The sequence below is a fragment of the Narcine bancroftii genome, chromosome 2 (assembly GCF_036971445.1).
Source record: "Narcine bancroftii isolate sNarBan1 chromosome 2, sNarBan1.hap1, whole genome shotgun sequence".
Classification (NCBI taxonomy): Eukaryota; Metazoa; Chordata; class Chondrichthyes; order Torpediniformes; family Narcinidae; genus Narcine; species Narcine bancroftii.
Window position 1 is genome coordinate 14,466,972 of NC_091470.1, and position 144,179 is coordinate 14,611,150.

General features: G+C 41.6%; 2 protein-coding genes across 3 annotated transcripts; both read left to right on the forward strand.

Moving 5' to 3' along the window:
- The first annotated feature begins 14,566 nt into the window (after nucleotides 1-14,566).
- On the forward strand, nucleotides 14,567-93,447 carry nrde2 (NRDE-2, necessary for RNA interference, domain containing). 2 transcript variants are annotated; one of them, XM_069915903.1, is made up of 14 exons: nucleotides 14,567-14,767; nucleotides 18,581-18,689; nucleotides 25,375-25,581; nucleotides 25,668-25,814; nucleotides 41,600-42,074; nucleotides 44,520-44,925; nucleotides 50,789-50,922; nucleotides 74,413-74,536; nucleotides 75,613-75,785; nucleotides 85,151-85,537; nucleotides 87,461-88,380; nucleotides 89,153-89,291; nucleotides 89,797-89,868; nucleotides 92,986-93,447. In XM_069915903.1, exons 1-14 carry the CDS (start codon nucleotides 14,695-14,697, stop codon nucleotides 93,109-93,111), a joined length of 3,492 nt encoding a protein of 1,163 aa, XP_069772004.1. In that variant the 5' UTR covers nucleotides 14,567-14,694; the 3' UTR covers nucleotides 93,112-93,447. The 2 variants fall into 2 exon arrangements, with proteins under 2 accessions (XP_069772004.1, XP_069772005.1); XM_069915904.1 differs by lacking the exon at nucleotides 14,567-14,767 and adding an exon at nucleotides 14,802-15,136.
- Nucleotides 93,448-102,519: 9,072 nt separating this feature from the next.
- Nucleotides 102,520-134,469, forward strand: LOC138752843 (epithelial cell adhesion molecule-like). Its single transcript, XM_069915466.1, is given in 10 exon segments — nucleotides 102,520-102,592; nucleotides 105,356-105,450; nucleotides 105,453-105,513; nucleotides 107,886-108,123; nucleotides 110,368-110,439; nucleotides 113,772-113,835; nucleotides 117,226-117,324; nucleotides 126,996-127,178; nucleotides 129,416-129,475; nucleotides 134,416-134,469. Coding segments are annotated over 10 exon segments (999 nt in total).
- Nucleotides 134,470-144,179: the final 9,710 nt, after the last annotated feature.

Below are 144,179 nucleotides of genomic sequence, written 5' to 3' on the forward strand. Positions count from 1 at the left end.
AAGTAATGATATTGGTCTATATGACGCTGGTGAGAGTGGATCTTTCCCTTGTTTTAGTATCACTGTAATTATTGCTGTTTTACATGAATCTGGTAAGTTTTGTGTCTCATCAATCTGGTTGATTACATCCAGGAGGGGCGGTATTATTAGGTCTTTAAATGTTTTGTAGAATTCTATTGGGAGTCCATCCTCTCCTGGTGTCTTATTATTTGGTAAATTTTTTATTATCTCTTGTATTTCTACTGTTCCAAATGGTTCTGTTAATTTATTTTGTTCCTCTATTTGTAGTTTTGGTAGTTCAATTTTAGTCAAAAATTCATCTATTTTCCCTTCTTTCCCTTCGTTTTCGGTTCGGTATAATTGTTCATAGAATTCTCTGAAGTTTTCCTTAATTTCTTTTGGATTATATGTAATTTGTTTGTCTTTTTTCCTTGTTGCCAATACCGTTTTCTTAGTTTGCTCTGTCTTAAGCTGCCATGCTAGGATTTTGTGTGTTTTTTCCCCTAGTTCATAATATTTCTGTTTTGTCTTCATTATATTCTTCTCCACCTTATATGTTTGTAATGTTTCATATTTTATTTTTTTATCCGCCAATTCTCTTCTTTTGGTTGTATCTTCCTTTATTGCTAATTTTTTTTCTATGTTTATTATTTCCCTTTCCAACTGCTCTGTTTCCTGATTATAGTCCTTCTTCATCTTGGTTGCATAACTTATTATTTGCCCTCTAATGAATGCTTTCATTGCGTCCCATAGTATAAACTTATCTTCCACTGATTCCGTATTTACTTCAAAGTACATTTTTAATTGTTTTTCAATAAATTCTCTAAAATCCTGTCTTTTAAGTAGCATGGGGTTTAATCTCCATCTATACATTCTTGGAGGGATGTCTTCTAGCTCTATTGCCAATAACAGGGGTGAGTGGTCCGATAATAGTCTAGCTTTATATTCCGTTTTCCTAACTCTCCCTTGTATGTGGGCTGATAACAGGAATAGGTCTATCCTTGAGTATGTTTTATGTCTAGTCGAGTAGTATGAGTATTCCTTTTCTTTTGGGTTTTGTTTCCTCCATATGTCCACAAGTTTCATTTCTTGCATTGATTTAATTATAAATTTGGTTACTTTGTTCTTCCTGTTAATTTTTTTCCCCGTTTTATCCATATTTGGATCCAAATTCAGATTGAAATCCCCTCCTATTAGTATGTTCCCTTGCGTATTAGCTACCTTCAAAAAGATATCTTGCATAAACTTTTGATCTTCTTCGTTAGGTGAATATATATTAAGTAGATTCCAAAGCTCTGAATATATCTGACATTTTATCATAACATATCTCCCTGCTGGATCTATTATTTCCTCTTCTATTTTAAATGGCACATTTTTGCTAATTAATATAGCCACTCCTCTTGCTTTTGAATTATACGATGCTGCTGTTACATGTCCTACCCAATCTCTCTTTAATTTCTTGTGCTCCAATTCAGTTAAATGTGTTTCTTGGACAAATGCTATATCTATTTTTTCCTTTTTCAGTAAATTTAGTAGTTTCTTCCTTTTAATTTGGTTATGTATTCCATTAATATTTAGAGTCATATAGTTCAGCGTAGCCATTTTATATTTTGTTTATCTTCTCTTTCCGTTTTTCCATCATTACCTTTCCTCCTTTTCCATTTCTGTTTTCTTATTTTCAACTCTTTACCAGACAACATTCCTACAACATCCAACATTTTCCTTATTCTCCTATTTCTATCTTCTTTATCCCCAATCTCCCCTTCCCCTCCTGAGTTGCCCTTTATCCCTTGTCGGACAACCACATCTCCCCTCTCCATTTGGATTTGCGAATCCACTCGCAAGCGTCAACTGATTTTGCAGTGACCGCTCTTTTCCCCCCACCCAGCCCCCCCCAGAAAAGATTTCGTTTTTTATATGTCACAAAGGTCACTCTTTTAGTTCCCTCCTTATTCTCTTTACCTTCCATTACCTTCCCTTATTAATTCTTGTCTATACTTTCTATGTTTTCCTCTAATTACAGATACTTTCACATATGCCCGTTGTCTCTATTCACTCTTATACCTCTTTACCCGCATACATATCAATCGTGGTCATTTTTACCCTCCTTACCCGTCTTCATCCCTCAGTCTATTTTTGTCTTTACCCACATACATATCAATCGTGATAATTTTTGCTCTCATTACCCGTCTTCATCCCTCAGTCTATTTTTGTAATTGTTCTGCAAATTTTCGTGCTTCTTCTGGATCCGAGAATAGTCTGTTTTGTTGTCCTGGAATAAATATTTTCAATACCGCAGGATGCTTCAGTGTAAATTTATATCCTTTCTTCCATAAAATCGCTTTTGCTGCATTGAACTCTTTTCTCTTCTTTAGGAGTTCAAAGCTTATATCTGGATAAATGAAGATTTTTTGCCCTTTATACTCCAGTGGTTTGTTGCCCTCTCTTACTTTTTCCATTGTCTTCTCCAGCACCTTTTCTCTTGTAGTATATCTTAGGAATTTTACTACAATAGATCTTGGTTTTTGTTGTGGTTGTGGTTTAGGGGCCAATGCTCTATGTGCCCTTTCTATTTCCATTTCTTGCTGTAGTTCTGGACATCCTAGGGCCTTAGGGATCCATTCTTTTATAAACTCCCTCATATTCTTGCCTTCTACATCTTCCTTAAGGCCCACTATCTTTATGTTATTTCTTCTGTTATAATTTTCCATTATATCTATTTTTTGGGCTAGTAATTCTTGTGTCTCTTTAGTTTTTTTATTAGATTCCTCCAATTTCTTTTTTAAGTCTTCTACCTCCATTTCTGCTGCTATTGCCCGTTCTTCCATCTTGTCCATTTTTTTCCCCATTTCTGTTAAGGTCATATCCATTTTATTTATTTTCTTTTCTGTGTTGTTTATTCTTCTTCTTAAATCATTGAATTCCTGTGTTTGCCATTCTTTAAATGACTCCATGTATCCTCTAACAAGAGCAAGTACCTCCTTTACCTTGCCTATCTTTTCTTCTTCTATTTCCCTGTACTCTTCCTCTTCCTCTTCTTCTTCCTCTAGGTTGACCATCTGTTGTTTCTTTGCTGCCCTTTCCTCCTCTTCTTTCTTGTTTCCATTGTCTTCTGTGGTGTCTTCTTGCTGCAGGTGTTCTGCAGCTGTCGTTGCCGGCTGTGGAGATCGACTCCCCAGCTGGTCCCCCCTCCCGTCGGTGTGTTTTTTTGTATGCGCATCGCGCATGCGCGAGGAGTCGCGCATGCGCGGTTGCGCACTTTTACTCGGCTCTGTGAGCCATTGTTGTAGTTCTCTTTCTACCGACCTGAGGTAGTGGGGTCTTCTCTCCGCAGCGGGCCTCTTCGGACAGGTAAGGCCTTCACCTTTTTCCTCCGTTGTCTTCTCTTCCTCTCTTCTTTCCGTTGATTTTGATTTTTCTCCTTTTGTCTCCATCTTCTTTCCACCTTTATATTCACTTTTCTTTAACTTGTATTTCTGTGCCTTTGTATTTTCTCTCGTTTTTCCCGACTTTTCTGGAGAGGGCTGGAGTTCACCGTCCGGCCACTACTCCATCACGTGACTCCCCCGATAGCCGGCTATTTGACTGCAGAATGCATTAAAGGCTGTGTTCTCGCACCAACCCTCTTTTCAATCTTCTTCAGCATGATGCTGAACCAAGCCATGAAAGACCCCAACAATGAAGACGCTGTTTACATCCGGTACCGCACGGATGGCAGTCTCTTCAATCTGAGGCGCCTGCAAGCTCACACCAAGACACAAGAGAAACTTGTCCGTGAACTACTCTTTGCAGATGATGCCGCTTTAGTTGCCCATTCAGAGCCAGCTCTTCAGCGCTTGACGTCCTGCTTTGCGGAAACTGCCAAAATGTTTGGCCTGGAAGTCAGCCTGAAGAAAACTGAGGTCCTCCATCAGCCAGCTCCCCACCATGACTACCAGCCCCCCCACATCTCCATCGGGCACACAAAACTCAAAACGGTCAACCAGTTTACCTATCTCGGCTGCACCATTTCATCAGATGCAAGGATCGACAATGAGATAGACAACAGACTCGCCAAGGCAAATAGCGCCTTTGGAAGACTACACAAAAGAGTCTGGAAAAACAACCAACTGAAAAACCTCACAAAGATAAGCGTATACAGAGCCGTTGTCATACCCACACTCCTGTTCGGCTCCGAATCATGGGTCCTCTACCGGCACCACCTACGGCTCCTAGAACGCTTCCACCAGCGTTGTCTCCGCTCCATCCTCAACATCCATTGGAGCGCTCACACCCCTAACGTCGAGGTACTCGAGATGGCAGAGGTCGACAGCATCGAGTCCACGCTGCTGAAGTTCCAGCTGCGCTGGATGGGTCACGTCTCCAGAATGGAGGACCATCGCCTTCCCAAGATCGTATTATATGGCGAGCTCTCCACTGGCCACCGTGACAGAGGTGCACCAAAGAAAAGGTACAAGGACTGCCTAAAGAAATCTCTTGGTGCCTGCCACATTGACCACCGCCAGTGGGCTGATAACGCCTCAAACCGTGCATCTTGGCGCCTCACAGTTTGGCGGGCAGCAGCCTCCTTTGAAGAAGACCGCAGAGCCCACCTCACTGACAAAAGGCAAAGGAGGAAAAACCCAACACCCAACCCCAACCAACCAATTTTCCCTTGCAACCGCTGCAATCGTGTCTGCCTGTCCCGCATCGGACTGGTCAGCCACAAACGAGCCTGCAGCTGACGTGGACTTTTTACCCCCTCCATAAATCTTCGTCCGCGAAGCCAAGCCAAAGAAAAAAGCATTACTACAAAAGTAAATTCTGTAATTACCCATTGAAACATCATCAATAATCACCAATCAGTCTACAATTTTTAAAAGACAGGAGGACAGATATATGGTTAGAAAGTGTTTGAAAATATGGGATCAGAATTAGAATTTATTGTCATGAACATGTCATGAAATTAGTTGGTTTGCGGCTTAGTTACAGTCCAAATATTGCTACAAAATTACATTTAAAAATAAATTAGTGAAAAAAATAAGAGCAAGTGAGGTGGTGTCTGTGGTTCATTGTCCATTCAGAAATCTAATGGCAGATGGGAAGAAACTGTTTTTGTGGTGCTGGGTGTTTGTCTTCTGACTCCTGGATCTCCTTCCCAATGGTAGCAGTGTGAAGAGGGCATGACCTGGGTGGTGAGGGTCCTCGAGGATAGAGACTGATTTCTTAAGACACTTTCTTGTAGATGTCCTCGATGGAATGAAGATTAAAGCTCATGATGGCACTGGCCAAGTTCTGTGCATTGGCACCTCTATGCCAAACAGTGATGCCTGTCTTGTGCATTGGCATCTCCATACCAGACAGTGATACAACCAGTCAAAATGTTCTCAATGGTACCAAAATGGTATATAGAACAAATACAGGCAAATGGGGCTAGCCCAGAATGGCATCTGGGTTGACATAAACGAGTTAGGATGAAGGGCTTGCTCTGTGCTATATGCCCCTGAGTTCAAGAAGGCTGAACAAACATATTGGCTTCACCAGTAGCACCGAGATCCTAAAGAGTAATTAAACAAACACCTGATGATCACACATGCACTTCCTGCAAGGGCATATTCACATAAAACAGGAGTCAATTATCCTGTATCTCTGCCCAGGTTACGTGGGCCTGCTGAGTACACAGTTGCATGTGCATTGATGACTGAATATTTTCTTTCGGCTATCTTTGTGATTTATGCTATTCAATATTATCCTGAATGTTTTATAAAGTGTGCATGGCTGTTGGTGTGATATTTTGTGAGCTATGCCCCCTTATGGTACTAGCAGAAATACATCTCAGACTTAATACAAATGTGCTAGAGGAAGTAAAGGGTAACCAACATTTGGGCCTGGGCCCTTTGTCAGGTATTAAGCTCAGAGTTCAAGTTAATTTGTCAGAGGAGCAGTATATTTTGCAGGTTGATATCAAGGTGCTCTGATATAAGGTGTGGGAGCAAGGAATGAATTGCAATTAAGTAGAGTTGGAGGGAGTCGACGAGAGAAACTGGTCCTGAAGCTAAGACTTCCCAGGGGGGTTCTACCGCTTGGCCATTTCCTTTCCCCACCTCCTGACTGGTTAAAATACCAGTAGGATGTGGCCACTGGCAATTTTCCCATTGATGTTCTTAGAGATCCAGATCCAAGGCGGCGGCACCCATTATCATCAGCGCAGACTTTGAGGGCTGATACAGAGTTGTACAGCATGGAAACAGGCCCTTCGGCCTACCTTGCCCATGCCATCCAAAATGCCCCAATCATACTAAAACCCATCTAACTGTGTTCGGCCTATAACCTTTTACACCCATCATATCCATGAATATTCCAACTTTTTCTGAAACGTTGTGATAGTACCTGCCTCAACCAGCTCCATTAACCCATTTCATGCACTCACCGCCCTCTGTGTAAAAAAAAAGTTGCCCCTCATATTCTTCTTGAATCTCTCCCCCTCACCTTGAACCCATGTCCTCTGATTACCTAGTCCCCTATTCACCTGATTTATTCCTCCCATGATTTTGTACACCTCTATGACATCACCCTGCACCCTCCTACAATCCAAGACCTAAAGCCCATGTCTGCTCAACCTCTCCCTACAGCTCAGGCCCCCAAGTCCTGGCAACAGTTGGAGCCACTAAAAGTATAAAGGAGGCAACATGTGCCTAGAGATGGAGGAGGTTAGGGAAGTCTTAAAGGAATACTTTGTTTCAGTACTCACAAGAGAAAATTACCTTGATCAGGGTGAAGTTGGAATAGAACAGGCTTGTTTGCTGAATGATTTTGAGATGAGGAAATGGAAGTGTTGGATCTTTTTAAAAACATTAAGATTGATAAGTCCCTGGGGCCGGACACAATATCCCCCAGCTTGCTGTGGGGTGAGAGAAGAGATAGTTGGGGCAGTAGCTATAATCTTTAAGTTCTCTTTGGCCACAGGGGAGATGATGGAGAATGGCAAATGTCCCCTTGTTTAAAAAGGATAATAGAGAGAATCCTTAGTATTATAGACTGGTGATTCTTACGTCAGTGGTGTGCAAACTGTGGGAGAGGATTCTTAAGGAATAGGATCTATGAGCATTTGGAGAAGTCCAATCTACTCAAGGATAGACAGCATGGCTTTGTGAAGTGAAGATTGTACCTCACAAGTCTAATTGAGTTTTATCCTCAGGTAACAAAGGAAATTGAGGAGGATAGGGCAGTAGATGTGGTCTACATGGATTTTAGTAAGGCATTCTACCCCATGAGAGACTAATTCAGAAAATCATGGGGCATTGGCTTTGTGGATAAGAAATGGTTTGCAGAAGAAATCCGTAAGTAGTAGTGGAAGGAACGTATTCTGCCTGGAGGTCGGTGACTAACGAAGTTCCACAAGGATCTGTTCTAGGACCCTGTTCTGTGATTTTTATAAATGACCTAGATGAAGAGGCGGAAGGATGGGTCAGTAAGATTGATTAGGATGTGAAGGTTGGAGGAGTTGTGGATGGTGCTGAAGGTGGTCATCGGTTTCAAAAGGATAGAGACAGTTTGCAGAGTTGGGCAGAAAAGTGGCAGATGGAGTTCAATCTGGATAAGTGTGAGCTGATGCATTTTGAAAAAACAAAGCAGAAGGCTGAATACAGGGTTAATGGTAAGAGTGTGGATGAACAGAAGGACTTTTGTATTCAAATCCCTACATCTCTCAAGGTTACCACACAGGTCGAAGGCCAATGGAAAGCTGGGCTTCATTAATAGGGAGATTGAGTTCAAGAGTAGAGAGGTCATGTTCCAACTCTACAAATCTCTGTTGAGACCACACTTAGAGTATTATGTTCGGTTCTGGTTACCTCAATATAGGATGAGGAAGCTATAGAGTGGGTGCAGAGGAGATTTACACAGTGATTCTCAATCTTTTTCTTTCCACTCACATACCACTTTAAGTATTCCCAATGCCATAGGTGCTCTGTGATTAGTAAGGGAATGCTTAAGTTTGAAAACCACTGTTTTAATCATACCTCATTGACTCGTTATGTGCACAGTTTCATAACTCCAAAGGAAATGGGCCAATGACAATTTTTCTCAAGCAAAATATTTCAGTAACAATTGGGTCTAGAGCAGTGATTCTTAACTTTCCCTTCCCACTCACATACCACCTTAAGCAATCCCTTACTAATCACAGAGGACCGATGGCATAGGGATTACTTAAAGTGGTATGTGAGTGGAAAGAAAAAGGTTGAGAATCACTGAGAAGTTGCCTGGATTGGAAAATAATGTAAGTCTTATGAACTGGGTCTTTTCTCTTTGGAGCATAGAAGGATGACAGGTAATTTAATAGAAGTCTACAAGATTCTGAGAGGCATAGATAGGGTGAACAGCCAGCACCTGTTTCCCAGGACAGGAATAGCAAATACCAGAGGGTATATGTACAAAGTTAAGGGCAGGAAGTTTAGGGGAGACATCGGGGTAATTTTTTTTACACAGAGAGTTGTGGTTGACAGGAATGCCTTGCCAGGGATGGTGGTGGAGGCTGAAACATTAGGGGCATCTAAGAGACTCTTGGACAGGCATTTGGATGGAAGGAAAATAGAGGGTTATGGGGTAGGAAGGGTTTAGTACTTTTTTAAAGTAATATATGGGTTGGCACCACATTAAGGGCTGCGCTGTAGCGCACTGTCTTATGTTCTCCTTTTTAAAATATTTTTATTGATTTTATTAGAGAACTTGTACAAAGAAAGGGTATAAGAGAGTATGGACAGTTACATAAACTAAATAAGATATTTCGTATATCACCAACATTCATAAATTGTAAATCATAGCTATAATTCATGTTCTAAATAGTATATATCTTATAATATAAAAAGAAAGAAAGGAAACAGTAGAGGAGAAAAACTCAAACCCTTTACCTAACCACATTGCCAGATGTAATATATGATGAGTATTGAAATAAAAATGGTTTAAAAAGTTAATATAAGGAACATGGAAAAGATACAAGTCAAACAATTTAATTACATTGAAATAAAATTATAAAGTAAGATAGTCAAAAATGGCTCCCATAACTTCTGGTATCTGAATTATTAATTGAGTAACGAATCTTTTCCAGGTTCAAACAGGACGTGATGTCCCACAGCCACTGATCATGAGTAGGTGGGGCAGCGTCCTTCTATTTAAGTAAAATCTTGCGCCTCGGTAAAAGAGAGGCAAAAGAAATAGTGCGTCTGAACCAGAGATAAAGAAGAATCATTTCCTCCTGTTGCTCCAAAGGGCCACCAAAGAATTCAGTGTTAAATTTTTGATAAAGTATGGAAAACCTCTCTACAGTGTTCTTCTAGACGAGGACTCCAGAATATATGAATTAATGGCGCTTCTCCGCTCTTACACCTGTCACACCAGGGAGTCATATAGGAAAGAAAGTGAGACAATTTATCCTTGGACAAATGTGTTCTATGTACCACTTTGAATTGTAATAGATAATGTCGAGCACATAATGAAGAGCTATTAACCAACTTAAGAATTGTGTCCCAATGCACATCTGATATTGTCAAATTTAAACCCTGTTCCCAAGCATTTTTGATTTTAACTAATGAAGTCTGATTTATCATAAATAATAGATATTAAACCTTTATGAGGTCATTAAACTAAAAAAACTCATGCTTTAAAGTCCTTGTAAACTTCTCTGGGCCCTCTCCTGCTTGACATCTTTCATATAACACAGCGACCAAAACTGAACACAATAGTCTAAATGAGGCCTGAGGCACATTCTTACATTGCCTAACTAATACACCTGCATTCAGAATAAACAGTTTAAAAGAGAAGACAGTGCAAAATGTAAAGTAAATGGGGGGAAAAAAAATCAGTATTATAGTCCTTAATTATGTAAAGTTCACTTTAATCAGGTAATTCCCATAACATACAAAATTTAAATTAGAATCCCAATTGCTGGCATTGTAACACATTGCCCTAACTGTGCCACCATCATAATTATCCCCTCTCCCCCAAGTTTACAGATAAAGATTTACTAATATCCTTGATACTAATAAATATTCTAACCAGGCAGGGATAGGTAGACACTTTGGGAAAAAATGCCCAGTGGTGTGCGGCATCAGCCGGCTCTTCATCCTGGGCACTGCTATTTTATTCAAATCATTTTATTGAAACTTTATTCAAACATCTACTGCAGGCGGGGCACGACTGGGGTGCTCTGCTGGCTGAATATTTGCTTCCATCTTCATCAATGGGTTGTGTGTTGCTTTGGAGAATATTTACAATGTTAAACTTCTATTTTTTTTATTTATTTAAAAGGGCAATTTATTTATTTCCCGAATCTTTTTTGCTGGTTGCTTGAATTTCAGATAATGAGGGGATTTTACTGTTCTATGGGCCTGCACTCTTCTGCTCTACAACACTCCCCAGATCCCTACCATTTACTGTGTAGGTTAGACCTCCCAAAATGCAACTCCTCACATTTCTCTGTATTAAATTCGATCAACCATTCCTCCACCCACTTGCCCAACTGATCAAGATCCTGCTGCAATTTAGCGACCATCTTCACTATCTAAAATAATTTAGTGTAATCTGCAAACTTGCTATCGTGCCATATAAGTTTTCATCTGAATCATTGTTAGCGCCAAGAAAGTTGTGGATCACTGCATGCACCATAGCAGATCCCTTTCCCTTGTCGTCAGGAAGAGAACCCTACAGAGTAGAAAACCACAGAAGGGAACCAGACTCCAGCTCAGGGCTTGACAGCTGAAGGCCTCACACTGAACCACAGACTGCCGAAGACTAGTTTCTGGAAACCAAATACCGGGCCCAGGATTAGTGAGAGTGCCTATGGCGACAAAGGGTCCCAAAGGGCCTTGGGGGCTGATGGCTTCTTTGCACTTCAGGGTTTTTGCATCCAGGGCTGAGGAGGTGTGACTTGGATGCTAGAATGATACCAGGAATGGGATAATGAGGAATGATTGTCGGCTCTTGGACTATATTCGTTGGAGTACAGAAAGGTGATGGGGAACCTCATAGAGACATTTCGAATGCTGAAAGGCCTGGACAGAGTAGATGTGGCAGGTTGGTCTGGGAGTCTAGGACAAGAGGGGACAACTTCGGGATAAAAGGTTGTCAATTTAAAACAGAGATGTGGAAAAAGTTCTTTAGTCCGAGCTTTGAGAGCTTGTTACCACTGGCGGCTGTGGACACGTTGGGTGTGTTTAAGGCAGAGATTGACAAGTATTTGATTAGTTAGGGCATCGAAGGTTATGGGGAGAAAGCCAGGGAGTGGGGCTGAGTGGGAGGATGGGTCAGCTCATGATAGAATGGCAGAGTAGACTTGATGGACCTTATCTTGTGATGGTTCAAACTCAAATTCACTGTTGGACTGGAGTGTAATGCAAACTGATAACAACCAGAGACTGAGTTTTTCATCTTCACAAAGGCCCTCCCCATTCAGGATTGTGACTGTTTTAGAATCTTATTGGTTCAGTGAGAAAGGTGCTTCCGTAAAACGAAGGTCAGGTTATCTCTATCTTTCATACAGATGAATAAAGACACAATTTAAAGATGATGAGATTACAATGAAAAGGAAGATTAATGATCACCGAGCAAGGGCAGCATAAGAGCAGTTTGTGGGGTTCATTCAGAAGCCTTATGGCTGCAGGGAAGAGACAGTCATTCAACCTGTTCCTGCATGTTATAATGCTCTTAAGCTCTTTTGCTGGGCTCTTCTTGCTGCTACTTTTGGGCAGAAGTCACAGAAGCTGAAGTTTCTCGTTTCAAGAACTGTTACAAACAGCTATCAGGCACTTGAACCTCCCTTTGTTACACTAATCAGGGACTGCTCTGACACCACAAAAGGACTGTCTGCACTAACGTAAGGCCACATTTATTCTTGCATTATGCCAACTGCGAATATTTTTTTATTTATCTTCTGTCTTTCTGATCTCTTTTTAATTAAATTTAATGTATATTGTAGTTTTTAATGAAGTACCTTTTCAGCTACAGCAAGCAAGAATTTCCGTGCACATGTGCTTTATGATCAGCTCTTTCAATTCCTCGGTAACATGCAAGAAAACAAATTCCCTTTCTTTGTCCCTTTCCCGTTGGAACTTGGTGGATTTTGTTCACCTCCCTGTCATATTTTGCTGAACAGCAAACTCTTGGTCTTCTGCTTCTGTGACAATACTATTGTAATTTGCATTATTTCTCATAGTCATCTACTTTATCTTGTAGCTGAGACAAACAACTTTCAGTTTAAAATGTAATTAAGTTAGAGAAAAGTAGCGTGCACCTTGCATTGTGCTTCCGGCAACTCAGGATTTCCAAAGTCAATTAAAATTAGTAAATTACTTTTGTAATGGAATTTTAATAGAGTTACCTATAGACCAGTAAGATTAATGATCAGCAATTCCATTTTAGAGGCCAGTTCACATTTCATATCGTAATATTCAAACTTGCTAGAGAAACTCACCAGGTCATGCAGTGTCCAAAGGAAGTAAAAGCCTGAGCCCTTTGTCAAGGAATGAGCAAAAAAAAAGCAGACAGGCATCTGAATAAAAAGGTGGAGGGAGGTAGGGAACAGCGCTGTCCACAGGTAAGAGGTCATGGGGAATATAGGTGGGAGAGCAGAAGAGAAAAAAGCTAGGCAGGGGAGGATGTAGTTCTCTGAATGGAGAAGGAAGGGGAGGGGGTGAGGAACTGGAGGAGAGGAGACCGAGGAATAGGGAAAGAGAGAAACTCAGGGGAGAGGGATTAACGGAAGCTGGAGAAGTCATTGTTAATGCCCTCTGGTTGGAAAGTGCCCATACGGAATTTTGGGTGGTGTTCCTCTGATTTGTGGGTAGCCTTGGCATGAGGCCCTGGACAGAGATGTCAGTGTGGCAATGGTGTATGGAATTGAAATGGTGATCACTGGGAGGTCCCCATTATTACAGCGGATAGAATCAAAGAGCTTAACAAAAAGATCTCCCAGCCTGCATCCAGTCTCTCCAATGTAGAGGAGGCCACAGTGGGACCATTGGATGCAGTAGATGGCCCCTGCAGATACACAAGTGAAGTTTTGCTTCACTTGGAAGAACTGTTTGGGGCCCTGAATGGTGGTGAGGGTGCAAGTGTAGCAGGGATAGGTACAGAGGGGGAAGTTGGTGGTGAACGGATGAGTGGCTGAATCACAGAGGGAGCAGTCCCTGAGGAGAGTGGAAGAGAAGGGAAGATGTGTCTGGTGGTGGGATCATGTAGTCAGTAGTGGAACTGAGAGAGGATGATATATTGGATGTGGAGGCAGGTAGATGAGGACAAGACGCAATATGAATATGTTGTGATGTAGTGTATATATTTTTATGCAATTATTGCCCATTCTTAATTGCAGATAAGAAGGAGGTGAGTATATTGAGTGAGACACTTAAATCACTGTAGTCCTTCTGGTGAAGATTTTCCCCACCACATTGTCAGATAGTAAGCTTCTGGATATAGACCTGGTGACAATGAAAGAAGAGCACGTTTGAATTGGAGGAAAGCTTCACGAAGTGATGTATCTGCAGCCTTTCCTTCTTGGTTATGAAGTCCTGATTGGTTACTAGTCAAGTGGGCTGCTCTGGCTAGGGTAGTGTTGTTGGATCTACACTCATTCAGATTTGTGCTGTACCCATTAAAAAAAAAGCTTTGGGAAATTGAGTCACTCATTCTGTGAACTGCCTGAGTATTTCTTTGGCAAGTGATTAACATGTCAGATGTTGATGGTTGGGGACTCTGCAAGAATAGATGGACTTTTTTTGAGATGGTCTTTGCCTCACATTGTGCAGCACAGATATGCCATGTGTCCGTCCATGCCAGAATGTGGGAAATAACAATTATAGCCCGTAAATTAAGGATGCTGTCAGAAACACAAATTCTCACAAATGAGTCTCTTTAAAGTTGGTGACACGACAAGCTTTATTTACAAGTCTGCAGAGTTGGACTCAACTGGCTTCTCGCCCAGTCAAGCCCCGATACATACAGTGCATTGATTTTTATACCTTTTTTGCTTGTCCTTCCCCTCCTCTTTAACACCGTTTTAATTGGTTAGTTTTTGCAAAATCATTCTAAGTACACTTGCATTTGTAATTATCATGTTAGTTACGTACACTACGAACTCTGCACACACTAAATTCTGTTTTTCACTCTTTTATCAATCTTTGGCTCCTACATGTCTCTTTGTGACCATGAAAGATCTCGGTTTGTTATAACATTGTCCAGCTGAACTTTTATGGTAAGCTCCCTGTCTATTCTGGCTTCCCCTTTTATGATCATCACATTTTAACTTAAGCCCTTTTTAACCTAAATTCTCTATCTATAACAGATGCCTAAACTTGTTTCTTGTTTGGCTCGTTTCAGATGGGATGTTATTTCAACTAAGAAAACAGTACATTGAATCACAAGGAGCACAGGAATAGACCATTCGGCCCACCATGTCCATGCTGACAATCAAAATATTTTGTCAACTGCATAATTAAGACGAAAATTGAGTTGTGGTTCCATCAAGTATTATTGCTCTTTCTTTTAACGTAATTATTTTCGACGTTTCGTATTTATAGACCTCCTTGTGCCTGGTCCGAAGACGCTGGATTGGCACCTCTACCGTGGAGGGAGGACCTGCGGGAACTCCAATTCCCACAAGGTCCCGCGGCAGGCCGCGTCATCTCGGCGCGACGCTGCGACCGAATAAGGAGCGGCCTTGGTGGGATGGAGCCGTCGCCGGCCTCGTTGTTTCCAGCTTTTGCTGGGACGAAGGCGCCTTGCGCCGGCGGCCCCGAAGGTAAAGGCGGGTGCGGCCGTTCCCCTGCTGGCGTTTCCCCACATGGGAGCCCCGAGAACCCCGTTTCCTGGGCCCTGCAAAGCGAATCTGGCTCCCTGGACCTGGGAGCGTCGTCAGGAATTGGAGCCCATGCTCCCCTCTATTATTCCACTCGTCTCTGAGCCTTCCTCCCCCTCCTTTCTTAGAAAAAGAGACATTGGCTTGAAATTGCTCTGCCGTTCAATAACCTTCTACTTCTCTGCCGCCTTCATGTGCAAAGTCCAGATCTCTACCTTGATTGCAAGAGCCAAGTGTGGAGGCGTAAAGGAACAGCCCAAGATCCAAAGTGTTCCACCTTTGCCATGGTGTGCATAGAAGATAGGAGCAGGAGTAGGTCATTCGACCCTTTGTAGCTGTACTGCTCTCAAGTAGTGAATTCCCTGCCCCCTGAGTGTTCTTTGCCCCCCCCCCCCCCCCCCCATAACTGCGAATGAAACATTCATCAAGAAACAGCTTCTTTGGCCTCAACTCCACATTAGGTCTTATTTGATGTGAAGAAGACCGCAGAGCCCACCTCACTGACAAAAGACAAAGGAGGAAAAACCCAACACCCAACCCACCAATTTTCCCCTGCAACCGTGTCTGCCTGTCCCGCATCGGACTTGTCAGCCACCAACGAGCCTGCAGCTGACGTGGACTTTTACCCCCTCCATAAATCTTCGTCCGCGAAGCCAAGCCAAAGAAAAAAAAAAGACGTACTCTCTCTTCCAGATGAGATATCGTCTTACAGTACGAATCAAAACTTATAGGTAACTTTCAGGATGAAATGCTTAGATTTTTTTTTTGGATTAGTTTTTTTTTTCAATAGAGTAGGTTAGATGGGTTCAATATTTTTGATGTATTTTCTGTTTTCCTCCCTTCTTCTTTTCTCTTTGGCTTGGCTTCACGGACGAAGATTTATGGAGGGGGTAAATGTCCACGTCAGCTGCAGGCTCGTTGGTGGCTGACAAGTCCGATGCGGGACAGGCAGACACGGTTGCAGGGGAAAATTGGTGGGTTGGGTGTTGGGTTTTTCCTCCTTTGTCTTTTGTCAGTGAGGTGGGCTCTGCTGTCTTCTTCAAAGGAGGTTGCTGCCCGCCGAACTGTGAGGCGCCAAGATGCACGGTTGGAGGCGAGATCAGCCCACTGGCGGGGGTCAATGGGGCAGGCACCAAGAGATTTCTTTAGGCAGTCCTTGTACCTCTTCTTTGGTGCACCTCTGTCACGGTGGCCAGTGGAGAGCTAGAGAAACTCACCAGGTCATGCAGTGTCCAAAGGAAGTAAAAGCCTGAGCCCTTTGTCAAGGAATGAGCAAAAAAAAAAGCAGACAGGCATCTGAATAAAAAGGTGGAGGGAGCTTGGGAACAGCGCTGTCCAATAGGTAAGAGGTCATGGGGAATATAGTGCAGTGGCGGGGGGGGGACCTGAGTTTATACTATTTTAAGTTTTATCGTAATATATATACATTATGTGACACTCTATTTTCAGTTTTGTTCCCTTTTTTTTATTGAACTGTATTCTAAAAAAAAAATTGAAAGGGAAAAACATCGCCAACCAAGTAATCGTGTACAGTGTTAGCCACCTTGCTTCGAATCCGGTGCTGCTGTAAGAAATTTGTACGGCCTCCCCGTGTCTGCGCCGGATTGCTTGAACCCTTCAAAACCTCTGGTGGTTGTAGGTTAATTGAGTGGCATGGGTTTGAGGGCCGGAAGGGCCTGTTACCATGCTCTATGTCTAAAATTAAATTTTAATTAATTCATCTGAGACGGTCCCATTTGCCTGCGCTTGGCCCATATCCCTTTAATCCTTTCCTATCCAGATACCTGTCTGAATGATACCCTATTCTGAGTGCCAGTTATTGGTTGCTGGAACCTGACCTGAAGGAAATGTGATGCCTGCATCTACCCTATTGAGCCCAGTAAATACTTTGTGTCAGTCAGTCAGATCACCACATGCTATTCTAACCTCGAGGCGCAATCTACATTGTGTCTCTTCATTGTACAATATCTCTAACCCAATCTGGTCTTGCTAGTTAGTGATGTCCATATTCTGTAAAATAAGTTTTGAGATCTGAGCAACTGGTTATGTAGTTTTTAAATGTAGAAATATACTGTTTGCTTTTACTATTCACCTTAAATTTGTTTACTGAGCCCTTTACCACAGAAAGCATTTTTTTCCTAATTTACTTTACTATTTGTGACAGATTAGGGCTGGTATAATCTGATTTTTGGTCTGAATGTCTGCTGTTTTAATATGGCTCTTTCATAATGTGAACAGTATGGCAAACTGTGCCACTCCATTATGAAACTGGCATCTGTAGTTGCGGGCCCCGACAGGAGGTCGGGTGACTGTGAGAGCGCGCCAACTGTAATTATTTAAACTCCTGTGAAGATTTCATTAAACAATTCAGGACTCAGACAACTTCTGTTGTGCTTTATCTGGACCACTTCCTACGTTGGTGATCCAATCTTGCTCTCAACATCAACAAGACCAAGGGGTTTTAGGAAGGGAGGCTTAGGCACCTCACACCTATCTGCATTGATGGGACAACTGTGGAGGTGGTTAGAACCTGGGGGTTGGTTCCTGGGAGTCCACATATCAGAGGACCTCTCATGGAGCTAGCACCTCGAGGCATCTGTGAAGAAGTGTGAGGAGATTTGGCCATGATCAGAATCAGAATTTATTGTCATGAAATTCATTGTTTTGCAGCAGCGTCACGGGGCATTATTTAGATAAACCACATGACGAAATAAATTAAAATAGTGCAAGAAAAAGACAAAGTAAGGCAGTGCCTCTGGTTCATTGATCATTCAGGAATCTGATGGCAGTGGGAAAGAAGCTGTCCTTGTGCTGCTGAGCACTTCAGGCTCCTGTACTTTTTTCCCCAATAGTAGCAGAGTGAAGAGAATATGGCGTGGGTGATGGACGTCCTTGACAATAGAGGCTGTTTTCTTAAGACACCACCTCTTGTAGATATTCTCGATGGAATAAGACTGATGCCTGTGATGTCACAGGACAAATTAACAACCATGGCACCTCAGTGCCAGACAGTGATGCAATCACCTAGAATGCTCTCTTCAATACACCTGTAGAAGTTTTCAAGATTCTTCGGTGAAATAAAGAATCTCCTCACAAAGTCTTGCAAGCCTTGTCTGTGATTGTGTTGACTTGGAGGCTTCAGGACAGTTCCCTTGAGATGTTGATAACCAGGATTTGAAAAATTAAATTTAATATTTTATGCTCCTCCATAGTGACAAACCGCAGCCTTCTGCACTTCAGGAAATAAGGACCTAGTCCTTCCATCCTCTCTCAATAACTCAAGCGTTCAATTTCCAGGAACATCCTGATGATTCTCCTCTGCACCCTCTTCAACTTGATGGCATCCTTCTTCTAGCCAGGCAGCTAGGATTGCACACTGCACTCCAAATGCGCCCTTGCCACAGCATGTACAAGGTTTTGGTATCTAGGATTCAGACAGGAAATGTTCAGCAAAATTGTTGAAGCAGCTCCGAACCAAGGAAACTGACTTTTGAATCTTAAAACTGCACCATTCATTTTCTCATCCTCTGTTGCTCTAACTGTGAGAGTTAAACAGCATTGCAGCAATGCAGGGCATTGTAATCAGTGAGGTTTTCATTGACTCGTCCTTGTATGTATGTTGTCCTTGACCGCGATCAACAACTTTAATAGCATCTGCTGTCAATTTATCTGATAGGTCCTTGCATTATAAAGCACAGCTGCCAAATAATATTGTTATTTATCTATTTATTTATTTATTTATTTTGCTGCCTGCAGGATTGGATTGGCTCAGTAATCGAAGCTTCTGCACTGAGGATGCCCTGCAGCTACACCAGTGCATCACAGGGATTGCAGCAGGCTCAGTCCAGGGGTCACCACAGGCAAGGTACACAGTTCATCTCTCTCTTTCTATCCCTTTACAGCTATTCATTCTCTCCTCTTCCTATTTGTCTCACTTTTTCCCTATTCTGTCTCAAATCATTACAGTGTGTCTTGCAGTACGAATCCCTCTCATTGCCTTCAGGGTATAAATTTTCAAGTTCTTTGAACTGCTTTATATAATATTCTTGGAAGCAGCTTTATTTTGGTTTGATTTTGATTTGCGGAACAAAGTTCAGTTTGAGCTTAAACTATCAGCTTTTATTTAGCTCTAACAGCAGTGGCCTTTTCTGGCTGAGTATTTAATGGTACATCACGAAAGGAGCAAAAGAGCAGAGGTTTTCCCCAGACGTGTTGAATGAAAAGAACTTGCACTCCAAAGGCAGGAGTGTGGGGTATGAAAGCCAGTATAATATAGAATTGGGTTAATCTCTGACCTTGTGAGGTGCTTTGAAGAAACGAGCCTTGCAGTTAGCACATAATACTATGCTTTGTGAGTTCTCTGATTTCTACCAACAGTGCTTCATCTCAATTTCTGCTTTTTCAGTCACCCATTTGGAAGAATTACACTTGTACTGACCTATGTATTTTAGCAGGGAAAAAATCCATTATAAAGAACACTTCCTAGTTTTGCCACCTTCCCACCTTGCAGAGTGCAGGATCCTGCCACCTCACTACATTTATTAGCAAAGTGAGCCCTGCTTTCTTTTAACTTGTTGCCCATCTGCAACCTTCGTTCCTTACTGCGTAATCGGCAACCGTGTTTCAAATTGGTCTTTCATTGGCGTGCACTCAGCAATGTTTACTCTCTTAACTGCTCACGTTCCCATGGGAATTTCTGAGTCCAGTGATCCTCTATTCATTTATAATATACAGGGAGAGGTTGCAGTTGACATTTCATTGAGAAGAACAACTTCCCCTTGGTGTGAACAAAGGTTTCCCTTTTAACTATTGAGTATGATTGAGTGCACTTGATCTCTGCTCTGACCTCATCGCCAAGGCTCTTTCGAAGGGATGTCAGGTTTTTAAATAGCAAGGAAGCAAACAATGTTTTTCTTTTTGGTCTGGATTTTCCTGTATTTGTACATTAATTTTGCAGTGCCTCCTTACTTTCTACTTTTGTGTGAGAACAGAGAGTTTGGACGAGCTAGCTGAGCAAGTTACCTTACTCCCCACTGTAATTTTGTTGATTTCTTGCGGGTCTTTGGTGTTGCCGTCAGGCTGGGTGACCTATTCCCAGGCTATCGACCTTCTTATCTTTTTTTTGTCTGCCATCCTCCTTTCTCTAAGCCAGGGGCCCCCAAACTATTTAGATCATCAACCCCTTCGAGGAATTCTTGATTGCTCATTGACCACCTCCCCCGCCAGGCATGTACAAAAAAATTTGCTATATTAAGGGAAATACTGTATGATGCCTTCAGTCCTTCATTATCAACACTGGCAGATGCTTTAAAAGAAGTCTTTAAATTTGGTCGATTTCTGATTTTTTTTTTCTTTCAGCGCCTTTAAAAAAAAATCAAGATCTTTGATTTTCTTATCAGAATGAATCCTTTTGAGGTGGTCTACCATCTTCACAGATTTCAGGGCATCAATACTGAAAGTCTTTTCACTTAACAGGCACATAGTCATTGTTTCCTTAGTAAACGAAGGTACAAATCCAAATTTCAAATACTCTTGTGAATATTGTTGGCACTTATTCTAAGCGTGAGCGGCCACCATTGTGCTTACTAGAAATGTGGCAAATTCACACCGTAAAGGCACAGCTATCAGTTCACTGACACCACTCCGATAGCTATGGTGTTGAGTATGCGCTGGCTGTCTCTGGACTAGTTGGCGCCATTGCACAGGAATGACGCGGCCAGGATACTCAGCCTAGTATTGCCACAACCCAGATTTTCATTACGTACTTGAGAATAAAGCTACGGCTAAGCTAAAGTATTTTAAAATGTTACAAGACTACAATGTTATTGATGAATCATATAGTTAATATGTCTATCAAGTATTTTAAATAAAATAGAGCATATGAGTAAAAAAAAATCCAGGTAAATTCATCATGTGAAAGCATCAGTCCATTGTCTTGTGATTCTAGGTACAGCGCAACTCCGATTATTCGAAATGGTCGGGTCCGGGCCCAAGTCGGATACATGGTTTTTTCAGGGAATAGGTCATTTTTTAAAAACAGCCCATTTAGCAACAGCAAATCACTTGTGTAATAGTGTCTAAACAACAAGGGAAGGCTCTTCAAGCATTAATGTTTAATTCTCACCAAAAAATTGCTGGCCGCTGTCGATCACCAATACCTCCCCACCAAGGTCCGAACTGCCATCAGCAGGCCTGACAACCCCAGTCAGTTCGGCTCTGAAAAAAATTTCGGATAAATGAGGATTTCTGATTTGTTTTGGATATTCTCATTTATCCAAAATTTAAAAATTTTTCAGATAAATAGGATTTCAGAGAATACAGTTTTGGATAATTGTAGTTGTACTGTAATAATAAATTATTATAACTTATCATTATGTTTCAGTATATAAAATAGTCAATAAAAACTAATTATATATAAATCAGAAATGTGTATCAGCAAGTTGATTTTTATTTCTTACGTGAATGTCAGCTTTTGACCCCAAAAGTTCAATTGACCCCTCCCACCCCTTTGACCCCTATGCATTTATCGACCCTTGGGATAGTCTCATAGATTATCAACTGGTTTGGAGACCCCTGTCCTAAGGCAACAGCAGGCAAACCTGTTTTGTTTTTCGTGAAGTATTCAGCTTGAGTAGAAGTTTAACAGACAAGCCATTCTGATGGAGAAGGAAGAATATCATGTTACAAATCAAGATTTGGGAGGGATATCTGAATGATTGGGTTGATGGCTAGGAAGGCTTTCTCATTTTAGGTTACTTAGAACAATAAAGCACAGGAAAAGGCCCTTCGGACCATGATTCTATGATGACCATGAAGCCAATTTAAACTTTATATATGCCTTGATGTGATCTATATCCCTCCAATATCACTATAGTTACTGGATTTACCACCTCTCTTTGGCAGTATGCTTCAGGCATGCGCCTCGACTGATTTAAGCAAATATTCCACGTGCCACATTTACCACCTTGTATATATGTTTATCTACTTTCAGGGAGCTATGGATTTGCATTGCAAGTTCCCTCTCTACATCATTGGTCCTAAGGATCTGGTCATTTACTGCATACTTTACTCTTACATTTGACCCCCTCCCCCCACCAAAATGTGCAACACTTCACACCTTTCTGGATTAACATAACATAACAATTACAGCACGGAAACAGGCCATTAGGCCCTTCTAGTCCGCACCGAACCAAACACCCCTTTCTAGCCCCACCTCCCTGCACAATGCCCATAACCCTCCATCTTCTTCTCATCCATATACCTGTCCAACCTTTTCTTAAATAATACAAGCCCATCTGCCGTTCTCTGCCCACATTCCAACTGGTCTTTTTCCTGCTAAATCCTTTAACAATCTTCCTCACTCTTCACAATTTGGTCAATTTTTGTGTCATCTACAAGCTTCTTAATCAGTCCATTTAGATTTTGATCCAAGTGTATATATCATCTCAATCAACCAAACATCAGAGGCCCCTGCACTGATCCCTGTAGAAAGCCACTGGTCACAGACCTCGTGCAGCATTCTGACCAAAAGGCAGTCAAAGTCTTGGGCTTGAACCCTTCTTCAGGAGTGCCAGGCACTCTAATAAGAAGGTGGGAAGGGGGAGGAGCACAGGAAAGAGGTATAGGATCCAAGTTGGAGAGGGAAGAAGAGAAAGGAGCTGAAAGGAATTAGGGGGAGAGGGCTGAGAAAGATAGCTCTCTAATAGGAGAAGGGAGTGGGTAGCAGAAGGTTAAGAGAAAGAGAGAGACCAGGTAGGTGAAATTGATAAATCGATGCCATCTGGTTGGAGAGGGCTGAGATGGAATAATGAGGTGTTGTTCCTCCCATTTGCAAGTCTCTTCAACTTGGCAGTACATGAGGCCATGGACATAGCTGTCAGTGTGGCAGTGGGGTGTGGAATTGAAGTGGCTGGCCACTAGGAGGTCTTTGCTGTTGCAGCAGACAGGTTGATGGTGTCAACACAACGATTTTCTCCAAACTGTTCCTTGACATCCACCTTAAATGTTCTTCAAGGCCCCCAACACTACCTCGTTCTTGTGATTAACATGCCCTAGAATACAGCACTCCCTGCTCTCAATATCCTCCATGTCCTTCTCCTTGGTGAATAACTTGTTTAGTTACCTTGGTCACTTCCTCTGGCTCCAGAGATTAATTTTAAATTTATATATTTGGACATGTAGCACGGCCACAGGCCCTTCCAGCCCACAAGCCTGTGCCGTCCAAATACACCCAGTTAACCTGCCACTCATGTACGTTTTGAAGGGTGGGAGGAACCGTAGGAGGAAATGCATGCTGACATGGGGAGAGCATACAAACTCCTTACAGACGGTGCCAGATTTGTGCCTGGGTTGCTGGCGATGTGTAATAATGTTGCGCTAACCGCTACGCTAATCGTGCCTTTGTCTGTGAGTGGCTCTATCCTCTGCCGAGAGACCCTTTAGTTTTTCATAAAATCCCATAATCCTATTGCCAAGGACATTTCATGGCTCTTTTAGCCCTTCTGATTCCCTGTTTAAGTTCTCTTCTGCTTTCTTTATGTTCCTCAAGGAATCATTCCGATTTCAGCTTCCTAATATGTGCTCCCTTTTCCCTTTTGACTAAATTTGCAACATCACCTTGTCTGTTCCTGAACCTGGCCATCTTTGCCTTCTTTACCAAAATACCCTGGTCCCAATTTTGACCAGTGACTCCCATGTTAGAGGTGCAATTAACCTATAATAGCCACTTCCAATCTATTCTCCCCAGTTCCTGCCTCATACTGCGATAATTGGCCTTTCCCCAGTTTAGTACTACCCACCCTGAGATCTAGTCTAATCTTTAACAATCTGAAAACTTATGCAGTTAAGAGCACTCTTTCCCAAAATGTTCCATCATTGACACTCTTAATCATATGGTAGGTCTCATTTCTCAAAGCAAAGTTCAATATAGTCCCTTCCCTCATTGAATTATCTACATACTGTGCTAAATCCTCCTGGATCCACTTAAAAATTCTGGCCCATCTAAGCCTCCAACACCAAGGGAATCCTTGTCAAAACCGTGGAAGTTAAAGCTACCCACTATAACAACCCTATTGCATTTAAATCTTTCCATATTCTGTCTACATACCTGTTCCTTTCTTCTGCTACTGGGAGGCCTATAATATAACCCTATCATAGTGAATGCACTTTATTCCTCAGCTCCATCCATATTGTATCACTGGTTGACCCCTCTAGGATGTCCTTTCTCAGTGCAGCTGTGACACTCTCCATTATCTTTTATAACCCTTACCCTACATTGATTTCCTTCATGGGTGAGCACGGTGAACGTAGCAGTTAGCACGGTGCTGTTACAGCACCAGACTCCTGCGCTGTCTGTAAGGAGTTTGAACGATCTCCCTGTGTCTGCACGGGTTTCTTCCTCCGGATGCTCTGGTTTCTTCCCACTGTTCAAAACGATCCAGGGGGTTGTAGGTCAATTGGGTGTAATTGGGTTGCATGGGCTCGTGGGCTGAAAAGCCCTGATATTGTGCTGTATGTCTAAATTTAAAATTAAATAACTAAATGTATTTAAAAGTTGTTGTTCTTCAACTGATCCCTTAGGTCTATTTGATTTCCCTCTTGCATAACCCACCATATATAATGTCCAGAGTGTTAGATTCAGTCAGACTTCCTGGTAGTTCCTGCTGGTGCTTGTCTTCACTGGAGAATAACGAGAAGTGGCGGCAGGTCCAGTGGCTAAGAAATGGTCTGTGAACACTCCTTCTGTATCATAATCGTCTTCATAACAGCAAATAGGATGTTGTCACCAGCCTCCAAATCTGTTGTGTGCAGCTTCCCTTCACCCAAGTCACATCCTTGGCAAGAGCAGAAGGAATGGCCTTGAACTTCCTCCTGAAGGGGTTCTCCCCTTTTCAGAGTCCCAAAAGAAGAGTTGCCATGGGCCAAATTTAGCCTGCATCCCACCTTTTTGAAGGTCAGAGTCCAAAGTCCTTTACCAAGTAAGCCATTACAGAGCTGGATGATCTGTTTTTATTTAGTTTCATGATTGATTTTAAGAAGAGCAGAAAAATGTTGCTTCCTCTACGGTGATGTTGGGAGGGGTAGAATCTGGAGGGAGGACGGAAGCATGTTTTTTTTTAAATTTAGACATACTGCATGGTAACAGGCCCTTCTGACCCTTGAACCAGTGCTGCCCAATTAATCTACCAATTCAAGGTGGGAGGAAACCAGAGCACCTGGAGGAAGCCCATGCAGACACAGGAAGATCATGCAAACTCCTTACTGACAGCAACGGATTCGAACCCGGGTCGCAGGCATTGTAGTAGGATTGCACCAACCACTACGCTAACAGTCCTGCCCAATTAACCTCAACCCCTGTGCATTTTGAAAGGTAAGGGAAAACCAGGGCACCTAGAGGGAACCCATGCATCCACAGGGAGATTGGGTTAGGGTATTGCTGAATTCTAACCAGCGTCGCTGGCGCTGTAATGATGTTGCGCTAACCGAGCCATCCGTACAGAGGAGTGAATAACAACACCGAGTAACTGACACACAACTACCATTATTTTCAGTGTTCATTCAGACTGCGAAGTATCTGGGAGATTGTCCCCCCAATTGTTGGGGAGTGGCGAAGAACATGTTGCAGCTAAGAAGAAGAAAAAGAAGAAGAAACATCGTCGCAAAAAAGAAAAAAAGAAAAACCAAGAGAGGTATCATTCCAGCTGTGACTCTGACCCTGAGCTCCTCCGGGATAAAGGCAAAGATCCCCTTGCAGAGAGGTGAGGGCATTGTGTGTTAGGAGCACATCCTTTTTTTCTCCCCCTTTTCCTAGATCTTAATTGAATCAGATTCTGTAATTTTGCAGGGGTGGAATCTGCACGGACCTTCCTGTGGGTAAGTTCATGTGGCTGGATGACCTCGAATCACCAACTGCACAGACCTTCTGCATCGATAGAAAGGCTGATCATGCCAACTGGGAGTACAAATCACTCTACCGTGGAGATCTGGCAAGGTACTTGTGATGTTAGAAGCTGTGGATTTTGTTGGGTGGTTAAATTCTCTGGTGGAGCTATGACATTGAGGTGCTGTTTGGAAGGGGTGCTTTACTAGGAGAGAATGTTTGGATGGATCTGTAAGTTTGATGTTTGCCACTTGTCACGACCTATCCCACCCTTCAATTGCTTTCTCTGCCAAATATCCAGCTTGAATTCTCTGCTTTTTGCAATTGGATTCAGCATGGTGAACTGGGTCCAATTGAGTTTACTCCAGCTCTTTCAACAGTACTCCAATTTGTCACATTAACCCACTTCTCCCTTTGCATCCTCATTTTTAACCCCATGTTTCATTAAATCATCTCTGAAAGCCACCAGTAAAACTGGCCACCATCCTTTAAAGCAATGCAATTTCTTTCTACTTAACTGTACTGTTCATAACCTACCTCTGAGCTTTTAAACAATCACCGTATTGCCACCTTTGCCTTGATGTCACTTTAAGCTTGATTGCTTTTCTGTGATGAGCCTTCGGGTTGTTTCCTGTGTTAAAGATGCTGTGTAAACAAAATCAGTGTTGTGGTTGGCTGGATTCTTTGCAACTGCTAACTGCCTGATTGTTTCATGGTTAACTCAATTATTTAATGCCTCCAGTACTTGGTTACAGTTCCATATTAAGCATTAATATTTGGCAAAGTTATTTTGTTCAATTTTACTCGTCAAAATCCTCATGTCTTCTAACCTATCTGACATCCTTATCTGCAGTATTCGATTTAATGTCAAAGCCCTGTGAAGCAACTCAAATCTCTGGGTTTCACAAGACAATATGGAGCAATAATAGCAGCCATGTCACTGTATTTGCATTCCCAAGAGCAAATATATACTTTCTGTAGCCGAAGGAATCTTGAAGGAAATAAATCTTTACATTGCAGACCTTACATTACATTGTAAGGGTGGGAAAATTCGGAGAGTCAAAAGTTGAGTCACTTCAAACCAATCTATTTTCTTGTGAGTCTTTTCGTATCCAGTGTGCTTACCCCTGTGCCCCATGGGTTCTCCTCCAGTTGTCTGCTATACAATGCTGGTGTCAAAATTGCTTTGACATGAAGGCAAAATTAATTAGCTGTGAGATGAAATGCCTCATCAGTGGCATCGTTACTCTCTTGCAGCTGAACAGCTTTCAAATGCAAAGTGTCTGGGTCAATGATGTGCAGCACAATGTTGTCATGTCAGTGATCTGAATGTAGGGTGGAGTTTGACTACAGAAATGAACCAGCGGAGTGTTGTTTTCATGCTGGCAGCAGATTCCTCAGTAATGCTGGCAGCTTGCGTCAAATTAGTAAACCACAACCTCTACAAATGTTTTGGCTTTGGTCAAGGTATAGTGTAAACAGATGGATTTAAATTCTGAAGATGGGTTAGATAAACTTGGCCTGTTTGTGTGTGAGAAGTTTGATGATTGATAATCATACAACACAGAACCAGACCCTACAGGCCACTGAGTCCTCGCTGATCACCAGACATCCATTTACACCAATCCCACAATTCTCCCTACATTCCCATCATTTTCCTCGCCAGTTTCAGTTGACCAACCCTCGGGTTGTTGGGGACAATGGACCACCCAGAGGACACCTACTGGATCACAGTGCAAACCCCACACGCAGCACTGGAGATCAGAATTCAACCTGAGTCACCGGAACTGTGAGGCTGTGGCTCATTTAGTTGTGCCGTCCCTGGGAGGGATTAACATGGAGTGATTTTAAAGAATTTGAGAATTTAGATGCCGTTTCCTCTGGTGGGGGAGTTGAGTACCTCTCTGATTCTTCATGTGATTGCTTCAGGACGAACTGGCCTTCAAACATGCCAGAGAATTAAGTTGCATGTAATAGTTCAGTCCCATCAATATGTAAACTTAACGGCACGAGCATGGACTAAAACACGAAAGCCTGTCGACGCCATGATTGAAGTAAAACCACAGTGCTGGAGAAACACAGCAGGTCAAGCAGCGTACTTTATATAGTAAAGATGAAGGTACATGACCAATGTTCCCGGCCTGAGCAAAATGTAAGCAGGTGCCTGAATGTGGTCAATTTCAGTGGCAGATGAGCGAGTTAAATGGATGGGTGTATGGTCATTCGTAAAGCCATGGAGTTCTACAGCACAGAAACAGGCCCAACTTGCCCATGCCATCCAAGCCAGTCTCATTTGCCTGCATTCGGCTCATATCCCTCCAAATCTTTCCTAACGTCAATGCTTTGTGAACATTAAAATTGTCCATGGTTTCAGCACATTTTCCATATACCCACCACCCTCTGGATGAATAAAGGTGTTTCTTGGGTTCCTTTTAAATCGTCAGGAGTATATCTTGAACAGGAAGGTCATTTCAGTTGAACACAGGCTGCTTTGGCCTTGGTTTGTGACTAGGGAGGGGCAGGAATAAGCACCTTTCAGATTTATTGTCAGAGGGCATGCATATTATCACATATATCTCTGACATTCTTTTTCTTGAAGATGAGGCAGTATTACTACATATTAGCAGTGCAAAAAAAATGGACTTCAATGTACACATGTAAACAAATAAAGATATATGAGCAAACTGTCTGTGTAATACAGAGAAAAAAAACAATGAAGTGCAAATGTAAATGTAAAAGTCCTTAACAAAAAAAGCCCCTTATTGAGTGTGTTGTTGAGGAATCTGATGGTGGAGGGGGATCAGCTGTTCCTGAACCTGGTGATGCGAGTCTTGTGGCACCGAGACCTCTTTCCTGATGACAGCAGCGAGAACAGAGCGTGGGCTGGGTGGAGTGGGTCCTTGATGATTGCTGCTGCTCTCAGACAGCAGCGTTCCCCGTAGACGTTCTCGATGGTGGGGAGGGTTTTACCCGTGATGTCTTGGGCTGTGTCCACTACCTTTTGCGGGGCTTTATGCTCTGGGCATTGGTGTTCCCATACCAGACCGTGATGCAGCCGATCAGCGCACTTTCCACTACACATACCTAGAAATTTGCCAGGGTTTTCAATGTCTTGCCAAACCTCTTGGTTCTTGATCCTCCAAAATATTCTGTATGGAATTTAAATTGGAAGTGGGGGAGGATGTGCTTAAGGAGGAGATTTTTTAAGAAGAGCTGTCTTAAATTTAATTGGGTCTGGTTGTGTGAGTATGGTAGGGTGAAGATTATTCCATGCTTTAATTGTACAGGGGAAGAATGAATTGCTGTCCACATCTGTTTGGGAAGATGGCCCTACAAATTGGGCTGCGTGCCCTCATCTGCTCCGAGCAGGCTTGGGTTCGGTGTAGGATTGGTCGTCTATATTGAGCTGGCAGTTTAGCATTTTGTAAAAACTGGTCAGGTGGTGTGCTTCACGTCTGTCTTGGTGAGAGCTCCACTTTAATGAATCCAAGAGCTTTGTAACAATCACTTCTCTTCCATATGTATTTGTGACAAATTGGGCAGCCTGCCTCTGGACTTGTTCAATTTGAATAGTGCTTTTGTTTGTGTATGGGTTTTTTGCAGCTACTGCGTATTCCAAATGTGGCCTGACGAAGGTGAGGCCTAACTTGTCCTTGACAGAAGTTTAACGATGATGGAAGTTGCGTGTCAGAAAATTTATGACTCCTGTTGCCTTCACCGTTGGATAATGTGTCTGATCTTTCCAACGCAGGTTGTTCTGGATTTTGATGCCAAGATATTTGGTCTGTTTGGTTTTCATCAAGTGTGACACCCAGGATTTTGAATGATGTTTTGTCTGGTTTTCTCTTCCTGGTGACACATAATGACAGTGCATTGATTTCACATTTTGGAGGATTGAACTGCATGCCCAATTTTTGTGACTATTCTACCATGCTATCAAGATCTTTTTGGAGAGCATCCTCGTCATCAGCTGGCTTAATTGGATGGTGTACCAAACAGTCACCCACAAGTAGTTTAGTGGTCTTGTGACTTTTCTGTGAATGTCGTTGACCACAAAATTGCTCAGGCCTATTTCCCTTTGAGAAGGTGGTGGTCAGCTGCCTTCTTGTGCCACTGCAGCCCCTCAGTGCTAAAAGGGAGGGAGTTCCAGGATTTTGACCCAGAGAGGGTGTACAAATTTAAGTTCTTGGGAGTCACTATCTCGGAGAAACCCACCACTCTAATGGCATTGTCTTCCTCGGGAGTTTGAGGAGGTTTGGAATGACATCAAGAACCCTGGGAAATTTTCTTCATATGTTTGGTGGAAAGTGCACTGTGGCTGCATCACTTTGATACGGGGACATCTGAGCGTAAAGCCCTGCAAAAGGTAGTGGACACATCCCAGGACCTCATAGGCAAAACCCTCTCCACCTTCAAGAACATTTATAGGGAATGCTGCCATCGGAGAGCAGCAGCAATCATCAAGGATCACTCTGTTCTCGCTGCTGTCATCAGGAAAGGGGTATCGGTGCCGCAAGACTCACACCGCCAGGTCAGGAACAGCTGCTCCCCCTCCACCATCAGACTCCTCAACAACAAACTCAACCAGGGACTCATTTAAGGTCTCTTTTGCACTTTATTGATTTATTTTATTCTCCTTATATTGCATAGTCAATTTGTTTACATTTCTTAATTTGTTTACATGTGTACAGTTTTTTTTGCATTACCAGTAAGTGGTAATTCTGCCTCACCTGTAGGAAAAAGAATCTCATGGTTGTACATGATGTCAAGGATATACCCTGACAATAAATCTGAAATCTGATGTTGACTGACCTTGATATATTTCTTTTTTTAAAAATTTTTTATTTTTCACACCATAAATCACATTAACCATGATACACACTTTTTCCTTTTCACACATATACAGTGCCATTTTCTCCCTCCCTCCTCCCATCCCACCCTCCCTACCTCCCCCCTCGCGTCCATTTGAGGTACAAAATCTAGGATACATTAAACCAGTCAGACAATGTTGTCATTCAATAAAAATACACCAGAAATTCCACTGAGTCCATTCTTTTCATTTCCTTTTCCTTCCATTAACTTAGGTAGTGATTGTCCTCGGTAGGTTTTCGCTATTGTGTTTCATGTAAGGCTCCCATATTTGTTCGAATATTTCAATATTATTTCTTAAACTATGTTATTTTTTCTAATGGAATACATTTTTTCAAATGGAATATACCATTGTTGTATTTTCAAATTATCTTCCAATTTCCAGGTTGACATAATATATTTTTTTGCTACGGCTAGAGCTATCTTAACAAATCTTTTTTGTGCATCCTCCAAATCAATTCCAAATTCTTTGTTTGTTATGTTACTTAGGAGGAAGATCTCTGGATTCTTTGGTATATTGTTTTCTGTTATTTTATTTAATGCCTGATTTAGATCTTCCCAAAATTTTTCTACTTTCTCACATGTCCAGATTGCATGAATTGTTGTTCCCATTTCTTTTTTACATCTAAAACATCTATCAGATACTGTTGAGTCCCATTTATTTAACTTTTGAGGTGTAATGTATAGCCTGTGTATCCAGTTATATTGTATCATACGTAACCTCGTATTTATTGTATTTCTCATCGTTCCGGAGCATAACTTCTCACATGTTTCCTTTTTTATCTTTATATTTAAATCTTGTTCCCATTTTTGTTTAGTTTTACCATTTGTTTCCTCATTCTCCTTTTCTTGCAGTTTAATATACATATTTGTTATAAATCTTTTGATTATCATTGTATCTGTAATCACATATTCAAAGTTACTTCCCTCTGGCAAACTCAAACTGCTTCCTAATTTATCCTTCAAGTAGGATCTCAATTAGTAATATGCCAGCGCTGTATCTTGAGTTATATTGTATTTATCTTTCATTTGTTCAAAGGATAATAATCTATTTCCTGAAAAACAATTTTCTATTCTTTTAATCCCTTTTTTCTCCCATTCTCTAAAGGAAAGGTTATCTATTGTAAAAGGGAGTAACTTGTTTTGCGTCAATATTAGTTTTGGTAATTGATAATTTGTTTTATTTCTTTCTACATGAATCTTCTTCTAAATATTGAGTAGATGATGTAATACTGGAGAACTTCTATGTTGTACCAATTTTTCATCCCATTTATTATATGGCGAGCTCTCCACTGGCCACCGTGACAGAGGTGCACCAAAGAAAAGGTACAAGGACTGCCTAAAGAAATCTCTTGGTGCCTGCCACATTGACCACCGCCAGTGGGCTGATAACGCCTCAAACCGTGCATCTTGGCGCCTCACAGTTTGGCGGGCAGCAGCCTCCTTTGAAGAAGACCGCAGAGCCCACCTCACTGACAAAAGGCAAAGGAGGAAAAACCCAACACCCAACCCCAACCAACCAATTTTCCCTTGCAACCGCTGCAATCGTGTCTGCCTGTCCCGCATCGGACTGGTCAGCCACAAACGAGCCTGCAGCTGACGTGGACTTTTTACCCCCTCCATAAATCTTCGTCCGCGAAGCCAAGCCAAAGAAAAGAAGAAAGATCTAATTCTAATCTGGTCCAATCTGGCTTTTCCCTTGTTTGATAAAAATCTGATAGGTATCTTAATTGTGCGGCTCTATAATAATTTTTAAAGTTTGGCAGTTGTAAGCCTCCTTGTTTATACCATTCTGTTAATTTATCTAGTGCTATCCTCGGTTTCCCCACTTTCCATAAAAATTTCCTTATTATTTTCTTTAACTCCTTGAAGAATTTCTCTGTCAGTTGTATTGGCAATGCCTGAAATAGGTATAATATCCTTGGAAAAATGTTCATTTTAATACAGTTTATCCTTCCTATTAGTGTTAGTGGTAAATCTTTCCAATGCTCTAAATCGTCCTGTAATTTTTTCATTAGTGGATAATAATTGAGTTTATATAGTTGGCCGAGATTTTTATTTATTTGTACACCTAGGTATCTTATTGGCTGCATTTGCCATCTAAATGGTGATTCCTTCTTAAATTTTGAGAAATCCGCATTATTCATAGGCATTGCTTCACTTTTATTTACGTTGATCTTGTAACCCGACACTTCTCCATATTCCTTCAATATCTTATATAATTCTTTTATTGATAGTTCTGTTTCTGTTAAGTATACTATAACATCATCCGCAAATAAACTGATTTTATATTCCTTGTCTTTTATTTTTATCCCTTTTATATTATTTTCTGTTCTTATCAATTCTGCTAGTGGTTCTATAGCTAACGCAAACAATAAAGGTCATAGTGGGCATCCCTGCCGTGTTGACCAGCTTAAGTTAAATTGCTTTGATACATGTCCATTTACTGTCACTTTCGCTAATGGTCCCTTATATAATGCTTTAATCCAATTAATATACTTCTCCGGTAAACTGAATTTTTGCAATACTTTGAACAAATAATTCCATTCTACTCTGTCAAAGGCCTTCTCTGCGTCTAAAGCAACTGCTACTGTTGGCCCTTTATTCCCTTCTACTGCATGAATTAAGTTAATAAATTTACAAATATTGTCTGTTGTGCGTCTTTTTTTGATAAATCCAGTTTGGTCTAGATTTACCATTTTCGGTACCTGTTCTGCTAATCTGTTTGCTAATAGTTTAGCTATTATCTTATAATCTGTGTTAAATAAAGATATTGGTCTATATGACGCTGGTGTGAGTGGATCTTTCCCTTGCTTTAGTATTACTGTAATTATTGCTGTTTTACATGAATCTGGTAAGCTTTGTGTTTTATCAATCTGGTTGATTATACCAGGAGGGGCGGAATTAATAAGTCTTTAAATGTTTTATAGAATTCTATTGGGAATCCATCCTCTCCTGGTGTCTTATTATGTGGTAATTTTTTTATTATCTCTTGTATTTCTACTATTCCAAATGGCTCTGTTAATTTATTTTGTTCCTCTATTTGTAGTTTTGGTAGTTCAATTTTAGTTAGAAATTCATCTATTTTCCCTTCTTTCCCTTCGTTTTCAGTTCGTTATAATTGTTCATAGAATTCTCTAAAGTTTTCCTTAATTTCTTTTGGATTATATGTAATTTGTTTGTCTTTTTTCCTTGATGCCAATACCATTTTCTTAGCTTGTTCTGTCTTAAGCTGCCATGCTAGAATTTTGTGCGTTTTTTCACCTATTTCATAATATTTCTGTTTTGTCTTCATTATATTCTTCTCCACCATATAAGTTTGTAGTGTTTCATATTTTATTTTTTTATCTGCCAATTCTCTTCTTTTAGTTGTATCTTCCTTCATTGCTAATTCTTTTTCTATATTTACTATTTCCCTTTCCAACTGCTCTGTTTCCTGATTATAGTCCTTTTTCATCTTGGTTACATAACTTATTATTTGCCCCCTAATGAATGCTTTCATTGCGTCCCATAATATAAACTTATCTTTCACTGATTTCGTATTTATTTCAAAATACATTTTAATTTGTCTTTCAATGAATTCTCTAAAATCCTGCCTTTTAAGTAACATGGGGTTTAATCTCCATCTATACATTCTTGGAGGGATGTCCTCTAACTTTATTGTCAATATTAAGGGTGAATGGTCCGATAGTATTCTAGCTTTATATTCTGTTTTTCTTACTCTATCTTGCATACTAGCTGATAAGAAAAATAGGTCTATTCTTGAGTATGTTTTATGTCTAGCCGAGTAATATGAATATTCCTTTTCCTTTGGGTGTTGTTTCCTCCATATATCCAAAAGTTGCATTTCTTGCATCGATTTAATTATAAATTTGGTTACTTTGTTCTTTCTGTTAATATTTTTCCCAGTTTTGTCCATATTTGAATCCAAATTCAGGTTGAAATCCCCTCCTATTAATATGTTCCCTTGCGTATCTGCTATCTTCAAAAAGATATCTTGCATAAACTTTTGATCTTCTTCGTTAGGTGAATATACATTGAGTAAATTCCAAAACTCCGAATATATCTGACATTTTATCATTACATATCTCCCTGCTGGATCTATTATTTCCTCTTCTATTTTAAATGGCACATTTTTACTAATTAATATAGCTACTCCTCTTGCTTTTGAATTATACGATGGTGCTGTTACGTGTCCTACCCAATCTCTCTTTAATTTCTTGTGCTCCAATTCAGTTAAATGTGTTTCTTGCACAAATGCTATATCAATTTTTTCTTTTTTCAGTAAATTTAGCAGTTTCTTCCTTTTAATTTGGTTATGTATTCCATTAATATTTAAAGTCATATAGTTCAACGTAGCCATTTTATACTTTGTTTATCTTCCCTTTCCGTTTCTCCATCATTACCTTTCCTTCTTATCCATTTCTGTTTTCTTGTTTTGAACCCTTTATAAGACAATATTCCTAAAACATCAAACATTTTCCTTATTCTCCTATTTAAAACTTCTTTAGCCCCAATCTCCCCTTCCCCTCCTGAGTTGTCCTTTATCCCTTGTCGGACAACCACATCTCCCCTCTCCATTTGGATTTGCGAATTCACTCGCAAGCGTCAGCTGATTTTGCAGTGACCGTAACTCCTCCCCACCCAGCCCCCCCCCAGAAAAGATTTCACTTTTCATATGTAACAAAGGTCACTCTTTTAATTCCCTCCTTATTCCCTCTATTCTATTTCCTTCCCTCATTAATTCTTGTCTATACTCTCTATATTTTCCTCTAAATACGGATACATTCATGTATGCACACTATACATATATACACATATACCTCTTTACCCACATACATATAAATCGTGGTCATTTTTAATCTTATTACATGTCTTCATCTCTCTGCTTGTTTTGTGGTTGTTCTGCAAATTTTCTTGCTTCCTCTGGATCCGAGAATAGTTTTTTTCCATAAGAACGTTTTTGCTGTATTGAACTCCTTCCTCTTCTTCAGGAGTTCAAAACTTATGTGTCTTTTTAGTTCGCAGTCTTTTGTACTCTCGTTACACGTCTTCATCTTTCAGTCTATTTTGTAATTGTTCTGCAAATTTTCGTGCTTCCTCTGGATCCGAGAATAGTCTGTTTTGCTGTCCTGGAATAAATATTTTCAATACCGCTGGATGCTTTAGTATAAATTTATACCCTTTCTTCCATAAAATCGCCTTTGCTGTATTGAACTTCTTTCTCTTCTTCAGGAGTTCAAAACTTATATCTGGATAAATAAAGATTTTTCGCCCTTTGTACTCCAGTGGCTTGTTGCCCTCTCTTACTTTTTCCATTGTCTTCTCCAGTACCTTTTCTCTTGTAGTATATCTTAGGAATTTTACTACAATAGATCTTGGTTTTTGTTGTGGTTGTGGTTTAAAGGCCAATGCTCTATGTGCCCTTTCTATTTCCATTTCTTGCTGTAGTTCTGGACATCCTAGGATCCTAGGGATCCAATCTTTTATAAACTCTCTCATATTCTTGCCTTCTTCATCTTCCTTAAGGCCCACTATCTTTATGTTATTTCTTCTGTTATAGTTTTCCATTATATCTATTTTCTGAGCTAACAGTTCTTGTATCTCTATAACTTTTTTATTAGATTCCTCTAATTTCTTTTTTAAGTCTTCTACCTCCATTTCTACTGCTACTGCCCGCTCTTCCATCTTGTCCATTTTCTTTCCCATTTCTGATAAGGTCATATCTAATTTATTCATTTTCTCTTCTGTGTTGTTTATTCTTCTTCTTAAATCATTAAATTCCTGTGTTTGCCATTCTTTAAATGACTCCATGTATCCTTTAATAAGAGAAAGTATATCCTTTACCTTGCCTTTCCCTTCTTCTATTTCACTGTACTCTTCCTCTTCTTCTTCCTCTGGGTTGGCCATCTGTTGTTTCTTTGTTGCCCTTTCCTTCTCTTCTTTCTTGTTTCCATTGTCTTCTGTGGTCTCTTCTTGCTGCAGGTGTTCTGCAGCTGTCGTTGCCGGCTGTGGAGATCGACTCCCCAGCTGGTCCCCCCTCCCGTCAGTGTGTTTTTTTGCATGCGCGGTTGCGCACTTTTACTCGGCTCAGCGAGCCATTTTTGTAGTCCACTTTCTACCGAGCTGAGGGAGCGGGTTTCTCTCTCCACCGCGGGCCTCTTCGAACTTTTCCTTCATCTTCCGTTATCTTTTCTTCCTCTCTTCTTACCGTTGTTTTCGATTTTTCTTTTTTCGTCGCCATCTTCTTTCCACCTTTATACTCACTTTACTTTAATTTTTATTTTTGTGCCTTTGTGTTTTCCTTTATTTTTTCCGACTTTTCTGGAGAGGGCTGGAGTTCACCGTCCGGCCACTACTCCATCACGTGACTCCTCCACCTTGATATATTTCCAGGTCAGGATAGTGTGTGGCTTGGAGGGCAACTTCCAGGAATGATCCCCTTTCTTTTGAAGGTGTTGCATTAAAGAATCTTGATGAACTTTTTTTATTGTTTAATTTAAAGATACAGTTTGGTCACAGGCCCTTTTGGCCCACAAGCCCATGCCACCCAAATACACCCATCCTATTGCTGTTACAACATACATCTGGATTCCTCTCATGTTGGCCGCTGTATCCTCTAGGGCAGGGGTGTCAAACTCAAATTCACAGAGGGCCAAAATTAAAAACTTGGACTAAGTCGTGGGCCAAACTAAATATTTATTGAAAATTTTCAAGAACATCTGCATGTTTTCTCTTCTTTCAACATATGTAATGTTAAACTTTTTCTTATTAAAATAAATGTTTAATAATAGTTTTGGTTAAACTCTTTCCAGAAGAAGCATTAACAAATGAGAAATAAAATATCCAATAAATAATATTTCTCTTTAGCCTTTAAGCTCCTATTAAATGTATTTTTTTTCACAACAAGTCAAAAAAAAACCAACTTGCTTCAATGACAAACAGGTTTGTCTTTTAAAATGATGAACCTATAGTCTGCCTCCCCTGTCTTGAAAGGTCCTGTTTTCTGTCTTTCGTTTGGCCATTTTTCGTAGGGGGTTTATTACATGTGAGTTAGGCGACAGGTCGCAGATGGTAATGAAAGTAAAGAGAGGAGGTGGGGGCGATTAGCGGGCTGACAGGCCGGCGCCAACTCATTTGCAAAGCATTCTGGGATTTGTAGTATTAGCTGTGCATGCGCTATACTGGCGCAGCGGCCAGCGGGCCAGCTCTAATACATATTTGATATGTTCTTGTAAATCTTTATGTTTTTTAGTAATCTTAATCCCTAAATATATAAAATGGTCTCTAGCTATTTTAAAAGGTAAACTATCATAAATAGGGACCCATCCATTAAAAGGGAATAATTCACTTTTATTTAAATTCAGTTTATATCCCGAAAAATTACTAAATTGGGCTAATAAAGATAAAACTGCAGGAATAGAATTTTCAGGATTGGAAATATATAACAATAAATCATCTGCATATAGTGATACTTTATGAATATCCCTGCAACGAATAATACCAGTAATATTGGGTGCTTCTCTGATAGCAATTGCCAAAGGTTCTAAAGCTAAGTTAAATAATAAAGGGCTAAGGGGGCACCCTTGCCTGGTGCCCCGAAATAATCGAAAATATGGCGATCTTTGGGTATTAGTAAAAACCGAGGCAACTGGGGAATTATAAAGAAGTTTAATCCAAGATATAAATATCGGACTAAAATTAAATTTTTCAAGAACTGTAAATAAATAAGGCCATTCTACTCTATCGAAGGCCTTCTCAGCATCTAGTGAAATACTTAGAAGGGGATTTATTACATGTGAGATATAATACTTAGAATCAACATTCAACAAAGAAATAGGTCTATAAGAAGAAGATTCGGTCGGGTCTTTATTTTTTTTCAAGATTAGAGAAATCGTAGCTCTGTAAAATGATTGTGGTAGTTTACCCAATGTGAAGGATTCATCAAACATCTTAATCAGCCAGGGAGAGAGAGTAGAAGTAAAAGCTTTATAAAATTCCACAGAATATCCATCGGGACCTGGTGCTTTCCCCGAGTTCAGTGAGAAAATAGTATTATTGATCTCCGAATCTGTAATGGGTTTACTTAATTCTAAGTTATCTTGAGGTAATACTTTTGGGAATTTCAAATGTTCTAAAAAATTAAACATATTACTAAGGTCTTGAGGGGATTCTGTACTATATAAGGATGTATAAAAATTTTGGAAAGATTGATTTATCTCTTCCTGGTTAGCAGTCAGTTCTCCATTCTGTTTGCAAATCTCCACAATTTGGCGTCTAGCTGAAATATTCTTCAGATGATTAGCCAACAGTTTACCCGATTTCTCACTATGCACATAAAAATCAGATTTAGATCTAATTAGCTGGTTTTCAATCGAAGATGTAAGTAACAAATTATATTCCATCTGCAGTTCAATTCTTTGTTTAGGACTAATTTTTTCCCTCTATTGGACCTGATCGGCAGTTTACTTACCAATTGGTCACCATTATCCCTATCCATGATAGGCCGAATTAATGCTATTAAGATGATGATCTTACCTAAATTTTTATATATATTCCAAGCTATACCTATTTTTGTTCCTAAATCTTTTTTTGATAAGGTCGATTCTAAATTGTCCTCGTATATCTGGCAAAACAAGAATCCTAGATTGGGGAAAAAATATTTACAGAAATCTAAACTAGAGGGAGGGTTGGCATTACCCAACTTTAGAATTTATTACTGGGCAATTAATATTAGTTACTTAAGGTATTGGTTGAATTATTCAGAATTATCTCTAAATCCCCATTGGGTAAATTTAGAAATTAAACCGATACAAAATTTTTCAATTAGCTCTATTTTGGGAGCTGCTCTCCCTTTTACTCTTACTAAATTATATAAACAAATTGATAATCCAATGGCTAAACATACACTACGTATATGGTTTCAATTCCGGAGATTTTTTGGCCTAAGTCATTTTATCTTGGAAACTCCTATTGTACTAAATTTCCTTTTTCATCCCTCTCTAATTGATCAAGCTTATTTACTCTGGAAAGTTAAAGGTATAACATGCTTTTCGGATTTATTCTTGGATAACTCTTTCATGTCATTTGAACAATTATCCATGAAATATGATTTACCTTGATCTCATTTCTTTCGATATTTGCAGATTAGGAGTTTCTTAGTTTCGACTTTACCCTCTTTTCCCAAACGGGAGACTACGACTGTTTTAGAGGATATACTATATTCAAAATTCCCTCCAAAAGGTGTGATATCTAAATTATATAATATAATTACAAAAATAAATTCTGGGACTTTTGAAAAGTTTAAAAATGATTGGGAAAGAGAACTCAACCTTCATATTTCTAATGAAAATTGGAATAAAATTCTGCGACTGGTAAACTCTTCTTCTCTATGTGCAAAACATTCACTAATACAGTTTAAAGTTGTTCATAGAGCTCATATGTCTAAAGATAAACTCCATCGCTTTTATTCTCATATCGATCCTATATGTGATAAATGTCAATTGGAAATAGCTTCCCTTACACATATGTTTTGGTCCTGTCCCTCTTTACAGAATTATTGGTAGGAAATTTTTTCCATTATATCTACTGTTTTGAATATTGATTTACAACCACATCCCATTACTGCAATTTTTGGATTACCTATGATAGATTTGACTTATTTATCTCTTCCTGCGGATCGTATGATTGCTTTTCTTACACTAATGGCTAGAAGATCTATACTATTGAATTGGAAAGAGGTTAATCCTCCCACTGTTTTCCAATGGTTTACCCAAACTATACTATGTTTAAATTTAGAGAAAATTAGAAACTCTGTCTATGAATCCCCTTCTAAGTTTGAGTTAACCTGGCGACCATTTATTCAATATTTTCATTTGTGGTGAGTTGATCTGGCTCTGTTTTCTTTCTATGATTATGTATGATAATTGGGCTGTAAGATGAGATCGGAGTGATCGGCGTGGTTTAGCTATATCTGTAGGTTTTTTTTTTAAGTTTTTTTTAAATTCAGATTTGTTTTTTCTTCTTTTTTGGGTTTTTTTTTCTCTTTTTTCATTCTTTCTTTGGCTTGGCTTCGCGGACGAAGATTTATGGAGGGGGTAAAAAGTCCACGTCAGCTGCAGGCTCGTTTGTGGCTGACCAGTCCGATGCGGGACAGGCAGACACGATTGCAGCGGTTGCAAGGGAAAATTGGTTGGTTGGGGTTGGGTGTTGGGTTTTTCCTCCTTTGCCTTTTGTCAGTGAGGTGGGCTCTGCGGTCTTCTTCAAAGGAGGCTGCTGCCCGCCAAACTGTGAGGCGCCAAGATGCACGGTTTGAGGCGTTATCAGCCCACTGGCGGTGGTCAATGTGGCAGGCACCAAGAGATTTCTTTAGGCAGTCCTTGTACCTTTTCTTTGGTGCACCTCTGTCACGGTGGCCAGTGGAGAGCTCGCCATATAATACGATCTTGGGAAGGCGATGGTCCTCCATTCTGGAGACGTGACCCATCCAGCGCAGCTGGATCTTCAGCAGCGTGGACTCGATGCTGTCGACCTCTGCCATCTCGAGTACCTCGACGTTAGGGGTGTGAGCGCTCCAATGGATGTTGAGGATGGAGCGGAGACAACGCTGGTGGAAGCGTTCTAGGATTAATTATATCTTTTTTTTTAGAGATAGTTCACACCCTAAACTGATCAAAAATTTTTTTTTATGATATATTTTTATTCTGTAATATTATTGTTTAATATCTCTGTATTAATTCATTACTTACTATGTATTTTTTTTATATTTCTTTGAACTGTATGTGTTTATAAATTATAATAATAATAAAAAGATTGAAAAAGAAAAGATATGTTCTTGCAGGCCAAATATAATTATATCACGGGCCAAATTTGGCCCGCGGGCCTGAGTTTGACATGTGTGCTCTAGGGTGTCAAGTTTCATGCGTTTTACTGAAGTTTCACTGGATATTGTATTCAGGATCTGTATACTCCTTGAGATTTTTAAACATTTTTTTTGTCAGTAAGTAAACATAGTTAATATATTTCAGGTACAAGAGGAAATGGAATGTCTGCATTGGCCTTCATCCAAAATATCAGTCAATTATCTGGGAAGATTCAAACCAACGGAAGAAAAAGGTGAAAATGAGAGAAGACCGATACTACAGCACATCCAGCCTTCAGCTCTTGAGCACTGACGCTGTGCCTATTCGTTGTGAAGATGTTTTAGGAGATAAATCTGCTGTTCGTCCAGCCTCCTTCATACCTGTTCCAGACTGGGAAGAGAACGACAATAAATCCTCTGCCACCACCACCTGGGTCAATCCACTTGGGATTTACGATATATCCACCACTCTGTGGCTGCAGGGGAAGGGACAAGTGGAACAGGAAGGCAAAGATGATGTGACCATGGGCAGTGAGGAGAAAATAAATTCAGCCTTGATGGCCAAAGTGGAGAGATTCAACAGGTTGTTGAGAGAGGACCCCAGCAATATCCAAACCTGGATGGAGTTTGTTCACTTTCAGGTGGGTACCTCATGGAAATGGGCCCTTCAACAAGCTTGCCTATCGAATACCCACCTATACTCAACTCGTTCCTTGATGTAAAAAAAAATTGCTGGAGAAACTCAGCAAGTCGAACTGATTCGGGTGCCTGCCCACATTTTGCTCATACCTTGATGAAAGGCTCAAACCAAAACAACTTTGGTTATGTATCTTTATCTTTGCTATATAAAGTACATTATTTGACCTGATGAATTTCTCAAGCATAATGTTTTTACTTCAATCACTCTGTTCCCATATGTCATAGCATTATATGTGGTAATCTCAATACTTGTTAACTGTGTCGTCCTGCAAGCAGTCTCAGCCTTTTTAATTTTCTTTATTTTTGGACATATAGCATGGTGACAGGCCATTTCAGCCCACAAGCCCGTGCTGTCCAATTACACCTGATTGACCTATCCAAAGCATGTTTTTGAACGGTGGGAGGAAACCTGTGCACCCAGGGAAAATGCACACAGTCAATGGGCAGCACAGGATTCGAACTCCAGTCCTGATTGCTGGGACTGTAACAGCATTGTGCTAAATGCTACACTTACCGTGCTGCCCTTTTGTATTTTCATTGGTCTACAGCTGTAAATATGTCCCTCGACCTTTTGGAAAATCCAAGACTGATGACAAAGGTTGTGCGAGTGACATTTGTTCATGACCGTGTCGAGACAGGACAAGGTATGTGAACAAATTGACAGCTGCAGACCCAATACAAATTCAAGCACCTTTGGTAAAGAGACTTGAATTTACCCAAGAACTGTTCATGTTACTATCCCTACATCTGGAAATAGATAGCATGCCAACACCACCTAGATGCATCAGTTCAGGAAAGAAAATTAGCCAAGCAATGTTTCCCAAAAGCCACGAAGGAGAAGGAATGGAGGGAAGGAGTGTTGTAGCTTTGAACTCCTGGAAAAGAGCGGATCTGAATCGGACAAGGTACATTGAGTTCTGATGGAGACGCATTGGGCATGAAGAGAAGACCACTGGAGGGTGGTCTAGTCACTGTGCACCATGATATCCTTGGGTCATTCCATTGACAAACTTTTGTCAGAGAATGCTGCTCTGCTCAGTGGGTGTGATAAGGTGTAAAGTGAAGTCATAGAGTCATACAATGTAGAAACTGGTCCTTCCAACCATTTGTCAAGCCCTTAATTCTGCTATATTCTCACCAAATTTCCCCCTCCATGCCACCCCAGATTCTACCACACACTTGCATGCTTGGGCTAATTAACAGTGGCCAATTAGCCTAACAGCTTTCACATTTGTTTGGGATGTGAGAGGAAACTGGAGCACCTGGAGGAAACACATGCGGTCACAGGGAGAACCCCAAATTCCACACTCGACTAGCTGTGTGGGCAAATCGGATTTGCATTTTACCCTACAGTTTACACGCTAATCCTATACATAGAATGGGGCAACATGATTCGGGTACCAGAGACTGTGACTCTGAGGATCCATGAGTTTATTACCAGTCATGATGTTTAGTTGATGCAGACCAGGCAGATGTTTTGCATTCCACTGCCTCTGGTTTCAGCTGCAAGAGTAGAGAATGATCAGGTCCAGAAGATCACAACAGAGTATTGCAGTTCTGGCTGCAAGCCCCAGGAATACTATTCAATACTGATGTCATTTTGATTCTTCGACTTTACCCAGTTGTGTCCTTTTATGCAGGAATACTTTGCCCTTGTGTAATTGTCCCCCTTGTCTATTGGTGGATGGTGTTGTAGAGTAGGTTACAAGCTTATTTACTTGTGATCCTTCTCCCCCACCCTCCTATCTCCCAAAAGGCAAAAAAGCAATTGGTAGAAATCAGAGACCTCTAGGGAAGCAAACAGTATCTGAAAAACAGGAAGAAGCGTTGACTGAATGCAAAAAACATGCCCCCAAATGATGATAAATAAATCCGATAAAACTGTGAAGGTAAATGTAATCTGAGTATGATGATTGTTATGTTGCTTTTGAACTTCGATACCACGATTGAGAGCCATGATCCGAATGGTGGAGCAGACTCGATGGGCCGAATAGCCTGGTTTTGCTCCTGTAACTTACGGTTTTGTAAATGCAGGCTGTTGCTCTCACTCCTGAGGTCTGGGTGCCACAAGATTCTTACCACTGGGTTCAGGAACAGTTGATACCCCTCTACCATCAGACTCATTGAAGGGACTCTCTGCAAATTATTTATTATTGATATTTATTTTCTGTACTGCACAGTTTGTTTTCATTTCTCTCTTCTGTATACAAATCTTTTTTTGAGTACAGTTTGCACTACTGCTAAGTAGAAATTCTGCCTGGCCCGTGGGTCAAAGAATCTTGGGGTTGTATGTGATGTCTTGCATGTATTCTGACAATAAATTTGAAGAGTGCTGTGGCAGTGATTAATTTTTTCATGAGGTTTCTTCCCTTCCCTTCCTCCTTCAGGATGACTTAATGCAAGGTCCAAATCCATTCACTGTGGCTGCGTCAGAATATGAGAAAAGGAAGAGGTCACGTCGGATTGCTTTGGAGAAGAAGCTGGCCATTTTGGAGCGAGCGATTGAGAGCAACCCTAACCAGGCAGAGCTAAAAGTCGCCCGGTTGGAGCTGTGTCAGGAATCTTGGGAGCCGTCCAGTTTAATCAAGGAGTGGAAAAAAGTGATCTTTCTTCACCCGAACAACACTACCCTGTGGCAGAGATACCTCCTGTTCAGTCAGAGTCACTTCACCACGTATTCAACATCCAAGGTCAATGCCATCTATGGCAAATGTCTGACCACTCTCGCAGCTGCCCTAGATGGTACCCTTGTGTCTCACCCTGCACTTCCCAACACAGAAGAAGCCATGCTGGGTAAGGCAGAGTTTTAATTTGGATTATGAGCAGTTGTTGCACAGTCACTCAAGCTCTTCAGATACCGGAATTAAAAATAAAAGGAGGGGTTCCTGCTGGAGAAGGTACAGAAAGAATGATTCTGGAACTGTAGTTAAACTAATGCAGAGGGAATAGAGATTTCATTGAAGGTTGAAGTCTTTAATATTTTGGGAAGGAAAGGGCAGCATGGTTAACGTAGTGGTTAGTGCAACACCATTACAACGCCAGCAACCTGGGTTCGAATCAGCCGCTATCTTTAAGGAGTTTGTACATTTTCTGGGTGTCTGTGTGGATTTCCTCTGGGTCCTCTGCTTTCTTCCCACCCTTCAAAAATTTATGGGAATTGGAGGTTATCTAGTGTATTTCGGGGTTGTAGACCAGGCCTCCTGTTTGCCCAGTGAGTAGTCAACCCAGGCCTGATCCAGTTCTTTCGTACACTGAGCTCTCCATGTCCCTGACCAAGGATGGAAAACCCATCCAAAGTTCCTGATTATTTCTGAATTACAAAGGAAATAAGGAGGATTGGGTGGGGGGGGGGGGTGAAGAAGAGAAGAATTTTTCTTTTTCTTGTAATACAGTAAATGATATGTGGTGAGGCACTACTGCAGAGCGAGAGAAGAATGACACATGGGTAGGTGGTCGAGGTTGATTTATTGATGTCCCCAGCCCTGCTTTTATAGACCCAGATTCCCTCCACTGGGCCTAGTATCCCCACCACTGCAAGTGGATGTGATGTCACCGACAAGCTGGCCTTTGATTGGCTGTAGTTCCCTCTGTGCAGGCTCCTGGCCAGTGAAGGCCATTACCGCGCTCGCCATGTTAGTCTGCCATTTTTTGTGCCGGTAGCGGGCCGCTACATGATCCCCCCCCCAGAACTGGCGATGTGGACATTGTCGTCCTTGGTTGTGGTCTGCCTTTGTTGACTAGTTGGTTTGTATCCAGGTGTGCTGGTTTCAGGGGGTCAACAGTGAATGTCTTCTTTCCTGCTTGTCCAGCATGCATGTTGACCCATTGTGCCTGATCACTTTGTGTGATCCATCATTCGGCCGTTGTAATGGTGCCTGGTGTGCTCCCCTGTGGACGAAGACATACCTGCAGGTCCTCAAGTCCTTGGGATGAAAGTTTTTGTTTGCCCATGCTGTGTGGGTGGCACTGGGGCCAAGGTATCCAGTCTTTCCCTGATCTTCTCCAGGGTTGCTGTGGGTGGCTTGTCTGGGTCTTTAGCACCAGGCACGAATTCCCCAGGAATGACTAAAGGTGCGCCATACACCAGCTCTGCTGCTGAGGCATTTGGGTCTTCTTTGGGAGCTGAACAGATCCCCAGAAGGATCCACGGAAGCTCGTCTGTCCAGTTGGGTCCCTTGAACTGAGTCATCAGATCTGCTTTTAGGTATCTGTGGAACTGCTCCACCAGCCCGTTTGCCTGGGGATAGTATGTTGTGGCATGGTGGAGCTGCATCCCCAATAGGTTTGCCAGTGCTGTCCACAGGCTTGAGGCAAACTGTGCATCTCTGTCCGAAGTCATGAGTTCTGGGAATCCAAAGCTTGCCATCCAAGTGTTTATCAGGGCTCTGGTGCAGGCCTCTGTCATTGTTTCTGTCAGTGGGACTACTTTCGGCCATCTTGTGAAGCGATTGACCATTGTCAGTAGGTATCGTGCCTCCCGGGATACTGGCAGTGGTCCCACAATGTCTATGTGTAAGTGGTTGAACTTTTTTCATGTTGGCTTGAATGACTTAAGAGTTGTTGGACTTTTGACGTCATTGTATAGGTTCTAGCTCACAAGCTGACCTGCTTCTGGAGGCCGTGCCACACGGACCTGTTGGCTACCGTGCAAACAGTTGTCCTGATGGCTGGATGTGCCAAGTTGTGTACTGAATCGAAGACTTGTTGCCTCTAGGTCACGGGTACTGTGGAGTGGGGGTGGCTGGTGGATATGTCACAGAGGAGCACTGTGTTACCTGGAACTACCAGGATGTCTTCTGGGTGGAGTCCCGACACCGCGCTCCTGTGTGCTGGTATCTCTGGGTTCGCCTGCTGTGCTTTTGCTAGGGCCTTATAGACTATCCCCGGGACAGGGTCTGTATGCTTTGCACTGTTGGTCGTGATAAAGCTATGTGCTCGATGTCGGTGGTGAATTCTGACACGTATGACAGGTACCTCTGCTGCAGAGCTGACCACAGGTCCGACACTTCATTAAATGCAAAAGTCAGTGGTTTATGGTCCGTAAAGGCGCTGCTTTTCAGCTTGGGTGGTCAAAGGTGCCTGCTGAAGAAAGCCAGAGGCCGCCATTGTCTCTCGCCCAATTGCTCTAGCACTCCCCTGACTGCTGTGCTGGATGCATCACCGTGATGGGTGTCAGGACGTTTTTCTCCGGGTACACTAGCAATGTGGTGTTGGCCAGTGCCTCTTTCGCCTTCTTGAAGGGCGCCGTGATTCCTTGTTCCAGGTGATTTCTTTCTTCTTCCCTGCCATGAATGTGAACAGGGGGTGGGTGCATGATGTGGGCTGCTGCTGGTATGAAATGGTGGTAGAAGTTGATCATACCGGCGAATTCTTGTAGGCCCTTCACCGTGAGAGGTTTGGTGAAGTGCCTCACAGCCTCTACCTTCTCCAGCAATGGTGTGACTCCATGCCTGTTAATCCTGTGGCCCAGGAAGTTGATGGTTTTGAGCCCAAACTGGCATTTGGTTGGGTTGATTGTTAGGCCAAAGTCGCTCAAGCAGGTGCATAATTGTCGCAGGTGGGCTGCGTGCTCCTTGTGGTTGCGGCTGATGACTAGGATGTCATCCAAGTAGATGAATGCGAACTTGAGATCTCATCCCACCGCGTCCATCAGCCTCTGGAATGTCTGGGCTGCATTGTTGTGTCTGAAGGGCATCCTCAGGAACTCAAGCAGGCCGAATGGGGTGATGAGGGTGGTCTTTAGGATGTTCTCTGGGTGGACCGGGATTTGGTGATAGCCCCAGACCAGTTTGACTTTGGAGAGTATGCTGGCCCCTTGTAGATTTACTGTAAAAATCTTGCATGTGCAGTGCATGATATCTATCTGGCGTGGTGGCTTTGTTCAGGCAGTGGTAGTCTCCACATGGCTTCCAACCTCCTGCTGCCTTGGGCCTAAGGGCTGTCAGAGTGCGGCACGATCCCCATCTTCCCCCATCTTGAACACTTCCTTAGCGAAGTTGAGTTTTTCTGGAGGGAGGTGGCGTGCCCTGGCGTGAATTGGAGGCCCCTCTGTAAGAATGTGGTGCCTCACCCCGTGCTTGGGCTTGGTTGAGGTGAACTGTGACACCACTATGGAGGAGAATTCTGCTAGGATGTGGGTAAACTCATTGCCTGGTGGGGGCTGGTAGCTTTGCCTCGGCCAGGAAAAAAGTTTGTAATGTCTTGGTGTGTACCAACCGCCTACCAGTAGGCAGTGTGCCCGGAGAAAGTCTGCGCCCAGGAGTGGTTGTGCCACTGTTCCCAGCGTGAAGGTCCATGTGAAGCAGCTATTGCCGAAACAGATCAGGATGGTGTAGGTGCCGAGAGTCCAGATACTGTTGCTGTTCCTGTCCTCAGGGCCAAGCCCGGCTTCCTGTCCGCTGAACTCTGAACCCATGTACACCAGGAAACACCGACCTGAGAGTGTATCCCAGATGTATAAGAGGCTATCTCATTGACCAGCCGCTGTAATGGCCACAGCTGACCATGATGTTTCCTTGAAACATACAGGTGGGGGGGGGGGGGGGGCATCAGCGGGCCTCCATATTCCATCGTTGGTAGAAACAGTATTGTGCATCAGGAGACTTCACTTGCCTTTCCATTGTCGGATGCAGCCTCATTGGTTGCTGCGTGCGGGGCCTAGCAAATTGCTCTACTGATATGCCATTGTCCCGCTTTGCTCTCCAGAGCACATCCGCCCGGGCTTTCCGGGGTGGTGGGGGGGAGGGGGTCGCTGAAAAATCCTCGTCATTCAGTAGCAGACGGACATCCTCAAGCAGTTGCTCCAGAAAAATCTCCTCAAAGAGCAGGCAAGGCTTGTGTCCCTTGGCCAAAGCCAGCATATTGTTCATGAGGATGGATGGAGCCCTGTTCCCCAGACTGTCCATGTGTGCCTCAATAGCCCGAAAGTGCAGGTTTATAGCTCTTTTAGGCCTCATATTTGCCCTGTTCTGGAGACTGCTGTAGGAAGTCAATGACCCTTTCTGCAGTCCTGGTCTAGCAAGATCACCACGTAGTAGTAGTATTTCGTGGAATCAATGGAAACCTGTTCAAACCACACCAGTGGTTGTGGTCCAGACATTGGCAGTTTAAGCGAAACTGCGTGGAGTGTACACGGGCTGGTCATTTTCGGGTCCAAATTTTGTTTGGACCAGTCAAGGTCACCAATGTAGCAAGGCCCTACTGCAGAGCGAGAGAACGACACACACACGGGTGTAAATGAAGTCAAGACTGATTTATTGATCTCCGCAACCCTGCTTTTATGGACCCAGCTTCCTGCCACTGGGCCCGGTATCCCTGCCGCTGCAGATGGATGTGGCATCACCAGCAAGCAGACCTTTGATTGAACATGGTTTCCGCCGTGCAGGCTCCTGGCCAGTGAAGGCCATTAGTATGTGTGGGCTTTCTGTGGTCGCCACGTTAGTCTGCCATTTTGAGTGCCGGTTCACTTGCCAGGTAGCAGGCCGCTACAACAGCCTGTTTTCTTAAGGAGGATCCCATAAACATGCATGGCTAATCCCCTACCTATATTGTAGTGTGAATTTCCAAATAGTTGTGGCTGAATTGAGAACAAGATGCTCTTTAATTAAGTTTTAAAAATATAAATATTTATTTTAAACATTGAAGCCAGGGCTGTGAACTGTTCTTGTTGTTGGTTATCCAGGGCAGCCATTCTCAATATTTTTTTTGGCAATGGCCCCTGGGATCTCTGCTCAAAGTTTATAGGCCCCCTTACCATGAAGTAGTCAAGTTTAGTTGGTTTCTTCCATACTTCTCTCCTACCGACTACACAAAAAAAACCATATAAAATATTTTATGATTTCAATCCGTGCCCCCCCCCCCCCCCCCCGAAAGTGCTGTGGCCCCTGGAGGTGGGGCTGTATGACCACCGTAGAGAATGGCTGACCTAGTGCACACTTATTGGTGGAAGGCAGTACTCTTGCTCCAATATAGGGATGTTATTGATTTTACCCCAGCATTAGTAGCCATGACCTTAAAAATGTTCCGTAAATTCATGTTGAATTATCTGCAATACTGTTTCAAATCCTTTCACTGTCCTTTCTTCCTGCCATTTGATATACAACTCCCCACAACACTGGCTTTTCTTTCTATTTTTGCCTATTGCTTTCCATCCTTTTCAACTCAGCCCCTCCCTGTTCCTGACATATCATTTTTACTAAACAAAGAATTGGTGGAGGAGCTCAGCACGTCAGACAGCAGGCCATGAGGAGAAATGGTCAGTCAACATTTCATGTTGGGACCCTTTATCAATATTAAAGGGAAAGGGGTGATATTCCGTATGTAAAGGGGAAATGAGCTAGGGGGGGGCCCAGAGATGAAAGGATACTGGACAGAAGGTATGAGAGGTGGAGAGACATTGAGAGACTACTAAGGGGGGGGGGAGGGGGAGAGGGGAAAGGGATTAAGAATCCTTCACAGAAATTCTGCAACCTTTTAAACATTCCAGCCTCTGTAGCTTTTGTGTTTTACACCATCCACAGTGTTGGGTTCCACTCTTGCACGAGGAACCATTGAATAAGTGGAAGTCTCGGAGATTTTTTGGGGTGGGGGGGGGATTATGACACCTTGGTTTTGCTGCATTTAGAAATGAAACAATGTGCTCTGTCCTCTTTTACAGCAATTTTCCTGCAACAGTGTCACTTCTTGCGACAGACTGGCCATTCGGAAAAAGCCGTTGCCCTTTTCCAGGCGCTCATCGACTTCACCTTCTTCAAGCCTGACAGTGTGGTCGGGTTGACAACCAAAGCACAGGTAAATGTGGCTCCACTTCGTCAAGCTGATAAACTCACCGATGGCTTCATGCCTGCTGCCCTTTCACGCAAATCTTGTGCTCCACTTGCTTATCTCAGCAGAGTTTTCTATTTGGTGATTTGCCGTCACTATGTCTTGGTTAAGAAGGGGAATATAATTCAACTCAAAATCTCATTACTGGTTTCTGTCCTGTGGTTTAAGATGGATCAAACTCTCCTCTGATCCCAGTGTGCCACCTCCAGTGTCTGTTCTTCGGTGTAAGGCAGATGCCATCAGGAAAGGGGCAGGTAAAGTATTGCCCATGGTAAGGACAAGATTAACCAAAGTTTGGTCAAGGTAATCCTTTTGCTTTAATCAACAGCTGTGGGTGTTTCTCTAAAAAAATGTTTCATTAATGATCTTTTCACTGTTGATCATACACATCACATGCTCTTTATATAAGGCAGGCCTGCCTTTGTGTGTTTGGATTTGTTCTGTAAATGCCACGGTGAAAGTGCATGAGCCATTTTAAAGCCATATTTATTACTTCTGACATGAGTGCCTTGCAGTGGAGATCTAAGAGCCATTTGCAAAGGTTAAAACATTTTTATAATTATTTCTGATTCAGTCCTGTGAAATGCCTTGAGACCTTTAAGGGCCCTGTTTGAGTGGAACTGTTGTGGAATATTTGGTGTTGCATTAGAAAAAAAGCACACACCACACAGACTGCAGTTACTGGAAGATTGAGCAAACATTGAGAATCTGGAGGGACTCAGCTGGCCAGGTAGCATCTGTGGGTCAGGACTCTTTTCAAGATTCAGAAGGGTTCTGACCTGAAATACAAACTCTTCATAGAAGATGTCTGATTTGCTGAGTCCCTCCAGCTTCCATTAGGTTTAACAGTTTTGGATATTTGCCAACTGTTGTTTGTTACAACTACACTGTTTGTAATCTGGCTGGACTCGCAGTCCCCCTCACCTTGAATGAGGTAAGGTTGAAGGAATGCTCCTGGATCAATAGGAGCTAATCCTGCTTGGTGGTAGTTTATTATTAGTCTACATCAAACACCAACCCCCCCCCCCCCATGTGACCCTGGATATTACAATTTGTGAAAGGTAGAAATCACTGAACTGAGTTGCGGAGAAAGTTCAAACAGGTTTGGACTTTATTTCCTGGAGTGTAGAAAAATGAGGGGATAAGGTGTGCAAAATTATGGTGGGTATATTTAAATGCAAGCAGGTTAGGTGAGATATCAACCAGAGGACATGGGTTAAGGGTGAAAGGGGAAAAGATTAAAGGGAACTTCTTCATGAAGAGAGTGGTGGGAGTGTGGATGCCAACTAAAGTGGTGAATATGACCTCATTTTTAATATTTAAGAAGAATTTAGACAGGTTCATGGATGGGCTGTGGTCCGAGTGCAGATCAATGGGAATAATAGTTTGTCACAGGCTAGAAGGACCTAAGGGCCAGTTTCTCTAATGTTCTCTATTCACTGTTGTTTTAAAATGTGAAACAATTAAATTATAAGCTCCAAATCTGACTTTTCATCATCTTGGGGTTGTGCAAAGCATTTATAGCAAACTTCCTACTGTAAACATGGTTAATGCCCCCAAAGCAGAAAACTGTGGGTGATGTTGGTTGAGCAATTAAAAATAAGGCAAGATACTGTGGAGAAATCCTGTCAACTTTGCAGAGGGAGTGCAGTGTGATCATTCACTTCTGCCGGAAAAGATGGAGGAAAATGCGAAAAAAAACTGAGTTGCACAGGAAGTGGGGTTCCCATAATGTTTAGCTCTCTCTAGCTTGCCTCCACTCCCATCATTCTCCCTCCAAACACACCCTGTTCATAAGATCCACCTCCTGTTCAGTTGAATTTGCTATTCCACTGTATTATTGACCTATATATACCTTAAAAAAAACCAGTTAACTGGTTGGTCACTTTTTTTTTTAGCCTTCACCCTCCCCCCTTCCCTGCTCTCCAGCCTATCTCCACCACCTTCAAGTCGGCTGTCTCCTGACTACACACACTTCCTTTCCAGACTCCCCATCTTTCTTGATCTACAACGTTTTGTTTGAATGCCTCCAATTGTTCTTTCTCCTCTGCTGCCTGACTGAAGGGCCTCTCCAGAGTCACTATCTCATGCTGTGCCAGCATAACCAACATAATTGGTCCTTGTATTTCCAGTCTTGTCTTTCCCTTTGAGATAATTGACCGTAGTTTATCTTCATTCAAAAGCACTGCCTGCTTCCATTACATAGAACATTATAGCACAGAACAGGCCCTAAGACCCATGATGTTGACCTATATATACCTTTAAAAAAAACTAAATTTTCCCAATCTCACATCCTCTATTTTTCCTTCATCCGTGAGCCTAAAAGCCTCTTAAATGTTGTTATTGTTCCAACCTCCACCATCTCCCCAGCAATGCATTCCAGACACCTACAACTCTCTGTGTAAACAACTTAACCTTGATGTCTCCCCTAAACTTTCCTCCCTTCTTTGTACAGATGTTTGTTACTCCTGCCCTTGGAAAAAAGTACTTGCTGTCCTGTCCACCTTATCTATGGCTCTCATAATCTTGTAGACTTCTATTAGTCACCACTCATTCTCCTTCAGTCCAAAGCAAAAAGTCCCAGCTCTGCTAACCTTGCTCCATAAGACATGTTCTCCAACACAGGCCACATCCTGGTAAATCTCCTCTGCACCCTCTCCATAGCTTCCACATCCTTCTATCATCTTGGCTGAAGACAGTAATACATTCATGGTCATAATTTCTCATGACTAATGATGCCATTCACCCCATCATATCGATGGTAGATCACAAAGCAAATTCCCATTTTTTTCCTCTGTAAAATTATACCCTCACTCAAATTTCTCCTCCTGATTCTCCTATCACCCACCAGGCAGAGGTTAATTTGCAGAAGCCAATTATCCCAACAACCAGCATGTCTTAAGGATGTGGGAGGAAACTGGAATTCTTGTGGGAAGAAACCATAGCGCCAGAGATCAGAATCAAACTCGTGTCCTTACCTGCTGCACCACTGCATCATTTTGGCTGGAAGTACAAAACATTGCACCCACTGGAAATTGGAAGTGGAAGCACTCAGCAGATCAGCAGGTAGTGCTTTGGGTTGATGTTCTTTGATCAGAACTTGAGTAAAATTAGAAATTAAATGATTGCAGAGAGAGAGTGCTGGGGTTTAGAAGAATAAAAGTGATGAGAAGAGGTAGGATGTTACTAGTTTGTCCTGGTGTTTGCAGTGATCTATCTGTTCCTCAAACACCACTGGCATATAGCTGCTAGCGAGCCTTCTTCATGATTGCATCAACATGGAGGCCCCAGGATAGATCTCAAGAGATGGTGACACCCATGAATTCGAAGTTCTTGACCCTTACCACTGCTGACCCATCGATGAGGACTGGTTTGTGTTCTCCTAATTTCCCCCTCCAAAAGTCCACAATCAGAACTTATCACAATCTTAGGCAAATGTAACCTCACAAAAATGTATGGGGATTGTAATTCATTGGAGTATTTGGGCAGCATGAGCTCGTGGGCTGAAGGGGCCTGTTAATGAGCTGTATGTCTGTGTCTCAATTTAAATTATGTTATGCAGAAATAAGATGAAGGACCTTCATTGCCTTTTTCTGTAATTCTGAAGTCTGCATCTTATCTTGCACCAAAGCCCCATTTGCTACTGAGTTTGTTAATTACCATGGACTCCTGCTTGAAAGTGCTCTGGTTTTACATCTCCCCTCATGTTTTCAACTCTTTAATTCCAGTTTTTTGCTCATTCTTCTCTTAGTTTCTGCTCTGTTAACAGCTGTATCCTTGGATGCTGGAAACCTATATTCAGGAACTCCTTTCCTATATTATTTTATTTATTTTAATTTAGACATACAGCACGGTAACAGGCCCATGAGCCCATGCTGCCCAATCAACTTACAACCGTGGTTTATTTTTGGATGTTGGGGGGGGGCCAAAACCGGAGCACCCAGAGAAAACCCACGCAGACACGGGAGGAACTCCTTACAAATAGCTCTGCATTCAGACCCTGGTCGTTGACTCTGTAACAGCGTTGCGCTAACTGTGCCACCAAACAATATTCTCCTCTGCATTTTTATTCATACTCCACGCAAGTGTATTGTGCAAAAGGAATTTCAAACTATTGCTGGAAATAGAGACATTTGGAGTAATCTCACTTTCCAGCTCTTGCTGTGAAGCCTCTTCAAGACACACTTTAATAATGTTTGGTTGCTTGTCCAGAGGGAAAAGCCATAGGTGAACTTGGAGTGCCCCCAAGTGGTGGTGTTGCTTTACATTCTCTGCAGAATTTAAAGCAGTTAAGATGTCTGAATGGGTAGAACTGGAAGCAGTGAGCACTCTGGAAGCGATGTCCACACAATGGATTTCCCTGGAATGGCAGGAATGACTTATGAGGAAAGATTGCGCAAATTGGGATTGTACTCGCTGGAGTTTAGAAGATTGAGAGGGGATCTCATAGAGACCTATAAAATTCTGGCAGGACTGGACAGGATGGATGCAGATGGGATGTTTCTAAGGATGGGAAAATCCAGAACCCAGGGCCATGGTTTGAGGATAATAGGCAAACCATTTAGGACCGAGATGAGGAGGAATTTCTTGAATTTAAATAAAGGGAATTATGATGGTATGAGACGGGAGTTGAGTAAGATTGATTGGGTGGTGTTTATGGGGGAATTGACTGTGGATAGACAATGGAAAGCATTCACAGATCTAATGGAGAAATTGCAAAAATCGTTTATACCGGTTTGGCATAAAAATAAACCAAAAAAGGTGACCCAACCGTGGATAACAAGGGAAATTAGAGACAGCATTGGGTCCAAAGAGAGAGCATATCAATTGGCCAAAAAAAGTACCGCAACCGAAGACTGGGAGCAGTTCAAGATGCATCAAAGGAGGACAAAGGGATTAATCAAGAGGGCAAAAATAAATTACGAAAGTAAACTTGCGGCAAATATAAAAACCGACTGCAAAAGCTTTTATAAATATGTCAAGAGGAAAAGACTGGTGAAATCCAGAGTAGGTCCCTTGCAGTCAGAATCAGGGGAATATATAATGGGGAATAAGGAAATGGCAGACCAATTAAATTCTTACTTTAGTTCTGTTTTTACAAGAGAGGATACAAATAACCTCCCAAGGATGTTGGGAAACATAGAGACTAATGCAAGGGAGGAGCTGAAAGAAATCAGTATCTCTAAGGACATGGTCTTGGGGAAATTGATGGGATTGAAGGCCGATAAATCCCAAGGGCCTGATAATCTACATCCTAGGGTACTTAAGGAAGTGGCCATTCAGATAGCAGATGCTTTAAGAATTATTTTCCAGAACTCGATAGACTCAGGATCAGTACCCATGGATTGGAGGGTAGTTAATGTTACCCCACTATTTAAAAACGGGGGTAGAGAAAAAGTGGGGAATTATAGGCCGGTGAGCCTTACATCAGTAGTGGGCAAAATGATGGAATCCATTATTAAGGATGTAATAGCGGAGCATATGACTAGCAGAGAAGGGATCGGACGGAGTCAACATGGATTTACAAAAGGTAAATCGTGCTTGACAAATTTATTGGAATTCTTTGAGATGGTGACAGGTAAAATAGATGGGGGAGAGCCAGTGGATGTGGTGTACCTGGACTTCCAAAAGGCCTTCGATAAGGTCCCGCATAAACGACTGGCTTCCAAAATCAAGGCTCATGGGATTGGGGGCAAAGTATTGATGTGGATTGAGAACTGGCTGTCAGGTAGAAGACAGAGAGTTGGGATAAATGGCTCGTTTTCTGAGTGGCAGGCGGTGACCAGTGGGGTACCACAGGGATCTGTACTGGGACCCCAGCTATTCACAATTTATATTAATGATCTGGATGAGGGGATTGGATGGAATATCTCCAAATTTGCAGATGACACTAAGCTAGGAGGGGTTGTGTGTACGGAAGAGGGGGTCAGGAAGCTCCAGTGTGATTTGGATAAATTGAGGGACTGGGCAGATCCATGGCAAATGCCCTACAATGTGGATAAATGTGAGGTTATCCACTTTGGTAATACAAACCGGAGGGCAGATTACTATTTGAATGGCAATAGATTAAGAGATGGGGAAGTGCAGAGAGACCTAGGAGTACTTGTACATCAGTCTCTGAAGGCGAGCATGCAGGTACAGCAGGCGGTTAAAAAGGCAAATGGTATGTTGGCCTTCATATCAAGAGGGTTTGAGTATAGGAACAAGGATACCTTACTGCAGCTGTACAGGGCCTTGGTGAGACCACACCTGGAGTATTGTGTGCAGTTTTGGTCACCTTATCTAAGGAAGGGTGTTCTTGCAATGGAGGGAGTGCAGAGGCGATTCACCAGGCTGATACCTGGAATGGCAGGAATGAGAGGAAAGATTGCGCAAATTGGGATTGTACTCGCTGGAGTTTAGAAGATTGAGAGGGGATCTCATAGAGACATATAAAATTCTGGCAGGACTGGACAGATGGGATGTTTCCAAGGATGGGAAAATCCAGAACCTGGGGCCATGGTTTGAGGATAATAGGCAAACCATTTAGGACCGAGATGAGGAGGAATTTCTTTACCCAGAGGGTGGTGAATCTGGGGAATTCATTGCCACAGAGGGCAGTAGAGGCAGGTTAATTAAATATATTTAAGAGGGAATTAGATCTATTTCTTCAGTATAAGGGTATTAAAGGTTACGGAGAGAAGGCGGGGACGGGGTACTGAACTTTAAGATCAGCCATGATCTCGTTGAATGGTGGAGCAGGCTCGAAGGGTCGAATGACCTACTCCTGCTCCTATCTTCTATGTTTCTATGTTTCTCCCCTTCAGTAACATGGGCTCTTGGGAGTTTTAATTAAAACTCTTCAGCCTGAAGTGTAGGGTCTGTTCCTCTCTCAGGTGTTAGCTTGACTGTCTGCAATTTGTAACTCTAATTTTATTTCTACTGGTGTCACCCCAACCAATTTTGTTGTTCGAGATCAGTGGTTCTGCACCTTTTTACACTCACATTCCACTTTAAGTGTTCCCTGTGCCATAAGTGCTCTCTGATTAGTAAGAGATTGCTTAAGGTGGTATGTGGGTGGAAAGAAAAAGGTTGAAAATCACTGTTTTAATCATACCTCATTGACTTGTTATGTGCACGGTTTCATAACTCCAAAGGAAATGGGCCAATGACAATTTTTCCCAAGCAAAATATTTCAGTAACAATTGGGTCTAGAGCAGTGATTCTCAACCTTCCCTTCCAACTCACACCTCACCTTAAGCAACCCCTTACAGAGCACCGATGGCATTGGGATTACTTAAAGTGGTATGTGAATGGAAAGAAAAAGGTTGAGAATCACTGTTCTAGATAAAGAGAGAAGGATCTTGGCATCCATTCATACAATTCCCTTAATGGAAGAAGTTATTCCAAGCCAATTGAAAGGCAAGTTGCATGAGAAGATGCCCCCCTGAGACTGCTGCTTCTGTGATCTCCAACGTGGATATCCACCTTGGTCCAGGCAGCCTACAGGACTGAGTCTATGAGACAGGTCTCCCCTTCAGCCCTATACAGGACTGAGAGTCCATCACGATCTTCCATGGACCTGCACACAGACTGTCGTCAAATGCCTCTTTGTGGAAGAGTTTAAGGGGTGCCCAGAGGAAAGATTACAAAAGTGGAAAGGTTTAGGGAGGGTTTTCCAGGCAAAGATCGTTGGCAGCTATAGGAGATCTATTTTAAATTGTTTTATAGCCACGTCGTTTCAAATTAAACACACTCATCAGTGTCAAGACAGATCAGTGGCTACATGTTCTGGCTCGGTGGTAGTAACCTCATCCCTGTCAGAAACCCTTCGTTTCAAGTTCTACCTCATCGACTCGAGTCCAATCTCAGTTGAGATCTGCTGATGCAACACTATCAGGGGAAAACTTCCAATTTCTTCTTTTGAGTTGCACCTGCTAAAGGGAGAGGAGTTCGTTTTGGGAGCAGGATCAGCAAGGTTGAGAGAACTGGAGCTTTTCTCTTTGGGGCGACGAAGGATTAGAGGTGACTGAATCGAGGTATACAAGATTAAAATGGGTTTATGGTGGACAGATGGCACCTTTCTTCTGGAGCGACACTAGTTAATACCACAGGACATCTGTTTAAGGTGAGTGGAGGAAAGTTTAAGGGGGATTCTGAGAAGTTTTTTATTTAAACACAAGAGTGATTGGTGTCTGGAATGCATTGCTGTGGGTGGATGTGGAGGCTGATACAATAGGGTGTTATAGACTCACATTTTAGTTAGTTAAGGGTTAACACAGGCTGAAAACCTTTCATAACAAAGTCTTTTCATAGTAAAACCATCCACAGCTTGTAGTCAGGCAGAAGGCACCGTCAAGTAGGAACCATAATCAAAGTTAATAGTTTGGAAGAACAAAAGAACTATGGTTGTTATTTCAGAAAGAAGGACCAGATGGGACATTTATAGGACATATGATTATGACTGATGTTTTGGGAAATTGAAACAGAAATTGAAGGCAGTATGACCAAGCAAGTCATGTGATTGAGACCCTTAATGAAGCAAGATTGATTAATAAGTAAACAGATCTGCAAGAGACAGAAATTATGTAACTTTGTGTGAAATGGACATGTTGTTTCTCCTTGTCAGGGGAAAATATGATCTACTGTGCCATTGTAATGGTCAATTTTGATCAACCCGTTTCTGGGTAAAGAAAGCAAGATCATTCTTGCATTGGATCATGACTGTTCTGATGGTCATTTCTTCTGACCCTTGCCTGGGCCTTAGAAAGCATTGTGGAAGTCACAAGTTTTGTTTCCCCTACGCAAGGATGAGGGGAGTTGTAACAACTGTTGGCACGAAAAAGCATTTCTCTGGAAGCAACTCGAAAAGGATTTGTGAGTTTTGAGCAGTCGGATCACGCTGTGTCTCACCTACATCATAATTGCTTTAGAACACCAGTTTAAAAGTTCTGATCTCAATGCAGGATTTATAAGTTATAAGACTGTACTTTGGAAATTGACATTCCAGAATTGTGCCTAATCTGTAATGATTAGAGTGGAGACACACACACACACACACACACTGAATTTCTATTGCTGCTGGTCTATGATGTAACAAGGGACATTTAAAACTTTTAGATGGGCACACAGATGTAAGGAAAATAGAGGGTTATGGGTGTGAGGTAGGGAAGGGTTGGATTGTTGTGGAGTAGGTTTCCATAGGTTGGCATGAGCCCCAAATAATTGGTTTCTTCAAGTCATCTTGCAATAAATACAAATCAATCCTTTATTGCTTGCTGTTTATACTTGTTAACATTCATTGATATGTATAGAAGGATATTGGGGTTCTCTGAGCACAAATTCCTTTAAAACCCACACCATTAAAAAAAATATATCAAATTTTATCGGCTAAAATAGATGGCCTTGCATTTTTCTGCATCAGCTGTGATTTGTGCAGAGCAGACTTGATGGGTTGAATGGTCTCATGGTCTCCCTTCCCCTTGGCCTGCGCTGCAACTTGGCTTTGTGTCACCAGCACATGTAGCATGTAGTTCCTTTGATGCTTATCACTGACACAGATAGTAGATAGTTGGCCTGCAGCATCCCGCTGGTCATCTCTGCAACCTGAATATATTCCTCTCTACTTTTTATTTTTTTTTCAAAACTTTATTTATTAATTTTAACATATGAAGAAAGTAAATAATTCACGTACAGAAAAAATACAAAATAAAGTAATACAAGTACAAAGTAACATAGTTAATACAATACCAATCTCGGCATCTCCCCCTAACAACTAAAAACTAAGACTAAAAAAAAACTATTTTTAACCCCTAAACCCCCCTCCCCACCCCCACGATAAAGAGTGAAGAATTAATACTATTAGTATAATTTAAAAAAAATAAAAAATATATATCTTAAAAAAAAGATCAATATATATAAAAAAACCAAAAAAAAATAATTAAACATTAATTATTAATCCAAATTTTTTTTATTATATAAGAATATATATGAAAAAACAAAAACAAAAAGAACTTAAACGAAAAAAAAACAACTAATAATAAAAAAACTAAAAAAAGAAGAAAAAATAGAAAAAAAGAAAACATATATAGAAAAAATATATAATAAAAAAAGTTTTTTTAAAGAAAAAATGATTAATTCAAGCTTATTTAAATTGTATATAATCAATAAATGGGGTCCACCTTAACTCATACAAAAATATCTTATCTTGTACAGAAAAAGATATTCTTTCCATAACCAAACAAAACTTCATTTCTGAATACCACCTACCTAAAGACAATACATTTCTATTCTTCCAAGTAATCGCTATACATTTCTTGGCCACTGCCAGTGCTAAGTAAATAAAAGAGATCTGGTAATTATCTAATTCTAAATCGATCAACGGCTGCATATTCCCTAATAAAAATATATCAGGGTCTAATACAATATGAAGATTATATAGATTATTAAATACAGATTGAATACCTTTCCAAAATTGCTGTAACCAATCACACAACCAAACAGCATGTAAAAAAAAGTACCAGAAATCTGATCACAACGAAAACAAAGATCTGACTTACTAAAACCAATTTTTAAAAATTTTTCGGGTGTTAAATATAATTGATGTATAAAACTATAATTAATCTTCGCCAATCTAGCATTAATCAATTTTCGAACACTATTACGGCAGATTTCAGACCAATCTTCTTCAGTTATTGTTAAACTTAAATCTCTTTCCCATTTTATCTTTATCCCAATCTATTTTACTTTCACTTTCCAACAAAATACGATACAAACCTGATATATAACCCTTTTTTGGAAATGAGAGCACATATTTCTCAAAATCAGTTTCAGACAGTAAATTCATTTGACGACAGCATACCTGTTTTACAAAAGATCTTAACTGATAATACACAAATATAGAATAACCACTTATATCAAATCTCTTTTACAATTCTACAAAAGAACAAAAATTACCTTCTTAAAAACAGTCAGATAAATTATGTATTCCTTTCTCCTCCCATTGTTTCAAAATAGTATTAGATACCGTGAAAGGAACAAGTTGATTATTATATAATGGTAATCTTCCCGACCACTTATTTTTCAATCCCATTTTATGTAATTTACTTGTCCATAAATTCATTAAATGTTTCAATATTGGTACATCATAAGTTCGTAACAAATTTTTATTCCATCGAAATAAAAATTCATTCGAAAATTTTTCAGAAATAACTGCCAATTCTATCTGTGCCCAACGAGGCGTATCTGTGTGGCCATTAATGCGCTAAGAAATCTAAATTGAGCTGCTTCATAATAAAATTGAAAGTTAGGTAGCCGTAACCCTCCAAATTGAAAATCCCACATCAATTTTTTCAACGCCACCCTAGGAAATTTTCCTTTCCACAAAAAATCCCTAATTACTTTATATAAATCCTTAAAAAATCTTTTTTGTAAACAACAAGGAATTGATTGAAATAAATATTGTATACGAGGAAAAATATTCATTTTTATAGTATTAATTCTTCCTAATAAACCCAAAGGTACATTTTTCCATTTAACTAAATCTGCCTTAATCTTCTTCATTAAAGGAAGATAATTAAGTGAATATAAATTTTGGTAGTCAGTATTAACATTAATTCCCAAATATTTAATTTGTTTCGTCCACTTCAAATTCGTAATATTTCTAAACATTGAATAATCATCTTTACTAATTGATAAAATTTCACTTTTAGTCTAATTAACCTTATAACCAGATAATTGACCATAAATCTCTAAGGAATGAAGTGCTGGCAGAGAAACATCAGGATCCACCAAATACAGCAAAACGTCATCAGCAAATAAATTTATTTTATAATCTTCATTCAAGACTCTCATACCTTTGATACTATCATTCTGACGTATTAATTGTGCTAGAGGTTCAATAACTAAAGCAAACAAGGCTGGTGATAATGGACATCCTTGTCTAGTAAATCTTGTTAAATTAAAGGATTCTGAAAGCAAACCATTAGTAACAACTCTAGCTTTCGGACCATTATACAGAGCCCTAATCATACCAATAAATGAGAGACCAAACGAAAACTTTTCAAGTACTTTAAATAAAAACTTCCATTCTACTCTATCGAATGCCTTTTTTGCATCCAATGAAACTACCATTGCCTCCCTACTTTATAAATTCCTCAGCCCTTGCCTGTGTGTGTACAAAATTATGAGGGGGTGTAGATAGTGTTATTGCAAGCTGGGATTTGATACTGAGGTTGGGTGAGACAAGCACTGAAGGACATGGTTTAAGGACGAAAGGTGAGATGTTTAAAGGGGAACTTCTTCACACAGAGTGGTGAGTGAGTGAAACGAGCTACCAGCTGAAGTAGTGAATATGGGCTTGATTTCAACATTTAAGAAAAATTTGGATAGATAGCAGGAGCATAGAGAGCAGAATAATAGTCCAGCATGGACTAGCTGGGCTGAAGGGCTGTTTTTTGTTGTATTGGTCTATGTTTCCACCATACCCTGTGTTCCAGTTATTTTAATAATGTTTGTGGCATCTTATTGAAGGCTTGCTGGATGGTCACATTTACTGCATCAATTGGTTCACTCTTACCTGTTATGCTAATTATGACCTCAAACCTTCCAAAAGATTTGTCAAATGCAATTTCCTACTCATAAAGCCATGTCGATTCTCCAAGCATCATCTCCCTTTCCTCCACTTTGCTCTCCATTCCCTAACCCATCACTTTACATCCACAGGGTCTTTAACAACTAAATGTCAAAAAGTGCTTTATGACCAATGAGTTCAAGGTTCCTTATTGTCACATAGTCATGCATTAAAAATGTAATATGATATACTTTAACTTTAGTCTGCCGTAATGCAAAGAAAGAGTAGCCCGTGAGCAGTGCCTGGAGCCCGTGAGCAGTGCCTGGAGCCCGTGAGCAGTGCCTGGAGCCCATGAGCAGTGCCTGGAGCCCGTGAGCAGTGCCTGGAGCCCGTGAGCAGTGCCTGGAGCCCGTGAGCAATGCCTGGAGCCCCTCACAATAGGAATAAGAGAAGCAAAAGATAGTCCCTTCAGAGTGTTGGTGGAGGAACTGTTGTGACACAGGAAACAAGGCAGCCAAGATCCACCCAGCAAGCTGTCCCACAAGCAACAATGTGATAATGTTCATGGTTTGGCATGTTCTTCAAGCCGGCACAATGGATTTTTTAGGTGGCGTGTGCAGTACTTGACACCCGGGGTTTATTTACCATGGCCCAGCACATTGGAACAGAGACCGCTGGGTCCTTGGGTCATAGATGTTATGTTGGAGTGTCCTTCCAGATGGATGGCCTGACGAGGCTAATAAAACGGGGGACATTACCAAGAAAGTATTGCTATGGACGCGGTAATGTAGGAGAAGACATTTGCAGTGACCTCCTGCATGACAAGCCGGACAGTGGCCATGCGGCGATCACTACACTGAGAAAGGAGAGGCAATGTATTGCGTGCACTTTCCCTGGGTGAGCAGACATCAGACCCAGACCTCATCCGCCACCTGCCATATTAGAGGAGGGTTAAATGACAGCAGAGACACCGGGGAGTGTTTCCTTGTGTTTAGATCGGTGCCTAAAGACCTTTCGAATCCACTGGAGAGGATGGACAGAGAAATCGCTCTTTCTGATGATATGGAGGAATGTGAGAAGCTGGTAATTTAGACTTCCCTGTGGATTCACTGTTCTAATGCAGTATGAAAGTGCAATGCAAAAGTTGAATTGCTTATGGTGAAGGGTAGGGGTTTTCCATGGATTAAGGATGGAACAGCTGTGTAAATTCCCTGTGGATTTTCACCACTGTACTTGGTGACAGGGTACAAATTGCAGAAATTTTGGAAATATTAAGGGGATTAAATGCCACCTTTTCCTGTCAATGGGAGGTGACAAATTGCTCTCGCGTGTGAATATTACAAATTGCAAGCCGATTTTTTTATGGTTCGGGATTGTAGAATTGGAGAGATATTCTTAACTTGATAGAAATAAGGATTAATTAGAACAAAGATCATTACAGCACAAATCAGGCCCTTCAGCCCTCAATATTGTGCTGACATATATATTCCTACCAAAAAAAATACTAAACCCTTCCTTTTTCATAACCCTCTATTTTTCTTTCATCCATGTACCTGTCTGAGAGTCTCTTAAATGCCCCTAATATTTCAGTCTCCACCACCATCCCTGGCAAGGGTCTCCAGGCACCCACAACTGTCTGTGGGGGGGGGGGGGGAAAACTTGCTCCTGATGTGTCCCCTAAACTTTCCTCCCTTCACTTTGTAGAGATGTCCCTGGTGTTTGCTATTCCCGCTCTGGGAAAAAGGTGCTGCTATCCACCCTATCTGTGCCTCTCAGAATCATGTAGACCTTTATTAAATCTCTTCTTCTTCTTCATTCTAAAGAGAAAAGTTGCCACATTATGGTAAATCTCCTCTGCACCCTTTCCATAGCTTCCACATCCTTCCTATAATGAGGTGACCAGAACTGAACACAATGCTCTACGTGGGGTCTTCCCAGAGATTTGTAGAGTTGTCACATGATCTCTCTACTGATTTCAATCCCCCTATTAATGAATCCCAGCATTCTATAGGCCTTCTTAACTATTCCACCAACCTGTGCGGAGGGAAAAACTTTTCTATTCAACCAACGTTCTTCCCAATATGAGATTACTTCATCCATCAAGAAGAAGAAAAAATGGAGAATAACCCCCCCCCCTTTTATACATCAGATTTATTGCAACAAATCAGCATCTTTTGTTACTTGAATTTTAGACAAGCTCTCCGCATACTCTTCATCCAGTACATGACCTTAAAACATGTATTCTGCTAATCTGGCAGAAATACTTTCAGAGTAGCTGGATATCAGAGAACAAATCTATAACCTTTATCATATAGAACCTTCTTAACCAGGTTGAAATATCTTCTTCAGTAAAGTTTGACTCAGATTTGGATTTAAAAAATATTATCCCCTTCATAATTCAAAGGGCCATGCTCTCTAGCTCTTGTCATCGCTGGCCAAGAATCTTCTCTCTATCCTGGTAGCTTAAAAATTTAATTAGGAAAGATCAAGGTCTCTGGCTAGGACCCGGTTTTGATCTCAAGACTCTATGAGCTTTCTCAATTAAAATCTTATCCTCAAAATATCCTTCTCCAAATATTTTCTTGAAAAAATCTTTGCCTTTGGACATCCCCACTCTTCTACTGTAATTTTCAACTTTCTCAAGCGATTTTTCATTCATAGAGATCAAACCAGACATTGTGTCTTCATTTATATTTGCTATTTCTTCAATAAGTTGTACTTCTTCACGTACATCTTGGATTTTCTCCTCCACATTATCAACTCTGAAACATTATTTATCAATTTTGTCCTATCTGTTCCGACTTGCTTCAACTCTGCAGTTAAAAATTTAAAATTACTCTCCAATGCATCAGAAAGTCTATCTATTTTAGCTTCAATTTTATTCATTTCTTTTAAAAAATATATTTTTCTTGCCTTTAAATCTTTCTTCTTCTGAACTTGACATTTCTTCTCCATTTCCATACACTTCTGAGTCCTCTTCCACTGGAGAAGTGTTACCCTCCTGTTCAGAAATGGAGACGCCAGAGTGGCCCTTTAAGAAACAGTTTTATTTTCCCCTCTGCAACGCGCATGCCTGACTTCTCGCATGCGCGCAGTGCAGTTATAACTTGTCCTCCGGCGCCATCTTTACGGGCACTGCAAAGAGCTCTGGAGGATGGTCCCTCCATTGGGACCTCACCAGCAGATCCAGAACCAACTTCAGCAGCCTACTTCATTGACAAGGTAGGGTTAGTCGACAAGCCGACTTCTCTTTTTTTCTTCTCTTTACTTTTGTAGCCTTTTCTTTTTTTTGGCGACATCTTTTTTCTTCTGTTAATCCCTTTATAAAAACTATTTTAAAGTTATTCTAAAGTTAACTTTTTTTCAATATGTACTTTTTTCAGTTAATCCCACGGGAGTTGGTAGGTTGCGTGGTGCTCCTCCTATGTGGCAACTTGAGGAATGTATGGATTTGAACCCTCAGGTCCCTCTGTTCCTGCACACTGTTCAGTATCTGCCCATTAATCTGTACTCAGTCTTCTGGTTTGACCTTCCAAAACACATCACCTCACACTTGTGCAAACTTAATTAATAATTGGGCTACAGTGCATCCGAAGGCCCTCCTAGGCTCATTGAATCACAAGGTGCAGCCACAGTTGCTCAGTCAGTGCTTGTGTCTGGCATTGGACAGCATTGAAGAGGGAGAATCCAAGCTCATTTAACTCTATTTTGTATCTGCTGACACACTCAGCAATGTGACTCCTTTGTATCTGTCCTGATTGTAATTGATTTAGCCAAAGTTTAAGAGACAGTTGGATGTGTACATGGATGTGAGGGGGTTGGAGGGTTATAGACAGAGAGTGGGAGGGTTGAGCTAGTGGAGTTGTTCAAGTGAACTGGTGTGGACTCGAAGGGCCGACATGGCCTGTTTCCGCGCTGTAAACGGTTATATGGTTATGGTTAAAACTTAGGACATTAGACAGAGTACAGGCCCTTCAGCCTCTATCCACAAGGACCCTCAGCAACCAGGCCATGCCTTCTTCACATTGCTACCATCGAATAGGAGGTACAGGAGCCTGAAGATGAACAGGACAGCTTCTTCCCCTCTGTCATCAGATTCCTGAATAGACAATGAACTACAGATGCTACCTCTCATTCTCTTCTTTTTTGCACTCATTTATTTTTAAATGTAATTTTATAGCAACGTTTGCACTGCAGTGCTGCCGAAACAAATTTTGTGATATGTTCCTGACAATAAATTCTGATTCTATGTTGTGCTGACCTCTGTAAATCTACTTCACCACAATCTAATCAAGATTCAGGATTTGCTTTAGTCTGCTGTAAGGCAGACAGGTTCACCATCAGCAGAAATTGCTGGGCACCTCTTATAGTCAGAGAAAAAGAAGCAAAAGAGAGTCTTATTCCACCCCCCCCCCCCCCCACCCCCACCCTGGGTCACTGAGTGTTCATGGATTTGCCTCCAGTGCTCCCGCACCGTCTGCTGGCACGCAACCTTCAGTCCATCAGTGACTTGAGCTTCAGATCTGAGCGTCCAATACGATCAAAGAAGTTGCCCTTGGCACCCACTTGCATCCTGATTCTGATACTTGGTACCCTTCAACCAGTCTCGAGTCAGTCTCCAGCAGTTGCAGCCTGGTGTGAGTCCTTTGACTGCAGTCACCAGAACCCCACAGTCTGCATGGGTTCATTGTCTTCAGTCACCAGCAACTTGTGTGTTCTTCAGTCACGAAGCTCCACACTGGCACATAACCACTTACAGCACAGAACAGGCCAGTTCGGCCCTACTAGTCCATGCCGTAGCAAATCCCCACCCTCCTAGTCCCACTGACCAGCACCTGGTCCATACCCCTCCAGTCCTTTCCACTCCATGTAAATATAACCATATAACCACTTACAGCACAGAACAGGCCACTTCGGCCCTACTAGTCCATGCCGTAGCAAATCCCCACCCTCCTAGTCCCACTGACCAGCACCCGGTCCATACCCCTCTAGTCCCCTCCTATCCATGTAATGATCCAGTCTTTCCTTAAATGTAACCAATGATCCCGCCTCGACCACGTCTGCCGGAAGCTCATTCCACATCCCCACCACCCTCTGCATAAAGAAATTTCCCCTCATGTTCCCCTTATAATTTTCCCCCTTCAATCTTAAACCATGCCCTCTAGTTTGAATCTCCCCCTTTCTTAATTGAAAAAGCCTATCCACATTTACTCTGTTTGTCCCTTTTAAAATCTTAAACACCTCTATCAAGTCCCCTCTCAATCTTCTACGCTCCAGAGAAAAAAGCCCCAGTCTGCACAACCTTTCCCTGTAACTCAGACCCTGAAATCCTGTCAACATTCTCGTGAACCTTCTCTGCACTCTCTCTATTTTGTTCATATCTTTCCTATAATTTGGTGACCAAAACTGTACAGAGTACTCCAAATTTGGCCTCACCAATGCCTTGTACAATTTCATCATAACCTCCCTACTCTTGAATTCAATACTCCGATTTATGAAGGCCAACATTCCAAATGCCTTCTTCACCACACCATCTACCTGAGTATCAGCCTTGAGGGTACTATTTACCATAACTCCTAAATCCCTTTGTTGCTCTGCACTCCTCAGTTGTCTACCATTCAATGTATATGACCTATTTAAATTTGCCTTTCCAAAATGCAGCACCTCACATTTCTCTGTATTAAATTCCATCAGCCATTTCTCAGCCCACACCTCTAGCCTTCCTAAATCACCTTTTAATCTACGGTAATCTACCTCACTGTCCACAACACCACCAATCTTTGTGTCATCCGCAAACTTGCTTATCCAATTCTCCACCCCTACTTCCAGATCGTTAATATATATAACAAGTAATAGTGGACCCAGGACCGAACCCTGAGGAACTCCACTAGTCACCGGCCTCCAATTGGACAAACAATTTTCTACCACTACTCTCTGACACCTTCCATCCAACCACTGCTGAATCCATTTCACTACCTCCTTATTTATACCTAATGCTTCCACCTTTTTTCCTAACCTCCTGTGGGGAACTTTGTCAAAAGCTTTACTAAAGTCCAAATAGACAACATCCACAGCTTTCCCTTCATCAACCTTTTTTGTAACCCCCTCGAAGAACTCAATCAGGTTTGTCAATCATGATCTACCCCTGACAAAACCATGCTGATTACTCCCTATCAATGGTGGTCACTTTCTAAGGGTAGTCTCCTCTGCTTCCCTGTCTCAAAAGGGAGGTGGTCTCCCCATTTTATGGTGCCCTGTGCCAGTCCTCTGCTTCCCTGAAGTTTGCAGTCCCTTGTGGCTGCTGCCTCCATCTTGGGCCCAGACCGTGCGGTCACAGGATTTTAAAGTATACTACCTTTGGCTCCTTTAACAGGCTGTTTAAAGCCTGGACGGAGCCGTTGGTAGTTGGACTCTGTGAAGGAATGCTGGGTCTCCTCTCCTCGCGCTCTGTGGGTCCATTAGCAGTGTCAGCACCTGTCAATGGAGCAGCTCCTGTAGCACCACCATTTTTTTTCCAATCCACCCATTCTCAACTTTTTTTTTGGCCATGGCCACCTTAGGATTCTGCTCAAAGTTTATGGGCCCCCTTCTCTCTGAAGCAGTCAAGTATAGTTGGTTTCTTCCGTATGTTTCTCCTGCTGACTACATAAAAAATATCAAAATATTTTATGATTTTAGTTTTTTCCCTTCCCCTTAAATGTACTGTGGCCCCGGGGTGGGGGGGCGGGAGGGCGGGTGGGGAGGGGGGAGCAGCCTCCATAGAGAATGGCTGATCTAATCCTTCCCTACCTCACACCTGATTTTTCTGACATCTATGTGCCTATCTAAAAGTCTTATGAATGTCCCTATTGACCCATTGACCTGCTGAGATTGATTCCCATGTGCCAGTCTTTTGCCAAGAAGCTGTAACTCAGTTGTTAATTTGTCAAGTTCTAGCTTTATCTTAGTATTTGTTCATAACAGTCTCTAGCGGTTATCATTTGTCTTGCCCATTAGTCTGTTGCAAAGGCAGGGAGTTGTGAGTTCTGGCTTGACACAGAGACAAGAGCACAAAGTCAAATTATGTTCTCATTCAGCAATTAATGTTCTGGCAGTGAGTGAATTGTTAGATAGTGGCCAGACATGGGGAAATGGAAGTCCCAGTGCCACGGTTTTGAAAAGCAGTGAAATTCCAATGTCAGTCAATAATTATCTCTCAAACTAACATCATTTAATGATTGCTGTTTCAGAGCTGGGATTTTTCTCTTTGGAGTGTAGAAGGATGAGAGGAAACTTGATCAAGGTCAACAAGATTATGAGAGGGTGGACAGGCAGCACCTGTTTAATGGGGAAAGACTAGCAAACACTAGAGAACATGCGTTCAAAGTTAAGGGAGGGAAGTTTAGGAGAGACATCAGGGGTAAGTTTTTTTTAACGCAGAGTTGTGGGGGCCTGGAATGCCTTGCCGGGGATGGTGGTGGGGGCTGAAACATTGGGGGCATTTAAGAGACTCTTAGACAGACTCATGGATGAAAGAAAAATAGAGTGTTATGGGGTAGGGAGGGTTTAGTACTTTTTTTTAGGAAATAATCTATGGGTCAGCACAACATTGAGGGCTGAAGGGCCTGTACTGTGCTGTATTGTTGTATCCAAGTTAATTGCTGTATTTCCCATATTAATGTATATTGAGACCTTTCATTGTCAAGAAAGGTGCTATATTAATGCAGATCTTTTTGGCCATTTGCACTCTTTCTCTCAGCCATATGCAATGAAGAACTTCAACAGGGTGTTGATGGCTGTCTGGATTCTGAACCCGATCTAGCATACAGTAGATCAGAGGGGACTGGGAATTCAGATACATATCTCCCTGAAAGTGGCCTCACGGGTAGATAGGGTTGTAAAGAGAACTTTTGGAATTTGGCCTTCATAAATCTAAGTATTGTGTATAGGAGTTGGGATGTTATAGTAAAATTGTACAAGACATTGATGAGGCGTATTGGTCACCTAACTACAGGAAAGTTATCAATAAGATTGAAGGAGTGCAGAGAAGATTTATTAGGATGTTGCCTGAACTTTAGGAACTGAGTACAGGGAAAGGTTAAACGGGTTAGGATTTATTCCCTGGAGCATAGGAAAATGAGGAGATTTGATCGAGGTACGGTATTTAAAATTATGAGGGGCCTAGACTGAGTAAATATAGGTAGGCATTTTCCACTGAGGATAGGTGAGATACAAACCAGAGGACATGGGTTAAGGGTGAAAGGTTTAGAGGGAACATGAGGGGAAACATTCACACAGAGAGTGGTGGGAGTGTGGAACGAGCTGCCATCTGAAGTGGTGAATGCAGGCTCACTTTTAATTTTTAAGAAGAATTTGGACAGGTACATGGGATGGGTGGGGTATGGAAAGCTATGTATGGACTGGGAGCAGGCCAGTGGGATTAGGGAGAATAATAGTTTGGCACAGACTAGAAGGGACAAAGCATAGAACCATAGCTCTTTTCAGCCCCTTCTAGTCTGCCAAATGGCCTGTTTCTGTGCTGTGCAGTTTTATCGTTCTGTGCTGTGCAGTGTTGGGTTAATCCATCAGCTTTCCTGGGTGCTTGTTGACTGTTAAAACCATAGAACACTACAGCACATAAAACAGGCCATTTGGCTCTTCTAGTCTGTGCCGAAACACCATTCCACTCGTCTCATTAACCTGCACTCAGTCAATAATCCTCCAGACCTCTCCAATCCATGAATCCATCCAATTTATTCTTAAAACTTAAGAGTGAGCATTTACCACATCAGATGGCAGCTCATTCCACACTTCCACCACTCTCTGAGTGAAGAGGTTTCCACAAATGTTCCCCCTAAACCTTTCCCCCTTGAACTTAAAGCCATGTCCTCTCATATTGTCTCTCCTAATCTAAGTGGAAAGAGCCTACTCGCATTTACTCTGTCTATACCCCTCATAATTTTGTAAACCTCTATGAAATCTCCCCTCATTCTTCTATGCTCCAAGGAATAAAGTCCTAACATGTTTAATCTTTCCCTGTAACTCAACTCCACTCCTGAAGACCCGGCAACATCCTAGTAAATCTTCTCTGCACTCTTTCAATCTTGCTGATATTCTTCCTGTAGTTTGGTGACACAATACTCCAAATTTGGCTTCACCAATGTCTTATAAGATGCCAAAAGCTTTCTTTACAACCCTGTCTATGTGTGATGCCACTTTCAGGGAATTATGTACCTGTATTCCCAGATCCCTTTATTCCTCTGCACTCCTCAGTGCCCTTTCATTTACCTTGTATGTCCTACCTTGGTTTGTCCTTCCAAAATGCAACACCTCATACTTGTCTGCATTAAATTCCATCTGCCATTTTCTGGCCCATTTTTTTCAATTGGTCCAAATCCCTCTGCAAGCTTTGAAACCCTTCCTCCTGTCCACGACACCTCCAATCTTAGTGTCTTCAGCAAATCTGCTGATCCAATTTCCCACGTTATCAGAGCTTCATCTGAATTGCATACTCATGTTTGGAGAGTTTGTTTTAGTGTATGCCTAGTTGCTGTTTGAAATGACATTTTAAACTGAGTCGTACATTAAACCACTTCGCTATCCTTTCTGAGATGTTTTGCAATTAATTTAAACAAATAAAAACATTTTCTTCCTTTAAATGTTGTTGTGGTATCCACTTTCAAATCATCTCCCTATCTGATGGAATGACCTACGACTAGATGACTTCAAGAGAGAACAGGAAACATCTCACAGTAGCATTAAGACTTTTGAGGCTTTTGTATTTGACAGTAGCGAGAATTATTTACTCATCTTCCCATTCAGTGTTGACACTAGCTGTTTTATTTTTCACCTATATCAATTTTCATGTGTTTCTGGCATTGTACCAAAAATGATGCTGCCATCAAAAGAATGAATCCATGAAATTAGCTTTGGTGGGAAAGACCACCCATCCCATGAATCTATGGCAGAGTTTCAGTCATGAAATATAAGCTCTCCACTTTTGAAATTCTGATTTTATTTCAGATTTCCTACATTGAGTTTTTAATTTAAGCGTTTTCTGTTCTAACCCATGGTGATTTTATTGCACCTATTTGTTATTTATGTAATATAAATTAAAGCAATCTTTTGTAAGAATAACAGAAATAAGAATTTTTCATCATCCCAGCTTGTTGATGACAGGAAGCATTTTAAATTTGGTGCACAATTCTATTCTCACTAGCACCAGCTATGATCCAGCATTTGGGATGAAGGTGGCCGCTGATGGCCCGCACGTTTGCACCATTTTGGTTCTCGAGCCTGCCCCTCCCCTGTGTCTAGACCGTGAACAGTGCAGGGCAGGGCTGGGAACTCGATCCCGGTTTGAAGGAAAGTCCTGCTTGGTTGACAGACGGTATTATGATTCGCACCTTGCCAGAGAAATCCCACATAAACTGGTTGAATTTCAAATGTTGAAAGGCGAGTAGATGTTTCCCACGCTGGGAGCATTGAGGACAAGACAGCACAACTTCAACTTGAAGGGCATTGCTTAGAATAGAAATGTGCAGGAATTTCTTCAGCCGAAGGGTAGTGAATCTGTGGAATTTGCTGCCACAGGTGGTTGTGGAGGCCAGGTCATGGGGGTACCTAAGTCAGAGATTGATTGGTTCTTGATTAGCCAGGGCATCGAAGGTTATGGAAAGAAGATTGGGCAGTGGGGCTGACTGGGGAAATGGATCAGCTCATGATTAAATGACAGGGCAGACTCAATGGGCTGAATGGTCTATTTCTGCTCCTCTGATGGAATTTAGATTTTAAAATCTGAGCTGTGAACTCGAGTCTGCCTGAAGCTGTGTGCCCAGAGACCAGAGTGGTCAAAGGATAGCGACCTTTCCACTTAGTTCCGATTTCTCTTTGACTTCTCATTGCCCATGATCTGTTTTCCCAAAAAGGTGGAATTCTTTGAGCCGTTCTGGGATAGCGGTGAGCCCCGGTTTGGAGAAGCTGGAATGAGAGGTTGGAAAGCATGGATGCGGCAGCAGGAAAAAGGTGGATGGGTTTTCCAGAACGAGGAAGGTGAGTTGCCATTCGATGGGTCTTTATTTTGCTTACTTTAAAAAAAAATAGGTGTACAGCACAGTAACTGAGCCTGTCCCATGCAAATGCCACCAATTAATCTATATCCCCTGTAAATTTTGAAGGGTGGGAGGAAACAGGAGCACCTGGAGGAATTCCACGCAGTCATAAAGAGATCATACTAACTCCTTACAGACAGCACTGGATCAAACCTGGGTCATTGGAGCTGTAATAGCATTGTGCTAACAGCCATGGACTTTATGTCATTATGAAGTACCCCCTCCCCCCAACTACCCTTAATAGTGCAGTTATCCTCTCTTGAGCCACCGGCCCTTTCATTTCACCATGATGTTGGATATGGAATTCCAGGATTTAGACCCTGTGACAATAAATGAACAGTAAAATGGGATGCGCCCAGCTCCCTCCAAGATTATAGACTTTGTCACCATAAATTCATTGGCCTTAGATCTAGTTGCGAGTGAATTCACCTTGTTTACTGTATGAAAACCGAAAATATTTTTGTGCACCTCTGCTCAGAACTCTCCTCTGGTCGAAGGGAAAAAACCACCAGCCTCTCCATTTTCGATCAATACAATCCCTTCTCACTGGAACCCTTTGAGTTGATCTGCACCTCTTGCAAGGCTGAACATCCAAAGTGTTGCTCCCTGTCTTAAACGTGTTGTTCCAGCAAGTGAATGATTTAAAATTTGGGCCTTTTGCTTTTGTATTTTTAATCCTGTTTGAAACTGAAGTTTCATTTAATCTTTTGACAGCCATTGTAACCTGTCATGCCACTACATAGATTAATGCACCCAAGCCCTGAGGCTTTTATTTATATTAAATTTAGACATACAGCGCTGTAACAGGCCCTTTAGGCTCACAGGCCTGTACCTCCCAATTACATCCAAATGACGTACAGCCACCATGCGTTTTGAAGGGTGGGTGGAAACCAGAGCACCCAGAGGAAACCCATGCAAACATGGGGAGACCTTACAGACAGCGCCAGATTCAAACCCAGGGCGCTGACTTCCAGTTCCTGCACCCTTTTCAAAATCCTATCCTTTTACCTTGAGCAGGCGATGATGAGGAGGAGGATGAAGATGGAGAAGAGATCAAGGACAAGTCCTTACCCAAGTGGCAGCTCTGGATGCAGGTGGAAAGCGCCCGCGACTCCAAGCACTGGTTGCCATGGCGTGCCAACAAGATGAAAGGTCAAACCGAGGAGGACTGTGAGGACCCTGATAGGCAGGTATGCATCCAAGCTGGAGCCCAGGTCATGCCATGGAAAGCAGTAGTCATTTATCAGAGTTCCCTTTCCATAGATCTTTCCATAGACCTTGGGGCAGAAATAGGCTATTCAGCCCATTGAGTTTGTCCCGCCATTCAATCATGAGCTGATCTATTTTTACACTCAGTCCCACTGCCTGGCCTTCTACCCATAACCTTTCCTGTCCTGGCTAATCAAGAACCTATCAACTTCTGCCTTAAATGCACCCAATGACCAGGCCTCCACAACTGCCCGTGGCAACAAATTCCACAGATTCATCACCCTCTGGGTGAAGAAATTCCTCCACATCTCTGTTCTAAGCGGATACCCTTCATTCCTGAAGTTGTGCCTTCTTGTCCTAGACTCTCCCACCGTAGGAAACCAGCTTTCTACATCTACTCTATCCATGCCTTTCAACATTCAGAATGTTTCAATGACATCCCCCTCATTCTCCTAAATTCCAACAGGTACAGGCCAAGAAATGTCGAACACTCCTCATATGATAACTCTCTTATTCCCGGAATCATCTTTCCAAAACTGTTCACAATACTCCGAGTGAGGTCTCATCAGGGCCTTATAAAGTCTTAACATCACATCCCTGCTCCTGTGGTTAAGTGACCAAAACTACTCATAATACAGGTACACAATCTTTTATCCGGACATTTAAAATCTAGAAAGCTCCAAAAACCAGCATTTTTTTCCTGGTGGTACAGCGGAGGGAGAGAGAGACAGCAACGCGACTCGGGTTGGGGGGAAGGAGAGAGAGACGGTAGTGTGACTTGGCTGGGCAAAGGGAGAGAGACGACAGCGCAACTTGGGTGGATGGACGGGGGGGAGAGAGACGGCTGCGCGACTCGGGCGGGCGGAGGGGGAGGAGAGAGAGAGAGTCGGCAGCACGACTCGGGTGAGGGGGAGAGAGACAGCAGCGTGACTCAGGTGGGCGAGGGGGAGAGAGACGCCAGCGCGACTGAAAGGGGGTGGATATGGCAGCACAATTCGGGTGGGCTTAAATCTGGGGCAGCTGGATTTTGTTCTGAAATCCGGAAAAGTCTGAAATTCGGAACACACTGTCTCCCAAGGGTTCCGGATAAAGGATTGTGCACTTGTACTCCATATGTGGCTTCACCAATGTCTTGTACACATGTTAGCTTCAGTTAGTGTTAAAATATGGGTGCTTTATTTACATTTGAGATGATGCTAAATATGTGTCTTCCCTCTCCATCGGTCACCTTGGGCTTTCATTGTCACCACCAGGGAGCTGCACCATTGAAATGATTCCTGGTTCAACATTCCAACGATTGCAGAGCCTGCAAGTAGGAAGTGAACAATGTGCACGTTCATTTTTAAAGAAACAGGTTTAATTAGAATGCTACTGGAATTGGGAGAGCATGTTAAAGAGTGAAACGTTACTTTTTCATAAGAATTTTTTAAATGTAATTGTTTTGTTTTACTTTTTGATCCTTATGCTCTTAACTTTAGGGTGACTGTCTATTTAATTTTGTCTTTGGATGTATTAATTATGAAAAGGTGTGGGGGAAGAAATTGGACTCGACGGTGAAGCTTGTATAGAATTGGAGAATGTGTTTTTTTAAAATTATGGATTGTTGGTACTGTTTGAGTTTAAAAATTTATAAATAAAATATTCAAATATAAAGCAAACACGAACACCGCTGATATAATAATATGTTAATCAAGGTTATAAATTTAACGACAGAGCTTGAAAATTTTAAATAAAATTCCCACCAAACCAAAGAAAAATTGCATTGTAATCTGGGGAGGCGCACAAATGCACCAACCCCCCACCTCCCCTCCTATTGGTGGTCTCATGGGTGTGTTACAAGTGGTCCGTGGTAAGCAAAATAACATTTTAGGTGGCTTCTAGTGATGGAAGGTTGTGAGCCGGTGCTTTGAAGTAATGGGAGGGGGAGAGAGAAAGAAAAGACCCTTGAGCCCACTACATATCACTGGCCTTCAAATGCAAACCAATTTTATGTTTTTTTTCCACCTATTACCCACTGTCTCAGGATTACTCACACACCATGGACAATTTATAGTGACCCAATAATCCATCAACCTAGTGCAGCAGGAAGGGAGTCACGTGATGGAGTAGTGGCCGGACGGTGAACTCCAGCCCTCTCCAGAAAAGTCGGGAAAAACAAGAGAAAATACAAAGGCACAGAAATAAAAGTTAAAGAAAAGTGAGTATAAAGGTGGAAAGAAGATGGCGACAAAAAAAGAAAAATCAAAATCAACGGTAAGAAGAGAGGAAGAGAAGACAACGGAGGAAGAAAGAGAAGGCCTTACCTGTCCGAAGAGGCCCGATGTGGAGAGAGAAGCCCGCTTCCTCAGGTCGGTAGAAATAGGACTACAAAAATGGTTCGCAGAGCCGAGTAAAAGTGCGCAACCGCGCATGCGCGAGGAGTCGCGCATGTGCGATGCGCATGAAAAAAAACACACCGACGGGAGGGGGGACCAGCTGGGGAGTCGATCTCCACAGCCGGCAACGACAGCTGCAGAACACCTGCAGCAAGAAGAGACCAGAGAAGACAATGGAAACAAGAAAGAAGAGAAGAAAAGGGCAACAAAGAAACAACAGATGGCCAACCCAGAGGAAGAAGAAGAGGAAGAGTACAGTGAATTAGAAGAAGAAGGGAAAGGCAAGGTAAAGGATATACTTTCTCTTGTTAGAGGATACATGGAGTCATTTAAAGAATGGCAAACACAGGAATTTAATGATTTAAGAAAAAGAATAAACAACACAGAAGAGAAAGTGAATAAAATAGATATGACCTTAACAGAAATGGGAAAGAAAATGGACAAGATGGAAAAGCGGGCAGTAGCAGCAGAAATGGAGGTAGAAGACTTAAAAAAGAAATTGGAGGAATCTAATAAAAAAACTAAAGAGACACAAGAACTACTAGCTCAAAAAATAGATATAATGGAAAATTATAACAGAAGAAATAACATAAAGATAGTGGGCCTTAAGGAAGATGAAGAAGGCAAGAATATGAGGGAGTTTATAAAAGAGTGGATCCCTAAGACCCTAGGATGTCCAGAACTACAGCAAGAAATGGAATTAGAAAGGGAACATAGAGCATTGGCCTCTAAACCACAACCACAACAAAAACCAAGATCTATTTTAGTAAAATTCCTAAGATATACTACAAGAGAAAAGGTACTGGAGAAGACAATGGAAAAAGTAAGAGAGGGCAACAAGCCACTGGAGTACAAAGGGCGAAAAATCTTTATTTATCCAGATATAAGTTTTGAACTCCTAAAGAAGAGAAAAGAGTTCAATACAGCAAAGGCGATTTTATGGAAGAAAGGGTATAAATTTATACTAAAGCATCCAGCGGTATTGAAAATATTTATTCCAGGACAACAAAACAGACTATTCTCGGATCCAGAAGAAGCACGAAAATTTGCAGAACAATTACAAAAATAGACTGAGGGATGAAGACGGGTAATGAGAGTAAAAATGATCACGATTGATATGTATGTGGGTAAAGACAAAAATAGTCTGAGGGATGAAGACGGGTAATGAGAGTAAAAATGATCACGATTGATATGTATGCGGGAAAAGAGGTATAAGAGTGAATAGAGACAATGTGCATACGTGAATGTATCTGTACTTAGAGGAAAATATAGATAGTATAGACAAGAATTAATAAGGGAAGGTAATGGAATAGAGAGAATAAGGAGGGAATTAAAAGAGTGACCTTTGTGACATATGAAAAGTGAAATCTTTTCTGGGGGGGGCTGGGTGGGGGGAAATAGCGGTCACTGCAAAATCAGTTGACGCTTGCGAGTGGATTCGCAAACCCAAATGGAGAGGGGAGATGTGGTTGTCCGACAAGGGATAAAGGACAACTCAGGAGGGGAAGGGGAGATTGGGGATAAAGAAGATAGAAATAGGAGAATAAGGAAAATGTTGGATGTTGTAGGAATGTTGTCTTATAAAGAGTTGAAAATAAGAAAACAGAAATGGAAAAGGAGGAAAGGTAATGATGGAAAAACGGAAAGAGAAGATAAACAAAATATAAAATGGCTACGCTGAACTATATGACTTTAAATATTAATGGAATACATAACCAAATTAAAAGGAAGAAACTACTAAATTTACTGAAAAAGGAAAAAATTGATATAGCATTTATCCAAGAAACACACTTAACTGAATTGGAGCACAAGAAATTAAAGAGAGATTGGGTAGGACATGTAACAGCAGCATTGTATAATTCAAAAGCAAGAGGAGTGGCTATATTAATTAGTAAAAATGTGCCATTTAAAATAGAAGAGGAAATAATAGATCCAGCAGGGAGATATGTTATGATAAAATGTCAGATATATTCGGAGTTTTGGAATCTACTTAATATATATTCACCTAACGAAGAAGATCAAAAGTTTATGCAAGATATCTTTTTGAAGGTAGCTAATACGCAAGGGAACATACTAATAGGAGGGGATTTCAACCTGAATTTGGATCCAAATATGGATAAAACGGGGAAAAAATTTAACAGGAAGAACAAAGTAACCAAATTTATAATTAAATCAATGCAAGAAATGAAACTTTTGGATATATGGAGGAAACAAAACCCAAAAGAAAAGGAATACTCATACTACTCGGCTAGACATAAAACATACTCAAGAATAGACCTATTTTTGTTATCAGCTAGTATGCAGGATAGAGTAAGAAAAACAGAATATAAAGCGAGAATGCTATCGGACCATTCACCCTTAATATTGACAGTAGAGCTAGAGGACATCCCTCCAAGAATATATAGATGGAGATTAAACCCCATGCTACTTAAAAGACAGGATTTTAGAGAATTTATTGAAAAACAATTAAAAATGTATTTTGAAGTAAATACGGAATCAGTGGAAGATAAGTTTATACTATGGGACGCAATGAAAGCATTCATTAGAGGGCAAATAATAAGTTATGTAATCAAGATGAAGAAGGACTATAATCAGGAAACAGAGCAGTTGGAAAGGGAAATAGTAAACATAGAAAAAAAATTAGCAATGAAGGAAGATACAACTAAAAGAAGAGAATTGGCGGATAAAAAAATAAAATATGAAACATTACAAACATATAAGGTAGAGAAGAATATAATGAAGACAAAACAGAAATATTATGAACTAGGTGAAAAAACGCACAAAATCCTAGCATGGCAGCTTAAGACAGAGCAAGCTAAGAAAATGGTATTGGCATCAAGGAAAAAAGACAAACAAATTACATATAATCCAAAAGAAATTAAGGAAAACTTTAGAGAATTCTATGAACAATTATACCGAACTGAAAACGAAGGGAAAGAAGGGAAAATAGATGAATTTTTGACTAAAATTGAACTACCAAAACTACAAATAGAGGAACAAAATAAATTAACAGAACCATTTGGAACAGTAGAAATACAAGAGATAATAAAAAAATTACCAAATAATAAGACACCAGGAGAGGATGGATTTCCAATAGAATTCTACAAAACATTTAAAGACTTATTAATACCGCCCCTCCTGGATGTAATCAACCAGATTGATGAGACACAAAACTTACCAGATTCATGTAAAACAGCAATAATTACAGTAATACTAAAACAAGGGAAAGATCCACTCTCACCAGCGTCATATAGACCAAGATCTTTGCTAAACACGGATTATAAGATAATAGCTAAACTATTAGCAAACAGATTAGCAGAACAGGTACCGAAAATGGTAAATTTAGACCAAACTGGATTTATCAAAAAAAGACGCACAACTGACAATATTTGTAAATTTATTAACTTAATTCATGCAGTAGAAGGGAATAAAGCACCTACAGTAGCAGTTGCTTTAGACGCAGAGAAGGCCTTCGACAGAGTAGAATGGAATTATTTGTTCAAAGTATTGCAAAAATTCAGTTTACCGGAGAAGTATATTAATTGGATTAAAGCATTATATAAGGGACCGTTAGCGAAAGTGACAGTAAATGGACATGTATCAAAGCAATTTAACTTAAGCAGGTCAACGCGGCAGGGATGCCCACTATCACCTTTATTGTTTGCGCTAGCTATAGAACCACTAGCAGAATTGATAAGAATAGATAATAATATAAAAGGAATAAAAATAAAAGACAGGGAATATAAAATCAGTCTATTTGCGGATGATGTTATAGTGTACTTAACAGAACCAGAACTATCAATAAAAGAATTATATAAGAAATTGAAGGAATATGGAGAAGTGTCGGGTTACAAGATAAACGTAAATAAAAGTGAAGCAATGCCTATGAATAATGCAGATTTCTCAAAATTTAAGAAGGAATCTCCATTCAGATGGCAAATGCAGGCAATAAGATACCTAGGTGTACAAATAAACAAAAATCTAGGCCAATTATATAAACTCAATTATAATCCACTAATGAAAAAATTACACGACGATTTAGAGCATTGGAAAGATCTACCACTAACACTGATAGGAAGGATAAACTGTATTAAAATGAACATTTTTCCAAGGATATTATACTTATTTCAGGCATTGCCAATACAACTGACAGAAAAATTCTTCAAAGAGTTAAAGAAAATAATAAGGAAATTTTTATGGAGAGGGGGGAAACCGAGGATAGCACTAGATAAATTAACAGAATGGTATAAACAAGGAGGCTTACAATTGCCAAACTTTAAAAATTATTATAGAGCCGCACAATTAAGATACCTATCAGATTTTTATCAAACAAGGGAAAAACCAGACTGGACGAGATTAGAATTAGATAAAATAGGGGAAAAGATACCTGAACACATATTATATAAATGGGATGAAAAATTGGTACAACATAGAACTTCTCCAGTATTACATCATCTCCTCAATATTTGGAAGAAGATTCATGTAGAAAGAAATAAAACAAATTATCAATTACCAAAACTAATATTGACGCAAAATAAGCTACTCCCTTTTACAATGGATAACCTTTCCTTTAGAGAATGGGAAAAAAAAGGGATTAAAAGAATAGAAAATTGTTTTTCAGGAAGTAGTTTCTTATCCTTTGAACAAATGAGAGATAAGTACAATATAACTGGAGATACAGCGCTGGCATATTACCAACTGAGATCCTACTTGAAAGATAAATTAGGAAGCAATTTGAGTTTACCAGAGGGAAGTAACCTTGAATATGTGATTACAGATACAATGTTAATCAAAAGATTTATAACAAATATGTATATTAAACTGCAAGAAAAGGAGAATGAGGAAACAAATGGTAAAACTAAACAAAAATGGGAACAAGATTTAAATATAAAGATAAAAAAGGAAACATGGGAGAAATTATGTTCTGGAACGATGAGAAATACAATAAATACGAGGCTACGTATGATACAATATAATTGGTTACACAGACTATACATTACACCGCAAAAGTTAAATAAATGGGACCCAACAGTATCTGATAGATGTTTTCGATGTAAAAAAGAAATGGGAACAACAATTCATGCAATCTGGACATGTGAGAGAGTAGAAAAATTTTGGGATGATCTCAGTCAGATATTAAATAAAATAACAGAAAACAATATACCAAAGAATCCAGAGATTTTTCTCCTAAGTAACATAACAAACAAAGAATTTGGAATTGATTTGGAGGATGCACAAAAAAGATTTGTTAAGATAGCCCTAGCCGTAGCAAAAAAATGTATTATGTCAACCTGGAAATTGGAAGATAATTTGAAAATACAACTATGGTATATAGAAATGAATAAATGTATTCCATTAGAAAAAATAACATATAGTTTAAGAAATAATATTGAAATATTCGAACAAGTATGGGAGCCTTACATTAAATACAATAGCGAAAACCTACCGGGGACAAACATTACCTAAGTTGATGGAAGGAGAAGGAAAGAAAAGAATGGACTCAGTAGAATTTCTGGTGTATTTTTGTTGAATGACAACATTGTCTGACTGGCTTAATGCAACCTAGATTGTATACCTAAAATGGATGAGGGGGGGGGTGGCTTGGGAGGAGGGAGTGGGGGAGGAGAAAAAGTCACTGTATATGTGTGAAAAAGAAAAAGTGTATATCATGGCTAATGTGATTTATGGTGTGAAAAATAAAAAAATTAAAAAAAAAAACAAAAAAATCTAGTGCAGCAGGATTTTTGCCGTGTGGGGGCTAGCGAAGGCAACTTTGTCACACAAGCCTAAGGTCTATTCCTGAACCCTGATTTGGGATAAGTGATCACATTCAATGTGTGTAAAAGATGGGCCATGTTCATCTCCCAGTCAGCACACTTTGAGACCAGCCCTTTATCATGTTATGTGAGAGAGCTGACTGAATGTTGTTCATTTGCCCTTCAAAAGCTTGTCAACCTCTGGTGAAGTCCTCAGTTGACCCCAAGCACCAAGATTCTTTTTTTTGGGGGGTGGTCTGGATTTCCACTGTCATGGGTCTCCCTGATCTATCTTTGTGTTAACAACACAAATTATTGAGAGGTTAACGTGATCCTGTAGCTCCATCTAATGGTCTGGATCACAACTTGTATGCTTGTTAACAATGGAGCTTATTGAGCTTATAGTTATGGTACTGTATTAATCCTGAGGGACCCTGTAACAGTTTGAGAAAAGTAATAAGACATGACAGTGAAGTTGTTGGATTCTCCTTAAAGGCCCATCTGTGTCACAAGTCTCAGCTGTGAGAGTTACCTCACCCCACCCGGGGAAAAAAAATGACTTGCTCTTCGGAAGACCATAGTCAAGAGTGGATCAGTAAAAATCTCCTACTCACTAACAATCAACACAGGCATGCCTCCAGGATGCTTGCTTAGCCCACTGCTCTACTCTCTCTCCATCCATGACTGTATGGCGTGGCACCATTCAAATGCCATCTACAAATTTTCTGACCACGTTCTTGGCAGGATCACAGAATAGGCACTGATGTGCTTTCTTCATGATGACATTAGTGTGTTGGGTCCAGGAAAAGACATCCATTTTAGTGACTCCCAGGAAATTAAAGTTGCCCACCCTCTCCATCTCTGATCCCCCAGTGATCACTGGATCACACTCCTCTGGTTTTTCCTTCCCTAAATCCACAATCTGGTCCTTGGTTTTGGTGACTTGTAACATACTGTGATTAAAAATGCAGTGTGACACTCATTCCAGAATTATTACCAGCTCAAGCTATTCGTTAGAGTCGTAGAGATAAATAGCAATGAATTTAAAAAAAATTGTTTTAGACAGTTAAAAACTGAGGAAGATTGAGGTGCCATCCATGTTATTTGGAAATGTTGCAACAGAGACAAGAGGTGATGCTGTGCCTCAATGCAGGTTGTGTTTAAAATGTGTGTGTGTCGTTCAGGGTTCATAGACTATTTTCTTTCCTCCATCAGGTGCTGTTTGATGATGTCAGCTCCTCCATGTTCCAGATCTCCAGCCCCAAGCTGAAGTTCCAGCTTGTGTCCTCCTTTCTGCAGTTTCTGGGGATCCCTGCACAAGCAGGCCTTTCTCACTCCTGCCTCAGCGTGGCACTGGACGAGCCCACCCTGTTCGGTAGCAGACCAGATGGAAAGAGGCCGTCGGGTTGGCGGGATGTTCCGACCACTGGGGTCGCTGCTGTCGGGTTCACGGCTGTGGAGTCCAAGCAGAAGCGGGTGGCTGGGTACAGCAGGTCCGGCGAGGAGTTCATTCGGATGGTGTTTCGACAAGCACTGCCTCAGTTCTCTGGTGCCGAGCGCTCAGAGTTGGTACTGAGCTGGCTGCTCTATGAGAAGACCAAGGTAGCTGCACTATTATGGGTAGAGTCGTACCTCATGAGACAGGCCCTTCGTCCCAACTTCTCCATGCTGACTAAGTTGGCATTTTGAGCTAGCCCCATTTCCCTGCATTTGATCTATATCTTTCTCAACTCTTCCTTTCCCTGAATGTAATTGTGCCGCCTGTCTGCAAAATTGCAGATCACCTATTGCACTAGAATTACTGTGTATGTTATGATCTAATTTATTTATTGTCTCTCATTAATTAAATTAGTTTACTCTTATAGTTTATCTTTGCAAGTGCCTGTTCGATTGCAGCAGGTTAGAATTCCAGTGCATACATTGCACAATGTGTTTGGCAATGAACTCATATTCACTATTGTTTCCTCTGGCAGCTCGTTCCAGAAACAAGCCACCCATGACTGAAAAGATTGCCCCTCAGGTCCCAGTTACCTCTCTGCCCTCTCACATTTAGGTCCTCTTGCTCTAGAACAAGAGGCAGGCAACCTTTTACCATGATGGTGTGTCAGTGTTTGAACTACTATAAATGCAGTGGCGTATCTATGGAAAATAGTGCCTATGGCAGGGGCAACAAGGAGGTCTTGCAAGAGCTGGCCATGTAGTACTTGGCTTTGGCCTTTTAATAAGTTGAGAGCAAATGGGAGGACGGGACAGGAGGGGTGGTTGAGGTGGCGCTGGACGGGTGGGGGATCGGACTCCGTCTATGCTTAATTGTGCTTTTTCTCATTTTGCGTTTTCTTGCACTACTTGTACTGGTGGACGAGGTGCACGTGGTATCTTTGCAATGGATTGTGGGCCGTAGGTTGCCTGTCCCTGCTGTAGCATCACAAGAATGCTACTTAAACCTTCCCCCAGTCCTTCGTGGGTCCAGACAGTGAATTAATCATGGGGTTGCAGAGTTTTTAGCAGACACCAGCAGGCCGACTTGCTTTATCGACCTCTGGTTCCCATCTGATTCATTACCTTCCATCACTGCCCTTCACCCCCAACGCTCTGCAGATTTTGCTCTCTCACATCCTGTCAAATGTGCTTGTGAAGGCACTGATTCTCTTTCCAATTCCCTTGCAGTGAATTCCAGATCCAGATCTTGCTGATTACCGTGTCCCTTGAGAAAAGAGGCTCCTCTTCTCTTTGATCTTAACTGGGCTTCTCTCCACCCCGAGAGACCCCAACCACCTCCCCCACCCTGGTTTGAGACATCCCCTATGAGATCACAAGATATAGTATTAGAAGTAAGCCCATTGACTCATCGACTCTGCTCCGCCATTCTAATCATGTGCTGATCCATCCTCCCACTCCCTGGCTTTCTCTCCTTAACCTTGATGCCATGACGAATCAAATCCCTGTCAATCCCAGTCTTAAGTGCATCCAACGACTTCGCTTCCACAGCCGACTGTGGCCATAAGTTCCACAGACACACAATTCTCTGACTAAAGGAATTTTCCCGCATCTCTGTTTTAAAATTTTTAATTTTTAAATATATTTAGACATACAGCATGGTAATAGGCCATTTTGGCCCACGAGTCCTTGCCACCAAATTTACGCCCTAATAACCTACAGCCCCTGGTACCTTTTGAACAGTGGGAGGAAACCAGGCCTCCAAGAAAACACACAGGGAGAATCTACAAACTCCTTACAGACAGGGTGGGACTCGAACCCCGGTCTGGTCCCGATCGCTGGCGCTGTAAAGGCCTTATGCTAATTGCTACACGAACTGTGTCACCCTTTTATCCTGAAATTATGCCCTCTTGTCCTAGAATCCCCTAGCATCATCCTCGACTATGAGGGATGACCATGACACAACACCATGAGAAATAAATTCTGGGGTTCAAAGGTGGATAATCTTGCTTTGAGTCTGTGTTTTGTCCATTGAATGCATCAAACAATATGCTTGTAGGTTAATACATCTTCTTTGCTGCTTGCCAGGTGGTGCAGAACCTGCAGTTTGGGAACAAGAAGCTGAAATCTCAGGGGAAGAGAAGCAAGAAACTAGCTAAAAGCCTTCTGAAGGAGACCGAGAACAGGAATGATCTGGCCCTCTGGAAGGAGTATGGCCACTTGGAGTGGCTACTGGGCAACGTCGAGGACTCCCGGAGGGTCTTTGACACAGCCCTTGCCATGACTGTCACTCGGGGCCTGACCAGCTCCCCACTCTGTGACCTCTGCTTCCTCTACGCATGGCTGGAACTGGAGTTGACGGGCAGTCTGGTAGGAGCAGTATCAAGTCGTGCGCTCTGCATCCTGACTTGGTTTGCCCAGGGGAGCGGCTCCTCACCTTGCACTGGTGAAGTCCTCCCAGTCGATGTGCTGAAGGCCCGGAAGAGTTACGAGCGCGCTTTTCACAACTGCTTGACCAATGACTGTGCTCCATCTGAGGTACCACCAGGACCCCAGCAACCTGCTCATCTGGTAACCTTGGTGGGATGCTTTGCGCTCTTCCAGTACCTCACGGTGGGCATTCAGTCCGCCGACGCACTCTACAGACAGGCTTCCGAAAAGCTCGTTGGCCTCTCCTCTGAAGGTGAAACAAAACTCGACACCTCTGGGCTTTCACTCTCCGAGCGTCTGACCCTGATGCACACGGAGCTGCTGAGGTTTCACATGAAGGTCAGCATCTATCCTTTGCGTCCGCTCCGTGAAACCCTCACACGTGCTTTACAAAAGTTCCCTGGCACCCCTGATCTTTGGAGGCTGTACGTGCAGGTCGAAAACACGTCACATAGCGGCAGCAGAGCTCGGAGGTTTTTTGACCGTGTCATCAGGACAACAAGAGACACCATATTACCCTGGTTGTTCGCAATCCGTGCGGAAGAGCTGAGGAGGGAACGGGTTGATTCTGTGCAGAGGTGAGAACAGAGCTTGACTCTGAAGCATCCAGTTCAAGTTTATTATCATCTGACTGTGCACATACAACCAGAGAACCACGGTGCACACACACAATCATCACATGTACCAGATACATAAAGATACAACATAAAATAAATGAGTAAAAATATTTTGGAACAACTTATTTGTTTCATTTATAAGAACCCCAAGGTTACAGGATACTGTTCATCAATTTAACAGCCTGAGGGAAGAAGCTATTCCCCAGCCTGCCAGTCCTGATTTTTATTCTCCTGTACCTCCTTCCCGATGGTAGTGGGTCAAAGAGACCATGTGATGAATGGTAGGGGGTCCTCAATAATTCTTTGAGCCCTGTTTATGAGGCCTGGTTAGCGTAGCAATTAGCACAACGCTATTACAGCGCCAGCGACCTGGGTTCAAATCCCGCGCTGTCTGTAAGGAGTTTTACGTTCTCCCTGTGTCTGTAGGTATCCTCCAGGTGTTCTGTTTCCCTCCCACCCTTAAAAGCGAATGGGGTTGTAGATTAATTTAGGTATTTGAGTGGCACAGGCTTATGAGGTGGAAGGGCCTGCTTGTGTCCTAAACGATTTTAAAAATCACAAATTTAAGCAATGCTCCCTGATGAAAGTTGTCAATAAAGGAGACCCCCAGTGATCTTCGCGGCTACTTTATTGGTCGTCCGCATGGAATTCGAGTCTGATGCTTTGCAGCTACTACACCATGAAATATGCTTCACTGGGGAAGATATTAATTTTGTCCTTTCCTCACTTTCAGGGCAGATGTTGGGATTTTGCACAGCACTCTGCCAGAGACGGGCCTGGTCAATCGGATCGGAGCACTGTTTGAGCATGCTGTTCAGTCTGATGCTGGTGTGCACTGTGTCCTGCTCTGGAGGATGTTCCTGCACTTCACGGTAAGAGCAATCTGGAAATCCCACGTCTATAGGAGGATCTGTTTCCACGGCATTTCCCACTCCATCTGTTGTATCCACAACATTGTGGTTCACCCCATGGGTTGTAAGCCTGGGGGTCAAAGAGAGAACAGCTCTGGCTGTTGGATTGTCACACCAATCTTCCTCAGCGGGATAGAGATAGGTTTGCTCTTTGCTCCCCTCACTGCTCTCTCTCCCGTTGCCACCCTCCTGTTCCCCCCACACCCAATGGGTTGTAAGCTCGGGGGGTGAAAGAGAGAACTGCTCTGGCTGTTGGATTGTCCACTTCATTGTCACACCAAACTGGATAGTTTGCCCTTCCCTCTCTCCCAGCTCCCCCATTGCTCCTTCCCTCATCTCCCCACCACTTCCCCCCTCCCTCCTTTCCCACCACCCTCTTTGCCATCCCTTTCTCCTCCACCTCTTCCCCCCCCCCCCTTGTGATCCAGTGCTAATATGCTGCTTTCTCCATGCTCCCCCTATGCAGGCAAAGCGAGGAAATGCAGAGAGGACGAAGGGAGTGTTCTACAGGGCACTGCAGCATTGTCCATGGGCGAAGGTAAGGTGGTACCTGAGGCTTCCTCCTTGCACTGCCTGACAGTTTCCTATGCACTGGGTACTTTCTGGGAACCCCTTTCAGATTTGGGAGTAGTAGCCCATTCTGCCCCCTCGAGCCAGTCAAACCTGATTGTGGCCCATCTTGACCTTGATTCTCATTTTACCCAATCCACTCCATGTCACTTCATATTCTCCAAGCGCCTGCAGATTTCTGTTTGGCTCGCCTTCACGTGGTGTGTTGATTTCTCAGGAAGCAACTTGACTGATTCATGAGATTATTAGACCATTCACCCCTTTGAGTCCATTCCCCCATTCAAATCATGGTTGATGCATTTTTCTCTCTCATTCTCCTCCTTTCTCCCCATGGCCTTTGACACCTGGACTAATCAAGATCCTTTAATGAAGTAAAATATGAAGGTCTGCAGACACTGTGATTGAAGTAAAAACACGATGCTGGAGAAACTCAGCATCAAACGGTGTCCTTTAAACAGCAAAGATGAAGATACAGAACCAACGTTTCAGGCTTGATCCCTTCATCAAGGTATGGAAAAATGTCGGTAAGGCATTTTCTTGTTGGTGAATAAACACAAGATTCCCCTTGTCCTACGGCCTCACCCCCTTACCTTTTTATTTGATGCCTGTCGACATTTTTCCAGACCTTGATGAAGGGCTTAAGCCCAAAATATCGGTTATGTATTTTTATCTTTGCTACATAAAGGACACTGTTTGACCAGCTGAGTTTCTCTAGCGTTGTGTTTTTACAAGCTCTGCTTTAAATATATCAATATCGTGGCCTTCACAACTGCCTGTGGCAACAAATTCCAGATTCACCACCCTCTGGCTGAAGAAATTTCTCCTCATCTCTGTTCTTAAGGGATGTCCTTTTATTCTGAGTCTGTGCCCTTTGGTCCTAAACTCTCCCACTACTGGAAACATCTCTTCCATGTCCACTCTATCCAGTCCTTTCAATGTTCAGTAGGTTGCAATGAGATATTCCCTCATCCTTCTAAACTCCAGAGCCATCAAGTGTTCCTTATACGTATACATGGCCAGCGTTAAAGTGGACCTGACGTTGCTTGAAAACAACCACAAAATAGCTTCAAAAAACAAACTTTGCAAAGCATGAGAACTCAGTTACAAAAAGAAGCAAGGCTACCTGCAGCTAATCTCACCCCAAGACAGTCTGCCTTGTAGCTTACAAGTCATACATTTATACACTCAGACTCCTAGGTTTCTAGAACACTTGAACAGACTTCTCCATATAATATATATTTCTTAGTATTCTCTTGGGATTCATTATTCAGGGTCATGTCCCTTATCTAATGGTTAATAGTCCTTAACTACTTTACCATACAAGGAGGATGTTATCAGCTCCTGCTGATAACAAGAAAGGATTGCAGCTAACTTCTCTCTTCCAGTCAATACTGTATATGCTGTTGTTAGGACGATCCACTTAAAATTTTCACCATAAAATTGAGCGTCGTCCTATACGCTGGATCCAAAATCCAAACCATGACAACGAAGTCTCAATACCGCTGCCATCTTCCCGCTGGCTCAGACGCAATCTTGCGCATGCACTGTTAGTTATTTGTGAAGTCTCAGCGCTCTTCCAAAGGGTCCATGCGCCGTCAGCTCTGTGCAGCTTTAAATGGCCTGTTACAGGAGCCAACAGTGGTTTCTTTTAAAATATCCACATAAAATTTAAACCTTTAAATGATCATTTGTTAGTAAAATATTGGGATTTGCTTTTAACCCCATCCACTAGTCAGCCATTAGTGCCAGATTTTTGGGGGGTTGGGGTGGGGGGGGGGGTCGTTGTCTTATTCAAAGGGTATCACTCAAAACCAACATTTAATAGGTAGAAATTCTGGGATTCTTGTGTACGTGAGTCATTCAAAACAACGGCATGTACAGCATTTTAAAACTTAAATTTTCATCGGGATCATTCTTTCAAACTCCTGGAGCCTCTCCAACCCCAGCACATCCTTCCTTAGATATGGGCCACACACCTGCTCACAATACAGCAAACTCCTTGTAAAGCCTCAGCAATACTTCTTTGCCTTAATATTCTCGTCCTTTTTGAGAATACCACCTTTTTGAAAAGAGTGGACTGTCCAGTGGTGCCGCTGCCTCCCCGCACCAGAGGCCCAGGTTTGATCCTGACCAGTCACTGTCTGTGCGGAGTTTGCATGTTCTCTCTGTGACTGTGTGGGTTTCCTCTGGGTGCTCCTTTTCTTATCACATCCCCAAGGCATGGGGGTTGGCTGTTGTGAGGTGAAAATTGCCTCTGGTGTGTAGGTGATGTAGAATTTAGAGCAATGGTTCTCAACCCTTTTTTTTCCCCACTCACAAACCACTTTAAATAATCTCTTACTAACCTCTGTAGTTAGTAAGGGACATTATTACTTCAGGTGGTTTGAAAGGGATTACTTAAGGTGGCATGTGAGTGGAAAGAATAAGGTAGAGAACCACTGATTTTGGGACAGTTGATGGAAATGAGGGGAGAATGGGATTGATCTATGAGCCAGCAGAGATTCAATGGGCTGAATGGCCATTTCCTATGTCATATGGCTGCCATTCTCAATGAGGCCACAGCACATTTAAGCAAAAGCCTTGTTTTCTTTTCACCTCATGGGACACAAATATTATGTAGGGGAGAAGAAACAAAAGCCTAACTGCTTCATGGGGAAAGGGGCACATAAATCTTGAGCAGAGTCCTGGGGTGGGGGTGGGGGGCATAGCCAAAAAAATGGTTGCAATGGCTATTGAAAAGAATTGAGCCTTTTTCCCAGGGTAGGGGAGACCAAAACTGAACGTAGATTTAAAGTGAGAGGGAAAGGTTAAAAGGAGCCCCTTTATCTGCACAGAGGGTGGTGGGTACGTGGAAGGAGCTAGCAGAGGAGGTGGTGAAGGTGGGCACAATTGTAATATTTAAAAGGCACTTAGATGGGTTTGTGGATAGGAAAGGTTCAGAGGGATACGGGACAAATGCAGACAAATCGGGCTAACTCAGGGAGGCGTGGTGGTTGGGGCGAAGGGCCTGTTTCTGTGCTGTAATACTCCTGACTGTGAGTATGGAATCTGGATGTTGCTAAGTTCCATTGCTCTCTTTGCCCAGGTCCTGTACCTGGATGCAGTCCGTCTGTTACCAGGGCAGCTTCAAGAAATTATCGACTTGATGACCGAGAAGGAGATCCGAATCCGGGTTCCCATGGAAGAGCTGGAAATTCTGATTGAAGATTAATTAGGAGCGACATACCTTCATGTGACTTCCTTCTCCACCGCCCCATGATGTCTCAAAGCTCATGGAGGCCAAGCACTAAGGATGGAGGTGGAACGAGAGTGGCAGTGCGATCGAAGGCTGTGGTTGAACTATGGCCAAGGTGTGGGTTTAGATGCAGAAAAATCCCTTCGCACGACAAGTGAGCACACGGATGTTCAGCAAACTTAAGACTCTGTGGGGGAAACTGCCTGATCTTCTTTCTGACTGTATTTGGAAATCTGTGTCATCCAGCAAAGGATGAACTATAAGAATGTTCAATTGTAAGATTTGTTTAAATAATATTTATTTTGTACTAACCAGGTTGTGTACAGTTCTTGTCTGTTTTTGTATCAACAATTAAATTTACCCACGAGGCGCCTGACGTTACAAATAATTTCCTCTTGCTCCTGTGAGTTTGCGACAAGAGAATGTCTGTTCATTGACTATCGGCAGCCGATCTGTGGCTACCTACATAACCACCCACGAGAAATCCCCCTATATCCCTTGCTGCTTCCCACGACAACCATCGTTCAATCAATGCTGGGATATTCTCCCCATCTCTCCTCAATGTACCTCCCCTTTACCCAACACCTCCTCGTCTTCCTTGGAAAGGTGCTTAAGGGCGCAATCTTGCAATCTTTTGAGGAATGAATCATAACACCATAAGAAATAGGAGCAGAAATAGGATATTCAGCCCATCGAGTCTGCCCCGCCATTTAATCGTTTTCCCACTTAGCCCCACTGCCTGGCCCTCTCCCCATAACTTTTGAGGTCCTGCCAAGGCAGGAGGTGATAGGTGGAGAAGGGAGGGATGGCACACCAGTGATCAGGGGAGGAGGGATGGCTGGGTGGGTGAAGGGGGAGGGGGAGGGGGAAAAAAAGGGTGAGCTGGTTATCAGAAGGCAGAGAAGTTGACGTTAATGCCCAGATGGAAAATCAGATGTTGTTCCTCCAATCAGTGATTCTTATTTTCCATCTGGGCCCTCTCCAGCCAGATGGCATTAACATCAACTCCTCTGGTTTCTGCTGACCTGCTCGCCTTTCTTTCCCCTCCCCTTTCCAGTTTTTTTCAGTTCTCCTCCCCCCCTCCACCCACCCAGCCATCTCTCCTCCCTCTAATTGCTGCTATCTCCACCCTCCTTTCTCCACCTTTCCTGCCTTGGTCCACCCCCAACTTTTCTTTCGGACGCCTGCCGACATTTTCTCATACCTTGATGAAGGGCTCAAGCCAAAATGTCGGTTCTGTATTTTTACCTTTGCTACGTAAAGGACACTTTGACCTGCTGGGCTTCTCCAGCATTTTGTTTTTATGGCCACCAGGAGATCCCCGTTATTGCAGCAGTGAGAGTGAGGGTGCTTAGCAAAATGATCTCCCAGTCTCACCAATGTAGAGGAGGCCACAACTGGAGCACTGGATCAATTAGTATAAAGCAAGGGCATCATGAGAGCATACTGAAAGCGTGTGGGGATCATTCAGAAACCTGATGGCTGCAGGAGAGAAACTGCCTTTAAGCCTGATGGTGTTTTCACACTTTTGAGCCTTCTCCCTGCTGGGAGGAGTCTGCCTGGGGTGTGAAGGATCCTTCAGTGTGTTGGCTGCCTTTCCTGAGCAGAGGGTGGTGTGGATGAAGACCTTGGAGGGGAGGGACGCTGATGCAATGTTTTGAGCTGCATTCACCACCTTTTGAGGCTTCTTCTGGCCTTAAGTAGAGCAGCTCCCATCCTGCCCTGAGATGCACACAGCAAGTCTGTCATGCAACCCCAGTTGAGAATGAGAAGCACGGGAGATGACCCTACAGGACGGTGAGGAGCTCAGCAGCTGAGGGACCCAGTAGCTGCAGGCTGCTGGAGACTGGCTCATGGGAACTACATATCAAATCCAAATCCGAGAGGGGGCTGAGGGCAAAAAAGCTCTGGAAGGGCCTTGGGTGCTGAGGGCTTCCTGATCGTATTGGAGATTTGGATCTGGATCTCGGGTTGCTGATGGTTGGAACAGGTATCTGTGCAGCTGTGGAGCCCATGGGAGTGCTTGAGGCAAATTCAATGACACACTGTCTCTGAAGGGACTTCTCTTTCTCCTATCCTTGAGGGCGCTGGCGACTCTTTGTTTACCTTACAGCAGGTGAAAGTTGAAGTATATCATGTTTGATATTTTGTGACAATAAAAGGATCCTTAAACCTTTTCAGGGGATTCATTAGGGGAGAGTGATGGGGTGGAGCTGGAGGAGAATGAGGGGGACCCTGCTGCTTCAGAAGAAGTTGATGAGTGATAGGGTTGGGGATGCTGACCTTTGGGCTTTCGAAGGAAGTTGAGGCTTTCTTGACTGTTGGGTCAATGCGAGGATAGGCTGGGTATCCGGTGCAGGATGGTGGGCTGAATGGCCTTGCAGATTGCAAATGCACCAACTGGGACGGAGGAGGTTCCTATTGTGACCATCTGATGCCACGTGGATTCCAGGCCCAGTTTTAAGCCTACCATGCGAAAATTGGAGGAACAACACCTCATCTTCCACCTGGGCACCCTCCAACCGAATGCCATTAACATTGACCCCCCCCCCACCTCTTCCCCCAGCTCTGTCTCTCTCCCTTTCTCCCTTTTCCCTCTCACTTTTCACACAGACAAAATAATTTCTCACCTCTCCTCTATTTTATCCATATTGGTGTGGACTCCTCCCCCAGCCAGCAATGTCTCTGAGAGTTCCTGTTTTTTTTTCCTGTTCTTTGCTTACTCCTTGAAGAAGAGCTCAGGCAGCGAGGAGTCACGTGATGGAGTAGTGGCCGGATGGAGAACTCCAGCCCTCTCCAGAAAAGTCGGGAAAAACAAGAGAAAATACAAAGGCACAGAAATAAAAGTTAAAGAAAAGTGAGTATAAAGGTGGAAAGAAGATGGAGACAAAAGAAGAAAAATCAAAATCAACGGTAAGAAGAGAGGAAGAGAAGACAACGGAGGAAAAAGGTGAAGGCCTTACCTGTCCGAAGAGGCCCGCTGTGGAGAGAGGAGCCCACTACCTCAGGTCGGTAGAAAAAGAACTACAACAATGGCTCACAGAGCCGAGTAAAAGTGCGCAACCGCGCATGAAAAAAAAAACACCGACGGGAGGGGGGACCAGCTGGGGAGTCGATCTCCACAGCCGGCAACGACAGCTGCAGAACACCTGCAGCAAGAAGAGACCACAGAAAACAATGGAAACAAGAAAGAAGAGGAGGAAAGGGCACCAAAGAAACAACAGATGGCCAACCCAGAGGAAGAAGAAGAGGAAGAGTACAGTGAAATAGAAGAAGGGAAAGGCAAGGTAAAGGATATACTTGCTCTTGTTAGAGGATACATGGAGTCATTTAAAGAATGGCAAACACAGGAATTCAATGATTTAAGAAGAAGAATAAACAACACAGAAGAGAAAATGAATAAAATAGATATGACCTTAACAGAAATGGGGAAAAAAATGGACAAGATGGAAGAACGGGCAGTAGCAGCAGAAATGGAGGTAGAAGACAAAAAAGAAATTGGAGGAATCTAATAAAAAAACTAAAGAGACACAAGAACTACTAGCTCAAAAAATAGATATAATGGAAAATTATAACAGAAGAAATAACATAAAGATAGTGGGCCTTAAGGAAGATGAAGAAGGCAAGAATATGAGGGAGTTTATAAGAGTGGATCCCTAAGACCCTAGGATGTCCAGAACTACAGCAAGAAATGGAAATAGAAAGGGCACATAGAGCATTGGCCTCTAAACCACAACCACAACAAAAACCAAGATCTATTGTAGTAAAATTCCTAAGATATCTTTGGCTTGGCTTCGCGGACGAAGATTTATGGAGGGGGTAAAAAGTCCACGTCAGCTGCAGGCTCGTTTGTGGCTGACAAGTCCGATGCGGGACAGGCAGACACGATTGCAGCGGTTGCAGGGGAAAATTGGTTGGTTGGGGTTGGGTGTTGGGTTTTTCCTCCTTTGCCTTTTGTCAGTGAGGTGGGCTCTGCGGTCTTCTTCAAAGGAGGTTGCTGACCGCCAAACTGTGAGGCGCCAAGATGCACGGTTTGAGGCGTTATCAGCCCACTGGCGGTGGTCAATGTGGCAGGCACCAAGAGATTTCCTAAGATATACTACAAGAGAAAAGGTACTGGAGAAGACAATGGAAAAAGTAAGAGAGGGCAACAAACCACTGGAGTATAAAGGGCAAAAAATCTTCATTTATCCAGATATAAGTTTTGAACTCCTAAAGAAGAGAAAAGAGTTCAATACAGCAAAGGCGATTTTATGGAAGAAAGGGTATAAATTTATACTGAAGCATCCTGCGGTATTGAAAATATTTATTCCAGGACAACAAAACAGACTGTTCTCGGATCCAGAAGAAGCACGAAAATTTGCAGAACAATTACAAAAATAGACTGAGAGATGAAGACGGGTAATGAGAATAAAAATGATCACGATTGATAAGTATGTGGGTAAAGACAAAAATAGACTGAGGGATGAAGACGGATAATGAGGGTAAAAATGACCACGATTGATATGTATGCGGGTAAAGAGGTATAAGAGTGAATAGAGACAATGGGCATACGTGAAAGTATCTGTAATTAGAGGAAAACATAGATAGTATAGACAAGAATTAATAAGGGAAGGTAATGGAATAGAGAGAATAAGGAGGGAATTAAAAGAGTGACCTTTGTGACATATGAAAAGTGAAATCTTTTCTGGGGGGGGCTGGGTGGGGGAAAAGAGCGGTCACTGCAAAATCAGTTGACGCTTGCGAGTGGATTCGCAAATCCAAATGGAGAGGGGAGATGTGGTTGTCCGACAAGGGATAAAGGACAACTCAGGAGGGGAAGGGGAGATTGGGGATAAAGAAGATAGAAATAGGAGAATAAGGAAAATGTTGGATGTTGTAGGAATGTTGTCTGGTAAAGAGTTGAAAATAAGAAAACAGAAATGGAAAAGGAGGAAAGGTAATGATGGAAAAACGGGAAGAGAAGATAAACAAAATATAAAATGGCTACGCTGAACTATATGACTTTAAATATTAATGGAATACATAACCAAATTAAAAGGAAGAAACTACTAAATTTACTGAAAAAGGAAAAAATAGATATAGCATTTGTCCAAGAAACACACTTAACTGAATTGGAACACAAGAAATTAAAGAGAGATTGGGTAGGACATGTAACAGCAGCATCGTATAATTCAAAAGCAAGAGGAGTGGCTATATTAATTAGCAAAAATGTGCCATTTAAAATAGAAGAGGAAATAATAGATCCAGCAGGGAGATATGTTATGATAAAATGTAAGATATATTCGGAGCTTTGGAATCTACTTAATATATATTCACCTAACGAAGAAGATCAAAAGTTTATGCAAGATATCTTTATGAAGGTAGCTAATACGCAAGGGAACATACTAATAGGAGGGGATTTCAATCTGAATTTGGATCCAAATATGGATAAAACGGGGAAAAAAATTAACAGGAAGAACAAAGTAACCAAATTTATAATTAAATCAATGCAAGAAATGAAACTTGTGGACATATGGAGGATCAAAACCCAAAAGAAAAGGAATACTCATACTACTCGACTAGACATAAAACATACTCAAGAATAGACCTATTTTTGTTATCAGCCAGTATGCAGGATAGAGTAAGAAAAACAGAATATAAAGCGAGAATGCTATCGGACCATTCACCCTTAATATTGACAATAAAGTTAGAGGACATCCCTCCAAGAATGTATAGATGGAGATTAAACCCCATGCTACTTAAAAGACAGGATTTTAGAGAATTTATTGAAAAACAATTAAAAATGTATTTTGAAGTAAATACGGAATCAGTGGAAGATAAGTTTATACTATGGGACGCAATGAAAGCATTCATTAGAGGGCAAATAATAAGTTATGTAACCAAGATGAAGAAGGACTATAATCAGGAAACAGAGCAGTTGGAAAGGGAAATAGTAAACATAGAAAAAAAATTAGCAATGAAGGAAGATACAACTAAAAGAAGAGAATTGGCGGATAAAAAAATAAAATATGAAACATTACAAACATATAAGGTAGAGAAGAATATAATGAAGACAAAACAGAAATATTATGAACTAGGTGAAAAAACGCACAAAATCCTAGCATGGCAGCTTAGGACAGAGCAAGCTAAGAAAATGGTATTGGCATCAAGGAAAAGAGACAAACAAATCACATATAATCCAAAAGAAATTAAGGAAAACTTCAGAGAATTCTATGAACAATTATACCGAACTGAAAACGAAGGGAAAGAAGGGAAAATAGATGAATTTTTGACTAAAATTGAACTACCAAAACTACAAATAGAGGAACAAAATAAATTAACAGAACCATTTGGAACAGTAGACATACAAGAGATAATAAAAAAATTACCAAATAATAAGACACCAGGAGAGGATGGATTTCCAATAGAATTCTACAAAACATTTAAAGACCTATTAATACCGCCCCTCCTGGATGTAATCAACCAGATTGATGAGACACAAAACTTAGCAGATTCATGTAAAACAGCAATAATTACAGTGATACTAAAACAAGGGAAAGATCCACTCTCACCAGCGTCATATAGACCAATATCTTTGCTAAACACAGATTATAAGATAATAGCTAAACTATTAGCAAACAGATTAGCAGAACAGGTACCGAAAATGGTAAATTTAGACCAAACTGGATTTATCAAAAAAAGACGCACAACAGACAATATTTGTAAATTTATTAACTTAATTCATGCAGTAGAAGGAAATAAAGCACCTGCAGTAGCAGTTGCTTTAGACGCAGAGAAGGCCTTCGACAGGGTAGAATGGAATTATTTGTTCAAAGTATTGCAAAAATTCAGTTTACCGGAGAAGTATATTAATTGGATTAAAGCATTATATAAGGGACTGTTAGTGAAAGTGACAGTAAATGGACATGTATCAAAGCAATTTAACTTAAGCAGGTCAACGCGGCAGGGATGCCCACTATCACCATTATTGTTTGCGCTAGCTATAGAACCACTAGCAGAATCGATAAGAATAGATAATAATATAAAAGGAATAAAAATAAAAGACAGGGAATATAAAATCAGTCTATTTGCGGATGATGTGATAGTGTACTTAACAGAACCAGAACTATCAATAAAAGAACTATATAAGAAATTGAAGGAATATGGAGAAGTGTCGGGATACAAGATAAACGTAAATAAAAGTGAAGCAATGCCTATGAATAATGCGGATTTCTCAAAATTTAAGAAGGAATCCCCATTCAGATGGCAAATGCAGGCAATAAGATACCTAGGTGTACAAATAAACAAAAATCTAGGCCAATTATATAAACTCAATTACAATCCACTAATGAAAAAATTACAGGACGATTTAGAGCATTGGAAAGAGCTACCACTAACACTGATAGGAAGGATAAACTGTATTAAAATGAACATTTTTCCAAGGATACTATACTTATTTCAGGCATTGCCAATACAACTGACAGAAAAATTCTTCTAAGAGTTAAAGAAAATAATAAGGAAATTTTTATGGAGAGGGGGGAAACCGAGGATAGCACTAGATAAATTAACAGAATGGTATAAACAAGGAGGCTTACAATTGCCAAACTTAAAAAATTATTATAGAGCCGCACAATTAAAGTACCTATCAGATTTTTATCAAACAAGGGAAAAACCAGACTGGACGAGATTAGAATTAGATAAAATAGGGGAAAAGATACCTGAACACATATTATATAAATGGGACGAAAAATTGGTACAACATAGAAGTTCTCCAGTATTACACCATCTCCTCAATATATGGAAGAAGATTCATGTAGAAAGAAATAAAACAAATTATCAATTACCAAAACTAATATTGACGCAAAATAAGCTACTCCCTTTTACAATGGATAACCTTTCCTTTAGAGAATGGGAAAAAAAAGGGATTAAAAGAATAGAAAATTGTTTTTCAGGAAGTAGATTCTTATCCTTTGAACAAATGAGAGATAAGTACAATATAACTGGAGATACAGCGCTGGCATATTACCAACTGAGATCCTACTTGAAAGATAAATTAGGAAGCAATTTGAGTTTACCAGAGGGAAGTAACCTTGAATATGTGATTACAGATACAATGTTAATCAAAAGATTTATAACAAATATGTATATTAAACTGCAAGAAAAGGAGAATGAGGAAACAAATGGTAAAACTACACAAAAATGGGAACAAGATTTAAATATAAAGATAAAAAAGGAAACATGGGAGAAATTATGTTCTGGAACGATGAGAAATACAATAAATAAGAGGCTGCGTATGATACAATATAATTGGTTACACAGACTATACATTACACCGCAAAAGTTAAATAAATGGGACCCAACAGTATCTGATAGATGTTTTCGATGTAAAAAAGAAAGGGGAACAACAATTCATGCAATCTGGACATGTGAGAGAGTAGAAAAATTTTGGGATGATCTCAATCAGATATTAAATAAAATAACAGAAAACAATATACCAAAGAATCCAGAGATCTTTCTCCTAAGTAACATAAAAAATAAAGAATTTGGAATTGACTTGGAAGATGCACAAAAAAGATTTGTTAAGATAGCCCTAGCCGTAGCAAAAAAATGTATTATGTCAACCTGGAAATTGGAAGATAATTTGAAAATACAACAATGGTATATAGAAATGAATAAATGTATTCCATTAGAAAAAATAACATATAGTTTAAGAAATAATATTGAAATATTCGAACAAGTATGGGAGCCTTACATTAAATACAATAGCGAAAACCTACCGGGAACAAACATTACCTAAGTTGATGGAAGGAGAAGAGAAGAAAAGAATGGACTCAGTAGAATTTCTGGTGTATTTTTTTTGAATGACAACATTGTTTGACTGGCTTAATGCAACCTAGATTGTATACCTAAAATGGATGAGACGGGGGGGTGGGGGGGTGGGGGGGTGGCTTGGGAGGAGGGGGGGGGGGAGAAAAAGTCACTGTATATGTGTGAAAAAGAAAAAGTGTATATCATGGCTAACGTGATTTATGGTGTGAAAAATAAAAAAATAAAAAAAAAAAGAAGAGCTCAGGCCCGAAACGTCGGCAATATATCTTTGTCTCCTCTGGCTGCTGTGAGACCGGCTAAGTTCCTCCAGCATCTTGATGTGTTTTGCCTACTGTGACCAACCATGATGTGGGGAGAGGGTGACTGACAGGACATCAGCACGAGTCTCACACAGGCCGGGCAGCTGGGTCCTCACTTGTGCCTCGAGGGCCGTTAAACATCAACCAGGTGGAATGCTGTTTCAACCTCCCTGCCGTCTGGAAGTGACAGTGTTCCACTTCCTGGCACTTTCCTAGGAGGGAGAGAGAGGTTCTGATTCTGCAGCGGGTCCAGAGTGAGAGAGGGAGAGACAACATGGGGAAAGGTGGCTGCCTGTTTGGAGTTGCAATGCTGCTGGGTTATGTTTGCACTGCTTCTGCTATACCAGGTAAGCCTGTGGAAGTAACTACCCCAGCAGAGTATTCGAGGGTGTCTGCGTCACCATGTTATCAAAGGGCACACCTGTCTGCACTCTGGCAGATGCGAGAGAATCAGTCAACTGGATAATCTATCTGGCATTCGGATAAATACAGTTACCAGAGGGGAAACGGTGTGGTGAATGGGAGTTCTCAACAGGTCAGCCGGTATCTACATAGAAGTCACCGTGTGCTAAGTTTTCATCGGACCAGGCAAAACAGTTGATTAAATTCTGCCTCTCCACAGATGCTGACTGTTATACCAAGCATTTCTGTTTCAACTGATTGGCCACATCTAGGATTCTGTGCACCATTTTAGTCCCTATATTGAGGGAAAGGAATGTTCTCGGAGGCGATAAAAACACAATGCTGGAGAAACTCGGCAGGTCAAGCAATGTATTTTACAGAGCAAAGATAAAAATACATAACCAACGTTTCAGACTTGAGCCCTTCATCCAGATAGGAGCAAAATGTAGGCAGGTACCTGAGACTCAACCTGTTCCCATATGTAAAAAAATTTAAAAGTGATTGCTGGAGAAACAAAGCAGGTCAAACCGATCCGGGCACCTACTGACATTTTCCCATACCTGGATGAAGGGCTCAAGCCTGAAAGGTTGGTTCTTTATCTTTGCTGTTTAAAGGACTCTGTTTGACCTGCTGAGTCTCTCCAGTGCTGTGTTTTCACTTCACCCACGGTGTCTGCGGACGTACACGTGGAGGCAGTTCAGCAGAGATGCGCTCGGTTGATAACCAACTTCAGAGAGATTCAATTATAAGAACACTTAACGTTTGTATTAATTGGAATTTAGGAGAAGGGGAGGGTCTTTTATTGAAACATTAAATTCTTGGAGGTACAAAGGTTAATATTTTCCAGAGTGGGGGTAACTGGAACGAGCTGCCAGAGGTGGGGACAGTTACAAAGCTCAGTTGACTTTTTGACAGGTACAGTAAAACCTCGTTAGAACGCGGTAGTTGGGGTCCACGATTTCATACCGTGTTTCAGCCGAGTTGTGGAACAGATGCATAAATGTCAGAGCGCCCACGGATAATCAAACCCAAACATTACCCAGTTTTTGAAGGATCCGCTATCTGTAACTAACAATGTCAATGAAAGAAAGCGAGCGCATTCATTTAATATAGGGATTCTGAATTTTAATCAACTTTTTTTTGTAGCGCTGAGGAGATTCTGAGCGATTGATGATGTGACTTCCAGCACCAGGGCTTTAGATAGTGATTCTTTATCATACTTGCGGTTAAATTGCAGTTAAATTTTCACAAGTTGAGCCAAACTAAAGAACATAATTAACGCTGCACTATTTGATCAAGCGCGGTGTCAAATAGGTGAGAGGTAAATCGATTTGTGATAATGGAGGTCATTTATGCAGATTAACACCTTCAAAGACTAAATTCAAGCTGAAAATATGCAAAATGTCAGTCAAACATATCTATTAAAAATAAGTATTTATAATTTCAAGTTGTTCCATTTGTCATCTTGATCAAAGAAAAGGATTTTTGAAGACAAAATGCATATCAATAATCTGTCAAACCCATCCTTTTTTCTGTCCATCTATCTTTTAAAATTTGCAAAGTTTGGGGTCCACAGACAACCGCACTATAAGCGATTCTGCGGATTAACGAATCGCGTTCTAACGAGGTTTCAGTGTACATAGATAGGAAAGGTAGAGGGAAGTGGGCTGAATGCAGGGAAATAGGACTAGCTTGGATCAGCATGGGCCAAAGGGCGTGTTTCCATGCTGTAAATGCCCATCTCTAAATAGTGACGGGGTGTTTCCCACTGGGAGAGATTGTAGGTCCAGAGGACATGATCCCAGATAAAGAGGTGCCCCTTTAGGATGATAATATCCTGCTTGGCCCAGTTGGTCTTTGCAATGCCTTTCCCAGCAGGTCGTGGAGGTTTGAATCCTGGAGTACACTGAAAGCTGAGGGGGATTGAGTAAGAAGATCAGTGTGATGTAAACGGAAGGGGGATGAGGAGAATGGGATGTGCTGTAATGTTGGCAGATCAGGCTGGAATGTTCCCTGTTCTAAGAGCAGAAAAGGCTGTTCCTTCAACTTAAGAATTTATTAGAGGGAGAGGAGTGGGGTAAGGGGAGAACAAGAGGCAGGGAGGGGGAAGAATGAGAAGCAGAGGGAGGGAGAGGGTGGGGTAAGGGGAGAACAAGAGGCAGGGAGTGGGGAGAATGAGAAGCAGAGGGAGGGAGAGGGTGGGGTAGCTGAGAATGAGGGGCAGAGGGAGAGAGGAATGGGTTAGGGGAAAATGAGGGGCGGGGAGAGGGTGGGATGGGTTAAGAGATCAAGGAGCAGAGGGAGGGGATAAGGGGAGAATGAGGGACAGAGGTGGTGGGGTAGGGGAGAACGAGTGGGGAGGAGTGGGGTTGGTTAGGGTAGAACAAGGGACAGGGGGATTGAGAGAGGTAAGGGGAGAATGAGGGGCAGAGGGAGAGTGGTAGGAAGAGAACAAGGGACAGGCTGGGGGCATGAGGCCGGGTGCAGGAGTGGATTGGGGGACATGGAGGAAGTGAGGTTAACCTAACCTATGACAGAGGGAGGCAGTGGGGGCGGGGGAGTGAGCTGTGGTGAGGGTGGATTTCATAATGGGGGTGTGGGAAGTTGCTGGCCACCGGTGTTGATTCCCTCCCCCCCACCTCCCCCTCCCCTCCCTCTCTCCCTTCTCCCTCTCTCACTTTCCCCCTTCCCCCCCCCCCCCCCGGTAGATGATGAGTGCCCTGATACTTCTCCTGCCCGTGAGAACTCTGAGTTCGACGAGGTGTGCAAGTTCAACTAGTACGTGACCTGTCATCTCAACCGCTGTGTGGAACGTGCGAGGCTGTTTTCCGTGGCCTTGACAACCTGACTGTGAACTGCAACCAGTGTGAGTCTCAGCCTCCCCTCTCCCCTTGTCCCCACCCTCACCTTTCCCTCGCCTTCCCTCTCCCTCCAATTCTGTCCCGCGGTCTTCAGTGGGGGTGGGTGGAGGTTTCGACGGGTGGGGGTGAGAATGGCAGCCTGTCCCAGCACGGATGAAGGAGTGGGGGCCAGTGAGCAGTCAGTGAATGAAGGCAGAGCCGGGTGCCAGCGATGGAAAGGCTGAACCTCGGTGGGGTGGTGCGCTTGTGTGTGACCTAAGTTACAAATACTAAATAAAAACGCACTGCTGGAGCAACTTGGCTGGCCAAACAGTCTCCGTTACTCAGCTAAGATAAAGGTACATAACCACCATTTTGAGGTTGAGTCCTTTCTTCATCAACGTATGGAGAAATGTCGGCAGGCGACCGAACAAACTGGTGGGGGAGGAGCTCAGCCCCACAGGCAGGACGTACTGGGTGGATAAGGGAGGGAGGTCACACCAGCAAATAGGGGCAGGAGGGACGGTTCTGTCAATGGAGAGGGAAATGGGTGGAGAGCTGGAAGAAAGAATTCTGCATCCCACACCCTTGCTCTTACGTCTGTCTACGTCCTCATATACTGTCCCACCGAGGCCATTCGTAAATTGGAGGAGCAACTGTTGATTTTCCGACTGGGCACTCTCCAACTGGATGGCATTAACATCGATTTCTCCGTTCTCTGCTCGCCCGCTCCCCGTTCTCCCTCCCTCCCCTTTCCCTCTGTCTTCATTTCTCCAGCTTTCCACCCTCTTCTCTCTCCATTCACACAGCCATCCCCCCCCCACCTGCTCGCTGACATGCCCGCCCTCCCTTATCCACCCATTACCTCCTGCCTTTGGGACCCTGCCCCTCCACTTTGTTCGGGAGTTTGTAGAAATATTTTCCATACCCTGCTGAAGGCCTCAAGGCCGAAATATTAGATCTGCATCTTTATCTTTGCTACATCAAGGACACTGTTCAACTGGCTGAGTTCCTCCATCACTGTGTTCTTACTTCAACCACAGTGTCTGTGGACTTGTGTGTTTTACTTCTTACAAATACTAAATGCTCCATATGCATGGAACAGTCCCTTCAGCCCAACCCATCCATGCTGACCAAGTTGGCATTCTGGGCTCATACCACTTGCCTGCGTTTTGCCTTGCCTCCATGTCCTTCCAGCCCTTTCCTCTGCACAGATGTCCTTTATGTTGAATGTTGGGATGATACCCATTACAACTTCCTCCGGCAGCTCATTCCCGATACCGACCACCCTCTGAGTGGAAATGTTGCCCCTTGGGTCCTCTCCCACCTTAAATGTATGCCCCTAGTTCTAGAATCATCTACCCTGGGAACAAGACAACAAGCGTTCACTTTATCCACGCCCCTTATGATTTTATAAATCTCTATAAGGTCACTCCTCAGCCGCCGAAATTCCAGGGAATAAAGACCCAGTCTGTCCTAATTCTCTCTTTCTCTCTCAAACCCTCTAGTGCTGGCAGCATTCTGGTGAATTTCTTCTGCACTCCTTCCAATTTATTGATGTCATTCCTATAGCTTTGTGGCCAGAACTCTGTGTGTGTGTGTGTGTGTGTGTGTGTGTGTGTGTGTGTGTGTGTGTGTGTGTGTGTGTGTGTGTGTGTGTGTGTGTGTGTGTGTGTGTGTGTGTGTGTGTGTGTGTGTAGACATGTTGGGGATTTTTAGCTAAGTGCCCATAATTTATAAAACCTAGTGACGCAGTGAACACAAGTTGCACAGTGATACATGAAAGAAATAAAACTGGAATTTGGTTCGTTGTGTAGGACTAGACATTAATATCCTTTATTGCACTCCTGAGACTTGCCTAGACTCTGCAGGGAAGGCAAATGAGTGGTGGCATCTTCTGGGTTATCAAGTGGGCTCCCTCCTTCCTCAGTTTCGCTGATAGACCCATGACACCTCGGGAAGGTTCAGCAGTGAAAGTATTCTGTAACCATTCCAAACTATTTATTTCAAATTTGTATGTATGTACGTGATTATTGTCTGTGTCTGTGGGGGGGGGGGGGTGTGTGTGTCTGAGTGTATTTGTATGCGTGTGTGTGTGTGTGTGTGTGTGTGTGTGTGTGTGTGTGTGTGTGTGTGTGTACACTGTAGTCCTGTGAAACACTGTTTTGTCTGGTTGTACAGATGATAATGACCTTGAGGCAGGTGCTGGAAGAGCTCACTAGTCAAGCAGCATCTGTGGGAAGTGTAACGTGCCTGTGTTTTGGGTCCGGGAGCCCTGCTCGGAAATGGCCCATTTCTCCTCCCACGGATGTTGGCAGTGTTTTTTGTTCTCCCTTTGAGAGAGGTGGAGGCGTTGACTCGAGACCGGCAAGTCATCGCTTCTTTTCCCTTTTCTCAGTGACGCCCAAATGCCGGCTGCTCCACCTGGAGATGCTGCACAAGAGCCAGACAGCGAGCCGGCTGCCAGGGGGCAGGAGGGCAGACGACGCATATGACCCCGAGTGCGAGAGGAACGGCACCTTCAAGGCCAAGCAGTGCGACGACTCCAACTTGTGCTGGTGTGTGGACAGCGCCGGGGTCAGGGTCACCGACAAGACGGCCGACAACCCCAAGTGCGGGCAGCTGGTCAGAGTCCAGTGAGTGTTACCCCTGGGGCTGAGGGAAGGCTAGCCAGAGGGACCAGCCCCCATTCTGGATGCCAGTGGGGTCACCCACCCTCCAGCACTGGATTCCCCTGTGCTGTGCCGAAGGCCATTGCCTTGCAACATCAGAGACCTGGTTTCGATCCCCACCTTGGCTGCTGCTTTCTGTGTGGAGTTTGCATATCCTCGGATGCCTGGTCGATGGGCTAATTTGGCTGCTGTAAATTCCGACAGCCATAGATTTAAAAAAAGATATATTTTTTAATATTTTATTTACAGCTTGGTAGAACCCAATTCTGGCCATTTAAACTCGTGCTGCCCAAATGAACTTACAACCTCCTACATTTTGGAGGGTGGGAGGAAACTGGAGCACTTGGAAGAAGCTCACACAGACACAGGGAGAACGTACAAACTCCTTACAGACAGTGCCAAATTAGAACCGGTGTCGCTGGTGCTGTAATAGAATCTTGCTAACTGCTACGCCCATCTGAGGGCTGCATGTAGAGAAGAAAATGGTATTGGAATGGTGCTTGGTGTTCAGCATGGGCTCGTTGGCCCAAATGGCCTTCTTCTATACTGCCTGCCATTTAGATCAGTTGGGGCTAGGAGCAGTGATCCCACGAATGGCCTCAGCAGAGTCATTGCAGGTCAACCAGCCCAACACCTCGGTGCCGACCAGGTCATCCGACCAGCGGTTCTGTGTGCCTGCGTTGGGCTCACCTATCCCCGAGCCTTCTTCATGCAATTGTCTAAATGTCTTTCAAGTGGTTGCACAGAGGTGGTTCTGGGTCACTGCAGCAAGAACCCAGCTGTGGGATTTCCTAGTACAGGTCTCGAATCACGGTCTGTGTCCATTTCCTGATCCGTAATTTGTCCAGACAGTGTTCCCATTTCCCCATCCCTCTTTATCGCCACTCAGAGAGGCCTGATGGGAGTTTACAGAATTAGGAGGCATTGATTGGATGGACTATAGGAATCTTTGCCAAGGTTAAAATGTCGCACGCAAGAGACCATGTCTTTAAGGTGACCTGAGGTGGGCAGTGGGAAATTTAAAGATGCGCAATGTTGCAGTATTCACAGCCTTTTTTCGACTATATCACCCCTCCCCCACCCCCCACCCCCAGGTCTAGGCTCAAAGTTTATGGGTCCCCTTCCCTGTGAAGCAGTCGAGTTTTGTTTTCTTCCGTACTTCTCTCCTACCGACTGCATAAAACACATTAATGTTACATGAGGTGAAAAGAAGGCTTTTAATGTGCTGCAGGCCTCGGGTTGGGGGTAGGGGTTGTTGGGGCCCTGTTGAGAGTGGCTGCTCTTGTGTGTGATATTTTGACTGCAGGCAAAAGATTCTGACTGTCCCACCCAATCAATGCCTAATGCCTTTCATAATGTTATAAACTTCTATCAGGCATCACTGGTTGGGGATAAGAGACGGGCCGGAGGAATGCAGAAACGGGAACACTGTCCTGAGTAAAACACGAAAGTCCGCAGACACCTTGGTTGAAGTAAAAACACGACGCTGGAGAAACTCAGCAGGTCGAACGGTGTCCTTTATGTAGCAAAGATAAAGATACATCACCAACGTTTCGGGCTGGAGCCCTTCATCAAGGTGTGAGCAGAATGTAGAACACTGTCTGGACAGGATTACAGATCAGGAAATTGGCACAGTCCGTGATTGGGATCTGTACTGGGGCAATCCCACGGTTGGGTTCTTGCTGCAGAGTTCCAGATGTGAAGGGGTAGAATCTGGACTGAACCACCACTTCAGTGAAACCACTTGGAAGACATTTAGATGGTTAGCGCAGCGGTGAGCGCAGTGATGTTACAGCGCCAGTGATTGGGTCCGGGGTTTGAATCCTGCGCTGTCTGTAGGGAGTTGAGATGTTCTCCCTGGGTCTGCGTGGGTTTTCCTGGAGGCTCCAGTTTCCTCCCACCATTCAAAACCTACTGGGGGGGTGAACAGGGAACTGTTGTAGATCAATTGGGTGTAATTTGGCTGCATGAGCTCGTGGGCCAAAAAGGCCTGTTAAAATTTAAAAATGCCTGAAGAAGGCTTTGGGAGATGTGGGCCGAACGCAGCCACATGGGGATCTGTCAGATGATCGGCACGGAGGTGTTGGGGTGAAGAGCCTTGTGCCTGTACTGTTCACCTTGCAATCCTGCCCCTGCCATTTATCCAGCGTGGGAGAAGAGCAGGTAATGAACGCTGTGTCACTCACCCCAGCTCTCTGCTCCCCGCAGCCTCATTCAGATAGATTTCAGCTTTAACGTCGAGTTTTTCTTCCTGAAGATGAAGGAGGCGGCTGTTCGCCGGTGAGTGCCTCGGGTTGGCAGGTGGGGGGGGGGGGTGGTGGTGGAGAAAGCTGATCAGGCTGCTGCCATTGACCTCAGTACCATTGTGCTAGGGTTTGGGAGAAGGTTGCAAGGCGTGAGTAAACGTTAACCAGTGTTCCTGCTGCAGCCCAGGCCTGGTGGGAATGGTGAATTTCATGCATCCCCTCCAGACTAGGATTTGTCATAATCTGGTAGACATTTCCAAAACAAAGTTTTCCCTCTATCTCATCCCTTCCAAAATATTCACTCCAATTTAAATTCCTCAGCTGCCGCGATGGGGTTTGAACTCTTATCTCTACCAGTCCAGTACTTTAACCCACTCTGCCTGATTAACTGGTGTATTGTTGGTTTCACTCTGCACAGATGTGGGCAGAGAAATGGCAGATGACGTTTAATCCTCCCAAAGGTGAGATGCTGCCCTTTGCAAGGACCCTCAGCAGCATTAGTGTCTGAGGGATCTGGGGATCGGGTCCAGAGCTGCTCGAATAGACAGCGTGGGAAGAAAGCCGTATGGCACACTTCCCTTCACTGGCTGGCATTGAGTGAGGGAGGAAAGATGGCATTGTGGAGCTATCATAGAAACATTGGTGCAGGAGTAGGACATTTGGCCCTTCAAGTCTACACCACCATTCAATATGATGATGGCTGATCAGTACCCGGTTCTTGCCTTCTCCCCATACCCCTTGATCCCCTTAGCCACAAGGGCCATATCTAACCTCCTCTTAAATATTGACAAGGAACTGGCCTCAACTACTCCCTTTGGCAAAGAATTCCACAGAACTACCACCCTCTGAGAGAAGAAATTTTTCCTCACCTCAGTCCAAAAAGATTTCCCCCTTATCCTTCAACTGTGACCCCTGGTATATGAAACTAGTTAGGGCTGCACTAGGAATACTGGTCGCCCCGTTACGGGAAGGATGTGGAGGTTTTGGGAAGGGTGCAAGATAGATTAACATGATAAGCAATAAAATCTCCAGAAGCTGTGATTGCAGTTTACACAAGTGCTGGAGAAACTTGTGCATGACTTGCTGTGTTTCTCCACGATTTTAGTGTTTTAAATTGCATTTTTTACAATGTATTTGCAGTACATTCTGGCCATTTCAACCTGCGCCCGTCCAATTACACCCATTTTGGAGCGTGGGAGGAAACTGGATCACCCGGGGAAAATCCACACAGACACAGGGAGAATGTGCAAACTCCTGACAGACAACACGGGATTCAAGTCCGATTTCTGGTGCTGTAATAGCTTTGCGCTAACCGCAATGGGGAAAGGTGAGACCAACTTGGCTTGTTCTCTCCGGAGCATCAGAGGCTGTGGGGAGACCTGGTAGAGGTTTTGGGCTGCACGGTTGGCGCCAAGCCTTTACAGTGACTGGACTGGGGTTTGAATCCTGCTCCATCTGTAAGGAGTTTGTCAAAGCTGGAGAAACCCAGCAGGTCAAATAGGGCACTATATATAACAAAGATAAAGAAGCATAACCAACATTTTGGGCTTGAGGGGAGGAGCGCAGTCCCAAAGACAGAAGGTAATAGGTGAAGAAGAGAGGGAGAGCACAGCAGCAAACAGGGGGGAAGAACACAGCAGCAAACAGGGGGGAGGAGGGATGGTTCTGGGAATAGAGAGGGAAGGGGATGGAGAGCTGGAGGAAAGGAGACAGGGAAAGGGAGGGAGGGAGAAAGTAGAGTAGGCGAGCAGAAACTGGAGAAGTCGGTGTTAATGCCATCCGGCTGGAGTGTTTATTCCTCCAATTTATGGGTAGTCTTGGTGGGACAATACTTGAGGCCATGGACAGACATTGATAAGGTGGACAGTCAGAGTCTTTGTCCCCAAAATTAAAAATGTCAGATGCTAGAGGGCTTGCATTTAAGGTGAAAGGGGGAGAGCTTGAAGGAGAAGTGAGGGTCAGGTTTTTATCTACATGGAGAGTGGTGGGTGCCTCGAACGGGGGTAGTGGTAGAAGCAGGTACAATAGTAACATTTTAGATAGACCCGTGAATATGCAGGAAATCGTGGGGTTGGATTATGTGCAGACAGCAGAGATTTAAGAGGACTTTAACTTGGCGTCATGTTTGGTGCAGCCATGTTCCTGTGCAGTACTGTTCCATGCACACCTGCGCTGAGCCTTGGTCATTCACTATGTAACTCCTCAGCACATCTTTTTTTAAAATTTTTTTTATTTTTCACACCATAAATCACATTAACCATGGTACACACTTTTTCCTTTTCACACATATACAGTGCCATTTTCTCCCCCCCCCCTCCCATCCCACCCTCCCTACCTCCCCCCTCCCGTCCATTTAAGGTACAAAATCTAGGATACATTAAACCAGTCAGACAATGTTGTCATTCAATAAAAATACACCAGAAATTCCACTGAGTCCATTCTTTTCATTTCCTTTTCCTTCCATTAACTTAGGTAGTGATTGTCCCCGGTAGGTTTTCGCTATTGTGTTTCATGTAAGGCTCCCATATTTGTTCGAATATTTCAATATTATTTCTTAAACTATATGTTATTTTTTCTAATGGAATACATTTATTCATTTCTGTATACCATTGTTGTATTTTCAAATTATCTTCCAATTTCCAGGTTGACATAATACATTTTTTTGCTATGGCTAGGGCTATCTTAACAAATCTTTTTTGTGCATCCTCCAAATCAATTCCAAATTCTTTGTTTTTTATGTTACTTAGGAGGAAGATCTCTGGATTCTTTGGTATATTGTTTTCTGTAATTTTATTTAATATTTGGTTTAGATCTTCCCAAAATTTTTCTACTTTCTCACATGTCCAGATTGCATGAATTGTTGTTCCCATTTCCTTTTTACAGCAAAAACATCTATCAGATACTGTTGGGTCCCATTTATTTAACTTTTGAGGTGTAATGTATAGTCTGTGTATCCAGTTATATTGTATCATACGTAACCTCGTATTTATTGTATTTCTCATCGTTGCAGAGCATAACTTCTCCCATGTTTCCTTCTTTATCTTTATATTTAAATCTTGTTCCCATTTTTGTTTAGTTTTACCATTTGTTTCCTCATTCTCCTTTTCTTGCAGTTTAATATACATATTTGTTATAAATCTTTTGATTATCATTGTATCTGTAATCACATATTCAAAGTTACTTCCCTCTGGCAAACTCAAACTGCTTCCTAATTTATCCTTCAAGTAGGATCTCAATTGGTAATACGCCAGCGCTTCCTCAGCACATCTTGAGGACAACTGCACCAGGTTGAATCCTCCATCTCAGCGGATCATTGAATGGCTACGGTTGGAAAGTCCGGACGTTCACCTGTTTCTTGTGTTTCAGGAAAGTGGCGATGAAACTGGTTAAAGAGTACACCCTCCAGGCAACCCAGATCCTGGAGATCAGGGCAAGTATCTGAGTCCTGTCTGGGGTGGGTGGGGGGGTTGTCCCATGGGTGGTGGGACAGTTCTCCCAGCCCACGTTTATTACTCCACTCACACCAGCAAAAGACGCTTCTGATTTGGAAGGTTGTACGTTTGAGGCCAGTTCCATAGAACATTACACACAGAAACAGGCCCCTTCGGCCCTTCTAGTCTGTGCCAAACCATTTTTTTGTCTAATCCCACTGACCTGCACCCAGTTCATAGCCCTCCATACCTCTCCCATGCATGTACCTGTCCAGAACCTTCTTAAATGTAAAAATTGAGCCCACATCCACCTCCTCAGCTGGCAGCTCATTCCACACTCCCACCACTCTCCCATTTCCCCCTCATGTCCCCCAAGCCTTTCCCTTAACCTATGTCCTCTGATTTGTATCACCATCTACCCTCAGTGGGGAAAAAAGCCTGTCTACATTTATTCATAACTTAAAACACCAATAATCAATCTCCCCTCATTCTTCTCCGCTCCAGGGAATAAAGTCCTAACCTATTTAACCTTTCCCTGTAACTCAGTTCCTGAAGTCCAGGAAACATCCCAGTAAATCCTCTCTGCCCTCTTTCTATCTTATTGATATCTTTCCTGTAGTTAGGTGACCAAAACTGCACACATTACTCCAAATTTGACCTCATCAATGCCTTACCATGACATCCCAACTCCAGGATTCTGAGCACTGTACTACTGCCCCCTCTGAGGTGCTGGATCCAGGGGGTGCAGGTGAATGTATCCCAAACCGTTGATCAGCAGGTGCAACAGGTAACCAGGAAGGTAAATGGGATGTTGACCTTAATTGCTAGAGGGATTGAATTTAAGAGCAGGGTACTGGTGAGGTTACACATGGAGTACTGAGAGCTATTCTGGTTTTCCTACTTGAGAAGAGATATACTGGGTTTGGAGACAGATTAGCTTAATGTTAATTCTAGTTATAAAGGGGTTACACTGGAATTTGGAAGAATGAGAGGGGATCTTATAGAAACATGTAAAATTATGAAAGGGGTGGATAAGGTAAAGGCAGGAAAATTGTTTCCACTGTAAGTGAGTCTATAACCAAGGGAATAGAGAGCAGTGAATGAATGGAATTCTCTGCCCAGGGAAGCAGTAAATTCTGTCTTGTTTAGAATACTGTATTTAAGACATAGTAAAATGGATTTTTGGATAAGGGAATTAATGTTATTGGGAAAAGACAAAACTGAGTCCACAGCCAGATCAGCCATAATCTTATTAAATTGACAGAACAGATGGCCGACTCCTGCTCCCATTTCTTACATTTTTATGGTGAAAATCCCTCTCCCCCGGGTAAAAGATCTGATGTCACCCATCGGAAACGACCCAGGTCCCAAGGCCCATGGCACAGAATGGAGTTATAAGGGGAGGTTGGGTAGATTGGGTTTCTTCTCATTGGATAAGGGCGGGCCTTACAGAGGTCGAAAAGTTATAGGGGCCATCGACAGGTCAGAGAGCTGGAAGCGTTTTTTTCCAGGACTGGTGTGTTAAGAACCAGAGGGCACAGATTTGAGTTGAGAGGGGAGAAGTTTTGAGGTTCAGGTTTTTCACGCAGAAGGTGGTGCATGTCTGGAAGGAGTTGCTGGAGGCAATGCTCTTGAATAGAAAGGGAATAGAGGGATTCAGGCCTTATGCAGCGTGGGCTTGGTCTTTTCTCCATGGAGCAACGGAGGATTAAGGGGGGGGGGGGTGACCTGATAGAGGTGTACAGGATGATGAGAGGCATTGATCGTGTGGATGGTCAGCAGTTTTCTGCTCATGACTGAAATGGCCAACGCGAGGGGTTAAGTTGTTCATGGTGGGTGCATGGAATGCGCTGCTGTGGCAGTGGTGATGGAGGCTGGTATAGTTCAAGAGACGATTAGATTGGTACAAAGAGTAGGGAGAAACGGAGGGGTATGCAGTAGGGAAATTGTAGGCAGTTGGTAGAGTAGGTTCTGCATCGCCACAACCAAAGGTCTCCACTGTGCTGTACATTTCTGTTCTATGGACGTGTTGAATCAAAGGGCCCGTTTCTGTATTATATGATTCCTGGTCACAATTTGCTTTTCTGCTACTCCACTGGTGACGGTCCTAAAAAGAGTGAGAGGTGATCTTATGGCAGAAGTCCCCGTTGAGATATTCCCACCGGTGGGCGAGACTCAAACGAGGGGGTCCTACTTGCAAGATCAAGGCAGTCTTTTAAAACGGAGGAGCGTAGAAATGTCTTCTTGTTGAGTTTGGAGACATTTTGGAATTCTCTATTCCCGAGGGTTGTGGAGGTAAATAGTTTTCTTTTGGGAAGATCAGGGAATGAAGGACTGGGGCAGAAGAAGGAGATGAGAGTGTATTGTCATACACATAAGCACAATGTACAAATGCACCAAAATTCTTTTTGCTGCAGCCAAACACGTACACATGGTGCACAACAATAAATATAAATTAATTTACAACAATATGCCAAAACAGAGAAAGGGACAACACATATAAATAGAGATTCATAGTCACAGTTAATGAAGAAAACAAGTGCCAGATATTTAAGCAATCCTGGAATTTACGATATGGGGAGATTCAAATCAAGTTTATCGTCATCTGATTGTACAAGTACAATGCAACAAAACAGTGCTCTCTGGACCTCAGTGCAGACACACAACCAGACATAACACACATACAGACAAACAATGCATATGCAGGACAAGTATTTCATCAATACAAATAAATTAAAAAATATTGTTTCATGAATGAGTCCCAGATGGTGAGTGTGAGCAGTTCCTTTGGGCGTTCACCATTCTCACTGCCCGTGGGAAGAAGCTGATCCTCAGCCTGGTGGGGCTGGCTCCTGTATCTCTTCCCTGATGGGAGAAGCTGAAAGATGCTGTGTGCGGGGTGGAAGGGGTCCTCAATGATTTTGTGCCCCCTCTTCAGACGATGATCCCGGAAGATCACGTCAATAGGTGTGGTGGGGGGGGGGGTGGTGAGACCCCAATGATCATCTCTGTCACTCTTATGGTCCTGTGGATTTGCCTCTGATCCATTTCTCTGCCAGCACGCTCTCGATAAAGCTCCTTTAGGAGGTTGACATAATGGTGGATGGTTCAAGACCCTGATAGCAGTTGGAAAAAATCCATTCTTGGACCTAGAGATGCTGAACCTCAGGCACTTTCTGCCTGATGGTAGCAGTGAGAAGTTGTGACCAGGGTGCTGTGGAGGTCCTTCATGATGTTGTCTGCCTTCTTGGCGAGGGCTGCTGTAGATCAGTTAAGACTGAATGATGAGGCAGGCTGAAGTGACCTGTTCCAGTTCCTACTTGTGCACATCCTCAACTTCACCTGCCCTGCAGAACTGATGGCCTCCAACTCTCTCCCCTCGGTCGCAGGTCCGCGAGCTGTCCAGAGAAATCTGCATCCGGCTTGGAGAGAATGGGACAAATGATCCTGCTGTCATCTCCACCGTGGCTTATTACATTGAGAAGGATGTGAGTATACTTTCTACTCTGCTAAACTCTCCTGCCTTTATTAGTACCTCAGTGACTTGTCTCAACCATTCCAGCATGGGCAAGATCCATTCCCCCAATGTGAATGGGTGAACCAATTTCCCCAGAGCTGGTAACCAGAAGATATAGGTTTAATGAGAGATTTAACAGGCGCCGAAGGGGAAACTTTTTGTTTACACAGAGGGTGGTAGGTGTATGGAGTGAAAGATGAAGTCTGCAGATGCTGTGACTGTAGTCAAAACACAAATGCCGGAGGAACTCAGCAGGTCTCACAGTGTCCATATATAACTGACGTTTCACGCCTGAGCCTTTCCTCAAAATGTGTGTGAAAAATGTCAAGCGTCTGAATTAAAGACTGGGGGAAGAAAGGGTGAAGAATTGAGGCAGGTATATTGCAAGTTTTAAGAAAATATTGGACAGGTACATGGATAGGATGGGTTTTGTGGGCCAAATGCAGGCAGGTGGGTGGGACATTTTGGCAGCGTGGGCAATTTGGACCAAAGGACTTGTTATCATTCTGTGGCTCTCGAGTCCATTATGGATGTTGTCAGTCTGCTCCCTTTGATTCCAATGTTGGAATATTAGGTTTGCTTTATGTGCCCATCAACTTTTTATTTTTTATTTTTTAAATTTTTTATTTTTCACACCATAAATCACATTAGCCATGATATACACTTTTTCTTTTTCACACATATACAGTGACTTTTTCTCCCCCCCCTCCCTCCTCCCAAGCCACCCCCCACCCCCCCCTCTCATCCATTTTAGGTATACAATCTTGGTTGCATTAAACCAGTCAGACAATGTTGTCATTCAACAAAAATACACCAGAAATTCTACTGAGTCCATTCTTTTCTTTCCTTCTCCTTCCATCAACTTAGGTAATGTTTGTCCCCGGTAGGTTTTCGCTATTGTATTTAATGTAAGGCTCCCATATTTGTTCGAATATTTCAATATTATTTCTTAAACTATATGTTATTTTTTCTAATGGAATACATTTATTCATTTCTATATACCATTGTTGTATTTTCAAATTATCTTCCAGTTTCCAGGTTGACATAATACATTTTTTTGCTACGGCTAGGGCTATCTTAACAAATCTTTTTTGTGCATCCTCCAAATCAATTCCAAATTCTTTGTTTTTTATGTTACTTAGGAGAAAGATCTCTGGATTCTTTGGTATATTGTTTTCTGTTATTTTATTTAATATCTGATTGAGATCATCCCAAAATTTTTCTACTCTCTCACATGTCCAGATTGCATGAATTGTTGTTCCCATTTCTTTTTTACATCGAAAACATCTATCAGATACTGTTGGGTCCCATTTATTTAACTTTTGCGGTGTAATGTATAGTCTGTGTAACCAATTATATTGTATCATACGTAGCCTCGTATTTATTGTATTTCTCATCGTTCCAGAACATAATTTCTCCCATGTTTCCTTTTTTATCTTTATATTTAAATCTTGTTCCCATTTTTGTTTAGTTTTACCATTTGTTTCCTCATTCTCCTTTTCTTGCAGTTTAATATACATATTTGTTATAAATCTTTTGATTAACATTGTATCTGTAATCTTCCCTCTGGTAAACTCAAATTGCTTTCTAATTTATCCTTCAAGTAGGATCTCAGTTGGTAATATGCCAGCGCTGTATCTCCAGTTATATTGTACTTATCTCTCATTTGTTCAAAGGATAAGAATCTACTTCCTGAAAAACAATTTTCTATTCTTTTAATCCCTTTTTTTTCCCATTCTCTAAAGGAAAGGTTATCTATTGTAAAAGGGAGTAGCTTATTTTGCGTCAATATTAGTTTTGGTAATTGATAATTTGTTTTATTTCTTTCTACATGAATCTTCTTCCAAATATTGAGGAAATGATGTAATACTGGAGAAGTTCTATGTTGTACCAATTTTTCATCCCATTTATATAATATGTGTTCAGGTATCTTTTCCCCTATTTTATCTAATTCTAATCTCGTCCAGTCTGGTTTTTCCCTTGTTTGATAAAAATCTGATAGGTATCTTAATTGTGCGGCTCTATAATAATTTTTAAAGTTTGGCAATTGTAAGCCTCCTTGTTTATACCATTCTGTTAATTTATCTAGTGCTATCCTCGGTTTCCCCCCTCTCCATAAAAATTTCCTTATTATTTTCTTTAACTCTTTGAAGAATTTTTCTGTCAGTTGTATTGGCAATGCCTGAAATAAGTATAGTATCCTTGGAAAAATGTTCATTTTAATACAGTTTATCCTTCCTATCAGTGTTAGTGGTAGCTCTTTCCAATGCTCTAAATCGTCCTGTAATTTTTTCATTAGTGGATTGTAATTGAGTTTATATAATTGGCCTAGATTTTTGTTTATTTGTACACCTAGGTATCTTATTGCCTGCATTTGCCATCTGAATGGAGATTCCTTCTTAAATTTTGAGAAATCCGCATTATTCATAGGCATTGCTTCACTTTTATTTACATTTATTTTGTAACCCGACACTTCTCCATATTCCTTCAATTTCTTATATAATTCTTTTATTGATATTTCTGGTTCTGTTAAGTACACTATAACATCATCCGCAAATAGACTGATTTTATATTCCCTGTCTTTTATTTTTATTCCTTTTATATTATTATCTATTCTTATCAATTCTGCTAGTGGTTCTATAGCTAACGCAAACAATAAAGGTGATAGTGGGCATCCCTGCCGCGTTGACCTGCTTAAGTTAAATTGCTTTGATACATGTCCATTTACTGTCACTTTCGCTAACGGTCCCTTATATAATGCTTTAATCCAATTAATATACTTCTCCGGTAAACTGAATTTTTGCAATACTTTGAACAAATAATTCCATTCTACTCTGTCGAAGGCCTTCTCTGCGTCTAAAGCAACTGCTACTGCAGGTGCTTTATTTCCTTCTACTGCATGAATTAAGTTAATGAATTTACAAATATTGTCTGTTGTGCGTCTTTTTTTGATAAATCCAGTTTGGTCTAAATTTACCATTTTCGGTACCTGTTCTGCTAATCTGTTTGCTAATAGTTTAGCTATTATCTTATAATCTGTGTTTAGCAAAGATATTGGTCTATATGACGCTGGTGAGAGTGGATCTTTCCCTTGTTTTAGTATTACTGTAATTATTGCTGTTTTACATGAATCTGGTAAGCTTTGTGTTTCATCAATCTGGTTGATTACATCCAGGAGGGGCGGAATTAATAAGTCTTTAAATGTTTTGTAGAATTCTATTGGAAATCCATCCTCTCCTGGTGTCTTATTATTTGGTAATTTTTTTATTATCTCTTGTATTTCTACTGTTCCAAATGGTTCTGTTAATTTATTTTGTTCCTCTATTTGTAGTTTTGGTAGTTCAATTTTAGTCAAAAATTCATCTATTTTCCCTTCTTTCCCTTCGTTTTCAGTTCAAAATTCATATATTTTAATGCCAGGAGTATTGTAAAAAAGGTGGATGAGCTGAAGGTGTGGATTGATACTTGGAAGTATGATGTGGTAGCGATTAGTGAGACATGGTTGTAGGAGGGATGTGATTGGCAACTGAATATCCCTGGGTTTCGTTGTTTTAGGTGTGATAGAGTCGGAGGGGCAAGAGGAGGTGGGGTTGCATTGCTTGTCAGGGAAAATATTACAGCGGTGCCTAGGAAGGATAGATTAGAGGGCACATCCACGGAGGCTATTTGGGTGGAACTGAGGAGTAGGAAAGGAGAGGTTACACTTGTAGGGGTGTATTATAGACCACCCGGAGGGGACCGAGACCTAGAGGAGCAAATCTGTAGGGAGATAGTAGATATTTGTGATAAGCACAGGGTTGTAATTATGGGAGATTTTAATTTTCCACATATAGATTGGGAAACACATTCTGTGAAAGGAATGGATGGGTTAGAGTTTGTGAAATGTGTGCAAGATAGTTTTTTACAACAATATGTAGAGGAGAAGGAGCAGTGTTAGATCTACTGTTGGCAAATGGGATGGGTCAAGTGACGGAGGTTAGTGTTGGCGAGCACTTCGGGTCCAGTGATCATAATGCCATCAGCTTCAATGTCATTATGGAAAGAGAGAAATCAGGACCAAGGATTGAGGTTTTTGATTGGGGAAAAGCTAGATTTGAGGAGATGCGAAAGGACTTGCAGGGTGTGCATTGGGACAATTTGTTTTATGGGCAGGATGTAGTAGAGAGATGGAAGTCTTTTAAAGATCAGATTTTGTGAGTGCAAAAGCTTTATGTTCCTGTTAGGTTAAAAGGAGGGGCAAAAGGTTTGAGAGAGCCGTGGTTTTCAAGGAATATTGGAAACTTGGTTCGAAGAAAAAGGGAGGCGTACATTAGATATAAGAAGCATGGAGTTAAGGAGATGTTTGAAAGATACATTGAATGTAAGAGGAATCTTAAGAGAGGAATTAGGAAAACTAAAAGAAGGTACGAGAAAACTATGGCAAGCAGGGTGAAAACTAATCCAAAAGAGTTCTACAAATATGTTAATGGTAAGAGGAAAGCTAGAGACAAAATTGGTCCCTTAGAAAATCAGAGTGGAAAACTGTGTGTGGAACCTAGAGAAATGGGGGAGATATTGAACAGTTTCTTTTCTTCGGTATTCACTAAGGAGAAGGATATTGGGAGATGTGGGATAAAAAAAGCAAATTGGGTAAATATGGGGAATATAGAGATTACAAAAGGTGTAGTTTTAAGGCTTTTGAAGAATATAAAGGTGGATAAGTCTCCGGGACCAGACGGGATCTTCCCCAGGACATTGAGAGAAGTGAAGGAGGAAATAGCAGAGGCTCTGGCGGTAATTTTTCAAATGTCATTAGATATGGTGATAGTGCCGGAGGATTGGCGCATTGCGCATGTGGTTCCGTTATTTAAAAAGGGTTCAAGGAGGAAGCCTGGCAACTATCGGCCTGTAAGTTTGACGTCTGTGGTAGGTAAATTAATGGAGAAAATTCTTAGAGATAGTACTTATAAACATCTGGATAGACAGGGTCTGATCAGGAGCACTCAACATGGATTTGTGGGAGGAAGGTCATGTTTGACCAATCTGATTGAATTTTTTGAAGAGGTGACTAGGAATGTGGATGAGGGTAGCGCAGTGGATGTTGTCTATATGGACTTCAGTAAGGCCTTCGATAAGGTACCACATGGAAGGTTAGTTAGGAAGGTGCAGTCTTTAGGTATAAATTTTAAGATAGTCAAATGGATTGAACATTGGCTGAAAGGGAGAGGCCAGAGAGTGGTAGTGGATAATTGTCTGTCAGGTTGGAGGCCGGTGACCACTGGTGTGCCTCAAGGATCTGTATTGGGCCCATTGTTGTTCGTTATATACATTAATGATCTAGATGATGGGGTGGTGAATTGGATTAGTAAATATGCAGATGATACTAAGATAGGTGGAATAGTGGATAATGAAGAAGGTTTTCAAGGATTGCAGAGGGATTTGGGCTGCTTAGAAAAGTGGGCTGAAAAATGGCAGATGGAATTTAATGCTGATAAGTGTGAGGTGCTTCATTTTGGTAAGAAGAATCAGAACAGGACATATGTGGTAAATGGGAGAGCATTGAGGAATACAGAAGAGCAGAAAGATTTAGGAGTAACGGTACATCGTTCCCTGAAGGTAGAAACTCACGTGAATAGGGTGGTGAAGAAGGCTTTTAGTATGCTGGCCTTTATCAATCATTGCATGGAATATAGGAGTTGGGAGGTGATGTTGAGATTGTATAAGACGTTGGTGCGGCCTAATTTGGAGTTCTGTGTGCAGTTCTGGTCGCCTAATTATAGGAAGGATATAAACAGAGTGGAGAGAGTGCAGAGAAGGTTTACCAGAATGTTGCCTGGGTTTAAGCATCTGGAGTATGGGGAGAGATTGGACAGATTGGGTCTTTATTCTTTGGAGCGTAGAAGGTTGAGAGGGTATTTGATAGAAGTATTTAAGATTATGAAAGGGATAGACAGAATGGATGTGGATAGACTATTTCCGTTAAGAGGAGGAAAGATTAAAACAAGAGGACATGAGTTAAGAATTAAGGGGCAGAGGTTTAGAGGTAACATGAGGGGGAACTTCTTTACTCAGAGAGTGGTAGCTGTGTGGAATGATCTTCTGGGAGAAATAGTGGCGGTGGAGTCAATTGTATTATTTAAGAAAAGGTTGGACAGGTATATGGATGAGAAGAAGATGGAGGGTTATGGGCATTGTGCAGGGAGGTGGGACTAGAAAGGGGTGTTTGGTTCGGTGCGGACTAGAAGGGCCTAATGGCCTGTTTCCCTGCTGTAATTGTTATGTTATATGTTATGTTATAATTGTTCATAGAATTCTCTAAAGTTTTCCTTAATTTCTTTTGGATTATATGTAATTTGTTTGTCTTTTTTCCTTGATGCCAATACCATTTTCTTAGCTTGTTCTGTCTTAAGCTGCCATGCTAGGATTTTGTGCGTTTTTTCCCCTAGTTCATAATATTTCTGTTTTGTCTTCATTATATTCTTCTCTACCTTATATGTTTGTAATGTTTCATATTTTATTTTTTTATGCGCCAATTCTCTTCTTTTAGTAATATCTTCCTTCATTGCTAATTTTTTTTCTATGTTTACTATTTCCCTTTCCAACTGCTGTTTCCTGATTATAGTCCTTCTTCATCTTGGTTACATAACTTGCCCTCTAATGAATGCTTTCATTGCATCCCATAGTATAAACGTATCTTCCACTGATTCCGTATTTACTTCAAAATACATTTTTAATTGTTTTTCAATAAATTCTCTAAAATCCTGTCTTTTAAGTAGCATGGGGTTTAATCTCCATCTATACATTCTTGGAGGGATGTCCTCTAGCTTTACTGTCAATATTAAGGGTGAAAGATCCGATAGTATTCTCGCTTTATATTCTGTTTTTCTTACTCTATCCTGCATACTAGCTGATAACAAAAATAGGTCTATTCTTGAGTATGTTTTATGTCTAGCCGAGTAGTATGAGTATTCCTTTTCTTTTGGGTTTTGTTTCCTCCATATATCCAAAAGTTTCATTTCTTGCATTGATTTAATTATAAATTTGGTTACTTTGTTCTTTCTGTTAATTGGATCCAAATTCAGGTTGAAATCCCCTCCTATTAGTATGTTCCCTTGCGTATTAGCTACCTTCAAAAAGATATCTTGCATAAACTTTTGATCTTCTTCGTTAGGTGAATATACATTAAGTAGATTCCAAAACTCCAAAAATATCTGACATTTTATCATAACATATCTCCCTGCTGGATCTATTATTTCCTCTTCTATTTTAAATGGCACATTTTTACTAATTAATATAGCCACTCCTCTTGCTTTTGAATTATACGATGCTGCTGTTACATGTCCTACCCAATCTCTCTTTAATTTCTTGTGCTCCAATTCAGTTAAGTGTGTTTCTTGAACAAATGCTATATCAATTTTTTCCTTTTTCAGTAAATTTAGTAGTTTCTTCCTTTTAATTTGGTTATGTATTCCATTAATATTTAAAGTCATATAGTTCAGCGTAACCATTTTATACTTTGTTTATCTTCTCTTTCCGTTTTTCCATCATTACCTTTCCTCCTTTTCCATTTCTGTTTTCTTATTTTCAACTCTTTATAAGACAACATTCCTACAACATCCAACATTTTCCTTATTCTCCTATTTATATCTTCTTTATCCCCAATCTCCCCTTCCCCTCCTGAGTTGTCCTTTATCCCTTGTCGGACAACCACATCTCCCCTCTCCATTTGGGTTTGCGAATCCACTCGCAAGCGTCAACTGATTTTGCAGTGACCGCTATTTCCCCCCACCCAGCCCCCCCCAGAAAAGATTTCACTTTTCATATGTAACAAAGGTCACTCTTTTTATTCCCTCCTTATTCTCTCTATTCCATTACCTTCCCTTATTAATTCTTGTCTATACTATCTATATTTTCCTCTAAGTACAGATACATTCACGTATGCACATTGTATCTATTCACTCTTATACCTCTTTACCCACATACATATCAATCGTGATCATTTTTACTCTCTTTACCCGTCTTCATCCCTCAGTCTATTTTTGTAATTGTTCTGCAAATTTTCGTGCTTCTTCTGGGTCCGAGAATAGTCTGTTTTGTTGTCCTGGAATAAATATTTTCAATACCGCTGGATGCTTTAGTATAAATTTATACCCTTTCTTCCATAAAATCGCCTTTGCTGTATTGAACTCTTTTCTCTTCTTGAGGAGTTCAAAACTTATATCTGGATAAATGAAGATTTTTTGCCCTTTATACTCCAGTGGTTTGTTGCCCTCTCTTACTTTTTCCATTGTCTTCTCCAGTACCTTTTCTCTTGTAGTATATCTTAGGAATTTTACTACAATAGATCTTGGTTTTTGTTGTGGTTGTGGTTTAGAGGCCAATACTCTATGTGCCCTTTCTATTTCCATTTCTTGCTGGACATCCTAGGGTCTTAGGGATCCAATCTTTTATAAACTCCCTCATATTCTTGCCTTCTTCATCTTCCTTAAGGCCCACTATCTTTATGTTATTTCTTCTGTTATAATTTTCCATTATATCTATTTTTTGAGCTAGTAGTTCTTGTGTCTCTTTAGTTTTTTTATTAGATTCCTCCAATTTCTTTTTTAAGTCTTCTACCTCCATTTCTGCTGCTACTGCCCGTTCTTCCATCTTGTCCATTTTCTTTCCCATTTCTGTTAAGGTCATATCTATTTTATTCATTTTCTCTTCTGTGTTGTTTATTCTTCTTCTTAAATCATTAAATTCCTGTGTTTGCCATTCTTTAAATGACTCCATGTATCCTCTAACAAGAGCAAGTATATCCTTTACCTTGCCTTTCCCTTTATTTATTTCACTGTATTCTTCCTCTTCTTCTTCCTCTGGGTTGGCCATCTGTTGTTTCTTTGTTGCCCTTTCCTTCTCTTCTTTCTTGTTTCCATTGTCTTCTGTGGTCTCTTCTTGCTGCAGGTGTTCTGCAGCTGTCGTTGCCGGCTGTGGAGATCGACTCCCCAGCTGGTCCCCCCTCCCGTCAGTGTGTTTTTTTTTCATGCGCGGTTGCGCACTTTTACTCGGCTCAGCGAGCCATTTTTGTAGTCCACTATCTACCGACCTGAGAGAGCGGGTTTCTCTCTCCACCGCGGGCCTCTTCGAACAGGTAAGGCCTTCTCCTTCTTCCTCCGTTGTCTTCTCTTCCTCTCTTCTTACCGTTGCTTTCGATTTTTCTTTTTTTGTCGCCATCTTCTTTCCACCTTTATACTCACTTTTCTTTAACTTTTATTTCTGTGCCTTTGTGTTTTCCTTTGTTTTTCCCGACTTTTCTGGAGAGGGCTGGAGTTCACCGTCCGGCCACTACTCCATCACGTGACTCCTCCCATGTGCCCATCAACTTGATGGGCTGAAAGGCCTCCTTTATTCAAAGGATCTTTGGAAATGTGGGAGCCACTTTGCAACTCTGATTGCAGTCAGGTCATCACTCATTCTACTCCGCTCCCACCCCCTTGAGACATCACTTGTTTCTCTCTCCACAGAGGCTATCTGACCTGTTGGGTGTTCCTCACCTTTTCTGGTCTTATTTCCATCATCTGCAGGGTTTTTTTTTTGGGGGGAGGTGGGAGAGAGGGTGATTTTCACAGCCAATGTTTGGATGGCAAGGTTGAGCTCAATGCAAATATCTGATCCCGGCAGCTGAAGACGAACACGTTTGGCCTGGAAGTGGATGGGAAGAGGTTGCTGGTGGAGAGGGAGTCTGTCCAGGTCTGGTTCTTTGACAATGAGGCTCCACGGATCACCATGAAGACCATCTCACCAGGCTTTGCTGCCATCATTATTGTGGTCGCACTGGCTCTCCTCACTGGGATTGCTCGGTATGTAAGTACATTTCCCCTAGAACGGGGAAAACTGTTCTTATCAACACAGGCTTCCTCAGTTAAAGTGCGAGCTCAAGAAGGGAGAATAACATCACATTGTCATTTGCTCTCTATCAGAGATATTCCCTTTATTTTACCACCAATTAAACTTCCACCATTGATGGGCTGCAACAAAAAAAGGGTGTTGCCACGAGTGGAGGGCTTGTGTTGTACGGAGAGACCGGTTCGGTTGGAACTTTCACGCTGGAGCAGAGGAGGCTGAGGGGGGACCTTATAGTGGTTTATAAAACCATGAAGGGCATCAGAGTCTTTTTCATGTGGTTGGGGAATCTAAAACTAGAGGCTCTAGGTTTAAGGTGATGGGGTGGGGGGTGGGGAAGACCTATGGTCCTGAGGGGCATATTTTTCAGAGGGTGGTGGGAATGTGGAATGAGTTGCCTGAGGACATGGCAGAAACAGGTACAATTACAATGTTCAAAGGACATTTAGACAGATACATGGATTGGGGATCAGCCACTCTCAACAGGGGCCACAGCACATTTCAGTAAAAGCCTTGATTTCTTTTCACCTCAAGTAACATACTGTAAATACTTTTTTGATTTTTATGGAGTTGGTAGGAAAGAAAACTTGACTGCTTCACAGAAAAGGAGGCCAATGAACATTGAGCAGAGTCCTTGGGTGGGGGTGGGGGGGGGGGGGGGGTTGGCCATAGCAGAAAAAAAAAGTTGAGAATAACTGGTCACACCAATGTTCCATACAGTGGCAACATGCCCCAATTCTTACACTCAATGCAGTCAAGTTTTTCAAATGTTCTTTTCACCTGTTTCAGGGAACTATGAACTTGCACCCCTGTACATTCAAGCTCCAAAAGGCCCCTGCCACATGTCCTACTAGAACTGGACTTCCTCAAAGAACATTGGAAGCAGGGAATTTAGGTAATGTTAAGGCAGAGGTATGTGGATACTGGACAAGGACACTAGGCATTGGCAAGAATGTGTTGAGGTCACAATTAGATCAACCAATGACAAGTTCTGGCTTCACGGGCTTATTTCTCTCTTACTGACGACATAAAAACATAAAATATTTTGACTTTTAAGATGTGCCCCCCTTCCCTGTATGGCCCCTGTTTAGAATGGCTGTTTTAGACCACACTTGGGAGTATTCCATACAATTCTGTTTGCCATGTTACAGGAATGAGGTGGTGACAACAGAGAGAATGCAGAAGAGGTTCACCAGAATGTTGCCTGGAATGGAGGAGTGTAGTTACAGGAATAGATTGGAATAGGCTGTGTTTATTCTCACTAGAATGTAGGAGAATGACGTGAGAGATTTATAAAATAGATGGCTGGTCGGGGGAGGGAAAGCACAGGTTTAGGGTGAGAGGGGAGATCCGGGGGCAGAGGGTCGTGAATATCCGAGGAGATAATAGAGACATTTGTAATATTTGAAAACCATTTGGGACAGATAGTCGGATAGGAAAGGTGTAAATGGATAGGGACTTAATGTGGGAATAGTATAGGTCAGCAAGGACAAGATGGACCAAAGGGCCTCTTCTTATACTGTACAGCTCCACAAAGAGAGCTCCATAGACTTGCCGAGAGAAGCAATTTCACCTCCTCTCTGTATTAAGGATGAATGGAGGTCCAAGAGCAGGTTACTGGGCCATAGTGGTAGTCTATCAGAGGGTGCATATTGCCCCAAGTGAAGGTTGCCAATTGATGCGGGAGGGCTGGAGGTGAATCCACTGACACTCTGCGACTCTCAAGGGACACTTTTTTGCTTCTCTTTCTCTTGTACTGTAAGGGGCACCAGGCAACATTAATGACAGGTAAATGTTAAAGTATATCATGTTATGTAATATATTTTAAAATCGCTATTACGTGACAAATGAAACCATGAATTTTAAATGGAAAAACAATCAAGGAGAGTTGATGGGCTTGTGTGAGAATGCTGCAACCGTGCCTGCCTGTCCCGCATCGGACTTGTCAGCCACAAACGAGCCTGCAGCTGACGTGGTCATTTACCCCTCCATAAATCTTCGTCCGCGAAGCGAAGCCAAAGAAAAGACAGGGAGATGAGGGGAAAATTGAGTGGGCAAAATGATCTTGATCTGTGAAAAGTGATGGAGGATGTAGTGGGAGATGGGTGGGTAGATCAGTGCTATCCCCTGGATCAACTATGACAAGAAGTCGGAAGTCCCTGGAGTGGATGTGACTGTGAACTGCTCTGTGATTGCAGGTTGTGGTCAGAAGGAGAGCGAGGGAAGACAGATGGAGGATCCAGTTTGAAGTGATCGAGGTGACGTATTTCACTCTGCCATCGGGCAAGTACTTCTAGGGTGGAATCATGGACAGGGATGTGGGCCCAACGCAGGTGGGTGGGACATTTAGGTCAGTGACTCTGACACATGAAGGTGCAAGTTCTGCGCGAGTAACAAAACTGCTACTGGTACTGGTGAGGCTACTGATACTCCTTCAGCTCGGGATGATATTGATGAAACAGAGAGCAAAACAACTTTTTTTTTTTTTTTTTTTTTAAATTTTTTATTTTTCACACCATAAATCACAATAGCCATGATATACACTTTTTCTTTTCCACACATTTACAGTGACTTTTTCTCCCTCCCCCCTCCCTCCTCCCAAGCCACCCCCCCATCCCCCCCCCTCTCATCCATTTTAGTTATACAATCTAGGTTGCATTAATTCAGTTAGACAATGTTGTCATTCAACAAAAATACACCAGAAATTCTACTGAGTCCATTCTTTTCTTTTCTTCTCCTTCCATCAACTTAGGTAATGTTTGTTCCCGGTAGGTTTTCGCTATTGTATTTAATGTAAGGCTCCCATACTTGTTCGAATATTTCAATATTATTTCTTAAACTATATGTTATTTTTTCTAATGGAATACATTTATTCATTTCTATATACCATTGTTGTATTTTCAAATTATCTTCCAATTTCCAGGTTGACATAATACATTTTTTTGCTACGGCTAGGGCTATCTTAACAAATCTTTTTTGTGCATCCTCCAAGTCAATTCCAAATTCTTTATTTTTTATGTTACTTAGGAGAAAGATCTCTGGATTCTTTGGTATATTGTTTTCTGTTATTTTATTTAATATCTGATTGAGATCATCCCAAAATTTTTCTACTCTCTCACATGTCCAGATTGCATGAATTGTTGTTCCCCTTTCTTTTTTACATCGAAAACATCTATCAGATACTGTTGGGTCCCATTTATTTAACTTTTGCGGTGTAATGTATAGTCTGTGTAACCAATTATATTGTATCATACGCAGCCTCGTATTTATTGTATTTCTCATCGTTCCAGAGCATAACTTCTCCCATGTTTCCTTTTTTATCTTTATATTTAAATCTTGTTCCCATTTTTGTTTAGTTTTACCATTTGTTTCCTCATTTTCCTTTTCTTGCAGTTTAATATACATATTTTTTATAAATCTTTTGATTAACATTGTATCTGTAATCACATATTCAAGGTTACTTCCCTCTGGTAAACTCAAGTTGCTTCCTAATTTATCTTTCAAGTAGGATCTCAGTTGGTAATATGCCAGCGCTGTATCTCCCGTTATATTGTACTTATCTCTCATTTGTTCAAAGGATAAGAATCTACTTCCTGAAAAACAATTTTCTATTCTTTTAATCCCTTTTTTTTCCCATTTTCTAAAGGCAAGGTTGTCTATTGTAAAAGGGAGTAGCTTATTTTGCGTCAATATTAGTTTTGGTATTTGGTAATTTATTTTATTTCTTTCTACATGAATCTTCTTCCATATATTGAGGAGATGGTGTAATACTGGAGAAGTTCTATGTTGTACCAATTTTTCGTCCCATTTATATAATATGTGTTCAGGTATCTTTTCCCCTATTTTATCTAATTCTAGTCTCGTCCAGTCTGGTTTTTCCCTTGTTTGATAAAAATCTGATAGGTACCTTAATTGTGCGGCTCTATAATAATTTTTGAAGTTTGGCAATTGTAAGCCTCCTTGTTTATACCATTCTGTTAATTTGTCTAGTGCTATCCTCGGTTTCCCCCCTCTCCATAAAAATCTCCTTATTATTTTCTTTAACTCTTTGAAGAATTTTTCTGTCAGTTGTATTGGCAATGCCTGAAATAAGTATAGTATCCTTGGAAAAATGTTCATTTTAATACAGTTTATCCTTCCTATCAGTGTTAGTGGTAGCTCTTTCCAATGCTCTAAATCGTCCTGTAATTTTTTCATTAGTGGATTGTAATTGAGTTTATATAATTGGCCTAGATTTTTGTTTATTTGCACACCTAGGTATCTTATTGCCTGCGTTTGCCATCTGAATGGGGATTCCTCCTTAAATTTTGAGAAATCCGCGTTATTCATAGGCATTGCTTCACTTTTATTTACGTTTATCTTGTATCCCGACACTTCTCCATATTCCTTCAATTTCTTATATAGTTCTTTTATTGATAGTTCTGGTTCTGCTAAGTACACTATCACATCATCCGCAAACAGACTGATTTTATATTCCCTGTCTTTTATTTTTATTCCTTTTATATTATTATCTCTTCTTATCGATTCTGCTAGTGGTTCTATAGCTAGCGCAAACAATAATGGTGATAGTGGGCATCCCTGCCGCGTTGACCTGCTTAAGTTAAATTGCTTTGATACATGTCCATTTACTGTCACTTTCGCTAACGGTCCCTTATATAATGCTTTAATCCAATTAATATACTTCTCCGGTAAACTGAATTTTTGCAATACTTTGAACAAGTAATTCCATTCTACTCTGTCGAAGGCCTTCTCTGCGTCTAAAGCAACTGCTACTGCCGGTGCTTTATTTCCTTCTACTGCATGAATTAAGTTAATAAATTTACAAATATTGTCTGTTGTGCGTCTTTTTTTGATAAATCCAGTTTGGTCTAAATTTACCATTTTCGGTACCTGTTCTGCTAATCTGTTCGCTAATAGTTTAGCTATTATCTTATAATCTGTGTTTAGCAGAGATATTGGTCTATATGACGCTGGTGAGAGTGGATCTTTCCCTTGTTTTAGTATCACTGTAATTATTGCTGTTTTACATGAATCTGGTAAGTTTTGTGTCTCATCAATCTGGTTGATTACATCCAGGAGGGGCGGTATTATTAGGTCTTTAAATGTTTTGTAGAATTCTATTGGGAGTCCATCCTCTCCTGGTGTCTTATTATTTGGTAAATTTTTTATTATCTCTTGTATTTCTACTGTTCCAAATGGTTCTGTTAATTTATTTTGTTCCTCTATTTGTAGTTTTGGTAGTTCAATTTTAGTCAAAAATTCATCTATTTTCCCTTCTTTCCCTTCGTTTTCGGTTCGGTATAATTGTTCATAGAATTCTCTGAAGTTTTCCTTAATTTCTTTTGGATTATATGTAATTTGTTTGTCTTTTTTCCTTGTTGCCAATACCATTTTCTTAGTTTGCTCTGTCTTAAGCTGCCATGCTAGGATTTTGTGTGTTTTTTCCCCTAGTTCATAATATTTCTGTTTTGTCTTCATTATATTCTTCTCCACCTTATATGTTTGTAATGTTTCATATTTTATTTTTTTATCCGCCAATTCTCTTCTTTTGGTTGTATCTTCCTTTATTGCTAATTTTTTTTCTATGTTTATTATTTCCCTTTCCAACTGCTCTGTTTCCTGATTATAGTCCTTCTTCATCTTGGTTGCATAACTTATTATTTGCCCTCTAATGAATGCTTTCATTGCGTCCCATAGTATAAACTTATCTTCCACTGATTCCGTATTTACTTCAAAGTACATTTTTAATTGTTTTTCAATAAATTCTCTAAAATCCTGTCTTTTAAGTAGCATGGGGTTTAATCTCCATCTATACATTCTTGGAGGGATGTCTTCTAGCTCTATTGCCAATAACAGGGGTGAGTGGTCCGATAATAGTCTAGCTTTATATTCCGTTTTCCTAACTCTCCCTTGTATGTGGGCTGATAACAGGAATAGGTCTATCCTTGAGTATGTTTTATGTCTAGTCGAGTAGTATGAGTATTCCTTTTCTTTTGGGTTTTGTTTCCTCCATATGTCCACAAGTTTCATTTCTTGCATTGATTTAATTATAAATTTGGTTACTTTGTTCTTCCTGTTAATTTTTTTCCCCGTTTTATCCATATTTGGATCCAAATTCAGATTGAAATCCCCTCCTATTAGTATGTTCCCTTGCGTATTAGCTACCTTCAAAAAGATATCTTGCATAAACTTTTGATCTTCTTCGTTAGGTGAATATATATTAAGTAGATTCCAAAGCTCTGAATATATCTGACATTTTATCATAACATATCTCCCTGCTGGATCTATTATTTCCTCTTCTATTTTAAATGGCACATTTTTGCTAATTAATATAGCCACTCCTCTTGCTTTTGAATTATACGATGCTGCTGTTACATGTCCTACCCAATCTCTCTTTAATTTCTTGTGCTCCAATTCAGTTAAATGTGTTTCTTGGACAAATGCTATATCTATTTTTTCCTTTTTCAGTAAATTTAATAGTTTCTTCCTTTTAATTTGGTTATGTATTCCATTAATATTTAGAGTCATATAGTTCAGCGTAGCCATTTTATATTTTGTTTATCTTCTCTTTCCGTTTTTCCATCATTACCTTTCCTCCTTTTCCATTTCTGTTTTCTTATTTTCAACTCTTTACCAGACAACATTCCTACAACATCCAACATTTTCCTTATTCTCCTATTTCTATCTTCTTTATCCCCAATCTCCCCTTCCCCTCCTGAGTTGCCCTTTATCCCTTGTCGGACAACCACATCTCCCCTCTCCATTTGGATTTGCGAATCCACTCGCAAGCGTCAACTGATTTTGCAGTGACCGCTCTTTTCCCCCCACCCAGCCCCCCCCAGAAAAGATTTCGTTTTTTATACGTCACAAAGGTCACTCTTTTAGTTCCCTCCTTATTCTCTCTATTCCATTACCTTCCCTTATTAATTCTTGTCTATACTCTCTATGTTTTCCTCTAATTACAGATACTTTCACATATGCCCATTGTCTCTATTCACTCTTATACCTCTTTACCCGCATACATATCAATCGTGGTCATTTTTACCCTCCTTACCCGTCTTCATCCCTCAGTCTATTTTTGTCTTTACCCACATACATATCAATCGTGATAATTTTTGAGAGCAAAACAACTTGATGCACTTTGGGCCCCATCCCCCCGAATCTTCCTGCAGCCCCTCATGTGTTTTGTCTTGTGCAGGGCCAGGAAATGGAGGACCACCAGCTTGGTCAGAGCGTGGGTTCGGCGATTTAACCCTCTACCGTTTGGATCCTCAGATGCGCCCAGGAACTACTGCAGACTTGATAACGAGCCTTGATTGGACGCTGTTTAGCAGAGCGTCACGAGTAAACCCGACTGATGTGTGACCTCCAGAGCAAGGGGAGAGGGCTGCATGGAAGGTTGCGATTGAACCATTGCCAAGAAGCTCCTGATTGATGCTCGAGCGCCAGATGTTGAACCAGAACTCCAGGTTAACAGTGAAGATTCTATACCATCAATGTCCTCCTTCAACAACATTATTAACTAATGCGTACAGCTCTCATTCTTCGAGGACATGACTTGCTGGTTCTTGCTCTTTGGAGGAGCATTTGTGGATCAGCTGCTCACCTTGACTACGCAATGGAGAATCTGGGGAAGGTACACCATTGTAAAGATCTTTGTTGCTTCTCTACCCTCCCACTGGCCATGTAGTAGAACCCTCTGCACCATCATTTTTCTTCCAAGTTTAAACTTTATTTAAAAAAAAATGTAGACATACAGTAATGGTAACAGGCCCTTCTGTCCCCTGTTCCTGTGCTGCCCCAATTAACCTACAACCCCTTTACGTTTTGAAGGGGAGGAGGAAACCCATGCAGACATGGGGAGAGTGGACATGGGTTTCTGCAAACCTGCTCTCCTTTCCCCCTTCCTTCTTTCGCTCAGCCCTCCCTCCTCCCCCTGCTTCCTGCTGCGCCCTCCCTCCCGTCTCCACCTATTACCTCCTGCATTTGCTCACCTGTACCAAGATGCAGTGATAGAGGTTGTTTTGTCACGACCAGTCAGACGGTCCAAAAGTGCTAGGTTAGAGATCAGATGGCGGGGAGCAAAGGCAACATCATTTGATTGCTTTTGGGGCTCATTCAGGAGCCTGATAAAGGCAGGAATGAAAGGGCAGCAGAAGCCCCAGGAAATTGGCTGAAATATTTCAACATGATGCATTAAACTTTTTGTTTAAAAATTACTCCAATCACTGTAACAGTTCACACTTATAAATGTAGACGGGGGTTTGTGAGATAAAGGTCAAAATTACAATTCTCAGTGCCTGAAGCATTAAGGCTGCAGGAACCCATTAAGCAATTGGGCTGTAAAATCTGTGCAAATCTGAAATGAGCTTCGTTAATCAGCCTATTAAAATACAGTGTAAACATTAAAATCTGCTCATGAAACCCTCTTCCTTCACACAAGGCAGTAAATCTAATACACCTAACCAACTGGCTGTTGTTTTTACTGTAGATTAATGCAATCATTTGGGAAGTTAATGCAAGGCAGGATTTGTGCAATAAATGGAGACCAAAGGGTGCAGGTCCACAGGGGACTGCAGATGCTGGGGTTTGAAACCAAGTGGAATCTGCTGGAGAAACTCAGTGGGTCAAGCAGCATTAGTGGGAGAGTTTATTCTACCTCGATGGGAAACATTCACCACTTTTCTCCCACTGAGTTTTTCCAGCAGATCGGGCACTCTCCAGCCAGATGGCATTAACGTCGACTTCATGGGTTTCTGCAAACCTGCTCTCCTTTCCCCCTTCCTTCTTTCCCACAGCCCTCCCTCCTCCTCCTGCTTCCTGCTGTGCCCTCCCTCCCTTCTCCACCTATTACCTCCTGCATTTGCTACCGTGCTCCTATCCCCGCACTTCCCCTTATCTTTTTATTCGGATGCCTGCCGACATTTTTCCATACCTTGGAGGGCTCGAGCCCAAAACATTGGTTATGATTTTTATCTTTGCTATATAAAGGACACTGTTTAACTTGCTAAATTTCTCCAGCATTGTGTTGTTTCTTCAATCACAGTGTCCACATGTTTTACTTCATTGTGTGTTCAGGCACAGGTACATTGTTCCCTTGGCAGCACAGGTCAACAAGGAAGTGAAGGTGGGATTTGGTCGACTTGTCTTCAATGGTCTATAAATGTACACAATCCTGGTGAGTCTGCAAGCATAGTGCGCAGTTCCAGTCACCCAGGAAGTATGGCATTAAGCTGGAACGGGTGGGAGGGAGTCACGTGATGGCGTAGTGGCCGGACGGTGAACTCCAGCCCTCTCCAGAAAAGTCGGAAAAAACAAAGGAAAACACAAAGGCACAGAAATAAAAGTTAAAGAAAAGTGAGTATAAAGGTGGAAAGAAGATGGCGACAAAAAAAGAAAAATCGAAAGCAACGGTAAGAAGAGAGGAAGAGAAGACAACGGAGGAAGAAGGAGAAGGCCTTACCTGTTCGAAGAGGCCCGCGGTGGAGAGAGAAACGCGCTCCCTCAGGTCGGTAGAAAGTGGACTACAAAAATGGCTCGTTGAGCCGAGTAAAAGTGCGCAACCTCGCATGCGCAACCGCGCATGAAAAAAACCCACACTGATGGGAGGGGTGACCAGCTGGGGAGTCGATCTCCACAGCCGGCAACGACAGCTGCAGAACACCTGCAGCAAGAAGAGACCACAGAAGACAATGGAAACAAGAAAGAAGAGGAGGAAAGGGCATCAAAGAAACAACAGATGGCCAACCTAGAGGAAGAAGAAGAGGAAGAGTACAGTGAAATAGATAAAGGGAAAGGCAAGGTAAAGGATATACTTGCTCTTGTTAGAGGATACATGGAGTCATTTAAAGAATGGCAAACACAGGAATTCAATGATTTAAGAAGAAGAATAAACAACACAGAAGAGAAAATGAATAAAATAGATATGACCTTAACAGAAATGGGAAAGAAAATGGACAAGATGGAAGAGCGGGAAGCAGCAGTAGAAATGGAGGTAGAGGACTTAAAAAAGAAATTAGAGGAATCTAATAAAAAAGTTATAGAGACACAAGAACTGTTAGCTCAGAAAATAGATATAATGGAAAACTATAACAGAAGAAATAACATAAAGATAGTGGGCCTTAAGGAAGATGAAGAAGGCAAGAATATGAGAGAGATTATAAAAGATTGGATCCCTAGGATCCTAGGATGTCCAGAACTACAGCAAGAAATGGAAATAGAAAGGGCACATAGAGCATTGGCCTTTAAACCACAACCATAACTATTTTAGTAAAATTCTTAAGATATACTACAAGAGAAAAGGTACTGGAGAAGACAATGGAAAAAGTAAGAGAGGGCAACAAGCCACTGGAGTACAAAGGGCAAAAAATCTTCATTTATCCAGATATAAGTTTTGAACTCCTAAAGAAGAGAAAGGAGTTCAATACAGCAAAGGCGATTTTATGGAAGAAAGGGTATAAATTTAAACTAAAGCATCCAGCAGTATTGAAAATATTTATTCCAGGGCAACAAAACAGACTATTCTCGGATCCAGAAGAAGCACGAAAATTTGCAGAACAATTACAAAATAGACTGAGGGATGAAGACGTGTAATGAGAGTAAAAATGACCACGATTTATATGTATGTGGGTAAAGAGGTATAAGAGTGTATATGTATAATGTGCATACGTGAATGTATCCGTATTTAGAGGAAAATATAGATAGTATAGACAAGAATTAATAAGGGAAGGAAATGGAATAGAGGGAATAAGGAGGGAACTAAAAGAGTGACCTTTGTTACATATGAAAAGTGAAATCTTTTCTGGGGGGGGGGCTGGGTGGGGAGGAGTTGCGGTCACTGCAAAATCAGCTGACGCTTGCGAGTGAATTCGCAAATCCAAATGGAGAGGGGAGATGTGGTTGTCCGACAAGGGATAAAGGACAACTCAGGAGGGGAAGGGGAGATTGGGGCTAAAGAAGTTTTAAATAGGAGAATAAGGAAAATGTTGGATGTTTTAGGAATGTTGTCTTATAAAGGGTTTAAAATAAGAAAACAGAAATGGAAAAGGAGGAAAGGGAATGATGGAAAAACAGAAAGGGAAGATAAACAAAGTATAAAATGGCTACGTTGAACTATATGACTTTAAATATTAATGGAATACATAACCAAATAAAAAGGAAGAAACTGCTAAATTTACTGAAAAAAGAAAAAATTGATATAGCATTTGTGCAAGAAACACACTTAACTGAATTGGAGCACAAGAAATTAAAGAGAGATTGGGTAGGACATGTAACAGCAGCATCGTATAATTCAAAAGCAAGAGGAGTGGCTATATTAATTACTAAAAATGTGCCATTTAAAATAGAAGAGGAAATAATAGATCCAGCAGGGAGATATGTTATGATAAAATGTCAGATATATTCGGAGTTTTGGAATCTACTCAATGTATATTCACCTAACGAAGAAGATCAAAAGTTTATGCAAGATATCTTTTTGAAGGTAGCTAATACGCAAGGGAACATATTAATAGGAGGGGATTTCAACCTGAATTTGGATTCAAATATGGATAAAACTGGGAAAAAAATTAACAGAAAGAACAAAGTAACCAAATTTATAATTAAATCAATGGAAGAAATGCAACTTTTGTATATATGGAGGAAACAACACCCAAAAGAAAAGGAATATTCATATTACTCGGCTAGACATAAAACATACTCAAGAATAGACCTATTTTTGTTATCAGCTCGTATGCAAGATAGAGTAAGAAAAACAGAATATAAAGCTAGAATACTATCGGACCATTCACCCTTAATATTGACAGTAAAGCTAGAGGACATCCCTCCAAGAATGTATAGATGGAGATTAAACCCCATGTTACTTAAAAGGCAAATTTTAGAGAATTTATTGAAAAACCAATAAAAATGTATTTTGAAATAAATACGGAATCAGTGGAAGATAAGTTTATACTATGGGATGCAATGAAAGCATTCATTAGAGGGCAAATAATAAGTTATGTAACTAAGATGAAGAAGGACTATAATCAGGAAACAGAGCAGTTGGAAAGGGAAATAGTAAACATAGAAAAAAAATTAGCAATGAAGGAAGATACAACTAAAAGAAGAGAATTGGCGGATGAAAAAATAAAATATGAAACATTACAAACATATAAGGTAGAGAAGAATATAATGAAGACAAAACAGAAATATTATGAACTGGGTGAAAAAACGCACAAAATCCTAGCATGGCAGCTTAAGACAGAACAAGCTAAGAAAATGGTATTGGTATCAAGGAAAAAAGACAAACAAATTACATATAATCCAAAAGAAATTAAGGAAAACTTTAGAGAATTCTATGAACAATTATACTGAACTGAAAACGAAGGGAAAGAAGGGAAAATAGATGAATTTCTGACTAAAATTGAACTACCAAAACTACAAATAGAGGAACAAAATAAATTAACAGAGCCATTTGGAATAGTAGAAATACAAGAGATAATAAAAAAATTACCAAATAATAAGACACCAGGAGAGGATGGATTCCCAATAGAATTCTACAAAACATTTAAAGACTTATTAATTCCGCCCCTCCTGGATGTAATCAACCAGATTGATGAAACACAAAGCTTACCAGATTCATGTAAAACAGCAATAATTACAGTAATACAAAAGCAAGGGAAAGATCCACTCTCACCAGCGTCATATAGACCAATATCTTTACTAAACACAGATTATAAGATAATAGCTAAACTATTAGCAAACAGATTAGCAGAGCATGTACCGAAAATGGTAAATTTAGACCAAACTGGATTTATCAAAAAAAGACGCACAACAGACAATATTTGTAAATTTATTAACTTAATTCATGCAGTAGAAGGGAATAAAGCACCTACAGTAGCTGTTGCTTTAGACGCAGAGAAGGCCTTTGACAGAGTAGAATGGAATTATTTGTTCAAAGTATTGCAAAAATTAAGTTTACCGGAGAAGTATATTTATTGGATTAAAGCATTATATAAGGGACCGTTAGTGAAAGTGACAGTAAATGGACATGTATCAAAGCAATTTAACTTAAGCAGGTCAACGCGGCAGGGATGCCCACTATCACCTTTATTGTTTGCGTTAGCTATAGAACCACTAGCAGAATTGATAAGAATAGATAATAATATAAAAGGAATAAAAATAAAAGACAAGGAATATAAAATCAGTCTATTTGCGGATGATGTTATAGTGTACTTAACAGAACCAGAACTATCAAAAAAGAATTATATAAGAAATTGAAGGAATATGGAGAAGTGTCGGGTTACAAGATAAACGTAAATAAAAGTGAAGCAATGCCTATGAATAATGCGGATTTCTCAAAATTTAAGAAGGAATCTCCATTTAGATAGCAAATGCAGGCAATAAGATACCTAGGTGTACCAATAAACAAAAATCTCGGCCAACTATATAAACTCAATTATTATCTACTAATGAAAAAATTACAGGACGATTTAGAACATTGGAAAGATTTACCACTAACACTAATAGGAAGGATAAACTGTATTAAAATGAACATTTTTCCAAGGATATTATACTTATTTCAGGCATTGCCAATACAACTGACAGAAAAATTCTTCAAGGAGTTAAAGAAAATAATAAGGAAATTTTTATGGAGAGGGGGGAAACCGAGGATAGCACTATTTGTAAATTAACAGAATGGTATAAACAAGGAGGCTTACTACTGCCAAATTTAAAAAAATTATTATAGAGCCGCACAATTAAGATACCTATCAGATTTTTATCAAATAAGGGAAAAACCAGACTGGACGAGATTAGAATTAGATAAAATAGGGGAAAAGATACCTGAACACATATTATATAAATGGGATGAAAAATTGGTACAACATAGAAGTTCTCCAGTATTACATCATCTCCTCAATATTTGGAAGAAGATTCATGTAGAAAGAAATAAAACAAATTATCAATTACCAAAACTAATATTGACGCAAAACAAGTTACTCCCTTTTACAATAGATAACCTTTCCTTTAGAGAATGGGAAAAAAAGGGATTAAAAGAATAGAAAATTGTTTTTCAGGAAATAGATTCTTATCCTTTGAACAAATGAGAGATAAGTACAATATAACAGCGCTGGCATATTACCAATTGAGATCCTACTTGAAGGATAAATTAGGAAGCAGTTTGAGTTTGCCAGAGGGAAGTAACCTTGAATATGTGATTACAGATACAATGTTAATCAAAAGATTTATAACAAATATGTATATTAAACTGCAAGAAAAGGAGAATGAGGAAACAAATGGTAAAACTAAACAAAAATGGGAACAAGATTTAAATATAAAGATAAAAAAGGAAACATGGGAGAAATTATGTTCTGGAACGATGAGAAATACAATAAATACGAGGCTACGTATGATACAATATAACTGGATACACAGGCTATACATTACACCTCTAAAGTTAAATAAATGGGACCCAACAGTATCTGATAGATGTTTTCGATGTAAAAAAGAAATGGGAACAACAATTCATGCAATCTGGACATGTGAGAAAGTAGAAAAATTTTGGAAAGATCTCAATCAGATATTAAATAAAATAACAGAAAACAATATACCAAAGAATCCAGAGATCTTTCTCCTAAGTAACATAAAAAACAAAGAATTTGGAATTGATTTGGAGGATGCACAAAAAAGATTTGTTAAGATAGCTCTAGCCGTAGCAAATAAATGTATTATGTCAACCTGGAAATTGGAAGATAATCTGAAAATACAACAATGGTATATAGAAATGAATAAATGTATTCCATTAGAAAAAATAACATATAGTTTAAGAAATAATATTGAAATATTCGAACAAATATGGGAGCCTTACATTAAATACAATAGCGAAAACCTACCGGGGACAATCATTACCTAAGTTGATGGAAGGAGAAGGAAAGAAAAGAATGGACTCAGTAGAATTTCTGGTGTATTTTTGTTGAGTGACAACATTGTCTGACTGGTTTAATGTATCCTAGATTGTATACCTTAAATGGATGGGAGGGGGGGGTGGGGGTGGTGGGTTGGGAGGAGGGAGGTGGGGGGAGAAAATGTCACTGTATATGTGTGAAAAGGAAAAAGTGTGTATCATGGCTAATGTGATTTATGGTGTTAAAAATAAAAATTAAAAAAAAAGATATGATGGCCAAAAAAAAAAAGAAAAAAAAAAAGCTGGAACGGGTGCAGAAAAGATGCAAGAGCATATTGCTGGGTGTGGAGGGCTTGAATTAAAAGGCTGAATAGCATGGAACCTTTCTCCCTGAAGCACAAGAGGCAGATGGTGACTGTACAGATGTACAAAACCATGAGGGGCATAAATAAGGTGAATGGCCCAAGTCCTTTTCCCAGGGTTGGGGAGTCTAAACTAGAGGCCATGGATCCAAGATGAAGGAAAGATTTCGCTGGGGACTTGAGGGGTATCTCTTTCACACAGCTGTAGAGGTGGGTACAATTATATTTAAAAGAAATTTTGATAGGTTCATAAATATTTTTAAATTTAAACATACAGCACGGTAACAGGCCATTTCGGCCCATGTGCCCATGCCACCCTGTTACACCCAATTGCCCCTCAACCCCCGATACTCTTTGAAGGATTTGAGGAATCTGAGGCCCCCGGAGGAAATGCATGCAGACAGGGGGATAATGTACAAACTCTTTAGCTAGCATAAGATTCGAACCCTGGTCTTGATCACTGTTACAGCATTGCGCTAACTGCTACAAAGGTTTAGACAGACAGATGTAACAATCTCAGATGGGTAACTTCAATGGGTTTGGTTCAAGGGCCTGTTTCTGTGCCGGTTACCTCCATGACCCCAAAATCTCTGCTGAGACCACAATGCAACAATTAAAGTGATGTGTCCGGAGGGCAAGAAGGGCTGAAAGCTTCCCGATCGTATTGGAGGTTTAGATCTGGAGCTTGAGTTTCCACTGGATTGATCGGGGGGGGGGGGTTGCGGGAACGCAGGAGGTGTATGTATGGGTGCTCAGTATCTCTGAGGGGTCCCTTTGCTATTCTTTCTCATTGTTGGGGGTGCCAGGCAATGCTAATAGCACCTCTTTGCATGCCTCACATTAGGCAAAAGCTGACGTATATTGTGTATATTACATGAGACTAAAGGAACCTAGAACCTTGTGTCTAGACAATGTTAAGAAAATATTGAAGATTATACGGGAGGCATCCTTTTCATTTGGACAGAGAACTGCTTCAGTAGAAAGGTGAGATCGAGCACCCATCTTTCAGCTGAGTGATTCAGGACTTGCCTGTGCTTTGAGGCAGAAGATGAAATCCTGTGGGAGAATTCTTGCTAATGTCCACCAATCAACACTTAAACATGGTCTTTCCCATTTCTGTCTGTACATGCACATAACAGCACAAAAGACTAGATGTCATGGGCTCACCTGGTAATGAGTGGCAAACAGCAACATCAGCACCATCTCGTTCTCCAACACTGACTGGAGCGGCAGGACGTCGGTCAGTGGCTCCCTGATACCACCTGCTGGAACCCCTGGTGACAGAATACAGGACAATGCAGCAGATGGGCCTGAGTTCTCAGCTGTGGTGTGACCTGAGGGGCTGTCGTGCTTACAATACCACACCTGGGGAAGGAAGCTTGAAATATTAGGTCCAACATGCAATGTCTGAATATCTCTTTTTTTTTAAACTTTATTTAATATTTTATAACATGAATAACATATAGGATTACATTAAAAAAAAATTAAGAATAAAATAATAAAATTACAATACAATATCCGTAATCTAAATAATGTCTGAATATCTCCATTGTGGAACATCCAACCCTACAACCCAACTCTGCTCTCCACCCATCTCCAAGCCACAGACAGAAATGGCCACCTTCACCAACCACCAATTTACACTCATCCTGTTTTATTTCTCCCCAAATTTCCGTCAACTACCAATTTGCAGAGGCCAACGAACCTACTGATCTGCACATC

Bases quoted from the DNA above. Each gene is read 5' to 3' on its own strand.
- nrde2 (XM_069915903.1), top strand. From the start codon at position 14,695: ATGGAGCCGTCGCCGGCCTCGTTGTTTCCAGCTTTTGCTGGGACGAAG. The intron at 14,768-18,580 runs GTAAAGGCGGGT...TGCTGCCTGCAG, and splicing joins TTGCGCCGGCGGCCCCGAAG to GATTGGATTGGCTCAGTAAT. The intron at 25,582-25,667 runs GTGAGGGCATTG...GTAATTTTGCAG, and splicing joins AAAGATCCCCTTGCAGAGAG to GGGTGGAATCTGCACGGACC.